This window comes from Sander lucioperca, chromosome 1 (genome assembly GCF_008315115.2).
Source record: "Sander lucioperca isolate FBNREF2018 chromosome 1, SLUC_FBN_1.2, whole genome shotgun sequence".
Lineage (NCBI taxonomy): Eukaryota > Metazoa > Chordata > Actinopteri > Perciformes > Percidae > Sander > Sander lucioperca.
This window is the reverse complement of record NC_050173.1, coordinates 12,693,289-12,837,467: the sequence shown is the minus strand read 5'-3', so window position 1 is coordinate 12,837,467 and position 144,179 is coordinate 12,693,289. Positions and strand designations below refer to the sequence as shown.

Below are 144,179 nucleotides of genomic sequence, written 5' to 3'. Positions count from 1 at the left end.
CATCATATTAACATTTTTTAGGACCTATTGGGTTATACTTAGGTGATACTATATACTTAGGTGTTATTTGTACCTGGTTTGAAAAGTGCTGAACAAACCGTCACAGAACATGCCCATCTGACATGCCCTTGAAAAGTTTTCCATTCCCATCTTGAGGTCAGCTGACTTTCTTTTATTAGCACTTCATTAAAATTCATTAATTGCTTCCTTTCTCCTGGCGCAGCCAGAATCAAAACTGGGACTGTCAAAAATTAGAGCAAGAGCAACTGTCCTGTGCTCTAGATACACAACCTGTGACGCCAGGCTGCTGCAAACATCTACACACCCACCCATCTGTTAAAAAAGACAACATGCACAGAGGACAGAGACACCAGACAGAGCGAGTTAAAGAAGTAGACGTAAATTTTATTTACTCGTTCTGTACATAAGGGGTCAATACCAGCACAGGTGTTAACCATGGGAAATATTAACACATGTAAATGGTATAAGAAAATAAAAGGCACAATTTTCAATTCTTAAGTAAAAGACAGGTTTTCCTAGAATATGAGAAGAGAACACAGTAATACTGTTAATGCCAATACAAAACAACTCAGAAGCATGAGAAAAGCAAGTTCACTTCAAGAAAGGAAATAATCAGGGTGTATTGCTTAATTAGTAATTTCATCAAGTTTGATGAGGAAAACCCACACTGGTTTGTTTGCACAGACGAGTAGGGATTAAAATAAGAGAAACCTTTATTTAATAAGGAAATAAATGACATTAAGCAGCATTTGGCCAGGGAAAACAATCTCCCTGGCCAAGAGGTCATGCACAGAGGCAACCAGCAGGCATTTTCCCTTTTGTAAATGTCACCGTAGGTACTTTTTTTTTTTAATAACATTATTCATTTTAACAGAAATGCTTGATTTACTAGCAGACTATAAATGGACAAAATAAAAATAAAAAAAATAGGTATACAACTAAAACTGCACAATATTACTCCGAGTAAACGGCTGGGACACGGGGTGAAATGTTATTACACCTCCAACTTTTTTTTACAGCAGAAATCTAGGCATCAGCACTGTTTGCACAACTGTTTAATCCTTGACTTCTACTGGTCAAATTGGTTGCAGCACATTAGGAACAAAGACGCTTTCCACTACTCTGATAGAGCCGGTTTGCATAAAGAGAGACAACAATTGTGCAGAGACCAAATATTAGGTGAGAGAGGGGATTGCATGCGCTAAAATATGCATTTAGCTTACTCTCTGAAAAAGGCATTGATGGGATTCTCATGGACTTGCTGAAACACTTCCTCCTTCCCTGACCTGAAATTGGGGTTTCTCACCTTAGTGGAAAGCCTTCAGTTCTCATGCCCACACTGTGACAATGCATTTTTAGCTAGCCTTGTAGTCAAATGCTTGTGGGAAGTGAGGGCCAGGGCTACGGCCATTGCTATTTGACTTTTGAAAACCTGTTCAAAGCTTGGCACTCCTATGCAGAACGTTGAAATATATCTTCTAGTGCTTGATGCTGTTGGCATTAAAAACCTGCTAATCTCTAAGCAATGTCCTTTTCGTTCAAAATAATGTGAAGGACAGTAAAGAGAGGTACCAAGTGGACATGCAAAGTTATCCCTCTACCATACATCTTCTCCAAGCCACAAATAAAAAACAACAAAAAAAAAAACACTACTGTTGATCATGTGGCACAAATAAGAAAAAGATGAAATCACATATGGCCGTGTCATGTCTTATTAACAGATAAATAATTTTGAAGAGTGGATGGGATCATGGGATCTATAATGTCACAGTACAACCTAGATCCTCCACAAACCCATGTCTCCTGCTTTCTCCTGACTCCAGTCACACATCACATAAAAAACCTGTCAACCTGAATAACTCATGACCAGTACGTGTGTGTGTGTGTGTGTGTGTGTGTGTGTGTGTGTGTGTGTGTGTGTGTGTGTGTGTGTGTGTGTGTGTGTGTGAGATGGTTTAGGTACAACAGTGACTTGATTGTTTGGAGAATAACATTGGACTGGCTGGTTATAATGCGTTCCATTTGTACTCGGAAGTCGGATTTTCCGAGGTCAAAGTCTTTATGCTGTTTGAATGCAAAAACAGCGTAATGCGCCGCTATCAACTGGTATTGCTAACAATGGCTAACCTGGCTAGAGCTAACCCCACAATGAAAAATCCAACTTGTAAATGATAAATGAAAAACGCATTCAACTCGGGTGTGACGTCATTCCCAGCTCCGGCTTCCGAGTTCGAGTAAATGGAACGCACTATAAGCTCCTCAGTGCCTCAGTGCTCTCCCAACTCCATAGGGAAATTACTGATCCCTACTTCGTACAAATGTAGTCACATCAACAAAACAAACACCAACACTTTCTTAAGTCCCCAAGACTTCAAATGTAACAAATATTGAGAAAAAAAAAAAAAAGAACAGACGTGTGTGTTTTGTGGTAAATATCTATTGTGAACACACACACACGCACTTATACATACGCGCACATATACATACGCACACACATACACACTCACACTGATGCCCAGTGATCTGGAAATGAAAAGGACACAAATGCAAAAAAAAAAAAACACTGCCCAGTCTGGAACCAAGTCATAGGAAAGGGAACTGGGAGAAGTGGGGTCAGGTTTTTAGTTTGGATCCAATGTCCAAAGCTGTAAACAGTCAGAAAGCCTTGCAACGGTTGGCAACAACAGAGGGGTCGCTATCATGGTACAGCCCCAAGCAGGCAAGCACGTAACCGTGGTGACACTGGCAGGAAAGGTGGAGACGGCCAGCAGATTCAGGTACAGGTCGATTCTGGCGAGAAGGTTCAGTCGAACTCTTGGGTCAGTCACTCTCATCTGGATTCTGGGGGTCTATGATTTTGACATGGGTGAATGGGAAGAGACCCCTCCGTCCATTCACCTCGCCCTCCCACTGACCGCTGATGTTCATCCGTAGAACCTTGACGATGTCACCAACCTGAGGGCAGAAGGACAGGAGGCTGAGTTACAGGAGGAGGGGGGCTTGTTTGCAGTAAAAATTACATAAATTAAACACAAAACAGAAAATTTTAAAAATGCACTGTAGTCAAACTTAAAATACATCAGATTCATTACTTTCTAAAAGAAATGTAGTTTTAGAGTGGATTTTTTCATACCACAATGGCTTTACAACCAAGGGCCACATTTAAGGCCTTACAGTGCAATGAGTGCATACACTTTTTGTTTAGGGGACCATGATGTGTATGTAATTTAACCAGCCAAGGTTATCGCTGTGTAATTTCTGTAACGACAACTTACTAAAACATCTTGAAAACCCAGGACACTTGAATATTTTGGTGTAAATTAGAACACAATGACCAAAAAAAAAAAATCAATTCCACATAGCAACCTGTCAAATATCACAATTTCTACTTTATGAACACGCAACTCCTAAACATGCTGCACTACTGCATTTGCTATGGCGTAACCAATGAAGTTAGATTGTGTCTTATTTGATAAGTGTAATTTTTTTTCACTGCTATCTGCAGACAAAATGTCAAGTCAAAGGGTTAATTTAAACTTTGAGCTGGTGATTAACTGCTGCACCAGTCTATTGTAAAGATGCAAAGGAAAAAAAAAAAATATAGCAATAGCCAAATAAAAAACTAAATGCGTTCAACACATGGTCAATGCTTAGTTTTAAAAGCTGCTCCAACTACACTGTATATGTGTATGAACTTCAACAACATCCAGCACAACTGATAAACAAAAAAAATAAAAAAAAATAAATATTTATGAGATCTTCACACCCACAGAACACTGTGGTTTAAAACAGAATACAGAAGCACAGAGCTGTCACTGGGTTTATGACACTGAATATGACCCCAATCTGTTCAAAGCCATATGTTCTTTATCTGGATTAGAAGGGAAAAGTCTCCATCGTCAAAACCATGATTAAAACATGATTATTTTCAGGGCATTTGTAGCTTTAACTTGAGAATGAGGCTTCAAGGACATCTAGTCCGAGGCATCATCTGTAACAAGAATCCTTTACGCAATCCGGGAATGACAAGAATGCTACTTAGTCATAAAAAGCTTCCGTGGAATCTGTCATTATAAAAATCTTCAATCTGCCTCTTTGAATGAATCAGGATGTAGCAAAACTAGATTGCTATCACTTAGGTTCAAGAAGACTTCAAAAAAGGGTTGAAAAACAGCTGCCCCTGAATGCAGACTTAATTCTTAAGTATGATGAATAAGATCTTGTTAACCTAGTACTTAGAATTTGTTTTTGTAACTAGAATTACAACAAATCCTACATTATCAAAATGACAACGCAAAAGCTTGCGGTATAAAATTAGGTACAGCATAATCAAAAAAAAAAGAATTGTATCTAACTATTAAGAATGCAGTAATGAAAAAGCAGACGGGTACTATGCAATAAAACAGTCCTAATATCAAACCCTTAAACAAGGACACAAACTGAACCCTTCTTGAACTACAGGGGCTCCAAAAATAGTCATAGTACAAAACCAAAAGGTTTTTGCTCTAAGCCATGACCTATTCTGATCCAGAGACAGATAGAAGAGACATGATGAGACGTCTTCAGTGCAAAGACGGGTAAATAAAAAAAAAAAATACCAAAGGAAATTACAGGGTTTCTGCTAGTTTCTTTCTAGAGACTGGTTTCTAGGGTTTCTGGTGGCTTCCTTAGAACTGTAAATTCTTGTAATTACGACACTCAATATTGCTTAAGTACAGTAACAAAAAATTAGAGAGAATAGAGAATATTTCTGGAAAGCTGAGTTTTGAAAATACACAATATTAAAATGGGCAAGTGCCAAGATACTGTAACATTTGTAATATCTTGTGAAGAAATTAGTGCATTTAAATGTAGAATTGTTGTGGAGAGACAATGGATTTAGGTTAATACAGAGTAAGTGCTCCCATTTTAAGCTAGGCTTGCTGTGAAGGGAAGTGAGGAATATAGGCATCCCAGAAGAGCAGCAATAGTATCTGGTAGGGCTGGGACGGTTACCGCGGTCACGTGACGCCTACCGCGGGTCTGAGCTCATCACCGTCATCACCGCAACAAAAAAAACATTGGCCTGCACGTTGTGTGTAATGACATGGATTCATTGTGTCTAATGACATTGTGTCTTACATGGATACAAGGTTTTCTAAACAAAACTTAGCATCAAAAGATGGAGCAAATCTGACCTTTCGCGAGTTGGGAAGCGCAATGTTCCATACCGTGTATTACGGTAGGAAAGGTAAAGACATTTCTCCGTTCTCAGCTGAGGTAGACACATTAACGTTACAGCTGCAGTGTTTACCACTGCACATTAGCCTAGCAGCTAGCAGAGCTTCCTTCTGTTTATAGCTTTATCCCGATAAAACGGCACGTTGAATTTCAGCCTGCATGCACGTTTCATAGCCTAAAACAGAGCTGCTTATATATTGGTAGAGAGAGCAACAACTTAGCGAACTGCCGAGTCACCGAGTCGCCCTCTCTGTTCTCTGTCTGCTCAGCTGCTAGACATGCTGCACTTGGGCTGCAACATGTTGTAAGGTTTAAGCCGATGTTTTTCGGGGGTAACTCCATTCACTTTACCGGCAGTATTGACAATAGATAAAGCCACTGTGTCCTGAGAAGCTCTAACTTGTTGTTTTCTTGTTCACTTTTAACTCACTTTACATCATCTTTGCTATCTCTTTTTCCTCCCTTTTCCTCACAGTGGCACTCTACTCTCCGTTATCGCTCGCTCTCCTTGCGCCCACACGGGCACTGCTGTCACTCACTTAAGGCACCCTTCCATCCTCGCTCTAACTTACGCTACTCTTGTAAGGGGGTTGCGGTATACCGCGGGAATTTCTTGCTTTTCAACCGCGGTAGAAAAAAAAATACATACCGCCCCAGCCCTAGTACCTGCACTGAAATTCAGTACTTTAGCATTTAGCATTTAGAAAACCCCTACAAGTGCAGTATACACTCACCTAAAGGATTATTAGGAACACCATACTACCGTACATGGTGGTCATAAAGGGATGGATATGGTCAGAAACAATGCTCCCCCACACCATTACACCACCACCAGCCTGCACAGTGGTTACAAGGAATAACGGATCCATGTTCTCATTCTGTTTATGCCAAATTCTGACTCTACCATCTGAATGTACTGGATGTTTTTCCTTTTTCAGACCATTCTTTGTAAACCCTAGAAATGGTTGTGCGTGAAAATCCCAGTAACTGAGCAGATTGTGAAATACTCAAACCAGCCTGTCTGGCACCAACAACCATGCCATGCTCAAAGTTGCTTAGATCACCTTTCTTTCCCATTCTGACATTAAGTTTGGAGTTCAGGAGATTGTCTTGACCAGGACCACACCCCTAAAGACATTAAAGCAACTGCCATGTGATTGGTTGATTAGATAATTGCATTAACGAGAAATTATCCTTTAGGTGAGTGTATAGTTCCTATTCTTTAGGGACCTTTAGCATTCATTTATCTCAACCAATTGTTGTGGGAAGGTCTGGCCATCTTTGAGCTGCAAAGGTAGTATTAGAACTAAGATTGCTCCTGCTGGACAGAAAGACCTGCAGCCTGACAGTTGGTGGGTTGATTATGAGGAGTGAAGAACACTGACAAAGAGAGAGACACATCTAGAGGACCCTAGCAGCCCCTCTACATTCCCTGGACTAGCAGATTATGGAAGTTCAGATACAGTTTCCACAACAGCAGCACAAGTGGTGGTGCAGAGGTGTGGTAATGCAGGTCTGAAAAAATGATAAAGAGACAATGTGAATACTCTCACAGCAACTCTGATCACAGATGCACACTGACGGGCCGGAATTTTTTGCTCTTAACGCTTAACATGTTAAGAACAGGTTCTAGTGATGGAAAGGAAAAAAGTGGGTCTTTTTTGGCAGTTAGCTTAGCCAGGGTGTAATGACTAACAAAGAAATATTTTAAATTAACTGGGCTTACTTACTCACTCACTATGATTAATAGTGATTACTTAAAAAAATAACTGGAGCAGCCATCAGAGTTGATCAAAATAGGGCTTCAACGTGTTCCTGCTTTGGCAATTATAAATGTTAAAGGAGAATTCCAGTCAATTTCAACACGTCACTTTGTTGTTTGTAAATTTGGAGTGCTGTCAGTAGCTAGAAAAACAAAAACAATCGGTGTTGCCTACACCGTGTTATCCTCCTGCTAGCGTTAGCACCCAACAGGCTTAAACAGGGCAAGTTTTAAACTTGTTTTTAGCCTCTTAACATGTTCAAAACGTCATTAAAAGTGCCTACCCATGTGAAGTGATTCCTTCCGAGTGAACACAGTGAATCTGACTGCAGTAGATGTGAAAGAAATGCATGAAAGTTCTGCTAATTCAGCTCTGTTTAGTTCCAGTGTTGAGATGGCAGTTAAGAGTGCTTAGGGACCGTCTACAAACTACAACACAGAAAAGAGATACAACAAAAATATGTAGGCTATTAATTTAATGATTAAATAAGGTAGTGTCTTCAAACTTACCTCAATTATAACTTGTCTCCTGGTAGTTGTAATACAGCACTTATTTAAAAAATAAGCATATGCCTATTTTTGAAAATATTTTTGCATCTCTTTTCAGTGGTGTAGTTTGTAGACGGTCCTGAAGCACTCCTTGCAGTATCAACACCGGAACTAAACAGAGCTGAATTAGCAGAACTAAATTACTAAAAAGCAAAATTTCTTTCACATTTACTGCAGTCAGATTCACTGTGTTCACTCGGAAGGAATCAGTTCACATGGATAGGCACTTTTAATGACATTCTGAACACGTTAAGAGGCTAAAAACAAGTTTAAAAACTTGCCCTGATTAAGTCTGTTGGCTGCTAATGCAAGCAGGAGGATAACACGGTGTAGACAGCACCGATTGGTTTCATTTTTCTCACTACTGACAGCACTCCAAATTTAAAAACAGAGCTACGTGTTGGAATCGACCGGAATTCTCCTTTAACGTGAAACAGTATTCAGAATATTCTTTATGAATTAAGTGTGCTTTGGAGTAAAACGAGGTTCGAGAGGACTTCCTTTTTTTTTTTTTTTTTTTTTTTTACACGGTGACACTACACGAGTCTACTGAAGCTACAATGATGAACAGTGCTGTATGTAATGTATTTTGTTTTTGGACTTCATTTGCAAATGAATGAATAAAACGTCAACCAAATAAAAAGACACATTCAACTTGCGTATAACCCATTCATACAGTAAGAAACTGCAGTCATGGGTTAATCTTTAGTTGCCCGTAAACAGAATCCAATCTGCAACTGTAGCTGCTCTATACACTTCACTGCTACACGATACGATTACACAGAATTGCATTAGTGCCAAATCAGTCACGTGTTAGTTTCAGTTCTCAAATGCTTGCCATTTGTGAGCACTCTCTCCGTCTCTTCGTGGAGTTGGTTAAAGTAACTTTCAGTTTATTAGAAGTTTCCATCTCTACTGGGTGCAGCTGTTGACTAGGCCAGCTGACATGTCTTGTTGAGCCATTCAACTCATGTCACAGTGTCAGTCTGAATGATGTATTAGGCATTTCCTGAGGTGATTGTTGATATCAATTGTCAAGTGTAAAAAAAGAACAGAAAGAAAGAAAAAGAACACAGGGAAGAGAGTAGAGAAGTCAAGACTAATGTTAGAGGGAGCTGTCTAACCTTCAGCATGAATACCATTCACCAGGTTTACTCATGTTCCAAATTTACACCTCATTTCAGTCATAGGGACGACGTGTATCCTTGTACCCAGCTGTAGCGGCCTAGTTTACTTCCTACATTCACTGACACACTGATGCCAGTGAATGGCAGCAGAGATAGGCATCTCTTTTTCATCTCTCCCCTGGGGGCATCACTACAGCTCAGTCTCCTATCAGAGTGGAGCATTTTGGAGCCCCGTATATATTCCTGAAGTGCACATTATACATTACATGCTCCAACATGTAACATGTAAGTGTAACCACAGTCAATGCCGATTTGTATTAGTCAGAGTGCACTGCTGAGAAATGCAATCGAACAGTGATGCTGGTAGAGCTGCTGTCCATTTAGCAGCTAGCTGGCTAGCGAAGATTGAGTCTGAGCCCGAGTTCAGGCTATCAACAACTATCATCCCACCACCACTGAATCAGCATGCAGCATGATGCCAGGGCCCAGAGCAATAAGTGTAAATTGACCAGAGATTAACTTAATGCACATAAACAAACACCAGCAGGTTGGGTCTAGAGCGGCTGCTGTTGGGTTACGAACCTTTTGGTGTGACCATGAAGCAAGAGCATAGCCTTAAATGTAAGGAGGATTGCAGAAGAGCCGCAAGCTATCTTATGGCACTTTCACACATAACCAACAAGATTGCTGTGGTAACTCTGTAGGCAGCACTGGTGTTTTCCCCTCTTCTCATTACTAGCTACAGACTCCTACAATTACAATGCAGAATGTAGTTAGACCTTACAAGAAATGGTGCAGTGGTATAAATATTCTGCTTTAGGTGTAAAAAATCAAAAATGTATATTTTTTTCTCTATGTTATAATGCATTTTTGACGTGTTCTTTGAGGACTGTCCAAATTTGAGACATTTTCAGATAATAAAAAATTATAGAGCAAAAATAAATGATGTTGCCCCATTATCTCTTGTGATGGGTTAACTTTGTCCAAGCCAAAGCATACTGCTTAGTACTGTCAACAATGCCTACGTGTTTGACCTGGGAATTTAACAGCTTCTCCTACTAGAGATCCTAGTCAGGATGTGGTGATTTGAGGAACAAAAAATACTTTCAAACTTTCGTCTGTCAAACAGAACTATTGTCAACTTAACACCCCCTGAAAAGCTTTGTTTTTTCCTGGCCTCCAGTAGTTTGAATTCTCACCTTGCTACAGTGATGTACAGGTGGATTCTAAGACCCTGTAACATCACTGTTGGTTCAACACAGCATACTTCTGACCACATCCAATGACAGAGGTCAGAGGCAAAAACCGGCTTGAATCTTTTAACCAGAGAGGGCAGCAAAACACTGCTTTTCAGCCTGGTGTTAAAAGATGCTGAGTAGCCTACTGCAACTTGGCACAGAGATTTACTGCACAATGTTGCATTTCAATTAAGAAAAGGTACTGGTGAAAGAAAAATCTGATATACTGGTTATGTGACAAACAAACTGGATTTCTCACGTCTTGTATTCTAACTACTTGTAAATTGTCCCCAGAATTTACAACTATTTGACCTACTTCATAAAGACTATTAGGGATAACAAGTGTTGTTAATACTTAATCTCTAACAAAATCGGAAATCCATTAAAGCATACTTATAAAACAGCTGATGAAGTCAATGGTATCTCCTAGAAAGGCAGGGGGGAAGAGAGGGGAGGGAAAGAAAAAAAGCACAAAAGACAAAACATTTTTAGATGAGTGAAATGTTTTACAATACCTCTAAAGCAAGAGCTGTTTTGTCGTAGGCGCATGGCACTCGTTTCTGGATGGCCTTTGCCATGGCGGGGCCGTTTTGCAGGGACGGTAGAGGGGCGATAACTGCTCCAGGTGTGCCAGGGGGCAATGGCGATGGTGTCTGGGGCTGGGCATAGGCATGGACAAGGGCGTGGGAGGGCTCAGGGATCCCATAGCTGTTGGAGTTGCGAGATCCATAGGAAGGCTGGCCAGGATGAGGTGAGGGTCGTACCAATTTTTCCACATAGGGCACAGGGATCATCCCGACACGTCCCTCTTTACTCTTGGCGCTCCACCACTGCTCCTCTGGCTTCTCCAGGATAATAAGGATCTCCCCCTTCTTGAAGGGAAGGTCCTCTGCATCGCTGCCAGTGAAGTCATATAGAGTCCGCACATACTCCAGGTTCTCCTCTGTGCCACCCATGGGCTGGATGGGTCCGCTCACTGTGCTTGGGTACCTTGAGAGATTATAATAATGAGGCAAAGGAAGGAGATATATTGTGGTTACCATTAAAGGAAGCCCACTCTCAAATGGATATTATGAAAATTCAGAAATGGTTGGACGCGTGAAATCAGGAAGAGGTTTCCCTCTAACATCACATATTTTCGTTCAATGATGTTCGATAAAAGCCGATTTTAGGTGAATGTGCACATTTTACAATCCTGAAAAAAGTGATTAACATGGGCCTTTCCAAGAAACATTTGCATATGAAAGTTTACTCATGTGAAGTATATAAGTAGTTGGCAAAAATGTTTAAATAGAATATCCAAGGTATTAATATCCAATGACAAAAATGCCACATAATGAATGATATAAAAACACTCAACTTTACGGAAGCAGCAAAATGACTCGGTGTAAGCAAACATTGCTAATTAAGTACATAAATGTGCAAACCACAAACTTTACCAGCATCTTGGCTTACTAAAAACAGTAAACTGGATGTGTGGTGATAGTGCAAGTGTTCCCACCAGTTTCAAATTTGACAAACAGAATGCCTCATGACATATCAGCAGGGCACTGAAGTCTGACTGAAAGTGGGTTAGTTCTGATAAAAATAGACAACCTACTTAACCTAGATCAGCCAGTCTTTCGTGGTAATACATATCCATAAGGCCCAAATGGTATTGCATTTTATCATGGTGTATACTTCTTACAAGCATGGTAGTTAGTGAAGGGTATTGGGCGACATTCCTACCTGGGGGCTGGCTCTATCAGCGTGGTCGTATCCAGGTAGTGGATTTTGTAGAACTCCAGGAGAGCAGGGAGGTGCTCAAACTCTTGGTCACCTATCTTAAACCTCTTGCTGGGCAAAGAGTTGATGATATAGTGAGATACTTTGGAGTTTTCAGATACTGACAGCACGTAGTCGCCAGGGCAGGTCGAAGAGTCTCGAACAAGAAACATGCCATGTCTCTGTCCTTGTAACCTATTCTGTGCCTCTTGTCGTGACACGGGTCCAAAATACCAGGCGGACCGATCAGCTGAATCAAACCGAGCAGTTGACATTTCTGTTCAAAATAAGTTAATATTAGTCTAACGTTACAAATAAGAAAAAAAGATTACAAAACTGTCTAGACAATAAGTTAAAACGTGTATGCTGGTTGGAATTGGCCAATCACAGCAAATATGAGGATTTGGAAGATGCAGGGCAGGGAATTCGTCGTCCTGTGAGGTTTTCGAGTGATTTCTGCACAAACGCTGCAGGGTCCGGAGACCTCTGATAATAATAATAATAATAATAAAAAAAAAAAGGAGAAAACAAAAACAACCTGACGTTTTCAGAGACAAGCTGCGACAGGCTTGATCCAACTTTGGAACATAATGTGGTTCCTGTGTTCAGTCAATGGTTGAGTGATTGTTAGAGCGGCCAAAATAGAACAACTAAAAACTTACGACAGACAAACATCGACGGAGAGCGAAGCAACAAATGATCAATGAAGCTTCCCTTTTTCGTTCCGCTTTTCGAGAAAAACACCGGGCTACTGTTCTAATAATGTATCTCCTCCAGTCAGTGCCAGTAATGAGAACGGAAAAGGTGGCCTCAGTTTTTCATCTGATAAATCCTCATGTCGGCAAAAAATGTCGCCAGTAGCCGCGGGTCGGAAACGAAATGATAGTTTGTATCTTCTTGGTCTTACGGTGAGGCACACGTCATGGAAATGCGTTTTTGAATCCCCTTTCTCGAGTCGGAGCAGACTTTTGAGGCAGCACAGCAAAAAAATGGCGGCCCGCAACACGTCTTCACACCAACAATTATTTTACTACAGCGACCTGCGCGTGCATCTTCTCAGGTGCCAGTACGTTATGCTGTAGCTCTCGCGTGCATTCCTGGCTTCTTAAGAGGGATCCCGGTTTACCGATTCTAAATGTTATACTTTCCCTTATTTCTGCTCTTCCCCCCCCTCACCCGAGCCACTAGAAGTGCGAGTACGAGACCGAAAAATGGCGACGGGAGGGCAGGTCCCGCTTTCTATCTGCACGTCACGCCTGGAGGGGGAGGTGGGAGGAAGAAAGGGGGTGGTTGGGTGACGAGTCCACCCTCTCCCCCCACCGCAAAGTGTCAATCATCTTTCCATGACACAGCTACAGAACATTTTGTGTGACAAACGATAAAGCAGCGATGTCATCATCACAGGGCAAACAACCAGCAATAGAAGAAAATACATTGCAGGCCTATTTGTAACAGTAGCACCACCCTATATTGTTGCTGTTGTTTTTTTGCTGCTTTTATTGTTTTAGTCTCTTTTTTAACAATGTGCAAACACGTTAACTTGTCGTATTTACTTATTGTATAACGAACATTATCATGAACATACGAATGGGTAAATCTCTAATTATCTTGTACATGATCCATATCCTGTACATCCCAGTCAGAATAAGTGATGGTTGAAGAAATAAAAGTAGCAATACCACAATGTAAAAATACAAAAGTCCTGCATTTAAAATAGTTCTGAAGTAAAAGCAGACGAGTATTATCAGCACAATAAATAATAAACAAGTAAAAGCAAAATGTAAAAGTATTCAGTATGCAGACAAAAGGCTCCTGTGAGTGTCCCTTATTAAATATGTTATATTATTAGATTGTTAATACTAAGGCATCATGTGCAAGTAGACCTAGCATTTGGCTGTTGTAGTTGATTTGGGTGTAGTTCATTTTAACTTTATGCTTGTCTTATATTATTTCTCTGTACAATGCAAAGTAAGTAGGCCTAGTAACTATAACTGTCCACTAAACGTGTACAAAGTACAATATTTGCATTTTCAATACAGTAGGTGTATAAAGTATAGAAAATGAAAATAAGTAGCCTATGCCAAAACTGTACTGTACATATCTGTCCTAAAGGGTGTTGCCTGGGCTTAATAAACAGTTTAATTTCACTATTATTACTGTATAATGATGAATGAGTGACTGCAGACATAATGCTTATAACCGATGAGAGTTTTACACCCAATCATATCTCACAACTCAATCATCTCAGATTGGTTCCCTGAGGACACAGGCTGTCCTGTAAACAAGTTACATGTTCTAATGTGGATATATCATTTATGATGTATTTCTTTGTAGCCTATTATATTGTATATCTGTAGCTCACTGTGGTTTCATTAGTAGCTCATACTGTATGTTGGAGGTACAGTATATTTGCTCAGTCAACACTTATTTAATGCTAGTTAATGCCATAAGTTTTACATATTTCGCTATTCTAATTTCCTGTTGTTCTTTAACTTCCCCTCCATTCAATCTCATAATAAGTATTATCTGGCACAGAACTGTGACACATTGATTTGGAGCTTCCCAACCTACCCAACCCACAACACAATATGTTGAAAGAGAAAGAAATAATTTAAATGGAGGGTGTGGAGGTTGTGCCTAAAAAGAAGCCTTAAAAATGATACAACCCAAAGAATGGGACAGAAAACACTGGTTGAGCATGACAAGCTGTCCAATATGGCGGGCCAACTACTGCTCATTGATGAAAGTAAAACAGTATGAAGATGTAGTTCTGTTCCTTTGGTTATTGAGGTTTTAGTGACCATGCCATAGAGGCTGCAGATGGCACAGACCAGCCCTCATCACGCAGCACTGTCTGAATGTTAATAGATTCACACCCACTGGGTCTTAATAGCTAATGCCTGCCAATTCCCACATTTCCACAAAGACGCAGTGATGCAACAAATTGGAAAGACCAAAACAAACAGAGCTTCTTCCTCCTCAGAAGTATACGAAAAAAAATGTGGATATTTAGAACAACACATGCTGCTTAACTTCAACTGCTGTTGTGTATTTTCACAAAGTACTTTAAACCTTAGCCTTACATTCTGATTTTGTTACCTCAAGGTAATACCAGCCATTCATTAAGATAGATTTTTTGGGAGGTCATAACTTGGACATATACATAATGGCATTTTTGGAAAAGAGGCTAAGTAAGTTATGACATACCTGCATGTAAGCTGCTGTCAAACATTAGTAGGCTTTGACTGAATGGACGCTCACTGAGTTTTCCAGAAACACCACCATCTAGTGGGTGCATGCAAGAGTCTTTTATTTAAACATAAACATACAGTATTATGCTTTTTTTTCCATTTCTGACTGTTGCAAGGAGATGAAAATGTGATACAAATTGACAGACACAGAGCTGTCGAGCACAACTGTAGCCTCGAGCACAAATGCATACAAAGGTACATATGCAATTCCTGCCAAGAGACATAAGGATATCTTGCTCACTTCTCTGATTTAACAAACGTCTAGGAGCAAAATCAGTGCCCCTCAGGCACAGGATTGCTTTTCTAACCCCCTGGCTGTCAATGCTGTATTAAGAATGTGCCTTATGGTATGTATCTATACACCAATAGAAAGCACATGCCCGCAATTGCAATGATGAATTTTTCTGCATGTAAAACCATTTTCTTGATTGCAACATTATTCATCAGTGTTAAATATGTGTTGGCCATTATAGACCATTATACTATACTTTCTTTAGAAGTTATTCTTTCTTTCTTATTTCAGAGGAAAAATGAATAATGGCAAATGTAGCTTTTTATCATTTTGTTTCCCACTTAATGAAACACATGTTGTTAAACGTTCCTAAATTGTGCAAGGCACATGAGAGTTGAAGAACGTCATTAGAAAGGTGTAGGCAAAACTACACAGTAAAGCTAGGGGTGCACCTTGTGGATGCTTCATTAAGTGGATTTGTAGAATGTGTGGAAGTTGAGCTTTGAACTGAGTTCCTGAGTGTTTTTTAATTTTAAACCTGCTGGGTCAGCCATCCCTTAATCTATTGTTGTTGAGATTAATGGTAAAGTCAGAGTTACTGCACGAGATGTTGCTGACAAAGTGTAGATGAACATAGGAGGCATTGTGAGATGCAGTTTGAGATATGATTTACTGTGGAGCCTTGTCAAGAACTGAATTCAGTAACTTCCATCTTATTCATTCTATTTGCCTCTGGTAAATGGAAATGCGTATTAAGTTGTGTGCCAAGATGAATGCACCAGATTGCAGTAAAATCATTTGATTATGGATTTCCTCTGAAAGGTTTTAGAGGAGGAGTATGCTACTTGAGGTTAATTCCGGGAATTGTCTGCCCCGCCTGGCTGCGTGCAGTTCTTAACCTGCCCTACATTGTTGCACAACTACAAGCTAAGTTTTGATTCATGTAATGAAAATAAACCTGGTGCATTTACATTGATAAATGTTTTCAAGATTGCCAAAGCTGAAGTTATTTATAAAAAAAAACAAAAATAAAAAAAACAGTAAAAGGCACCAGTCTAGGAGGAAAGAAAACAGGACAGAGCTATTTGTGTCAAGACAATTTTAATAGAGTTTTGTATTGTTGCACTTAGTTTTACTGTAGGTTCACTGGCCAGTTAACATGACTGCTCCATACAATGTAAATACAAACCAATACAAAAAAGTGCCTGAGAAATAAGCCAGGTAGTTTCTTCTGTCTCATTAATTGCATGTGCTTTTAAAAAGGGCTTACCTTTGGTTGTTTGCACTGATAAAAGTGTTGAATACTTAGCTGTTTTAAAAGTAACAGGTGACTAGTTCTTTACAGTTATATGAAATACAACAATTCCACCATCATTTTGGCAGAATTACAACACATGTGCAGTGAAAACTAAACTAAAACTCACTCAAATCTGACTCAGTTTGGTGGAAATAAGCAGCCAGTGTTAAGTTAAGTTAGAGATGTAGAACTTGAAATGTCCTAAAATGCATTGTTTGGTAAAAAATAAATAAATACATTTACCATTCCCAGTATGATGCTAGATTTGAGACATGTGCACAATTAAAAGCTTTTAAGTTTATAGATCTTTTTTTTTTTTCATAAAAAAAGAAGCTCAAAAATCTAATCATAGGACATTAATATTTTATATGGCTATCCATACCTGTACACCCAGTTTTGGTGACTAAGGTTTTTCAGAACAATTGTGAAAAGCCGTGTGGTAGTTTTGATTCTGTCAATGCACCGTCCTTTTGAAACGGTCTCTCTGCACAGCACGGGTCCTCCTCTGTCTCTCTGCAATGGTGGAGCTGAGGCTCTGTTTGAGGGCTGGGAGGACCACCCCAGACTGAGAGGGTCCAGACCTGGGAAATGATATGTGTGTAGATTTAACTGAGAGGACCAAGAAAGCTACAGTATTTCGACATGAATAGCATCCTGAAAAGCCTCTGCATTGGTTACAAGAGACAGTAAAGGCAATATTATTGAGGTTTCAGCAATCTTTTACGTAGAGGCACGGGGAGAGACAGATTTACATACATTCTTTCTGGAAACGTTTGAAGACCAAGTTTTGGAAATTTCTTTTCTTCTGAAGATTTGCTGAGGAGTACAAAAAAGAGAAACCCTAATCACAACAGTACTAGTTTTTTCAAGAAATACTCTATATTGGTGACAATTAAAATGATAAAAAATTGTATCACTTTACCGGGTGCCATCAACAAGGTAGGCCTTGGTCAGAATGTAGTTTTCTGGGGTGATTTTCTTGCTCAAAACAATATCTCTCAGCAATGCCTTAACACGTATAATCTAAATGACATAGAGTTAGGGTTAGGGTACAGAGTCATAAAGTTATGAAATATTTCCACAGAAATTATAATAATACAGTATATCCTGTATTTCCAAATTCCATAACTTTGTAAAGCAAATGTATTTAGAGTAATATTGTCTAATGGCTGGCACTTACTTCTTGAGACTGTAAACTGTTAGCATTGTAGAGCTGCCGGATGATGACCTCACACTCCTGTAGTGTGGGGGCACGCGGTGGATGGGAGGGATTGCTGTGAATTCGTAGAGGCTGTAATGACGTGATGAGGCCCCCCTTCCCCTCTGGGCCATGGTCCTGTCTGGCAGATCCCAGAATGTCACTGTCCTCTTCAATGCTTTTCCCCAGCAGTCAGTGAGTAACATACAAACTGTTAACTTTGGTTGTAAATGCCTAGTTGCTACACCTACAGGTACGTATAGAAACTGAATACTCAATATGTCTTTTCCTGCTCGGGCTCCACGGAGCTTTGGGAAGTTTAAGAACTTACAATGTAAACCTGATCAAACAACGACAAAAATTTCACTAAGGCAACATTTGTCGATTGTGTGACTTAAACAGCAGTACAAGAAATTAGGTATATTTTGCACCGAAACAAAAATAAAAAAAAGATTGTGACATTTCTTCAAGCCACATGAGGAAATGTTGCTGGAAAATTGTCCAACATTATAATGGTAACAAATTGAATGTAGTTATACCGGCATATCTTTGCATGATTGTTTTACAAGACTAACTACACTACAGTAAAACCAGTTGGGTCTTTGCGTAAGCACACACTAAAGACCCAAGGTAAACATTTTTTACAACAAATAGAACTCTTTGAGCTAGGAACACCCGATTAAGTATTTAAATAATTATGTAGTATCTTTTTTATGAAATTATACATGGTATGAGCCCTTCCATATGCCCCTTTTGTTAAAGTAAGAAGACAAGGCACCCATTACTATGTAATCAGAGGTGCAACAAGGTTAGGACTGACAACGAATTAAACACATACTGGCCATCTTTACATTGGAAATGTAAAACAGTCAATTCTATCAACATGAAAACTATATGCTTCACACTTTGTGAACGTGTCTTTTGCTTCTTTGCACGCTGTAGCTGCATGTAGTTATTACTGATTGTTTGTTTCACATCTTCTTAGTGTGATTAATGTCGTTGTTAATATCATTTTACATGAACATCTCACTTGCTTTTATGTGCTACAGTATATTATTCAGTACTGCACAGTATGTTTCACCTAAAATGTGCTTTATGTTGCCGAATTTGTCCCATCTCACATATCTTAACCAACATATCATTTCCTATCAGTGTTTTGCTATAATTTCATCCACAGCTGAACAGTAATATCGTGAGATCAGATATTGTCTGAATTATTTGTAAGATTATCATACAACTCGCGTTAGTGTTTTCTTAAGTCTGAATTGCAGTTGAGTGACACAAATGTCTGAGCTTATCTGACTGACCTAGTTGTGTGAAATTAATAATGAATGATGCTACCTGTTTTGTCATCATATCCATGTTACTAAATATTTTGTCTTTCAATTATTTTTGTGTGTTAATATCTTCTAAAAAAAAACATTCCTAAAATCTAATCACACTATGTCAGTATTGAGGTAGTAAGGCAGGTGAAGGCTGCACGGAAATCCACCTTATTGCTTGGTCCTGTGCGGGCCGCATGTCCTGTAGCGGCTCCTCCAGGTAGAGTCCTGTACGGGCTTCACTTCCCTGAGTGGGTGGTCTGATGCCTCGTCGACTGTGTGTCATTCCTAGAAGAAAGAGGACCCGAGACTAAGATAGATGCCTTTGAACTAGGGTTGGGCAATATGATGATATACATTGTGAGATTTGTCACCTTTCAGAGAGTTTGCCACACTGTCTATACCAAGGTAGCATCGCTTTAATGACTGGTTGTTTTATCTCAGTATCAATATCATAAAATAAAATTACATATACTGTGATAGAAGATTGTGTTAATATTGTCCACTACTAAATTATCCCAATCCTAAAAGAACATCGGCCGTGCATAGCAGGACGAAAAAAACAACAACAATAAATCAGGATTACAGCTTACCTTTTCTACTTGACTTGGGAGGCTCCATTATCAGCTTATACTGCAACTCTGCAACATCCATATTAAGAGAATTTTAGTGTGCGACATACTGTAAGGAGGCACAGAAGAGGTACATTCTTGTAACACAGTCCCGACAAACAGCCCATGTTTCCATTGGGGCCTGACTGCTGTGACGGCGCGAAGACAGATGACTGGGGAGTCTCTTGGTGGGTGGTGAGATGCATTTATATGAAACAGCATGTGACCTGTTCAGTAAAGTGACACTGGATCTCTGTCCACCTCCCACTGAGAGACCATCAAAACCCTGTAGTTGCTATGCGACCACGGTAGATTGAATGTCTCTCTTTTCAGCACCAGTCATGGACAGTCAGGTCTTTGTCATTTATTACGTAAAGGGTGTGGACGAAACAGGTTACGGAGTTCACCCCTTATGGATTCCATAAAGTAGCCAATTAATTGATGAACACCATAACGCTGCAATTTTCTCTTGGGAACAATAAGGTACTATTTCTATCCATCGATGAAACAGAATATTGACCATTTAGCATTCTTTGCTGTTTTACTCCTCAATTAAAAAAAACCCTCCTGCAAAGAGAGAGGCCAAATCACATTTTTAAAAGTGTTTTAAACCTTTATACAGTGTGTTGTTTTTATGAATTCTCTCTTTTATTTGTTTTTCTTTTCTCCCCTTCTGTAACAGACTTTGTAACTACAGTTTTGAACTTAATTCTTAAGGCCTACTTTATACGCTTCTGATATGAGCATGATATAGCATCATTTTGTGGCTAACCCAGCAAAGCAACATAAACTATTTTAAGGGTCTCTAATTTAATTGTCAACAAATGTGAATCATTTATTAATCCAAATTATTACATATTCAGGTGACCTCATTTAAAGTATTATTTATTAAGTTGGGTAACGTTAGAAACGACGTTCATTCTCTAACAATAATGGCATTTTTTTTAGCTATCATACTGGTTCCTTCACCTTTATTATCCCGCCTGAGATACTCTATCTCTGCATGGAGCTTCTCAAGAGTTTCCTTGTGTTGTTGCTGAAGGAACTGGATATTCCTCTGCAGTGAAGCGACGCGGGGGTCCATGTCGCTGTGAAAGGACACCTCTGCTGCTCTCCACACTCCTGTGTCCGCTGGCGGGGCGACAGGCAGCGGCTGCAGATGGTTCGACGGTAAACGCCGAGGGGAGCAGGGCTTCCCGAGGCGCCCAACCCGAGTCCATTGTGGCAAATGCCGCACCGGTGGAAGGTTATGACTTGACATTGCTTTGGTTCATTCAGCTAACGAACCATTCTAGCTTCATCTGCTAGCAAGCAGGCGACGAATTGTTTCCGCACAAACTCACTGTTAACTAGCTAACAAACTAGCACTATTAGCTAACTGTTTTTTTTCTCTTACCGTTGTATTCCAGTGAAGACAGGTCAACCTAACGTTACATTGTTATCCTACATAAGCCGACTGACTAGTTTGCTAAAGTCTGGAGCTTGTAAACAGCTCAAGTACATAGACTGTATATAAGAAGCTCAAGTACCGTGAATTACCTTAGCACTCATTTGACATGCGCTCCACTCACATACAACGTTGCCGTGACAACCAACATTTAACGATGCTATTTTTCGCCCCGAGTTGATGAAGCTTAAGCTCAGTGAACTGCCGTAAAGTCCCGCCTCCTTGGTTAGGATTGGCTGCGGCATGGGCGAAGCATTTAAACATAGCCGTTTGATTGGTGGAGCTTGTTAGGTCAAGGATTTCAGTGGTTTCACAACTAAAAGAGAAAGTGAAAAAAAAATGCAATCCAGTTGCAAAAAGGGGAACGGTCCCACTACTAGGCATTCTCAGATATTCCCCAATAGCCACACGTGTTGGAGGCCACAAAACTATCCACTTTCATTATTTTATAACATACAATGTGTTATATGAAATTAATGGAAACCACTCACTTGTTGTAATGTGATAAACAAAACACAGTTTGTTTTAGGAAATGACCAGCTGTAATGGTAAGTACATGTGACTTTTAATGAATTGTCTAAACTATGCCAAAACACTGGCCTGCTCCTTTAGACTCCCTTAGACTTAACGTTAAATCCCCAAGTTTAATTGGTTAATTGGCGAGTTTACTAGGTCAGCAGCAGGACAGTAGCTGTACCTGCCTTAATGCCAGCCTACATTATTCCATAGCTATGGGGACTAATGAGAAATATGGTTGTAAAATTGTAACCTGGATTCTTCAAAAACCAAACTGAGTATGGTTAGGTTTATGATGAGTAAGTTCAGGCTCAGGCATATGGGATAATAACATGTGTACCTCCATAACTGAGGTGTCAGGACAGCAGAGAAAACTAATGTCATCTAAAGACAAACTGCCTTTCCTTTCACTTTATTCATGTTGCAACTCAAACAGTAAAGGTTACATCACACACAGGGACACTGAGATAGTGTATCTGTCATAGACAACATTAAAATGCTTTTGCAACAGTGAGAGACAAAATGGAAGATCAGCAATAGAGACCTATTCTTTGGAAATGTATAGATGGTATGGTACTGTTTTCTCCATGCCTGCAGCGTAATATATACAATAACAACAATAACTTAATTTACAATATTTACAGGTAATACAGAATTTGTCAAAAGTCAAAACACAGAATGAAAACATTCGGGTATGTTCTTAGCAAACAAAAAAGAAGAATCCAAATCAATGACAGATCTATTATGGGAGTGCACACACACTTAATTTGATCTTTATGTGATCAGAACAGTTGCACTAAAGCTGTGCTCAAGGACACTTCAGCAGAGTGGATACCAGCTTGTCAAAGGGCACCGTCTCCGCACTTCCTACACCAACCTGCTGTACTCTTTAATTATTTCAACTGCTGCACACATTTTATGACTCCTACCCCAGATACTCATTGTTAGGATGGCCAATAGCAATGATTGTAGGGAACAATAGAAAGTGACACATGCATCAGTTTTATAAAAGTAAGATGTCATCGCTTTCAGCTATCTGTATCTCCTTTGAGACTACATACTGACGGAACAGAACAGCATGTGTAAAGACAGAGAGGCTGCGGATGAGTTGATATAAGGAATGTACAGACAAACAAACATCACATTACACATGCAGAATGCTCTAGGTAGAGCAATACCTACGGAAATGTTTGAAAAAGTTATCTGACAAAAGACAGAAGGCCACAAAGCAAATACACATTATGTATATTTAGAGAAATTTTCACTTAGACAAAACCATTCCTCCATTCTGTTCTGCTGACAGTGCTACTATATAAATCTCAGTGTAAACTATCTTCAGCACTGACCATACATCAACACCCTATTCTAAACCATCTTTATTAACTTAAAAAGGCAGAGGAAAATACACCTCAGGAAAAAAGAAAGTTGTACTGGGTCCTGGCAGTGGGTTACACCAAAGGAACCCTTGATTTTCAGTGGATGTTGTTGAACTACATCCACAACTAGAGTGAAAATCAAATCATTCATATCTTGTTACAAATCAATGTCATTAGTTCTGTACCAAACAAATCCCACAAAACATCAAACACCATCACTTCACACATGCATGTACACAAACTTCTCTTTGACAGCAACCAGAGTAGAAGTTGACCCTTCCCATTGACCCATAATTTAGGAGAGTAAAGGTATCCTGTTGGGACATATGGCTAAGATCAATATCGACAATACACAAACATTTCAGGTAAAATACACATTTTCAACTAGCACTCCAAATCAACAGGTCACTTTTCAAAATCAAACACAATTGCCACCCACTGACTACTCTGAAACAGAACACGACACAACCAATGCAAATTATTTTTCAGTGTAAAGCGAATTTTTCTTTCTAAGGTTTCATAGCTTATACCATCTCTTTGTCAGCATTCTCACATCTAACACACATCTTTTGACAGCAACTGTAATACAACTAAAACTGCAATAAAAGCATGGAATAGAAATCTCTAAATAAGCTCATCTTTCTAGGTATCTACAAAAACTGGACATTTTCAGCATGTTCCACCCAAGATCGTTCTATACAGTACTTCAACAGTGCAAAAACATTCAGACGTTAAACCCTGGGATGACCCTAAATTTGCGTAACATTTGGCTAATATGAGCACTGTTTCTCTCCTGTCAGCCCTCAAATTTGATTATACTTGCTAAACTCCGACATGATTGACTGACGACATATAATCAAACATAATATGGAATTGGTGAAGAAATCACCAGCAACATCAGTACATAAGCTTCTGTGTACCTTAAGAATACATCCCAGGTTATTGCAGCATCTTTAACGTGATTGTGATCAAGGATGTTAACACACCAGTTTCAGTCCCTCTTGAATTAAAAGCTATATTTGGGATGTAGATGTGGGGTAATGAGTGTTTCCTGGACCCATTTTCTGCCTGTTGGTAGCCTGGGAAAACCCTGACGAACTTCCGGCAAATTTGAGATTTGCTCTGCAAGTCCATGTCCAAGTCCTGGCCAAGAGCCCGTTCAAGCCCATTTCCAAATTTTCCAAATCAAGGCACCAATCACAACCGTTGAGGCGGGCTTTACACGATGACAATAGCGCAGCGACGGCAAGCAGCTTTTTGTTTACATTCAACATGACAGCCACCGAAGCGCAGCAACCCGTTGATGCCGCTGTCCCTGCTACGTCACCCGGATCGTTGGTCTGATTGGTTGAAGGACTATCCAATTGCACCCAGAGGCATTTGAGCGGCATCCGTTGGTGACGCCCCTTTGGAAATGGGCTGTGAATGAAGCTTTCCCAGACCCACTCTCAGTTACAACTGAGAAGGGTCTGGTGTCAACCAGGTTAGCCTGTTGGTGCTGCCATTAAAAAAAAAAAATCCCTATTACATTATTGTTTCAATGATTAAACAGAGTTTTTTTTTTTACCTGCAGTGAGTCTAAAATAAAACGTAACACAAGTCATTTGGGCAACAGTTTTGTAATAGTGCTTGTATGTGCTTCTAGCCACCCACTGTAGCATTGCTATTTAAATTTTCCTTCAGCAGAGCAAGTAACAATTAGATAAATACCATAAAAATAAACCCAGGAAAGCAAATAAGGGGTATAAGACAAACACACGTTTGATGAGAATGATACTTGGCCGTTCCCTATCTTCATCAGAACACGTCCTTACTGTATATGTAGGTGTACAGCAGATACTGTGCTTTCCATCCAGCTACTGATCTTGGTAAAAGATAACATTTTGTCTATAAAGCCTATTGCAAATTCGTAGCACGAATATTTGTCCATCATAAAACGCTATCTGTTTATGTTTAGATAAGTAATGTATGTGGGTATGTGACTACTTAGGAATAATTGCTCCTGCAGGTGTTACGCCTAGTGAAGGGGGTTCTACCATTTCAGTGCCAGAAGCTAAGTCCTCTCACATAGTTTAGAGCGCAGACATTCTTGCACAGCACAAGTGCTTCATGTCCAACACTGGTACAAGTTTAGTGGCAGGGAAGTCACTACCACTGTCCCAAACTTGAGATGAATGGCCATTTAAAAAGCACAAACCCTTAAGGTTCAGTGAAAACTAAAGCCTTGTGGTTTTCTTGTGAAAACTAAAGCATTCCTAAGTGAAGACCATGAGGTTTGGTTCATTGGTGATGTGCAGGGTGCAAATGACATCATATGCACAGTCCAAGAAGCAGTGGAGGGCTCTCAAACACAGAGTCCTGACTGCAAAGCTGTGAGGCGCCGTTCAATGCACTCCTTACCTGCAGACACAGAGAAAAAATAAAAGACAGGGTTAGTTTTTTTTAGTTTATAGATGAAACATTCTATGATGATCTAAATAGAAAATTGTTTTAAAAATATAATCATAAAAGATGTTTAGTTGCAGGGACACCACACAACAAACTAGGGTGCTGATGCTGAGTGGAGACAGCCCTTCTCTTTGTGAGAGGAGCTGACAAGACATTCTTACATTTGCTAACACTGAGGATGTCGTCCTGTTCAGTGAGCAGCAGAGACAGGCCCTCCATCAGCAGGAGAGCTTTATGGTAGCGCAAGACTGATGCTTCCCCCTGGTGGAACATCTCGTCCAGCGCAGCAGTCTGAACCTGATACAGAAACAAGGATGCTTAAGTTAATATACTTTAGATTTTAGTCTTGATTAAAATATCAATATGGGACATGCAATGCTAGCCTCGTGAGACCGTCCTGATCTCGCGAGCTCCAGTTTTCCACTCGCAGATCAGTCTGGCATCTTGAGACAGAGAAAATTTGGAGCCGTTCACCAAACGACCGACCAATCAGCGTTGGTTTTGAGGGGGGTTTAGGTGTGACGCAATGAGAAGCGACTGGCGGCTTCCACGGATGAGATGAGCGTAGCTATCGCGCAAGTTTTATCCGAATTAGAAAGTATTCCTTCATTGAAAGAAGAGCAAAAAACGGCACTGGAGGCTTTTCTCGGAGGAAAAGATAGTTTTGCATTTCTCCCGTTTCGGCAAGAGTTTCATATATCGTTGATCTGATTGGTTGATTTGGCCCGTCTATCACCAACATAGGTGGTGATAGACAGATGGTTTATCCAATCAGCTAACCAGTATTTTTGCCCCTTCCCAAAAGTTCTCCAACGGAAAGTTCCCAGATGGATATGCCGAGCAAATGCGAAGCAATCCATCTGGCGTAGTCAGGTTAATGCAATGCACCTCAGTTAAAAAACAGTAATGCTGTCATTTACCAACATTTATTTTGTTATTCTTTCCTGAGCAAATATACAAACATATACATATGGCATTGCCTTTTAGCCATTTATGTAACACTCTAATGAGCATCCAGTTACTGAAGTGGCTTTAAAATATTCATGTGACCATAAAGCAATCATTTTAGAGTACATTCCTGGAGCCTGTGTGTGTCTTTTGGCCATACATGCACTTAAGTTTGTAACATATGCTAGGGCTAATTATTTCTTGGATGCCCACACATACAGTATCTGAATGATTATGCTGTGGCCGGCTGGGTCAATAACCCCCATCTCCTTCTCTGCTTACCAACTGTCTAATTCCCCCCCCTGGCTTACCATCTGCACAGTGTGGCTGAAAAGCAGCCGCTCAGCTGTGATGGAGGTGATTTGGTCCATTAGACGATGCTTCCTGGAAAAGAAGCGCTCCAGGCGGGTGCTGAGTGAGCGACAGGACGCCACACTGGACTTGTACAGCTCATTCAGCCTCCTCACTACTGTATATGGACAGAAATGATTTTAATATGCTGGTAAGACGCTCATTGTACATTCTGTTTAATATACATACAGTATTAGACGTCTTAACAAGACCCTCCCCCTTACAAAATAAAAATATCAGCTCATACTTTGTTTGACTGTAGACGATGGGTAGAGTTTGCCCTGTTTAACTCGCTCCATGGCTGTGTGTAAGGCAGTGGACAAGAGTTCTGCAGTCTTCAGGAAGAGAACCAGCTGTTCTGCATGACTGCACACACACACAGACACACACAGACACACACAGACACACACAGACACACACACACACACACACACACACACACACACAGACAGACACACACACACACACATACACAAAGCAGCATACGTTTTGACATTTCAGTCAATACTCCTGAGTAGGCCCTACAAATCCACAAACTGCGACATTGAAGTCTGACTTGACAAATCTTTTTGCCAATTAAAAAAAATCTGTTTATCCCCATGGTTATTTTTCACCAAACATGGTGCAGAGGCAGGATATCCATGTTGAAATTACTTTCTATTTTCTATCCAAACTGGATAAACAGTATCACCGCAATCAACAAAACTTGCAGCCGTAGTTGATACGGCCTTACCTCCACTCTCGGCTCAGTGAGCTTATCTGATCTGCTACCAGGCTCTGCTGCTGAAGGAGGGAGGGATGAGAAATGTCCCCCTGCTCCCCGCACACCGCGACCCCACGGGCTCCAGCCACCTCCATCAGACAGCGGGCGAAATCCAACGTGAAACGCAGGCTTTGCACAGTGTCTGTATGCTCCTGCTGCACTCCGACAGAGACATGAGAAAAGAGAGACAGAGAAAGAGGAAAACAAATGATCGTGTGATAGAATTTTAAACAGAGGCAACTTTCAAATTCAGTCTGCATTGGATGAAATGAACCCAAGCATTAACAGGAGACAGGTCATTCAATGCATTTGATTATTCCATTTCCAGACTCCACCTTAGGCTATTTTGCCATGATGACTTGAGCTAAAGACATTTCAATTACACTATGCTCACTATTTTTCTTACTGACCACACTTTCTAGAGGGATTATTCATTCCTAAGGTTTGTGAGAATGAACCCCTGATTGATGTACAAAACATAAGAAGTCATCGCTGCATAAATACACAGAATACACAGGATCTAAGGGATGACTCCTTTTTCCCTACTTTCCAGAGATGTGTATAAAACCCGCTTCTCACCTCCATCAGCGTCTCCTCGGGCAGCTCAGGAGCCTCGAAGGTTACATGACCACCCATGTTGGCTGTGATAGGATCTGTGAAACTGTAGCGAGGACTGGAAGGAGCCTCAAAGCCATCCAGATAGGTTCCTGTCTGGGGGTAGCGGCTTGTGAAGGAGCCTGCGGGGCTGACGGAAGTGAAGGAGCCTGCATGAGTCAGAAAAAGAGTGGGAAAAAAAAAAATGTATCTCATTTTTTATATATACACATACATATTTTTTCATCAAATCCCATTTGCATTCCAAATGCATTTTTAATTGCTGTACAATAAACAGCTAAATCTACCAAGACAACAATTTATAAACACATTGTAATGACAGTGTGTGGATTACATTTCTACCAACTAGACTTGTTGTTTTTGGCATTCACACTTGTTGCTGACCACTGTATTGAGTGGAGATGCATTCCAGTTAACAACTACTGTACATGATTTTTTTTCTTCCTAAATACTCTAATTGCCAATTACCAATTACACAAAATTGTGTGTTCGTCATTTGGGTTATCACTCCCTAAATGTGTCTACATCTCTCCACAGTTGGGCTTAATGAAAAATAAAATAAAATCAACCTTTAATGCTTACCTTCATGACATTTAATTAAGTTTCCACATCATGGAAAATGAAAGTAATAGCTTGCCAGTGCTCTATGTTGTATGATGTGCAGAGCATAATACTAATGCGCAAATGGAATTTTAATTCCCGCTAGCTGCAGACAGGATGTGGAGGAAAAGTACTTTAGCTGTGTTAGGAGGTGCATGTGCTACCTGAGTATTTCCTCTGTCTGGCTGCATGAGGTGGGGTGCTGCCACTGGGAGGAGAGCCCACAGTGAAAACCACCTGTGCTGGGCTGATGGAGCCGGGTGCAAGGACTCCCCCACCACCGGGGGGCACTAGATGGCAGAACAAAGCAATGATTGAAGGTAGGGCTGGGTATAGCATTGACCATTTTCATTTTCCAATAAAAACTAAAAACGTATTTTAACGAATGTATTTCAAAGAAGCTCACCCTGTAAATTACCAAGTTAAAAGATTGAATTGGAATAGCATTGTATCACATTCTATTGTTTTGCAATATATTATAGACACACGTTGGAATGAGCCACGTAAATAAAACCGAAATGTTACATTACATACATATGTTTGTAAATGTGAATGGACAAGAGTTCCTACCTGTTATGTCTATGGCTTTTTCAGAGGTCAGGTTCTCTGTGCTGCCTCGGTCACCCACAGGTCCACCTGGTCCAAATGCAGCCATCAGCAGCATGTCAGACAGACGACCTGCACTCTGAGACCTGCACCAAACAGACAGGAGACAGGGACACAGAGAGGAGACCATGGAAGGAAAGGAAGTGATCTGAATTATACACGTTTTTAATAGCCGCCTATTTCACTGCAGAAGCACTGCTGTCTATCCTGTATCTGTAGATAAGCACTTCCTCCTGGATACAGATCACCAGCGTGGGAATCTAACAGCAAAAAAACAAACAAAAAACTAACCTTCCAAAGCCCTTGGTATCATCATTCAGTCTGTGGATGCAGTGGGCAGGCTGGGTGACCTGTGCAAGCGCTTGTTGTCCTGCGTCTCTGGGCTCTGCTGGGACAGTCCTGCTGCACGGGGAGCCGATGATCAAACCCTGTTGTGTCAGGAAGGTCACGAGGTTCGTAGAGCTTGGAGGCTTGGGGAATTCAAAAGGAGGGATGGCCTGAGGAGAGAGACAAGAGGGAGAAGGTAGAGATACCACAGGTTTGTTTGGTAGTCTTTTCTTGATCTGTGTACCTCCAGAGAATTAAACACACACATTAGTTTCTCTCTCTCTCTCTCTCTCTCTCTCTCTCTCTCTCTCTAACACACACACAGATCTGACTCACCCTGGAAGGGGAGCCCAGGATGGTGGGGAGGGGGCTACGCTGCATCAGCTCACTGAGTCTGGGGGACGAGTGTAGAGGGCGGACAGTCATCAGGCCTGTTGAGGGTGCCACCACCGGGTCTGAGTGCTGCTTCCTGATCTTTTGCTGGACACCACCACTGGCACACTCCAACAAACAGGGGGCACTGTGGAGCCGTGTGCCCAGTCCTGTCCGTGTGCCCAGTCCTGTCGTCTGTGGGTGTTGCTGAGAAGTCGGCCGAGGTTCAATATGCTGAGGAGCTGTGGGACAGAAGAAGGAGGTCAGAATGTTTCTGCTTTTAAACGGCAGGTGGCATCGCAAAATTAAATGTCAGACAGGACAGCAAAACAAGAAATCCACCAAGAGACAGCAGAGATGGACAAAGCTTGCCTAACTCCCCTGCTACCAAGCTGGATGTCCAGACAGATAAGGGACTGTGCCAGCATGAGGCACAGACGAGTAGAGAGCAACTGGTGGTGAGAAGGAGAGTGTTTGTGTACGTAGGAGATTTGTTCATTTTCTCAACCAACAACTTTCAAAACTGACCAGGTTGACTCGGAGAAACATTGGCAAATGCTAACCACAACTGTATTTCCCTCTTTAGCTGCAGCTAATTATTTGGGCAACAACCACCTGCAACAAGCCAATCGCCTTTATAGGGCTGCACCTATTAATAACTTTATAATGAACTGCTCTGTTTGATTATTTTTTTGATAAATCAATTTAGCATTTCATCTATATAAAATAAAAATTATATATATATATATATATATATATATATATATGAGATAGAAAAGATCCTCTTTGGTTGAATTATATAGAAAGTAGATTAGAGAATGCTGGAAAAGTGGTACACAAAACAAAGCAAAGCCTCTGAGCTACCTTGAGGGGAGAGCTGAAAAGGTCTGGCACCTCCCAGAGAAAGCCTGCGATTGGTGGTGACTGTTCCTTGCCCGTATGGGGGTGAAGGCCCGGTCCGAGCAAAGCCCAGCAAGCTTCCACTGCTGCAACGACGCACTGGTGTCGATATCCTAATAATACAAAGTTCATGAGTCTCTCCAGTCAGTTTAAGATATGTAAATACAAATTGACATCAGAAGCATACACATGTCCCACACATGTGTATGTGTGTTTGTCTTTGTGGATACAGACCGTGGTGAGCAATCCTGTTTGGTAGAATGGAGGTTCTGCTCCATGCGCTGGTAGTTCTGGACCTGGGTGGGGACTGGGATAGGCAATGACTGACCATGGTTTCCATCACTACCAATATAGTTACTTCCCAAGAACTCACTGGGTCTGCCAACAACAGTGAGAAGAACAGAGAGTGCAGAGGGAAACAGTTAGACAAGAAATGAGAGGGTTAGTGTTGGCAATTGCTCCTGCTGCTGCTTCTTCTTCTTCTACCACTAACCATTTCCATATCTTACCACCACACCCAAACATCTAGCTCTGTGCTGTTACCTGAGAGGACTTGGAGACCCACTGCAGGAAGGTGAGTGTGGAGGACTTTTGACTTGGCTACACAGACCAGCAGAAGCCAGAAGAGAGCTGAAATAAAGGGGACACAGGAGACACGTCATCAGGACTTTATCAAGTTGCCATTTTGAATAAAGAATACAACATATGCTCTCACTTTGATTTAAATTTCAGTATGGATAGTCAATGATGCTGCTATATTCTGCAACACTGTCCAGAACTACATTAAAGCAGTGTAATACAGGTGATCTATGAAGAACCAATCCTTGCATCTTACCCGCTGTTCATCAGGCTGTCCTGCAGCACTTTACCCTCACATGTCAGCTCACCTGCTGGGAAACCAGCAAAAACGTTAAGAACAGAGATTAAAGAATTGATACCTAGATAGAGTAGGGCTCCAGTCTATGAAGAATAAATAAAAGATTACTTCAAATACTTCAGCAGTAATCCTATAGAGCTGGAGCCAAGGCTAGGATGATGCACAGCTGCATTTGACATTTAGGTAGGGATTTAGAAGAAAATAAAAAAAGTCTTACTGGTGAATTGAGCAGGCACCATGACAAAGTCATCTGTGTCACAGGAGGAGGAGTTCTTGCTGCTGCCGCCCCCTCCAGACGAGTCCTTGAGGAGAAAACCAGTGGCCTCCTGGGTAGGGGAGGCCAGAGCTTTGGCACGCAAATGCTGAACCTCAGCAAGAGACTGCTGCAGAGACAGGGAGACAGAAACTAGTACATAAACTAAGAAAGAAAGCCCAAAAGAAAAAATGAAAGAGCAAACTGTGTAAGAAGGCCAAATAGGTGTTGACTTGGTTGGTTTCTATGACTGCACATAAAAACACAGCCTCTATACTTAGGTACAGACAGAGAAACAAAGGAAATAATACAGGAATAATAAACGCGAACCGGTGGTGAGGCGAGGTGAGAGGTGGAAGAGCTGCTACAAGAGCTGGCTGATGCAGAGCTTGGGAAGCAGGTCATGGACACAGTAGGCGTTGCTGTAACAAAATGCAACACAATTCTTAGACAAACTAAAGGATATGCACAAGGCAGTTTGGTGAGAAACAGAATCTTTGACGGTTTACAAGAAAATCCCACAGGGCACATATTATGGCATAACTTTATGGTTTTTTGCTGACAAATAATTGCTTTTTTCTCTCATGTTCGCATCACTATGTGGCTGGCTCTACTACTACGTCTAGTCCTCGAATGAAATAAAAGTATAATTTGGATGAAAAGTTCAGTCTTGACATCATTTCAACCTTGCGTTATTTTAAAAAAAGGGATGTGAAGTTTTACACTTAATGCTTTAAGAAAATGTGGTATGGTTTCAGAAAATGTGTAATGTTTATTACAGTCAAGGTGCGAGACGTTATAGGTGCAAGGCATTTCGATGTATATATACATTGTACAATACAGATGTAGTCCTGCACTTGTGTGTTACTGACGGTTATCCAACCAAGCTCTATTAAGAAGTGCATTGTTTATTCTTACTTACTCTTTTTCATGGATGAGCTAGCCTCCAGGAAAGGATGACAAAAAAACTCATCTACCAACAACACAAAAAGAATTAGAATTAGCAGGAGGTAGTGAAGCGTGGAAACATTTCAGCAACATACAGTACATAGATACAAACATACACGGGGATATTTGTACATCTGTTGTCCGGGTAACGTGACTACAGTAGTTACGTCAGGGCTGTAGTCAAGTCCACTTTTGTCGAGTCCAAGACAAGTTTTTAAGAAGGAAGTTACTTTAAAAAAAAAAGCATATAGTGCTGGACTCGGTCGAGACCAAGTGGAATATTTGGCGAGTCCAATGGCCAAGTCTGAGACAACAGAAAAGCGTCTCGAGTCCGGACTCAAGTACTACAGCCCTGAGTTAAGTATTTATGAAATGCTATATTAGTAGGTTACTAGTGTAGGTCTGTACCCACACCATATAGTCAACTATTTCAGTCATTCTACTGGACTCAATGTTCACTAACCAAAGTCCATGCGGTCCTTGTGGTTGCGCTGCAGCAGACCCAGCAGCAGGTGCCTCAGATGGCTTGACGTCTCTCTGGGGATGCTGCAAATAAATAATACCACCATCAGTGTGTGCTGCTGTGCAGGAAAAAAAACTTAATTAAAAGGTTCAATAACACAAAAGAAAACTTAAATACAGAAAAACTGTTAGTGATACTTGGTTTACTGCCAAAAACTTATCTGTATTCTCTAAAGAAAATGTAATTAACATCTTTTCAGAATACATGGTATCTTTCATAGTCAGTGTGGTTTCATTCGGCAGCTGTGATAAACTGAAATGTAAAACCTTTACATACATTGTGCTGTAAAAGACTGGGTTGTTGGGGATTTGCTAGGGGCTTGTCATTTCTAATAATTTTGTAAATCAAATGCTGTTCAACTGTGAAAAAATGACCCCGCTGGCATTGCCGTAACTAGCAGAATCTCTGTAGATGACTTGTTTTTTTGAATAGCACTGTAGCAACACAGACACATTTCAAAGACAATGGGGCCTTTCTAAAAAAGTTTAGGTCAGAGCTTCACTTTTAATTGGTTATTCTATCCTAAAGATGTATGACAGCAAAGTTTCTCATTTCTTATAAGCAAAATTTATAAAACAAATGCATGTTGTCTTTTGCCATAACATCGTTTTTTTTACACATAAAAAATCAACATGCTGTCATCTCACTGTAACTCCTTACTTTGGGCTGAGGGTCTTGTGTTTTTCATAGAACAGCCGGAGTTCCTGGGGACTGCTAGCCTAGGGATGACAGGGTCAGAGAAATAGTTCAAAACGTGTAAATGTCTGCAGATTTACACATAGTCATACACAATTATGGCACAGTATGCTGGACATTGCACAGATTAAACCATAAGCCAGCTGCTTTAATCACTTGTGTAACGACACAATACCACGTTTTAACAAGCTTGTTAATGAAGCAAAGAGTGAAACTACTCGGATAGTGTCAGAAATGCTGTTGGACCAGTTTAGATAAGGTACTTTGTAAGATGTTAATGTGGTTCATCTTTCATAGCATCATTTAAGTTAGCCATGGCTAATTGCTGGGTTTATGTGAGCCTGCTCATTTTTCACATGATCCGGAGAGAGGAGACAGTCTGTTTAAAAACTTTCAACAGACAATAGACTGAAGTGCATTTTCTGGATAAAAAAATATTTTAAAGGATCATTCAACATAGTTTTGTGTTAATGCACTTCATTGTGTTACTATTAAAATTACTGCATGTGTTTTCCATCACTTTAATCACATTAAAATATTTGCTTTAAGTTCATTCTCTTGTGCAAAATGACACGCAAACTTCTGTGCATACTGTTCACATACTCTTATTTCGGTCAAATAGATATGTAAAGAATACAGATAAGCAGCAGGTCTCCAAAAATGAGGTAGATACAACATATACAACCATTACAAAACTGTGAATATTTAAAAAGTTGTTTTTCACAGAGATGAAGGCTAAAAGTCAAGAGAGAGATGAGGAACCTAGTGGAAAGGAAGTACTGCAGTACTAAAGCTGGCAGGGAGAATGTGGCTGTTGATGAATACATATACATACTTCACTTTTCTGTAGACACACTTATGACTCATCTAAAAGCCAGTGATGACAGTGAATCTTATATGACATAATGATTGTTGTTAATTTGGTCTTATAAAAACGGTGGAGTTTTAATATGGCTCATCCCTAAATGGCAGTGTAGGTAACGATGTGTGAAGCAGGTCATATTGCAAAAGAACATGAATTGTAAAAGTGTGTTTACCTGAAAAGGAGCCTTCCCAGTCAGGCACTGAAACACTATGGTTCCTATACTCCACAAGTCAGCCTTGGCATCATAGTTTTGGGACATAATGACCTCAGGAGCCTGGTGAGGAAAACATGATTGACATTACTTTGGTGAAACTCTTTGATGAACAGTTAATGAGATGATTAAGTTACCCATGATGTGTTATGTTTTTGAGACAGTGTTCAGCTAACACTGTAAAATTAAAAGAACTAGCTCCGACCTCTGCTTTTTCCACATGAACAATGATCACAGAAGCAATCGAGCCATCATCCAAGTTCAACCAATGATGATCAAAACATGGTGTTTTTTGAAATGACACCTTCTCAGGCACCATCAAAGCATCCTTATTTATTTACTTTCTCTTTCTTACAACCTTTGGTCTGAGTTTAAAAAACAGTAGTCATCAAATCTGATTTGTGCTGGCAAAACATTTGAGTATGCTGGCTATTATTTTCCATCATATCTATGAAAAAGAGTGCTTACCATGTACATAGGGGACCCACAGAGTGTTGCTGCCATCATGTTGTTCTGAAGGTACCTGGCAAAGCCAAAGTCCGCTGTGGAGAGAAAATGTGCAGATGCTGAGACTCACAAACTGATCAAATAAGGGGGGTAAATAGTAAAGAACTTCCCAAAGGAAAAACTGCAGATGGTCGCAAAACAAATCTATAGTGCTCTCAAAAATATTTTTTTGTCTGCTACATGTTCCCAACTGAACGCTCAACCTATTTTTAAAACCAATAAAACTATACATTATAATACCAATAATGGCTGAGAGCGAGATCATCACTATCTTCACTGTGAGTACAAGTATGAGGACAATGCAGCATTATAACACTGGAGTTAAAAGTACTGTTGAGTTTTCTCTAAAGTAGAGCATATAGATAAAAATAGTCTAAACAATGTCTGTGCAGCTCATTATATTACTCATGTTATTACATTTTAAAACATCAACTCCACAAATGATACCTGATATCCTTGAGCACACAGCCGAATTAACAAGTCAACAAAATATATTTCAGTAATCCCTTTGTCACCCTGCATGTGCTTGTGTGTCAGTTACTCCATCTATGTAGGCACGATGAGTGTATGTGTGTGTGAACAGTGTGTCTGTTAGTGTGACTGTGCGAGTTTTCCCAGAATAGTGAGGATAATAACATTCTGCAGTGACTGGGAGCCTCAAGGCAATCAATTCTCTCCAGAGGAACAAGAATTAATAGGCTTAAGGATTAGCAGAGTTTCCAAACAGCTAAACAACACACACTCGCTGTCTGTACTTGGTCATGACACTTTCCATTACGGCGAATACTTGTTGTTTAACAAATGTCATCGTTTATGGTCACATCAGTCAAACTCAAAACGGATGAGACACACGCACATCATTGTATCTTTGAATATAGGTTTTTTTCTTTCTTGGTATTTTATGTTCAGTGTTTAATTTAGAGGAAGACTACCAGCATTGCTGAGGGGAAAAATGTGAAATTCTATATATAATCTAATCAATTTCCTGTAAGCAGTTTAGACTTATTATCTTGGTGGAATCAATTACCTTTGGGAAATCATTATTAGGGCCTGTTGCAATAAAACTGTCTGTAAAGAGCTTGATTACAGCGTAGGGGTTTCCATGTGCTGCTTCATGAGATTCAATTAGTTTCTTGCTCCTGTAGAGGGTTCTAGTGCTTTCCTATTAGGTCCTAATGTGATCAAGCTGTAGTCTCATGTCTGAAATGGTCAAATGTTTTTTGCTCTTTTTATTTCTGACTATCTTTAAACACTTGTTTCATATTAACCAATAGATACTACTGGGTTAGACCAAGCACGGCTATATTTACAAACAATCTCAAATAGTTAACTAATCTAGCAACATGCCTGCAGACTCTCACACCATCAAACCTACCAATCTTGATGCAGGTGTTGTTAGAGTGTGACTTGCGTCCTGGTGGGTAGGAGAGCAGAATGTTCTGGGGCTTGAGGTCCCTGTGGATTATGCCTTTGCCCTGTAGGACCCTCATGGCCCCTGCAATCTGCTGCAGAAAAACCCGAATAGTGTCCTCACTCAGGGTGCCTTTGGCTGCAGAGAAACAAGGTTATGACTACAAGTTAACTTTGGCATGCTGGGTGCACAATATGATTACTGACTGAGGTGGGGGTATAGTAGACAGATAGGGACTGAATGACCCTCCCTATGTAGATTGACTGATCTATGCAAATCATACTAGTTCTCCTAACAAATCTGGAGTCAGATCATATTACACAACATGATCTCATTTCACCTTTAAAAATATCTGCAATATGTATTTTTCCTCTCTGTTCTCTCACATCACCCCACTGCCACCTCCTGCTCCCCGTCTCTTCCTTCCCTCCAATCATCTCCCTCATCTCACGGTGGTACAGCATGGTTCTATGTGAGAGTCCCTCCCTTGTCTTGAATTTCTCTCTGGCTCCACCTACCTTTCCAACAGATTTTTAAAAGCCAGACTCAGGCTAGGCTTGGGCCAGGAAAAAAACGTTTTGTACATTGACCACAGTGGGTAGTGATCCAAAAACACTTTTTTTAACCAGGCAGGCAAAGACTATATTACTGGAATATGTCCTCTATTTAGACTATGGCTACCTGGCAGACAAAGTTAGCAGCTAGAACTATACTGCAAACATCTAGAGGCTGATGTCTTATTTCCCACCCTGCCCAGGCTGACAGACAAAGGCCTACCTCAGACGACTTAAGTGCACTGGCAATTAAGAGCCCTGCAATTTTGAGATGTGGCAAACCTGGACAGAATTGTAGACTTTATTTTAATGACATGATGCTCCCAGTTTGTTAGCATAGTGTTGACTCAAAAGCATATTTGCAGAAGGTGGTGTACTGTCTGTGTAGGATGTGATGTATGTCCCACATACTGTTTGTGTGAAGACAGCAGGGACTTTTCAATGTGGTTTGATAACATTGCATGTCAAAGTCTATTTTAAGCCTTAGGTCCTCCAAAGTTCCTGAAGCTGTTTCAGAAGCCCCAAATCTGTCTCTCCGTCTTCAGGGTTTCAGATAAAAAAGGCAGGTTCCTGCGGTCATAAAGGAAGCCGGGAAACAAAACTGAGTTGTGACCTGAATGGCACTCTTGGGGCATATAATTGACTGTAAAGTTGTTCCCTTTTATTTGCATTCTTTCAGTCTTCTTGGCATGTCTAACACAGCTGAAAAGTAATTCTTCCAATTCTTCTACTTGATGTCTTAACTGGCTATCCAAAGGTCATTATTTTAGGACTCCCAAGAAGTTGATTTGGGGATTTAGATGCTTTTATTGGTTGATTGTAGCAATGATTCTACTGTTGGACATTGTACTTGTTATGATTTATGATCTTGGCTTTTAGATAATAGAGAGAGGCATTGACAGACAGTTTTTCATAGAGCAAGAACTCTCACTTTCTTGTCATCAACCAACAAAGATGACATTTCACCATCAACTCAATTGATTTTTCTACTGAGAAGCACCTGTGAGCTTTCAGTAAATGAATTGTTGCACTTACAGTGTAAGTAGTCCGCAAGGTCGCCCCCATTGCAGTACTGTGATTAGAAAGAGAGACAGGAAAGGAGAGAGAGAGAGAGAGAGGAAATTAAAGAGAGGGAGATGAAAAGGAATAATATTAGGAAACACAGGTTACATGAAGGGCTGATCTGTAACTATAGTGCATTGAGTGTCTGACATCACCCGACCTCTGAAGAGACTAGAAAGCAAAAGAGATCAGAGCAGTGATTTGCTGAAGAGTGACGTGTTTACAGATTTATCCCCTTGCTCTCATTCCTAGCATCAATTATGAATGAACCTGGGGAAACGCGAGGTGTGCTCTGAAAGGCTGCCTCACAAGTCATTTCCTTTTCTAACACACAGATAAGAGATACGCAGGAAACAATGAAGATAATAATGAATCGAACAAGTTCGAGAAATGTACTGGCTGTCCCCTTTCAAGCTACGTCACATCTGCGTTCTGCTTCTGTAACACTGTTTTTAACCAAAAACTATCATATTTGTTTTTTATTGAATTGGAATATTACAGTACCTTTAGGACATTTTAAAACTCTCTTCTGAAAAACATTAATCAACTTGAGAATGATGTCATCATTATCGTGGAGATTAGGTGGACCCCAGGAAGACTTTAAAATACTGAAATGGAACTTAGGTTCATTTTTGCCATGCCTTGAAATTATCAATATGTTCGAAGCCATAAACTGGTCAGAGAAAAGAACTAAACCATTACAAAACACTAACTAACACTGTTAAACATGCCTGGAACAATCTGAGTTCTGTGATGTTTCCTGCTACCTAGATGAACACCCAAAAAAAGGGCCAAAGTATTCGTAAAGTAGTAGTTACAAGATTCACAAACATTATTCTACCTGTGGCTCCTCATCAGGGGAATAGTATCAAGCCACGACAATAAACTAGCAACATTTGGATGTTGACTGGCAGCAATTAAGCCCCCCCCTATGCCGAGGACACGGCTAATTATAGCCCAGGCTCAGTCAGAGCTGCCTGCAAAGGCTCAGACAATACAGCGCTGAGCAAACAAAGCCAAACATCACAGCGAGCTTACCTCCATTACCAGGTACACTGAGCTGGCAGTTTCCTAAAGAGAGAAGAGATAAGAGTTGTGGTAAACAAACACATGTCAGTGACAGACAAAGGAAAGAACAAGGTGGTTCTTGTGCTCACCCATAATGTTCGAGCAAGCTAAGCTGGTAATTTGGGTTGGAGAAATATATAAAGAGTTGCTCAAAAATTGAGGACTAACTGCTAAGACAAAAAACAGTTTGAGTCTTGAGAAAGAAAGACATGGGACAAAAAAAAGAGAAAAAGAACAAATCAAAGCAGTTAGTAGTAGTCTACATGAACATATTCTTTTAGTAAAACTGGATCTATCCATTACATTACATATCATTTAGCTGACGCTTTTATCCAAAGCGACTTACAATTGCTATATATGTCAGAGGTTGCACTCTCTGGAGCAACTAGGGGTTAAGTGTCTTGCTCAGGGACACATTGGTTGATGTATCGCAGTGGGAATCGAACCCAGATCTCCCACACCAAATGCATGTGTCATATCCACTGCGACATCACCACCCCTGGACCCCAGACTCCACTGGACTATGTGGCCTGCTCTTTCATACGTTTGAATAACAGCTAATCAAAAGTAAAAGCGTGCCTGGCATCAGTGAGAAATTATGAAAACAATTTACTCTGCAACATTAAAGGTGCTCTAAGCGATGCCACGCGTTTTTTAGGCTACAACTTTTTTTGTCACATACAGCAAACATCTCCTCACTATCCGCTAGCTGCCTGTCCCCTGAACACACTGTAAAAAACTTGGTCTCTGTAGGCAGCCCAGGCTCCACAAACGGCAACAAAAACAAACTGTGCCAACCTGCACCACGAAACATAACAAACAGTGTTCCAGCCAATAACTGACAAGAAGAATTTGGGGGTGGGGGTTGGGGGATTAGTGCGTGGAAGGGAGGGGACGGGATGAGGAGGAGGGAGGGGCGAGCTAGCCTCCGTTTTGTTTGACAATACTTTGAACGTCAACAAGAAGTGACATCACCCAACATCGCTTAGAGCACCTTTAATAATGAGCCAAAAACAATTAGTGAATGAGATGGGTGGCTCTGCTGCCAAAAGCATTATAAAACAATGGGTAAATCATGTCCAAACTGTCTAAAACTTTTAACTCATAAGCTCATACAACAACATCACCAATCAACAATACAGTATATAGCTATTCATTTACCAACCACTTGGATAATTTTTTATATTGCACATTTGTGAGATTTAGAGTTCCAGAAACACTTCTAACATCTGTTATCTACTTTCCCTCGACTATCCTCTCTCTCAGACAACCTGTCTGAGGCACCAGTTGTAAAAAAAGAAAACATAGTGCTGCCTGCTTGAAAAAGCCCTCTTATCACACGGCAACAGATGACAGCAGTCTTTCGCTCTGACCTCATCTCAGTATCTTGTTGAATTCACCAGTCAAAGGCCAGACTGTTTTCTATAGTTCAGCTGAGTCAGGCCTTTTGAAATTGGTTGTCTTTGGCTTTATCGAAGCTGGATGGCAACTAACCAGCCAACCAGCCGGTTTCATTTGGAGAGACAACCATTATTGGTTTCTACCGGCTGTCTCTCAGACAGAAGTGTGGTACTGCAGCACCAAACTTCTGTTGGATAAAAAGTTCAGCTCATGCTATGACTTGCTATAACATACAGAGTCACTTCTGTCATGGCAACTAGTTCCCATTCCCAAGGTGGATTTTCCTGAAGACAGCACAGGCGTCCTCCGTTTCTCTCGGCAACAGATTCTCACTCCCATCTCGTAAAATAAGTCGCTCTTAAGGCCCGAACACAGAGCCGATAATCGGCCGTTGGACAGTCTGGCGAGGTCAGTGACTCGAGTCTGTCCCGTCCGAGGGGCCGTCGGCCTTCATTTTGGCCGATTTGACATGTATAATCGGCGGGGCGGGCACTGCCGGCAGTCGGACTCAAATGACCCATCTGATTGGTGGCGTGATAACCCGGAAACGGGGAGCGGAATGACTAGAGTCTCTCAAAATCTGACAAAAATCTTTTAAACTGACCTTTGTCGATCTGAAATGAAGACAGATTCAGCAACTGCATGGCATATTTCTCGCTTACAATGTTTTCAGAAACACGTTTCGGTGAACTATTTTAGTAAAATATGAGATCGTATTCTGACCTAGCCGCCATGACAGTCTGTCTTTGAATTTCTGGAGAAACAAGACCCACGTGACGAGTTCGTCCAATCAGCTGCCGGTTTTCATTTTTGGGCGACAATACAGATTAGCGCCGCCGGCTGTTATGGAGACGTATTACGTCTCGTCTCTTCGGTGTGTTCCGAGGCACTTTTTTGACCAACTCGGGGAGACTGATCAGTCCAACTGCCTTTTCTGCCGACGGTTGGCCCTCTGGTCGCTGTGTATGCAGCTTTAGTGTTACGTCATCTTCAAACCCAGTGTAGCTGCTGCTCTCCCTGGTATGTTATACAAACACGCTGAATGGCGCATTTTTTGTCGCTTCAGACACTGACAGCCACAGTGCAAACGTCCGTATTTTACGAGTTCGGAGTAAGAACAGGTTGCTCTCGGAGTAAAAATGTATAAATAAAACATTAGGACTGCAACTAACAATTACTTGCATTATATTTGCATTTAATCTGCCAATTACTTTCTCGATTAAATGTACTTTACAATTTACAGTGATATAAGAGAAAAGCAGTAAATCCTTACATTTGCGAAGCTGAAACAAGAGAATATTTGGTGTTTTTTTTCTTGGAAAATGACTTCAATCATTAATCAATTACCATCTCTGGTCAATCTATCTATCTGCTATTTGCTCTTGCTCAAAACCTGTTAAGAAATAGAAACTAAAACATGTTGGTGCTGTGACCATACCACCAGTGTTTACCTGTAACTCTAGGACAATCTAGAACCTAGAATGATCATTCGACTCTCAAACTAATTTTTAAGTCACTTAGGATAAGACAATCAGATAAAATGTGAAAAGCAAAGTAAATGCATTTCTCTGGTGTCCAGTGTTTGGTTTGGTTTCAGTTTCCTCCTGACCTAATTAGATAGCTGCATGGTAGGATCCCCTGCTCAGAACATCTACACTGTCTGCTGTGCAACAACAAACCAGTAATCTTAGAGCCCAGCTTGGACTTTTCTCAATGCACAGAAGGAGGTGCCACTGTGAGTCAGTCTAAAGATAAGAGAGGGAATATTGTCGAATTCTACCTGGGCTGAGGCATTATAACCAGTCGCAAATACATTCCTTAAAGCTACTGATGAAGAGCTCTTGGGCAAAGCAGTTAAATCCCTATTTGCCATCAATACAACAAAGTGACTGTGCTGGGGTGTTTGAGCAGCAACAGTGCCCAACATATGACAGCGTGCATCATTGGCCTCAACTTTTTTGTAACTTGATTTGCATAATGACTAGATCCCTGATATTAAAAAAGAGAATGAAATATCACCTTAAATAAAAGAAACAAATCAGGCTCAGGTAAGAAAGCCTACAGTATATGCTCTCATCAGACTTAATATGCAGTTAATATCCAGATTTCATATGGGATAAAAAAAAAAAAAAAAAAAAAGCTAACTTGCTAAGCAATGCATCAAAACTAAAGAGCACAATGAGACCAGAAACATGTCTGTGGATTTATGACAAGAGACAGTAATGCAACAGGATGTGTGTCAACATTCCTGCAAACACGCTCTGCAACACACGTCATTGTGCAATATAGTAGTCTTGTCAGATGTTACAATAAGAATAATGTGCACATGAAATCTTTGAACCAGAAAGACAAAAGAAAGTTAGGATATTTTTGTGTCAGAGAAGGCAGTTGTTGTCACAGTGAGCTTGAGACTGGTTACTATGCTACAGGCAAGACCCTCGCTGTGACTGTGGATTCTTATTCATCACCTTACAATTCAACATCTGTCCGGTGTGGCACTGAGCTAAGTGCTGGTATTTCTCTCTGCACATGAGGTTCACATGCACATGTTGTATGGGAGCATGACACCTAGTCTACACCCTAGGCATCAGGCTTGTGTCTTGAAAAGGTGGCAACACATCTCTTGTAATAAGCAGAGACACTTGAGGCAAGCAAAAAGTTAAGTAGTAGGTAAATATTTAAGTAAAATTTAGTTATAGAGCGCTTTTCACAAATAAAATCACAAAGTGCTTTGTATAAAAAACATACAAGAGGACATAATACATATTAAGACACCATACACAATTAAAATGACATAAAAATACATAAAGCGCAGACAGCTCAACCAAACGCCTAACTAACAAGGTAGGTTTTTATCTTTTTTTTTTTTTTTAACAATCCACAGAAACAGCCAACCTTAAAGGTGGAGGCAGAGCATTCCAAAGTTTATGTGCTACGGACTCAAAAGGACACTAAACTTCCCAGGAAGCCTTAATCAAGGAGACCAGCAGGAACAGCCCATTTGACTGTAAACAGAATGTAAACACGAGAGATGACTGAGCTCAACAGAACACAAAGGCAGAAGTATTTACTGAAAATATACAAGGATTTGCTGTACATGGAAGAGCAGAGAAAAACATGCCTGAACCAGATGAAACAAAAACTTTTTTTTGAACAAACAAATGTAGCAAAGCCTCATTTAACAAGTAGGGAAAACAAAACCGTTCAAGCTGCATGAAACAGAAGTGGGTCATGTAGAACAGACACATCCAACAACCCATCTGCTCTATTTTGCAAGCACAGACTGATGGGGGGAACTGGGACAATGATAGGTGTGATGAGTATGTATGTAAACGGGGCCCTGACATTGCACAGACTGATGGGGGAAACTGGGACAATGAGAGGTGTGATACATATGTATGTATGTAAACGGGGCCCTGACATGATGTGCAATCAGCCTGTTCCTACCATGATTTACATACCATTTGTGGGTGTAGTATTACATACCTGAAAGTCCAGTAATGCAACGATGTTCTCATGTTTCAGTTCCTGCAGAAATGACAGAGATAATCACTATTTGGATGGTATATGCTTGATATATTTTTACATTTTTGAACTTTAAACAGATATCCAACTAAGGCCCCCTGTCGTCTGCAGGAAACGTAACCTTTACTTTCACTATGACATCTCCATGTTCCACGAGATGATCATGTTGAGATAATCCATGCTCATATTTCACTCTAACATATGGCACCTTTCCAGCTCTAGATACTGAAATGTTCACTACAGCAAACATGTTTTATTAAAACACCACTAGCTAGATGATCTAAACACTTTATAAGACTTTAAAATGTCAAGGTGACACATTTTAATAGAGAAACCAGCTGAGTAATTCTGAGATTTACCACTGCCGGTTTGTTAATGCACAAATGTAAGATATACATTAAGCAAAAAAGAAATGTGTTCCTTATAATAATGTTTTAAGTACACAAAGTAATCTGATTACCATTGAACTCATGGAAAATAGTACTTTCCTGAGAGCTTCGGATTTACCTTTAATATTTTGATCTCTTTCCCCAACAGTGTCTGGGATTTGGCCAAGTTCTTCTTGTTGATGCACTTCACTGCCACCTCCCAGTCATGTTTCTAGAAGGAAACATTGGAAATCATTTTTGGGCAGACAAAACAAATGCAATGCAACATGTGTAGTATGTGTAACACTATATGTTATATGAAGATGTACAATCTTTGCACTACAGCACAAGTGTCGGTATAAGCAAATGAGTTGGTTAGACAGGTTTCCTAATGCAATTTGGTACAGATTACCGGTCACCTGCTGAGACTGTAATCAGCCAGGACTGGTTACTGAGGTAGATTTGAAGAGCAGCATTTCCTTTTCAGTGAATTTTTCTGAATTTACTGCATATTTGAATGTATTGGAGGCCATAATCCTCTATTATAGATGAAATTGATCTATGTGCCAATTTACAAATTAAGCAACAAAGATGCTAAGGGCCCACATTACCTTACCCCTAGGATATTATTTGTATCAACAGATGTGTTACATTATATCACCGAAGTGTAATCAAATTACTGCAAAGCCATTTATAATTCATACTCTTTCATTGCAGGTGTAGGACATGTTTCAACATGTTCATTAATGGTCTCAGTATGGAGCCTCTAATTCACCAGGATTATGGATGTGCATCAACTGCCGAACCAGCCGACAAATAAAGACCCTCACAAAGTTACTTTATATGCATTAAGAAAAGGTGTCACATATACTTACTACTACTAAAAATACTTGAGTATTTAATCCATTAACTGGCTGTTATTTTAAGGAACTCCTGTTTGTGCTCCGGCCGGGCCTCTTAAGGCCGTACAATGAAAACAGATGGGCAATAAAATGCGATTCGTTCCTAACAATACAACTAAACCATTTATGCGACCTTTAATTTCGTCTATTTTTGCAAAAGTATATATTTTTAAAAGTAATACAAATAGTAGACGAGGAAAATACTCACCTCTCGGTGTCTGCCTTTGAAGACGACAGCAAATGCGCCATGTCCTATCAGGTCCTTCCTACTGAACTCAAATTTCCCCACCGTCTCCATATCGTGCCAAAGTCAGATTTTCTAGGCGGACAAATGACCAGGAGGCCTCAGGTCACTCTTCTGGACAGCAAGTGCTCCTTTCTCCTCTGTCAAGTAGGGGCAGCAGCAGGGACGTTCACCCCCTCTTTCACTTGCCATGGGCTGCCTTCCTGACAACAAACTGTCCTCTTCTCTCATGTTCGCACGCACACGTTTTGGAGTTTAACTCCTAACAAAGCTGTATGGTGATGTCCATCGCTAACAACGCCGCCAACACGAAGTTAGCTAACTTAACAAACGAGGATCGGATGAGTATTGTTGTTACAGCTGTCTCTGACGTGCCACCTTAAAAAAAAAGCAGCTCGCTGCGTTTTGTTTATATACAGGGGCTCCTCACTTCTGTTGTCTGAAGCGTACACAAGGCGACAAAAGCGCTGACTGTGAATTTAAAACAAGCTAAAAATGGCTAATAACCGGAAAATGCTGTAAATATCCCCCTGAATCTCTTGCAATTCGGAGCTGACTCTCCGAAAGTCGTAGCATTGATGGTCCCAACAAAGCAGACTGGCGTCTAGCCTCTGCAACAAAGCGCATGCGCAGAGCAACTACAGCTGTAAATGACGTCAGAGGACCAGGGTCCTTGGTCATAAAATGAAAGTGTTTAGACATCTGTTTTGGCTTGGTTAAAAAAGTTTAGTTTAGACCTGGAAATGAGAAACTGTCTCTAAATATGAAATGTGTGGAACACAATACACCATGAGGCAGTATATGTGCATGTGTGCTTGTAGGCTATGTGTATTTGAGTGCAGGCGAACGTGGGAAAACATTAAAAAGAACAGTAAATGCAGGGCAGTGATCGAGAATATTTAATAGAAACAACATGGTTTTTATAACAACAATTTTATAATTTTGTGAAAACATGACAAAAATACAATGTGTGTATAAAATAATACAGAGACATTTGACAGTATACAATGTCTGTGTGTTTCAGACAGCCTTGACATTTTCACAACTGCTTTCTATAAATAATATATGAAAGATAGTAGCTGTTAAAATGGTTTCACTTTTTAATAATCCCTACATTTTTGGTGACATCACAGTTGTTTTTAAAATTAAACTCCCAACTAGGTGACTAGGACTATAATCATCATCATAATCATCATCATCATTTTCGTCAGCCTGTTGAGGGGAAGTTTCCAACACCAGGTCAAAAATCGGCCTTATTTGTTATGAGGCTATGAAGGCGATAGGAGTGTCAACTTTGCACAACTATTGTGCAGTTTGTCTCGCTGTGAAACAAAAGCAGTAAAATACAGAAGAGTAGAGGGGAAAGGGATGGAAGAGCATAAACAACTGACCAAAAGGTGTAGTCAGTGTCCAGCATTATGTAATGTAATGACCTTTTAATCAACTTTTTTCCAACTTTTCAAGGGCTATTTTAAGGCTGGAGAACATCTGGGTGAACAGTAAATGTTGAGAGAACAATAGAGGTCCTTTACAGCAAGGCAGGAAAGAAGAAAAGAAAGAAGGCTGATGTGGGAGAGACCTCTGACATGTGTAAAAATTGCCAAAATAATGGGATCACTATAGTCTGTAAAGAAAATGCAACCAATGAAAAAAACTCACAAAAGACAGAGTGTAACTGCTTCCCTTAGGGTGAAATATGAAGATGTCTGCCTTTACCTTATTACAATATTTTACATTTTTCATAGACATATTGACCTTTCACTTTTCCCATTTAGCCCAGTGCATTAACCTTTCCTCATTTAAGATGGCAGCCAATATGTAAGTTGGTTTTGAACAGACATAGCAGTAGTGATTGAAGAGACTGGTACGTAACTAAATTATTACTAGTGTCATGCCTGCCACATCACTGTATGTTGCAGTAAAATAACAACTCAGATCACAAGCCTGCTATAAACACAGAACACTTCATCAATTGTATGGGTCTCTAAGAAAGACTAAATCTAATGTTAGGTAGGGATGTCCAGATCCGATCACGTGATCGGAAATTGGGCCCGATCACGTGGTTTCAGATTCGATCGGAATTGGACGTTACCTCCCGATCAGGACTCGGATATATGTATATATATTCTCATTATTTTTTAACACATCTATAGTTATGCGGTGGCACAGAGTTAGACCCTTTTGACTCCACACAGAAACAGCAACGCGTGCGGCATGACATCACTTTGTTGCAGAGACGCTATTGGTTAAATGCCGGCAAAGTAGAACACAGAAGCAGCTTGAAGCGGAAAGCGCGAGTATGTCTGCGGTCTTTAGGTATTATAAAGTTGATGACAACAACATTGCCATAGCAAACTGTGAGATATGTAACAGAAGTGCTCTGTTTGTTAACAGAGTTGTTGAATGTTAAAATAAGGTGAATTAAATAAAAAATAAGGAACATCCTGGATCTGTTTTTTCGCTCTTCTTTATTCTTTTTTTATATATTATAGAAGTATCGGATCGGAATTCGGTATCGGTAGATACTCAAAATCAAATGACTCGGACTCGAGGGCAAAAAAACCTGATCGGGACATCCCTAATGTTAGGTATTTCTGTTTCTATTTGAATAGGTTGATGCATTTCTGACAAATACAGCTGACTTAATTATCATATTTTGTCCTTGAGAGAAACGTCTTAGCACAGTCAGGTGCAGATGATAAATGTGCTCATAACTTAACATTACAACAATAGCCACAAGGTGTTCAACTGAGGGGTGTGTTGTTCAGTGTATGCATTGCAGATGCCATGAAGCTTTTGCTGTAACACATCCTTGAATAGAAATTGTGTAAATTTAGATCCTGATGGCCAGATTCCATTAACACACGTTAACACAACAAGGCAGTTCATCTGTTTACACTTCATAACACTTTCTGTACCTGAGGAGGGCAGTAGAGGACTGCAAAAGAGTGGTAGTCTGATCACGTCCTTCACCGTTTTTTAGCACTGGTTTGAAAATGTCTTCGCTTAGGTCATTATGCCATTTATTTGATCTCAGTCTTTGGATATTCTTTCTCCTTAAATATGGAATAATTCACAACAATATTCACTCAGGAAATGTCATGTAATCAGTGACAGTATCATGAAAAGTTTACCTGGAAACATTGTCTGAAGTTATTTAAAAAAAAAAACAAACATCTTCACTACTTGAGGCAAGTTATGACAGTAAACTGTTAAAATTCACATGTGAGGGGGTTCAGAAAAGCTGAGTTGTAGTGGAAGCATTGTCTTATATCAGTTCTTTAAGGAAGATAACCTTTTAAGAATGATATTTTCAGATGTTTTGACACATAGTGGAAGGACCAGTAAAATCACCTTAAAACATTCCACTCCCAGCCCACCCTCACCGACAATCTGATATCAAATGGCTATTGTATCTTAGCTGATAACCAGTGAGATGGCAGCCAGTTGTTGTATAAAACGGGTGTAGTATTGTCCAACAATCCTGGTGCTTGCTATTATGAATTAGTCATAGTAGTTTTCCTGAGCAAAAAATCTGACTAGATTCACTGTGCTGTGCAGGGCTGCATGATGATGCACTGCCGACCAAAGACAGCTCAGTTGACGCTGTGATGTGTTCATGTATGTTAAAAAAAATTGAGCTTTTACTTTACTACTCTTCGGTGTGTTTCACTGTGTCAGAAAGTTTGGCTAAAAAGAGCAGTTGGTGTGATCCAAGCTGTAAGCCCACCAGCCACCATCACAGGTGTCCACTCTGCATGGGGTTTGCTCTGCTTTTTAATATTTCAGCTCTGTTCTGTTCTGTGGTTCTCTCAAAATGATTGATTGGTTCTTGCTGGCCCACATTAGGTGTCTGCTGGTGACAGTTGGTGCAAAAGGCCTTCAGGTATTCACTCTAGTTCCAGGATAAGACTCCATAGCCAGCAGTGTCCCAAGATATCCTTAGAGCAGCCAAGAAAAAGTTCTTCAGTGAAAAGTTAACACAATCTGAAAGTGATATTAAGTGGAAATTATTAATCAGTTACTTCAAAGAAAAAAGGCCTCCTCACAACTTCCTTCAACCTTTACAGATGGAAAGTCTTCTTTCGCTGATCTCTTTGATATAGCTTGAATGTTTAATAATTTATTTTCAAGTGTTGGTGCATCTCTTGCCAAAAAGAAAGTTGATACAAAAGTGAATCCATTAGATTAGATTATAGACCTTTACAATGGAATTCCATTGCTAGGCAACAGCCTGGCCCATTGTTAACTTCCGTCAGTTGATGCCATTCACATACACTGCAACAGGAAATCAACTTGGGTCCATTTAGAATGTTTATGTTTACATCTGTGAAAAGGTCTAATGGGTTCTTTTCCATCTTTTGGTATTTTTGATCGGCCTGGCATTAAGGAGGTGAATGATATTGTATTTGAATAAAAAAAGAATCTGCTCCGGTCAGGATGGAATTGGCACCTCCCTCACCAAAGAGATCATAAGTCCTATTATTGAGCCTTTAACATTCATTTTTGCAATATCCATGGAAACTGGTAGCCTAGAAATCTAGACGCACCCTAGCGGCAGCAAATGTAATTTGCAGCCAGGGGGTCTAGCAACTCTCTGTTGGCTTGTGAGCTGGAAAAACCAAACCAAAGAATTTCTAATAAGGGAAGAAGTTCCACTCTCTCGTTACTTCCGGCTTCTGAACTGGTTGCAGTTCCACCAGAGTTCCATATAGGGGGCGTTCACAGGCCAGTGCAGAATGAATGGGACTCTATGGAGCTATACTCCTCAAAATCCACTTTTCTCAGGATATAATTTTTTGTCTAGTAATTTGAATGTTGCATTCGAAAGGGGAGGCAAAGAAAATACACACTGCTGGGTGTTCGATTTTTTTTAAAGTGGCTTTTTTGTTCTAAAAAGCCTTTTAAAATGTCAATGACGTAATACACATATACGGCCAGAGATACTGCTTTATGGCAAGCTCTGAGTCACTTCCTTTTTTCTCTCGAGGCATCGACAACACAGCTGTCAGGTGAGGCTGTCCCTGTCAATACACGTGCTAGAAAGAGGTTTGCTAATGTTTTAAAGACCACGCCGAAATATTCACTCTGACATTCTGGTTCTGCTTCAGATGCTGTCAAGCGGGATCTCCGATCGTAATCAGTCCTTCACTGACCAATTAGCATTCATTAGCAGAATGCTAGCGTGTTATGGGCAACAACGACTCAACCTGTAACAAATCGAAAGGACGTAAGTACTCGTTCATTCAACTTTCGACCTATAATCCATGTTGAACTTGCAAAAACTACAATCAAATCTGAGATTTCTCAACGACAATCAGGCGAAAGAGACAAATTACACTCCATAGAGTCCCATTCATTTTGCACTGGACCGCGATCATCCCCAGTGGAACTCTGGTGGAACTGCTACCAAATTCAGTACAATGGGGCTGAATAGGGAGTGGAAAGGCTTTCCGTAGACCGGCTTTGACCAAACTCTGGCCGGGCCAATCACATTGCGTATAGAGTCGGTGGGCGGGCTTATGACTGCTGCTGCAGCGGTATTTCGAATCGGCTTTGGCCACGACTCTGGAAGACTTGGAGTTAAGCTTTTCTTTGAGAAAAGAACAAAGAACGGCAGTGAAGTCATTCTTAAAAAAGGAAGATGTGTTCAGAGTTTTGCAGACTAGATATGGCAAAAGTTTAATCTATCAACTAGCGTTGCTCTGGTTGGTTGTAGCGCTATCCTATTGCGTGCAGAGAGAATTTGAAAGACAACCGTTTATCCCGCCCCTCGGATTGAGCCCTGCCAATGGTGAGTTCCCAGACCCAACATCTTGATGTGGGTCTGGCTTGTCAGGCTATTATTCCACTATTTAAAAGAGGTGATCCAGGATCCTTTACAAACTATCATCCAATTTCAATACTGCCATGTTTGTACTTTTACACTTACTTTATGTGCAATGTTTTAACACTAATTAGTACAATGCTATGTAATGTATTTGTATGTGTACATTTCACCTTTTGTATGTCCTTAAGTGTTTTTTTTTAATATATTTTTTTTTTATATAAGGCATTAGTTTTCTACCAGACCCTGACATGCACTTTATAATTATGTCATGTGATTTGTATTTATGTGTATGAAACAAATACATAAACAATACACAAATATTCTTATGACTGCATACCAACTTAATGTAAGTTGTCTGTTGAATTACAGTTTAAATGGCATATCATAACACACAATATATAAATATTACCTATATTTATATTAACTTCTATATCCGTAATTAGACATCCATGCACACTACTGTAACACATGTATCCACACTTACTGTACTACTCACACGCACATACACAGAAGTATCACAACTTATCATGTCCATGCAAGGGCATAATGCCCGTTTTTTTCAGGCCCCACTGTGTGATGCATTTTAGCAATGTTTAACCATACTAATGATCACTTAAGGACAACCATGGAAAGCACATAAGCTTACTTAGGCATACAAAGTAATTTTATAATGTTTGCTTTATTAGACATTTTAATTATATTTTCCCTTACAAAAGCCCAACCAACATTCTTTGACTCTTTATTTTACTCTACGGGGACTTATCTCAAAACACGGTCCCCACAAGGTGAGGTCAACCATTACGAGTTAAGATTTGTTTTTAAGTTTAGAATAGGATATGATTACATGTTTCAGTGAGACAAGGTTACGGTAGAGTAAGGATAAGCCTGTCAACACAATTCCTCACAATTGTGAGAAACAATGAATGAATGTGATTGTGTTTGTGTGTGTTTGCATTTTTGTAAAGACTATCTTGTCTTTTCATGTGGCTTTAATTTTAAGCCATCTGATCAAATTATGTCTGTTTACATACCTTGCATACTTTAACATTAATACGAAGAACTTTATCTCCTTGACCAAAGACTCGAGGGCAGTTGTCTCCTCCAACGTCACTACTTTCCACTTAGCTAATATCAAGTGTCGTGGCATTGTGCCCTGCTCATCTGTTCGGCCTACATAAGTCTTTCACTACCCACTTGGTGAAAAAGTTGCACAGCTGAATGGTGGCCAACTTTTTCATGTAGATGGATAGCTACAAATCTTGTGATGAAGGTCACTGCTTTTCCAAACCCATCTCCACACTGAATTGAACTTTTAAGACTTTATCAGCATAATAGTTTTGTCTGCATACTGCATTGCAATGCTCAAGCGTGTGATCCCCGCCAATAGGTCATGCCAGATAATTAAACTGCTAAGCTGAGGGAAATTCAATAGGCCTACGCTCTATTACAATTGAGGGAGCCTTGGACTCAGGGGAGACTTTGGCATTCAGAGACTGGATATAAAGCTTTTCTAAAGCATCAAGTATCTCTAACTCCCGCTGGAAACACAAGTTGTGATGTTACATTACAGACCAGTACATACACCGTATATTACAGCATATTATCGTAGCTGAATGAAGAGGAACATTCTTAAAAATCTAAAACTTTTGATCATTCTCGTCAACCCTTAACCTACTGTATTTTCAATGACTATAAAGATGGCTTAATTTCTAACCAGTATTCTGCTACTGGAGGATAAAAGCAGCTACCGCTTTTCTTATGCGGTCATGTTCAACAGTATTAAGGACCTGTATTAAATATTCTCAATAACACCAACATTAATTCAGTTTGAATGCTCATTCTAAGGGCCCTACAAAGAAAGTAAAAGAGTACTCCAAAGATTTCGCATTGCATTCCTGTAACATTGACAGACTCAAGATGGACAGTTTAAAAAGAAAAAGATCAAAATCATTGAAGCTGAATCAAAAATATCTTTTTTCTTTTCCACACATTTTCTTCCTTTTCAAAACCTGGCACCTACATACATTACCCATAATGCAGCTCAACCGCCGACTGTTTGGTTGGAGATTCGGGTGTGTTATTCTAGTAGCCTAACGGCTAATGTAGCCTAAATCCGCTAGCATCAAGTAGTAAACTCTAGTATGATCTCTTCTATCAAACCCCCAGATTGTTTTCATTTTCAAACCTGTAGTCTTCAGCCCCAACCGATGCTGACTCAAGTGACATCACTTAAGGCAATTTATCAGATTTTGAGCAGCTCCCTCTGGAGCCTTACTAGGTTGCATACAACTTTTGGTTTTACACATGCAGTAGTACGCTCCTTAAGAGCTGCAAATTATTATAATCTCGAACTGAAGCAACACGTATCTACATGCTTGCATATCTAGAAATTGTTTACATGCAAAGCAGCACCCCTTGTTTGATTTGAATGCATTAAAGAGTTGCGTTCGACTTGCTACCTTGTGTATATTAAATGAGAACAGAAGGCTTTAGAGAGTCACTTGTTGCCGTTTTATCTCAACCGGATTAGGAGCCTCGGGGGCATTTCAGTTATCACCTGATAAAATGTGTCAGTTTATTCACCAGATAAGGCCAGACTGACAGTCCAGCAGGATCAGAAGAGCCTCTGCTCTCATCAACTGTGCTGTGTGTTGCTTTTTTTTTGAAATTCTGTTGCTCACTCTGCCTGTGTGTCATAATAACATCAACCACTCTACTCTTCAGCGTGGCTGTAGCAGAATAACAATGAACTTAGATGTAAGCTATATACTGTATATTTTGGCAGTCTAGCTGATACACATACTTACATGTTGTATTTGTGCTTTGACTACCCACATTACATGGTAGCTGTACCCTGTGTCTATTTTTTTTTGTTGCAACATTAGTGCATACATCTACCATCAAGGTGAGCCTTCCTGTGTCCAACACTGTCAATTTGTCACACCAGACGTCAAGAGTGGAGGCGATGCTTCTGCTTAAACTTTGGACTGAGTAGAAACGATAGGGTGCACCCTTCGTCTCTGTGGGCAAGAGTTGAATTCAACATCACCTTGTGAGGACTGTGACGGCAGAGGGCTGCCAGAGTCCAGTCTGACAAGTCTGCCAAATGATTCTCTCGCCATGCAAGCTAAAACCGGCTCCTTCTGTGGACCCTCCTCTCAACCTCACTGCCATGCATCAATTTGGGAGCGGGCTCTTGACAGCATCATTTCTCCACAGTGCAGTAACTGTGGGAACAGTTGTAGCCCACTTTGGTGCATGGACACACACTTTTACATATAAACACTGTCTAACAGGGGCTCCACGGGTTAGTTCTTCTGCACAGGCTATTAGTATTGCATTTCACCTTGTTCACTGTGGCACTGGTAAGTTTGTGAATTTGACATCTTTCTGCCAAGGGACCATAGACATCAGATGGAAATTGATGTTGTTGTAGAAACTTTTCCTCTGTTTGCGGTCTTCAATTCTTTTGTAATTACATTACAAAAAAATAATAATTCACCGCATAGCATTTGCCATAGCAGTCCAAATGTTTTAACACGTTTGTCTTTATTTTTCTGTATTTTAAGCTAAAACACAAACCTCATCATCAGAGCTGTATCAGTGGTTTGAATGAGGGTTCCACCCATGTGTTCATTGCATAACATGATGATTACGGTTCATTTTTGAAATCAATTTACTTATGAAATGAAATGTACCAGGATACAAGTAAAATGACTAATATCTTATTTGTATATTCTGTGTGTGTATTTGTAATATTTGGAATCAGTTTGGATTATGCTGTAGGTCCTAAAACACAAAACAATCACAGTTCACGGCCTCAGGAGACAGATTAGTCTTAATTTTAATGATGCAAACCTGCCTGGCTGGACATATTTAACACAGTTGTTAGACTGCAGTGCCAATCAAGACCAAGTCAGGTTCTGATGTATTAATTAAATTCAGTAAATGTGGAACTGCTGATTAAATTAAAAAGGCTTTCTGAAAAAGCAATAACTTTAAATTGAACAGTTCCATTTAAAAAAAAAAAGAAAGTTGATATAATGCTCAGTACTCTTCCCTGATCAAATACCTGTTAACAGATATTTCCATTTTTAGCAATTAAGTTCTGTTAAAGTAGCAGCTCCAAAAGGATCAGTTGGACAAACTGCTGAAAAGTGACCCCCCGTGCTGCATTCGCCCCCAGGGAGTAGGGGCTGTCCTGGTGGTCGCCGAGCCACACCAGTTAATTAACACCACTCGAGTGTGTCAAGAGGAGGGAAGAAAAATTGCTGCTCTTGGTGGGGTCACACCCCGGCCTGCAAGGCGTAACAAAAGGGAGATGCAGGGGGAATAACAATGAATTAATTTTAAACTAACATGATAATAAATTACACAAATTTGAAAAAAGGATATTGAAAAGCACAACAGGAGTACAACCTATTACAATGAAACACAATTGTGTGTGTGCATTTAACCTCGGGATGCAGAATAGAAAACGCAATTATAAACAGATTAATAATAATACAATCAAGCGGGAGGGTTATTACAGCAGCAATTATGGTGCAGTTTGGTGGAGGTTATCTCTATAGCCTCTTGGTTAATTTAGTTGCTTTTATTTTAAAAGTCTGTGACTGACATGGGGTTCTTGTGGTACGCAATGCAACTAAGCTTAGTTGTTGTTTACCCCCAATTCAGCTCACTTTGATCTCCAACTAAGCAGTGTCTGAGCTGCTGAATATCTTTTGGATCAGGTGGCATTACTCCTCTGATGTACTTCCCTGAAATAAGTGCCAATATATAATCCCCTGCCAGCAAATCTGTGCATGAAGCCACTCAGAGTCAGTGTGTGGTGTGATTGACATGATGTGGTTTGCATTCCTGATGAACAGCATTGACCATTACACGAGGAGAACAGCTCCCAGCTGGTGTCTGCAAGCTGTCATGTTACCAACATCTGTCTTCAAGGCCGGGCTCCTTTTTAATGACACTAAACAATTACCCACTCACAGCCGCAACGCTGACTACTAAAATATTCTGTCTCCAAACAAATGCATGTCAGTTAGCCAATAAAGACATTCATTTTCTTTTATTTTTCTACAAAAATATTTTACATTAGAAAACACACCTTGAAATATACACAGTCCACTTGGTTTAGAAGTAACTATGGAACATCTCAACTCAAATATATCTGTGTCTATATTTAAACTGTAGGTAAATATATCGGCAAGAATAAATCCGGTTGCTATCTTGTGAGGTCTGCTAACGGCGTCACCAGAAGGAGCTTGGATTGACGGAGGAAATCGTCCAGTTGTGAGGAAAAAAAAGGCTCTGTAAACTATAATCTGATCAAAGCAATATGGAATCACAATCTATCCATATTTATTACCAAAACAATACAACAAAACCAATATACCTCTTATAAAGGCAGGGAATGCTTCTGTACCGGAGTTGAAAATGAGTTTCATGGAGATCCATGAGCAGCAGTTCCTCAAAGAGCGAAGGAGTACAGGTAAGTGAGTTAAGCTAGGATAATGGCGTTAAGCGACACTGAGAAACTCTTAAGATTTTAACTTTCTGTTTTAAAGGAAGTTTTCTTTTGTCCTACTTCCCACAGCACAGGTTGCCCTTTTCTTCGTGTAGCTGTACTGGATGGTATTCACCTGTCTATCTGCTTACAGCCCTGGATGCCATCCATCTACCTGTCGACATCCCAGCATGCCATTCATTTGGATTCCTGTCAACATCACATGGGGCCATTCATCTGTAAACCTAACTATCTATCGGCACTACATTTCAGGGTACTTTTCACCTGTCTGCCTAGATACATGCCGGTCAGTCACCTGTCTAACTACAGCATCTATGTATATCCCAGATGTCTTTTTTTTTTTTTTTTTTTTAACACCTTTGTTCAATTCTAGCAGGCAGCTTTTCCCGTTGAGTTAAAATACTGTCTCTTTCTCTAGGGATTGGTGGACTCAAACCCCAGCCATGGTCACAGCCGTAACCTTAACTGTGACCAACCTAAACTTAAACATAACCATTTGATTGATGGAGAGTGCTCCGAGGCAGTAATCAGCCTGGCAGGAAGTTCTACTTGCCAGCCACTATTTAAAGCAATAGTTCAGACATTTTGGGAAATACGTTGTTGTTTTTTTTGCCGAGAGTTAGATGAGAAGATTGATGCCATTGATATATCTGTATGAAAAAAAATGAGGCTACAGCTAGGGCTTGGTTAGCTTAGCTTAGCACAAACACTGAAAACAGGGGGAAACTGACATGCCTACATCCCAGGATGCCATTCATTATCGCTGTAAACTTGTTTTACATTTAAAAAAAAAAAAATGTTTTATGGGTGCTGTTGGAATACTGTTGTATTTCATGTGAAGATATTTCTGAACAGTCCCACTCAATTCCTTGCAAAGATGAGATAGTTTAGCCATTTAAGAGGAAACTAAGAGATAGAACTTAGGGTTCTGTGTTGCACGGTACGAGCATTATCAATGTCAGTGAATTGATGGCCACTAGATATACCCTAGTATGATCAATGATAACTGTATGTACTACTCATACTGCAAGGCGCTTCAGATGACCCCATCCAATGGCACGTGAAATAAATAACAGCAAAAAAATAGCAAAAACATACCAATTGATATTTATATGAACCAAATGTTCCAGTTTGTATTTAGACTGAGTGTCGACTGGCCCTCCACCAAAGAGTTTCTTTCTTGCACCTAGCTGGAGATCTTTGTCCCATGCTTTGACATCATAGCAGTTCAGAGCGGAGGGCCAGCGAGAGCGTCCAGAGAGGTGGCAGCAGCCACAGGGGAGACGGGGAGGGGCGGGCGCCCAAAGGCGAGGCGGTGTCAGAGGTGCAGGAGCACACCTCGTATCCATTCTCTGCGTGGTCTGGGTGATGGTGCACGTTGACTCTAGTCTCCGTGCTTTTGGGCTCTGTGTCTGGAGAGTCCGACTGCATCTCGGTGCACAGCAGCCAGTCTTTAGCGATGAGGCGGGGGTAACCTGCCTCCACCTCCATGTCGCTGCTCGGCACTCGCCAGTACTCCGTCCCCTTGAAGAAATAGGACGAGCCTTTGGACAGAAGGAGCAAAGGGTTGGTATTAGTGTAAGTCTTAAAATACAGTGAAATACTAGAACAGAACAACACAGAACAGAATAAATTACTAACTTTACATTGTCTTTGCCCTTAAGGCAGATTAAAGTGCAAGGATGCAAATTAAGTATTAAAATACAGAAAACAAATATATTAGCAGGATTATTGAGACAGACAAATGTAAAACTAACAATATGGATGTTCTTTTGCTGCTTCCTATAACTTATTTTTGCTCACCCTCCAGCATTGTTCTCATCATAACATTCCTCTCCTCCCTCCTGCATATTTCTTATCCATCTTTTAAAGGGATAGTCCACATATTTTGAATTGGGGTTGTATCAGGTACTTATCCATAGTCAGTGTATACCTACAGTACATAGCGGTTGGTGCCCCCATTTTGGAGAATCAGGCAGAAGTGCCGACATGGAAGCTAAGCAATGTACTGCTGTTGACGGGGGCAGCACCAAAATGTATAATAGCCACCTAAAAAAGGCCCACCTAAAAAAAAAATCTATATCGGTTTAGGTGTACGCTATATTGATCAGTTAGTTTGTTTGTTTAATTGTGACTGGGTGTTTTACAGGGTTAGTTCAGATTCACCAAAGTCACAAAATAACACTAACTAACTAACTGATCGAAGCAGCGCTAGACCAGCACACACACAAACCTGCACACACGCACACACATCGAAGATCTTACGAGCAGACCTCTGAAGTTGGCAAAAGCTCAGACACAACAAAAAAACCTGACACGAAAAAGAGCTTTCACACATTCAGCTGGGAGTTGCTGTAGGAGAAAGAGGTGATGTTGCTTGCTCCCTTTGAGAGTAGCCTGAAATAAGGACTGAGTGCCTGCTGCTAATTAGTTGTTTTTGTGCCAGTTTTGAACATCTACAAGTGCTTTATCAAAGTCTAATCTGTACAGTCAATTGGTGGAGGTATTGCTTAAATAGGATTTGCTTGGTAAAAGCTTCCAAAAACAGTGCAAGTTAAAGTAAACATTATTAATCCTCATGGGCAGGCAATATGTCCTCAGCATCTGACCTATTGTAATTGCGAGGAACAGCAGGAAACCTTTCTCCAGCATCAGGGGACCGACTCCAGATCTAAGGCCCTTGTCTAGTCAAAGGAAATGCCAGGACCAAGCCACTATCATCATTTTAAAGGGTGATTTTCTTAGCCAGAATTATCAAAATATATGAGATTATCTCTGACATTGTTTAGTCATAACATTGAAATAATATAGAGGTGCAACGATGAATCGATTAGTTGTCAACTATCAAATTAAACGCCAACTATTTTGCTAATCGATTAATCGTTTGAGTCATTTTTTTATTAAAAAAAAATAAGATTTCTCTGATTCCAGCTTGATCCACATTTTTCACCATGTTTTGACATTTTTATAGATCAAACAACTAATCGATTAATCGAGAAAATAATCAACAGATTAATCGACTATGAAAATAATCGTTAGTTGCAGCCTTACCATAACCAGTCTAATAACTTGGTAAATTCCTCTCCCCTTATTAGGGAAAATGGGAAACAACCAAATGGGCAGATGTTACTTGGATTGCCATGACGACATGCGGATACAACTAAGCATGTGATAGGCTCATTTAACTCTTAAGGACCAGAGCTATAATATGTTGATTGACAGAAAGATCAACACCAATACCAATTGGTTCATGTGCAACAGTGCACCTAACACTGGCATACTGGGACTGACAGGCTAAACTGGTTTTATACAGAACATATGTAATGTATCTCCGTATGATAAAGCTGAATGGATTTATTTAAAAAAATAAAAAAATCTCAAAGCAATGAAAAAAATATCTTTTGGTGTGAAAACGGCAGTAGTGTGCATTAGTGTTAATATACTTCTTTAATAAAGACTTTCATTGACAGTACTGCCATATTGATTAACTTATGCTATTATCCTCCACTATGCTGCACAGTGATTAAAGAAACAGGCTCTACGTTTCTACATATTTAGCCAGGGAGTTTGATAAATCAATGTTTTAGGTTCTAACTGTGAGAGAAACGTTAAAATAAAATTCTGGATGCAGACAGAAATTGTGCATGTTATATACACTATTGTAATTATTATTATTTTTTTTAAAGATTATTTTTTGGGGCTTTATCCACCTTTAATTGATAGGACAGCTAGGTGTTAAAGGGGAGAGACATGCAGGAAATCGTCTCAGGTCGGACTCGAACCCTGGACCTCTGCATCGAGGCATAAGCCTCTCAGTATATGTGTGCCTGCTCTACCCACTGAGGCAACCCGGCCACCTGAGTGGTACATTTTGAAGATTATTTTTCTTTTAGATAGATCATTCATTGTCCTCTCTTTTTTATTATTGCAGTTTTGATTCAGCATTCACTTGTAATCCATCCACATAATGGGTAATGTCATGCTAATGCCACACATTATTACACAGCGCTAGCTGTGACCTCACACACACACACACACACACACACACACACACACACACACACACACACACACACACACACACACACACACACACACAGATTTACACTCTCTCACGTATATGCTCGGGTTTTATAGAAGGCACTATGGACATTTTATAGAAGGTGAAAGACCAGAATGTTTTACAGGCCCAGATGCACCCAGTCTGCCAAGATTACTGACATGGCAGATTCAGGTGTGACATGCTCCAATCATGATCACATTACCCCACCTCCTCCTACATGTATAAAGCTATAGCCAGAGAACGAAGAGGAGTAAAAGGGGAGGGAGGGGAGGTTAGGAGAAGGTATAAAAGGGAGTAATTACAGTAATTGAATAATATAAATGAAATATGCATTTAAGCTAACGCATTTAATTGGTGTATCAGCTGTTAACTTAAATTGCTGCGTGTGAGTATCACCTTGGGCTTTCTTTAATGATCCAATCTGTTTTGACGAGTTGGACATTATTTGTACATGGAGGACATTAAAAAAAGACATATCTTAAATGTAAGGTAACCATTTTTTTTATGAGCTACTTTGTCTATTATCATTATATTGACATGCAGGAATATTCTAAGCATGTCTCTTGTCCTAGATTAAACTACTTCCTTCCAGCCACCGCAGCTTGTTAATTAGAAACATTCAACAAAGGCAGGTAAAACATGTGTCATACGTACGTGCCATAGCTCTGAGACCTAATATTAATATCCTGCTGATGTACTCTGTGTGTGACACGGATTAGACATCCATCTAAATCAGTAACATGACTGCAAATGTATTGCTTCCAGTATGTTACATATAGTGTCTCACAAAACCCAAAAACTATTTTCAATCCTTTTGTTTGTTACTGTATAGAGTGTTTGTGCCAACTCTGCATATGTGTTTTGGAACAATTTTGACTTGTAGTGAACACTGAGGCTACACTGATTGATCAAAGATCCTAATTGGTTGATTTTTGTTTGAAAGGTTATCAGTGTGGACTTTTTCAAGGTATAGTTCCTTGCCAGGTCAGTGGTTGGCCATATGTCATAAAAGCCATGAGCCAATTTAAGACTTTGAAGAAGAAGTTAGCAGAGAATAATACTTGTGTCGTTCATCTGCCACTGCCACTTCCTCCCTGATGTATTTCAGAAATGTCTTGACCATATTCTGGAACCAGTTTAATTACGAACAGAAGGCATGACCATGCTGCAACATTGAAACATTTCTCATGTGCGATCACTCAGCAACAACAGATGAGTAGGACACTCTCAGAAAGAATATAGTCTTGGCTGTGGTCCCTGAGAGCCACAATCAGCTCAAATACTGCAGTATGTGTGAGGATGATACTCACACATTCAACTTTAAAAGTTCTGCCTGAAAGTGGAGATAAGCAGAGACAAGTTGGGAGCCTGATAAAATACCTGTGTTTCCCAGCGTAGCTACAAAGGAGTGTATGCCAAAGCGGGGGCAGCATGGAGAGGAGAAAAGTGTTCAACTAAACTACTAAAACAGTTATTTGAACTTCTGTCATAATGCTTAGAACATATAAATATTGCATACTTTTTATTAACCATTTTTGTGTTCCACTTAAAACAATAGATCACATGATTTTATCTGGGCCTGTGAATGCATCTTTCTAGTATTGTCTGCACCTATTTTTGATTATGAGTCAACGGTTTTTAAAATGACCATATTGGCTTCTTCTTTTGTGCATTTCAGTCACAGTCAACGGCAATACGCCAGAGAAATAATGTGGTTCAACCAAACACAGAGACAGACACTAACACACAAACACACAAAGACGCAAACGCACACTACTGTACCAAGCTGAAATTATTTGTTTCTAAAGTCATTTATTGACTGTGTTTTCAATATTTATCAATTTTAACATTGACATTTCTACACGTGGAGGTTCAAAGCCAAACTGGAAGCATGACTTCCCTGATATATAATAAATGAACAAAGTCACATGCAGCACTCTGTCGTACAGAAGTGAACATGGAGGCCACTAAAGTCACGTTTACAGTTTCATTTATAAGTTGTTGTGTAGTGGAAGCCAGCGAATTTGTGAACAAATGATACCAAGGACGAGGATGATGAGATAGACAGCCACCTTTTTAATTATGGCTTTTTGTTGAGCAATGGCTGCTACTTCTGTACTGAGGTGTCTGTGTGGATGCGGAGTTGAAACCAGGAGTGGTGGAATCAAGACCTCAGAGACTCCCGCCAGTGCAGAATTCTGACGAATGTCGATCTAGTGTAACGTAAAAGTCTCATGAATTCTGATATGACAGTTCAGACTGAGGTCGCATTGCAAAAAAATCAGACCGGTATTGGATTTAGGGTAAAAGTGACCCAAATCAGAAATGAAACAATCTGATTCAATATGATTTGTGCTGTTCACACTGTTATGAAAAAAACCCACATAATCTCATAAAAAATCTGATTTGGGTCAGTTTTGCCTGCAGTGTGAGCGTAGCCATAGTGTTTTTCAAAAGCGTGCTCCCCATGAATCTGACTGACTCCACTGAGCTCACAGTGGCAGCATGGTTTAATAAGGGGAGACTGGCTTGTGGATTCACAACATAACACAACACCCAACACAGCTCTCCACTGTGTTTGCAGGTCAGGGCTGTGTTAGTTTTACAACCTCTTTCTGGTAGACTGACTGTGTCTGTAATCTAAAAAGTTTGTTGTCTGAAAACTTGGACCCTAAAGGCAAACGTACAGCTCTACATTCTCCCTAACCACAGCTCACTTTTTATGGGTCACCGGATATTTGTTATTGTGTATTGTGTACACATCATATAAACAAGAGCCTAAAGTATATATCTATATGAGTTTTTGTGTGGACGTACGTGTATGTTTGTGTGAGTGTGCAGTTTGTGTATAGTGTTTACTTGCATGATAAAATACTTCACAGATGCAGGTATTTGTTAAGACTGCTAAAAATGATCATTTGCTTCCAACCAATACCTTGCTACAGCTATGATATAAATATCTATGCTCAGATAAGCTAAGCTAATTGCTTGTAGCCTTTAGAAGTGGTGGTGCCAGCTACTGCTGCAGGCCTAAATACTGTAACGTCTGCCAAATTTCACACCAACAGTTTTATTAAACGTATTTTTTCATATAAAATGTGTTGTTTCCAAGTCCAAGTCAAGATTACCTGAGTGACAACATTTTTCCCTAAATGTTTACAGTTCCCTTTGGAGCCACATAAGACTTTATAAACCTGTGTTCCCATTTTGAGTGATTTTCCACTGACAGGCAAGTTCATGTTTGTGGTTGTGTTTAAATGTTGGTTAATTTTAAAACTAACGTAACTATTTAGATAGCGAACATAAAGATAAAAAGGTTTTTCAAAACTCTCTGTGGCATTCAGTTACTGAATCTTCTTATGCAATTAAACCCAGAAGATAACCAACTAAGTAATTTAACTGAAGTAAAATAATAAGTCAAAAAAACAAAGTGTTGATTTTTATGGCTACTCACCATCAGACCACCTCATGGCGTCGTCCAGTAGTGGCGGCAGCCCCTTCCAGAACGAGCTGTCTTTGGGGTAGCCCAGGTCCATACGTCTCAGGTGGTCATCGTAGCGCCAGTAGTGGTTGTCCTTGAAGAAGTAGGTTTTGTCGTTGTGTAGCCAAACAAAGGCTGCATCCACTCCTTCCAAGGGTAGGCCGAAGTCACTGATTGGTCGAGGGTAGCCCTCCTCCACGTTATTGTCTTTAAATACCCAGTACTTCAGATCTGAAGAGGATGGACACAGAGATCATAATAAAAGGGAGAAATAACTAAGGATCGACCAATACCAATTATATTAATTATAGCTAGAGCTATGTTACTGATTACTGGTTGCACGGCGTTCGTGGTTTGACTGGTCGTGACTGTTTTCCCAAGATGGCGCTTGCCTGTATTACCGAAGGTAATGTCTTTATAAACTATCTTTTTAATAAACTGTCTGTACACTTACAAAGTTCTCAATGCTTCGGTTTACATGTAGGGACACTCATTATGCTACCGTGGAAGTGTGGTGCTATTTTGAGCCTTGTTAGTGGTATAAAATGTGTGGCAAATTATTTTTACTCTACCAGTGCCCCGAAAGCCTAGCGTTACACTAATCAGCAGTTCACGCTAGCTTGTTTCAAGCTAGAGACACATTTGATTACCATCAAAAAATGTCCCAGAGAACGGTTGACTCTGTACACGTGTTATTAACCCCTAGGTTCATTTTGCGCCAGAATTGTCCTTTAAGTCAAAATTAAGATTTCGGAACGTTACAAAATCCAACACAAAACTTTGTTTAAATGCTTTAAGCAATTATTTAATAAATTAGAAACTTTCAACATAATACACAGTAAAAGATAGTCAGATAGTGTTGTGGGCGGGACATTACGTCAGACTCAGTGGTGAGTGAAACTGAAGCAGAGGGACAGACACAGAGCTGTAGCGGAGCCAAAGTAGCGCACTTCTTAATTAATGAACTTTATCGGTCATCAGGCAAATAAAACGCTGATACAGATAATCTGCAAACTGCCAAAAAAACGATGTATCCCTAGAAATAACACATTCATTCATTGGAATGTATGCATTAAAACATTCATCAATATCATTTGTGCCTGATATGGAGTAGCAAAAAGCCAATGATATGTCTAGTCAGTCAACTGAAACCACACAGACAGATACAAGAGAAAGTTGAAATCCGATAGAGATATCTACCTTTGAAAAAGACTATTTTGTGGTCCCCGGGCCTCTCATACACAGCATCCACACTGTCCAGATTGGGTGGGAGGCCCCTCCAGAAGCGATGGATCTGAGCGGGACGCAGAGACACCAGGTGCTTCTCTCTAGTTAGTCGCCAAAAGTACTTCCCTATGACAGAGAGGAACAGGTTAGAGCTTGGAATGTCTTTAGAATATCCTATAGGAGTCTATGACAAGTAAAGCTGTGTTTAGTCTGACACAGTGCGCTGTATATTGCAGGTCACATCCACATGGCTAATGGTCGAACTAAAGCTCCAACAATTACCATTAAAGTGAATTTAAATGTCTATTTAAACTCCTTAAATTATAATTGTGTTACCTTTGTTTGGATACCTTTATCTACCTGTGAAAAACACTGTTGGAAAATTAGACAGTTGGGCTTGTGCTTAGGAGGAGGGGTGTAACTAATTAGCAGGAGGGGAGAAACAATAGCCAATACACATCATGTACTATGTTTTAAGAAATCTTTTTTCAATATGACTATATTTAACATGTTTTGGCTAACAAAAGCTCTCCTACCACGCTGGCCAATAAGCCAAAAAAGCTTTCAAGCTGAGCAGATAACAAGTATACAGCAACAGTCTGGGCCCTAAAGGACCATTTTGTTTAGACAGCAGAATATGTGACGGTGTATGAGCCTGTGATATGAGCCCTGGGAGCCACACATGACTTGGCTTTCTATTGATCGCTGGAGCCACCACTATGCTCAGCCCGTCTCTTACTCTTTCACTTTATCTCCTCTCCATTCACCCCCTTTTTCTCTCTCTTCTCTCTCACTGCCACTCTCTACTTATCTGCCTGTCCGTCAGTCTCTCTTGTTCACTTTCTCCATTTAGGCCTGAATACCTTTGAAAAAGAAGGCCTCCCCTCGTATTTGGGCCACGGCGTCAAAGTGACTGGTGCATCTGTCTGGGGCATCTTGTGCCAGCCTGAGAGAGGAAAGTTGGAGGAAAGAAAAGTTTTGTTTGTTCGGAAAGAAAAGGAAGAAATTACATTCAAATTTATATTCTGAACATGGAGTGCTTGCGGCTAAATGCATACCTACATAATCTTCACATAAAACAACCTCACTTATTGTAAGGTATGCAGTTCAATAAAAAAACACCCAAACCAATTAAACCATTTGCATAAAAAACAACTGTGGGATAATTGCACCCACCTACTGAGAAAGTCTGACTGTGTGCATGAATGTGCATGCGTTTCCTTCAATTAAATAGGCTAAACATTAGGTGAAATGCTATCACGCTGACACGATGAGGTCCCCCAGTTCATTTATCCTCTGGGCTAATAAGTGATTTAAAGCACTGACATGGCCAGCCTGCCAAAGATGAAGCCATTAGCATCACAGGGCTGCCACTGTGAGTGGGAGGATGCCAGCCCTCGCATTATCAACAAAGATCTCCATTCAGAGGTCTATTAACAAGAAATCGCTGCCTAGTGGTCAGCGTTTGTGACCCTTGTCGAGCATAATCCAGCTTTTCCACGTATTACGACCAGATGGAGGTGCTGCAAAATGAGTAATGAGGGCAGTGGAAGGCCGGAACCATTGAGAGAAAGAGGGCTTTATACTGTATGCCTGTTTAGTTTAGAACTTCTGCATAGTCTTTGTATGTGTATGCATGGATGTCGGCAAGCATTGGGTGTAGTTGTCAGTGTAGTTTGAAACACAGTTTGATCACTCCCGAAAAGAGCTGCCCTCTCTTGATCCTATTAATTCAAGAGACCAGTTAACTCACTTACGAAGCAACCAGCCTCCGTTTATGCCTGATAATAACTAACAGCATGTGCTACATGTGCTGTGCAGTCTCACTGACAGGCTGCACTGCTGGGCATTTACGGTGGGTCTGTTGGTCTGTCAAAGTGAGATTTCTTTAAAACTACTGAACAGATTGCAGTTGATGTTAATGGTCCTTAGCTGATTCCTGATTCCTAATGATTTTGATGTCCCCATCACCTTTTCTATAGTGCCACCTTCACGTCAAGTTGTCAACTGGACCATGTTTTACACTTTCCAATGACCCCTGTGATGATTTGATAAGACACCACTCTTCAGCCAAGATAGCACCTGTCCATTACACTAATCATATATATCCTCCACTCCAACTATTTCTGACAGTTTTGACTATTACATTATGTCTCTCATTAATGGATGGATAAATGGATGTATTGATGGATGTTTGACAACCAGAATAGTTGAATTCATTGTGTTGCATTAAATGGACAACAGATCTTCTACTTACAGGAGAGTGGATCTGTTTTCAGGAAGGTCCAGCAGGACAGGAGGTTCAGCCGTCTGGGAGGGGTTGCCTGGTCGGATTGTGTGGGACACTGAGTCTCTAACACCTATGGAGGATATGTGATTAAAGATGAAATGAACCCTCAAAAGACAAGGCATTAATTGATAGGTCTGCGAACAATTCATCTATTAATAAAAAAAACTAACCAATAGACATTCTGCTGATTTTGATTTGTTGGCTCAGTTCCTCCTCTTTTTTATTATGCATTTATTTCATTCAGTATTTCAGTATTCTTTCCTGCATGTCATTCTAGTCTTCATGATCATTAGTCTCTTCGCCCGCACACTGCTACTCTCTATTTCAGTCAGTGGTGTGATAAGGTCATGTAGAGCTGCTGTACCGTAGAGCTGCCAGACGCGGACCTTGTCTTCATAAGGTAGGTCGTATTTCAGAGGGTCTCCTACAGGTCCCTGGTAGTACGGTCTCATGATGGACTCTATGGCTGAAGTGTGGACCAGGCCGATGGCGTGACCAAACTCATGGACTGCAACTGCAAACAGATCCATCCCATGAGAGTCTGAAGGAGACACAGCAAGAGAGAGAGATCCACTGAAATCATCACCATTACAATTTGTTTTTAAACATCTAATACTGAAATATTGACCTCCTTACCCGCTAAAAATGGAGCATGAATAGAACAATTTTAAACCCAAGTTCAAACTGTCAAAAAGGTGATATGGTAATTTTATTTAATATTGTTTGTGTTGTTTTAGTTGTGTTTTCCTGTTCAGTTATACTAGTGCAGTGCCTTTTTTCCGACTTCACACTCAACACTAGCCTAGAAATCTAGACGCACCCTAGCGGCAGCAAATGTAATTTGCAGCCAGGGTCAGTCTAGCAACTCTCCGTTGGCTTGCGAGCTGGAAAAACCAAATTCTAGTCAGGCCAATCACGTTGTGTATAGAGTCGGTGGGCGGGCTTAACATAAGGACGGCAGAGTTGCAACGGTTCCGCGTGAATTCCCTGCTACTTGAAAACAAAGAAGATGGCTGCTGCTGCTGGCGAACAGAGGTCTTTCGAATCGGCTTTGGCCGCGACTCTGGAAGACTTGGAGTTAAGCACTGAAGTCATTCTTAAAAAAGGAAGATGTGTTTGGAGTTTTGCCGAAGGTATATGGCAAAAGTTTAATCTATCAACTAGCGTTGCTCTAGTTGGCTATGAGTGCAGAGGGAATTTGAAAGACAACTGTTTATCCCGCCCCTCGGATTGAGCCCTGCTAATGGTGAGTTCCCAGACCCAACATCTTGATGTGGGTCTGGCTTGTCAGGCTAACTCAACACTGCCCTGCAGCAAAACTGTATGGAATAGCAAAAAATCTGAAAAATAAACTTGTAGTTTTAGTTAGAGATGTTCTGTACCAAATGAAATTTGTAGGAGTAACAAAAAAAATGAAAGCGAAAAGATTTGGACACATTTCAAAATAGTGCAAATGGCCGTGGCTTCTATGGATAGATTCTTCTGGAGCCACAGAATCCAGGAAAAAAAAAAAAAAGGTTTCTGAGACTTACGATTCAAAAGAAACAGGCCAACACGTAAAGTCTAAAGTCTAAAGTTTGCACCACATTCGACACTGCATGTCTTTGGGTCCCCAGCAATACACCCGCCAAGCAATACACCTGTGTGCAGTAGATCTGATCAACAGTTCTCAAATTATGCGAATGACAGACAGAGATTCCTTGCTTTATTGTTAGAATAACAAATTAGAATTACAATGTAAATGCTATGATATGCAGCATTAGTCAATTTGTTCCAAAAATAAACATTATGTTTGTGTCATGAACTTGCATTTTGTAACAATGCATATTTGAACTTGGACCAGAAATAAAAGAGATATCCACACACCCTCCAATTTTGAATTCCCCCCGCCTCATCTTTTAAACTGGAGTTATTTAGGTGAGCAGTCAATTCAATCAAAGAAGCAGCTACAGATTGCTGCACACAGCTTATTTTTCTTCCCTACAATCGTTGTTGTCCAGCGTAGTAGTAAATGACTTAACAAGAAAATTGCACACAAACTTTTTTAGACACAGCTTCTCTTTCCTCGCTCTCAAGATTTCAAAATGAATCAGCAGCCTTGTCAGGCAGTGAGAGGAAACAACAGACAGAGAAGCAAGAGATGCAAATATTTTTATAGGACATAATGAGAAATTCATAATTAAAGTTTCACTAAACAGACATTATTAGTACCTATGACTATGATTATAAATCATCAATTATTTTATTTTAACTGCTATAATCGCAGCTTCAGCTTTTACAGAGATCACCTTCCGGCTTAGAGTTTGTGACTTTTGTTGAATCAATACAACCCCTGTTTGCATGTTTATCCCTTTTTATGAGTGAACTCCATAGGTTGCAAGTTAAAAGGCATGACAGACAGCTCTGGTGGCTGTGAGTGCTGTTAGGCATGTGGTGTAGTGAGATAACTATGGTAATACTTCCTGAGCCCCTGGGCTGCCAATCAAAACCTGAGTGCGGAAAGACACCTAAAGACGCTGCAGGCTATTAAAGCACATTTCCCTCGATGTTCAACTAAAAAAGAAAAGGCAAAGCCTCCAAAAACTCCTTGTCTGGCTCTGCTAAGCAAGACAAAACCTGGGGTTTAGAGATTTAGATTTGCAAAAATGTGAGTGCTAGCGTGTCGAGCCAAGCTAGCTTAGAATTCCTTGGTGTCTAGGCTGAAGTCTGCATTCTGTTAACCTTATGTTGGCCTTGACTTGGAAACATCTCAGTGCTGTGCTCTGTCAAAAGACAAAGGACAATTGGAGACATGCACTTGTGTTTACAAAACCTGGGGTATTCTGAAGCCAAATGCCACCTCTAATCTACAGGAGCACATGGCGCAGAGAGGAAAGGTGGATAAAAGGATGGATCGAGGGGGAGAGAACAGGGATTCAGAACAAAGTAGGTACCATGTCATCGTATTTACAGTCCATCTGAGGTTGACAGAAAGAAATCCTAATGCCTGTGGACAAAGTCAGAGCGGAGAGATTTGGGTGGATGACAGGACTCATTGACTTAGTTAGACATCCGTGGTAGAAAGACAGAGAGCAGGAAAGAGAGAGCGGTTCCGAGTAAACACACAGAAGCAAAATTACATTACTGCATAATCAGTAACATATATCCAACTAACAGAACTGTTGCACAATATTGTATTAAACATGGTAATACTTTGACGCACAGTAAAGACAATGGAGTACCTCTACCTTGGACACAGCATAATATATCCAGAATGCTACACACAGCCTGCAGCATATAACTTAAAGTTTAATAAGGACAGTATACCATATGGTAGATGGAAAGAAGCAAGAGCACAACTAGCCAAGGGCTATTCATTTCATTTGATGTGAATCCTTGTGCCTTGCATTACCTTGTGCCACTCGAGAGTCAATATCTTTATCAGGACATTTGAGGTATATAATAGCTTTTTAGATGGTCAAAGCAGGAAAAAGAACACGCTAAAGGCGAAGGGAGAATTTAGTGTTCATGTAATTTGTTCATGTCGGTGAAATTAACAGAGGATGATGATACAGCAATTCCAGCAGCCCCCCCACCCGTGCAGTTTAAATCACAGGTCTGAAAATAAGTTGGCTTTCATTTTTTAAAAGATTAAACAAAGCTTAATATGAGTAAAGTTGCATGCAAACACAGTCATGGAAAAGTCAACTTTCGTGCACTCCCCATTTTGCAGTGACACAAGATGAGAGATGGCAGCTTCAACTGACGGTCATTGATAGACAACGTCGGTTCTATGAGTCTAACATAGTGCAAATGGCCGAGGATAAACATTAAGCGGTATCAATTCTAATGGAAGAGTTGCTCAAGCAGAAGAACTGCTGTAGCGGTTGATCTTTTTTTATGAGACTGGAATTATTTCACGAGCTCCCTAAAAATCAATTCTAGTAATATCTGCAGCCCCAGTTGACCCACATATTTCCTTCCTACTTTTTTCACCCTGAAAGTGAGGATGCCATTACCCATACTATATTCTAGATTATTGGAAAGTACAGTTTAGGCTTATTTGTATTCCATGCTCGAGTACAGCTTTAAGCATTCCTTCCTCTAACCCTTAAGTCGCTAAAACTCATATGGGAGGCTGATCATGATATTAATAATTCTGGGGAGGAACGGACTTCAATCCTGGAAATATATGAAAAAGGTGTCCAGACAAAATGAAAATTACACTTCTGCAATTTGAAATATTAATCATAGTTTTAGCAAAGTTTATTGAACTCAATCTAGGCCCTAAGAAGTGAAACTAAAATTAAAGGGAGATTCTTGAACTCTTATTTATGTTAGGAGTTATAGTAACTTAAATTTGGAAATCAGAGAATGTTGCCCACAACATGTACTAAGTGACATTTTATAGTTGAAAAATGTACTTCTCAGTGCTCTCTGGTGGACAAACTGTGTAATGGCAGCCCTGTTTCCAAATTATCTCAATCATATATTTGGCATCCCTATACTGCAATAAGTTGTTACTTATCCGCAGGGAAATAGGCAGATAATTGGCTGATAATATCCCACATGCCAATGTTTTGGTGAGACTCTGTTATTGACTTTTTGTATGGAGACACTTCCCCTCTCTGTGTTTTTGGCCTTCCCAGGCAAAGTGGATACAAAGAGCTATTATGTCATGTCAAAAATTAATTGAGAGGAATGTAAGTCTTCATCGACTTCTTTTGTGAATACTTACTGTGTTAAATTAGGCAAGTTGGCAGCTCTAGAGTAACGATCCTTTAAGCTACTGAACTGAATGGATGGCAGCTATACAAAATAGGAGATGTGGGACTGTCACATCAAGGATCCAAATTGAATTAATACATTTTCAGTTTGCAACAATGAGCAACAATCAACATGCAGGCGCATCTGGCTCAAAACCATCAATGGGTAAACACGGAGGAAGAAGAGAGGATGCAACGTGCTGCTTTTCCTGACCCACAGACTCTTTTTTTAGGATTTAGTATCAATCAACTGTTTTTCATGGTCTAGTATTATAAAAAAAAACATAATTCACCAAAACTGTCTCAGTATGAAATAACAATTGTAACATGTTAAAAACCATCTCTTTAAAACGGCTATAATCAATATTTTAATATTTAAGGCACCCTGTGGTTATAAACCAACAAAAGTTATGTTTACATTGAGTGATTCTCAATAAAACCACATTGAGTGGATCCTCAAGGTCTAACACAAGTGCTGAATGCATTTCCTTCCTTCCTGTATTGTTAACATCCCTGTTTACTAGCTAGCAGTCTTCTTCTTCTCTGCATTTGTTGGGGTATTTCTACATACCATGGCGCATTACCACCACATGTAAATCAGTGAAATGGTATGACTCCATTAGTAGGAATGTGTATTGCACCACCCATGTGCATTGTTTCGGTTTTGCGGGCCACAACTTTACAGTTTTGTAACACTTCCGACGCTCTCTTCAGTATCGTTTTCAGCTGGAGCGGGCAACTGTTTTCAGCGAAAAAGCTCTAAAAATCCACTGTGCACTACCTGCCCAGCACACTGACAAAGTTAGCGACTATCATAGTGGAGAATTTATCTAAAAGGAGAGTGAATTTTGGATTTGCATTCGTGAAAACAACATTACTTTGAAGGAATGCTAATGCTGCTCTGTGTTTGCAGGATGTGTAAATACGCAACTGTTTCCTAACATGTTTGCCATATCAACTTTCCTAACATCATGATATGTCAATCTTGTGTTTACAGCTTAGTTCTGCACTGCCCCCAAGTGTACAACATTTTATAAATGCACGTTTAAGAAACAGAAAAAGGCTAAATAGAAGTATACAATGAAAGAATCATAAGCTACCCTAAAGTCAGAATCGTAGGTACTGCAAGCTGTAGGTCACTTATTACTAAAAGTGCATTCTTAGCACTGTGAAATGACCTAAATGTCATGCTGAAACATTTGATTACCACATTGCTTTAGAGTTGACTGGGTAGCTATTATCCTTTCTAGTTCATTAGAAAGAAAGAGAAGATTTTAAATTGTGTAATTAGCAAATATCTTGGCCTTGAGGTACAGTTGTGTTCAGAATAATAGCAGTGTGTTTAAAAAAAGTGAATAATGCTCAAAATCCTTAGAATAGGTTTTAATTCAATAATATCAATGCATTGGGAACACTGCATATTCAATTCCAAATCAAAACATGACCAAAATTGATCAAATTTGTGTTATACCTTTACAGAAAGTGAAGAAAAATGAATATTAGGCTGTTGCTATGGAATTGAGGTCTGGGGATTGGGCTGGCCACTCCATAACATCAATCTTGTTCATCTGGAACCAAGACTTTGCTCACTTACTGGTGTGTTTTGGGTCATTGTCTTGTTGAAAGACCCATTTCAAAGGCATTTCCTTTTCAGCATAAGGCAACATGACCTCTTCAAGTATTTTGATGTATTGAAACTGATCCATGATCTCTGGTATGCGATAAATAGGCCCAACACCACAGTATGAGAAATATCCCCATAACATGATTTTTGCACCACCATGCTTTACTGTCTTCACAGTGTACTGTGGCTTGAATTCAGTGCATGGGGGTCGTCGGACAAACAGTGTGCGGCCCCTAGACCCAAAAAGAACAATTTTGCTCTCATCAGTCCACAGAATGTTGCGCCATTTCTCCTTTGGCCAGTCAATGTGTCCTTTGGCAAATTTCAACCTATTCAATACATGTCTTTTTTTCAGCAATGGGACTTTTCGGGGGCTTCTAGCTGATAGCTTTGCTTCACATAGCCTTCTTCTGATCGTAACAGTACTCACAGGTAACTTTAAGTCTTCTTTGATTTTCCTGGAGCTGGTCATTGGTTGAGCCTTTGCCATTTTGGCTATTCTTCGATCCATTCGAATGGTAGTTTCAACGTTTTAATCAAAGTCCACTGTTGCTCAGAGCAATGTCTGGAACGACCCATTTTGCTGTATTTCAGTGTGAAATGTACTATAACCAGCATGCACAACATTTGCTTCCTTCCTTCCTTAAATATGGGCCATAATTGAAACCCGTTTCTTCACAGAATCAATCACCTCACTAATTGAACACAACACTATTATTTTGAACAGGCCTCTTTCAATTACAGATTCAATTACACAGAATGAGCAGCATGCATGTCATGACTGTTGGGTCTGTTGGTTTTCTATGACTCTACAACACTTACTAGTAAGTTATTTGCCATGTAGAAATATCACTTCTACCAAAAAAATTGATTGATGAGGTTAGTGATGTTGGACTGCTATTATTTTGAACACAACTGTAAGTCTTAAATGGCTAAAGGCGTTTAGTAGACAGTCTTAAAGGAAAGACTATAACAAAGATCGCAAGGGCAAAAGGAAAGGAGGGGATCAATATCTTGTTTTTATAGCGTAAAAATAATGTTGTCCCTGGTATGGTATCTTTATCTAAAATCACATAAACCATAATTATGTTCTAAAATAATGTTACAAAATCAAAGGCAGCAGTATACAGTGGCAGGGTTGTTTTTTATTAGCATGGATTGGCCATAAGAAACAAAGGGCTTAAGTGCTATAACAGACTGCAGCCAAATGTGAAGAGGCAGATGCACGATTTACAAATGAAAAAGTCTGATGTGTTTTATTTGATGCACACTTTACCCTTCATCGCGCTGAGTGAATGAAGGGACCTTGAAAGCAGGAACATCTAACAAGGTAACATGATTCACAGCCAGCACCTGGTCACTCTCGCCCCCAATGAAGGCTGTGTTACGCCGTTTTCAACACCATGGCTGTCTTCCATCTGACAATTCCATTTATGACTTGAAACATAATTCTTTTAATTTTCTTTGTTTAATCTCTCAGTTTAAATCATTGTTGGTCATTATGTTGAACATTTTGAATAGAGAAATAGATTGGGGTCAGGACAAGAACCCACCTCTGACCCATCCCTCCTTCGGCGCCCTGCTCCCATTAACCCCCTATGTGTGCAGATGATTCTGTGAACTACTACAGCATCATGCCATCATGTCCTGCCCCTGCTGCGGCCTGCACTGAGGTCTAATTGGAGCAGATAGAGCTGCTGTAACATATGGTTCCCAGCTTTACGAGGGCAAAAGCAAAAGAATGGAAATAAACAGAGGTCTTGGCTGCATCATAGACTCAGCAGCTGGTGCAGCCAGTGTCATCTACACCCCCGCTACGAGCTTTAAGCTCCATCTCAGGGGAGTAGGAGAGGATAGTGAGCCTGTAACACCCGAGGAGCTTATTCTTTTTCAGCCTGAGGTTTTATACACAGTCATGAGAGGAGCATGTGTCATGAAGAATTGTGTGTTATCTGTCTAAAGACAAGTGATCATCATGGTATTGCACACATAAGCATAATTTTTCTTGGAAACTGAAGAAATAAGTGCGTGATCTGCGTGGGCTATAGAAGTGATAACTTCACCAACTGTGGAAGAAGTAAACGGATCCTGATAGTGGTGTGACACTAACTATCCCATTCTAAATGTCACATAGAATACACACATTGATAACCTGTGCAATAGACTGCAGCAGAGACTTTACTTTCGAAGGCGATTGATTGAGGCTGTATGGAGCGAGCAGCCAAATCATGCTGATGTTCTACCAGGCAATCCTATTCAGCATCATTAGATGCAGAGTTACAGCCTGGTTTGGCAACCTAACAAAAATCTGACTTGCCAGCATGCACAAAACAGCCATAAAGGTACTAGGGAAGAAGGAATATGAGCCCATACAGAGCCTGTATGGGCAGGCGGTCATGAAACAAGCAACAAAAATCATTACAGAGTCTCAACATCCCCTCATCTGTGAATATGAACCTCTGCCATCCGGAAGAAGAATCTGTGTGCCAACGTGCAAATCAAACCGCTTGAAGCTATCGTTTGTTCCAGCCTCCATTGAGCTGCTGAACTCTAATGCTAAATCTTAGTGCAATAGAGAAATGTGCAATAAATAAACACATGCACTTTAATTCTTACAGAACAGAAGAGTGTGTCCACAGCCCTGGAAATCTCATCACTGTGTCATTGTGTCCAAATCACTCTTTTATCGATTGTCATTGGAGCAGCCGTTAATTGACATCACAAATAATAGTGCTACTTCGAGGTCTAGTAGAGACATGTGCCTTTTAGCTTTTTATTGCCATAAATCAAAGGAAATATTTTATGATCACTCAAAACATGCTGCTTTTGTCCCTTTTCTTTCTCCCCAAACTTCTGTTAAGAAATGCGAAGTACTCAATTCTTGTGAAAACCCCATGGCTTACTTGAACAATCAAGTGGGATCCATATAAGTAAGTATTGCTAAAAAAAGAGTTCATGGCTATTAGAGGCGTATTAGAGTAGATTGTTTGTTTATGACAGTTGAAGGAAATTAAAGGACACCTTCTATGCCTCCTAATAAGCTTGTGATAACAACCACTGCTTTAATTACTACTCTGAGTCCTGTGTCTGAAGCCATTCTATGTTATATTCATACCAGAGATGTTCACAAGTCATTTTTTGGAAGTCCAAGTCAAGTCTCAAGTCTTTGAGCTTGAGTCCAAGTCAACTCTCAAGTCTTTGAGGGGCAAGTTCAAGTCAAGTCTCAAGTCTTTTGCCACGAGTCCAAGTCAAGTCTCAAGTCTCTGTCCATCTGATCTGTCCCTAACACTGTATTGTTAAATCTTATGAATTCAAAGCATGTCCTGTAGCTACCATCCATACAGTATAGTATCAAAATCAGTTGTAGGATAACTTTATGGGGTCTACTTAACACATCCCTCTAGCCCTCTGACCTGGTGAAATATTAACCTAAGTCTGTCACATCATATGGATACAACTATAAAGATACAATTTGCCTGGTCCCAGCATTAGTACAACACTTTGCGATGGCTAGCTTGTTACCTGTGATGATATATGCTAAATGTAACATCTCTTTTACTCAAAAAAACATGTCAAAGTGGAAATCTAGAGAATAGTGGCAGCGCCACACCAGTTACAGAACAACATGTAGCTCAGTGTCAGTCCAAATTCTGCACAATAAGCAGTTTGAACTCACTGATGTAATGCCATTTATTTAAGTAAAATGTTTTTATTTATTTTAACATAAGTGTTAGCACGCTCAGTGAAACTGAGTCCAGTGTGAGGGAGATCCGACTCAGAGGAGGAGAGGTTAGGCCAGCGTCTCCACGGCAGGATCCGCTGCGCCACGCATGGATGAAATAATGAAATAGTAAATAGGACTACAGTAACAGAAATATGTGCAGAATTAAGACCGCCCAGTGTTTGGTGGACCGGGTAGACCTTGTTTACTTAATAGCCTATAAATCATCCACGGGATCAATTACGCATCACATGAGTTTGCCCACCCGACATAGCATTTTTTCCTGGGGAGATGGATCCGTGCATCCCGGTCTCAGACTCGAGTCCCCATCTCTGATTCATACTAACAAACCAAATATTAATTATAGAATCTGGAGCCTGAACAAAGAGTTGAAGCACAGCTTGGCTCCAAAATGCATTCAGTGTTCTAGTTTTGTATATAGAAGTTTTAGTGAGCATGAAAGTTCAAAACGGTTTCCAGGCTCTTTTTCCTTTTCTTTAAGTTTCCTCGACACTGACTGTTTCAATCTCAACAATTTTATAGTACTCTGGGAGTCTCTAAGAAATGCTTTGGTGAGATGTTTCCCAGAATATCAGTCCATATTCATTCTCCCCCCATCATACTTCCATCTTCTACCCTTCTTTTGATTCAAACACACACCGACTTTCCCTAATTAATATGCATATTTACATGCATGCATACACACTTAACAACAGTTCCTCACCTGGAGATCTGAAGGTCCAGGCCTCATCATCATCAAAGTGTGTATCCCCAGCTGTGAACCTCTCTCCGGGGAAAAATGCGTGCGCCACGGTGCCCCCTGGCCCATCAAAGGGATATCCATCATTGTGGTCGGCCTTAATGAAGTCGATTTGAATGTCTGCATCACTGCCGGCCACCTCGTGGAAGTTTAGTGGTGCGATGTCACTCCAGACCTTAAGGGCGTAGTACATCAGGGCTCGAACAGTGTCCCTGCCCAGTAAGGCCGAGTCCTTAGGGAAGGTCCTCACTCTGAGAAGAAAGGAAGGAGGCAGATATGTTACATGAGAGAGGAAAGAAAGGCAAGATGCGGGGATTATTAGGAGCCATATTTCTCTCTCAGGCCTGTTTTAATGATAATAATAATAATAATAATAATAATAATTGTTTTAGCAGTTTTCAGCAAAGTCATCTTTCTAAATAGACACTATCTTTACACTGGAGCAAAACTTACAGAAAATGCTCTCTGTACATACCAAATATTTAAAGTAATATACCTATCTTGAACCCCTGTTAGTTACATTGTCCAAGCGTTACTGGAATTTATGGAATTTTTTTTGTTTTTTAAATAAATGACGAAAAACATCCTCAAACTCAATCTTTAAGCTGCCATTTTCAGCCAAACTACCAAAAAAACGTGTCTCCTTTCAGATATTCTTAATAGTTTATAGCAGGGGTCTTCAACGTTTTCAGCCAAGAACCCCTTATCTGAAAGAGAGACAGAACAGGACCCCCTTTTACATATTGTATAAAGTGAAGTTGCATATTAAACTGAGCCTACAATAATGCGTAGGGTGGCCTAGAGCCTTTATACATTCCTTATTTGCATAATCCTAAGCCATTAAAAAATGCCTAATCATTGTTTGTATGATTTTATAAATTATGTTTTAATGTTAAATTAATGTTGACTCAGAGGACCCCCTAGGGGTCCCGGACCCCCTGTTGAAGAACCCTGGTTTATAGCAGAATTTTTGGGTTATTTTGTTAAGACTTTGGTGCCCTTTGTAGAAATGTATTCACAAGGGATAGATTTAAATAAAGGTGACTCTTTCCATTGATGACAACAATTTGCCTCGAACACCGTATTAGGCTCACCGACTCAGGTTTTGAGTGGAATAAATTGTTCCTGTAAGTATATTTTACTGATAACTTCTGAGTCGAAACAACTTTGGCCACCAGCTACATTTCAGACCTTTCATCCACACATGAGCCAGAGCAGCAGCTGTTTCAACGACTCAGCTTATAGCTGAGGGTGACCAGACCTTTACTGTCAAAGTCAAACTTCTGAACACCTGCCAGAGGAGCTCACACCAGCGAGGTCTCTTTAATGTCTCAAATCACTTCTCAAGGCACACTCATAAAAGTCAACTTGTTCTGTTTTATCTTTCTTATTGACTCTTCAATGTTCAGTGATTCATCTTGGTACACATATACACACTATTACAGTATATATTGTACATACTATATACAGCCAGTCAAACAGACAGTTATTCTCTCCATCACCCATTCTCCTTTTTGGAATGAGGTCAATCCCTATTTCACCTTGTGAGGCCATATGATGTGTGTGTACACAGCATATTGTTGATTTTCTTTTAGAGCTCCAAGCCCTATAAGTGTTTGAACACATTTTGCTTTTTTAAAGCTTCCCTGTTCTCTTCCTTTTTCTGTGTTAGCGGCTATAATCAAAGGATATTGGACTTAGATTCTCCAGGTGGACAGAAACATAACTCCAAATGAATGCTAATTGTACTGTGTGTCTGCTGGATGTGTAAATAGGTGATAATATGTCAGTGTTGTGTATATAGTTATTGCAAGTTTAGGTTTATCAGACTATACTTAGTCACACCCATGACTACGTCTCTATACATAAGAAAGCATTAAAGAGGAGTTTTATGAACACTCTTTTATGATTCAGTATATGCATGTAAAAAAACAGTAAAGGATAGGGTTTGGGCACAATCAACCTTTTATTATAAAAACAGAAACTGTCACCTCTCTCCATAGTTTCTGCCTACATAAGCTGATATTTTCTCCTGCTTCCCACTGCAGTCAACACTTGAGCTGCCCGTTCTGCCGTTACCGGGGTGTCTTTAACACACCCAGTGATGCGAATGAGTTTCATTAATGCGGCTAATTAATGTATTAATTAGCAAATATGTCTATGTCAACATGATGTCACAAAACACATGGGTGGCATTAGCAACTTCAGCTTGAAGCAATAAGGTGGTAGTAGTTTGAAGAGGAGTTTCTACCTCATTAAGATGAATATGTATGCAGCTAGTCACTTCAAAATCTAATTAGATTGCCTATTCTGTGGGGAAAACTGTGGTGTGCAGTGAGTATGATTTTGTTCTTGGGGTTGATTTGTTCACACATGTGCTACACAGTCCACTTATTCATACTGCCTGAGTGTCTGACCCTCACTGCAAACCACAGCTAGCCAAGGTCAGTGCAAATGGCTCAACCTCCACGGACAACTCAGCTGCTTATTAGTCCTAATTCAGACGGACGAGGGTGGGAGATTGTGTACGTCTGTGTGTTTGTGTGTGTTCGGGAGACTGTTGATGAGAGAGAAAGATGGAGAGGCAGAGTGCATGGGTTTGTCACTGTGCGAGTATGTATGTGCATCCATTATGTGCGTCAGATTGTGAGTGTGTGTGTGTGTGTGTGTAATTGACGGTAGGTCAGCCAAGGTGAGAACATTCCTGCCCTGCATCTCAGATGAAGTGAGGAGCCCCGGGAACTGCTTGTGTCTATAGGTGCATAGTAAATAAACTAGGTGTCATATCCCTGTGGTGCCTCCTTTACATTTGGTTAACCTCACGGAGCATGGCTAGGATCTTGTCAGTTTGTCAATAATACACCTTGATTTTAACAACCTTATTGATTATGTTTTAATTAAGCGACCAACCTGTAAATAAACAGTTTGCCCAGTATTTAGTTTTTTGTTTATGTGTTCCTCCTAATAACAATAACTACAATTGAACTACAGGTGAACTGAGCAGATATATTTACCTTATATCAACCTTAATTATATAGTCTTATTTTACTTGACACGATGAGCAATGAGCAAAAAGCAAAAAGTGAGTAACTGAATATGTTGAATTAATATGTCATGACCAAAATATGACAACATTGTTCCTCAAGGATATATTTGACGACAAGTCAAGACTGAGATTATGATGACATAAAAATGCTCTAACAAATAAACAAGATGAAATGATCCTTGCAGTAATGACATATCTTTTACTGTCATTTTCTGTGTGACCCAAGTCAAAACTTTTAAACCTTTAAAAATCTCACTGCAACATCTATCCAATGCACCCGTTTGATCATGGCAGTGTACTTAAAGGAATTGACATGTGAGAAAATACACCTATTTGCTTTCTGACTTCTTGGAGTCTCCTCTAGTTGCCTGGCAACCTTACTGTGATGACAACACTCCAGGAGGTCACTGCATCTGGCCAAGATGTACTTTTAGCACGTAACTCTTCATAAAACCACAGCTTTGTGCTCCTTTCGACGCAAAGGAGCAGCGGCTCTACTCCGAGTTCCTCACGGATGACTGAGCTTCTCACCCTATCTCTAATGGCTCTTACACACCAAACCGACGGCAGACTGCTAGCAGAAAAGGAAGTCAGACTGATCAGTCTCCCCGAGTTGGTCAAAAAAGTGCCTCGGAACACACCAAAGTGACGCCGACTTGAGCGTACGTTCTGCGCGTGCGCGAGACGTAATACGTCTCTATAACAGCAGGCGGCGCTAAAATGAAGACCGGAAATGACGAACGCATCACGTGGGTCTGGCTTCTCCAGCCGGCCATAATGGCGGCTCGTTCGGAAATACGATCTCGTATTTTACGAAAATAGTTCACTGAAACGTGTTTCTGAAAACATTTTAAGCGAGAAATAGGCCATACAGTTGCTGAATCTGTCTTTATTTCAGATCGACAAAGGTCAGTTTAAAAGATTTTCGTCAGATTTTGAGAGGCGTCCATCCCGCTCATCATTTCCGGGTTAGCACTCCACCAATCAGATTGGTCATTGAGTCCGACTGCCCGCCCTCCGATTCAACATGTCAAATCGTCCAAAATGAAGGCAGATGGCCCCTCCGACGGACGACGGCACGGAACACACCGAACAGACTCGAGTCACTGACCTCGCCAGACTGTCCGACAGCCGATTATCGCGTTGGTGTGTCAGGGCCTTAAGGGAGACGCCAACCATCCTCCTGAGGAAACCCATTTCGGCCGCTTATACCATGGATCTCGTTTTTTCAGGCCTTGACTGGAATGGTTTTATTTACGGAACTGTTGGAATCTTTTAGTTTTGTTTGTGAGGAGAGGCAGAGGAGAAAGGTTGGAGCCGGGCAGCCTCCCGCTATAAAACAAACACATTTAGCTCCCTTTTCTGGTGGTGCCTTGTGCAACTAAAGACTACAGGGAAACAAGTGTGTACTGAGGACCCTAAAGACTGAGCAGCGAATCAAGCCAAGGCTGGCGAGTTTGATTACTTTTGGAGTTTTGTTTTGGGAGGGGAGGACATTCTTTTTGTTGGATTAAGTGTTCTCAATAAGGAAGATAATTTGAAGCTGTTGGTCAAATCTTGTGGACAGTCAAGTGGACATTTCAGTTGTTTTATTCTGCTATTATAAGGGGGGGGGCATTCCTTTGATGTGGTCACAAGGGTTTTAAAGGCAACACTACGCAACCGGTAGTTAATGTGTCGACTGAAATATTTTCCCTCTGTCGCTCTGAAACGGACGTAAAAAAAAAATCACACTTTCTCTGTAGTCTACCGTTAGCTAGCTACCGTAAATGTAGGCTACTTTTAAAATGCCATATTTTCCCTCTGGGCTCACCAAAACGGACGTAAAAGAATTTCTTTGATGTCATTTTTCAGTTTTTTCAAGAATCGTTTTAGGAATCGGAATCATTTTGAAAGTACTGGTTCGGCATCGGAATCATAAAAATCCAAATGATACCCTAGGCAATACACAATGGTTGAATTTGCTCTCGTAACCAGGTTATCACAGTAGCTCTCAAATTGTAATTATCGCCAGGTTAAAACAAGTCAGACCAAAAATGTTTTGATAATAGACAAAAGTTGTGGTCAAGTCATTGCATGGATTTCTCAGCTCAGCCCTAAAAGAATAAACTTGTGGCTGGTCAAAGCTGATGGCTGTGTGATCACAGGGTGAATGTTTATTTTCTTCAGATTTCATGGCCGTGACTGATGAGCAGTTAGGAAGTGATAAGCACATGAGCCAGCAAAGTTTAAACGAAAAAGAAAGTGCAGATGTCAGAGTTTTTAGCTGCAGCATAGAGCAGGAGTCATCATTGGCTCAGTGGCTGAGGGCTGTTTAGAGCTTCTGAGTGTGCATCATTGACTCACAAATAAATATCTGAGAACAGAGTGTACCGTCCGACGTTTCCACATCAATCAAATATAATACCTCCATAAAGAACTGCTTACATCAAAGCACACCCTGACACTACCGAGCAGGCAGTCCTGGACTGTGAATCTTTCGCTATGGTGCTTAGCTGACAAACAGAGGATGGAAGAGGAGGAAATAGCACGAGGAAGGAGAAGAGAAAGGGGCATTGGCACAGGTGGATGGGAATGAAGGAGGGATGAGAGTAAGCAAGCTAAAAGATGCAATATGCAGTGTTCATGATGATTCACCACTTATTCATGCTTTTAATAATAATATCTATCTAAACCTGACTATTAACTACATCCTTGATTGACAAAAGAAACGGAAATTAATATTTGTAATCTCGCTGACTGGTTTATTTTTTGTCGTTTGTTTTAAACAAAGAAATACTTGTTAGTTATTGTATTTGAGTTGGATGCTTTTTAAGTGAAACTAGCGTGCTTTTACACCCTTTACTGGGAAATCAAAGAAATGTATAAAAAAAGGTAGAAGTATAATGAGGTCTGTAATAGGGCTGTACAATATGAGGAAAATATGCGATCCGCGATAACGTTGTTGAATATCGCGATAACAATATTACTTGCGATAAATTAACAGATATTAAAATCTACTCAGTTCTGCCTTTCTGTTGCTTTCAGTATTCTTCTAAAATGCAAAAACATTGCTTGTTGAATTTAAAACAAATAAAAGGAAATAATTTCTAACATTCTTTTATTGAACAAATTGAACATTGAATTGACAATAACAGGCACCACTAAAAAAGTGACTGTTACACTTTAAAAGTGCCTAACTTTAAAAGTCAACTAACATAAAAAATCTCATAGTGTCTATTGCGATATGTCGCAACTTTTCGCGATGTGTATATTGCGCCAGTTGATATCGCGATGATGATAAAAAAACGATATATTGTGCAGCCCTAGTCTGTAATTTTAAAAAACAGCACAGTAGTAACATTTATCTGAGACTTGATACACATAAATAATACATTTTTTTGACTGATACTGAAATCAGTGTTTTTGCAAATACCGTGCCAAAAAAGGTAATCAGAATGTGGATAAAAACATGCTTTTAATTTGAAAGTAATAAACTACTTGACTTATTTTGAAGCAGGGTATGCTTGTTTCTGAGAAATTGAATTTGTGAACGTGTTAGTCTCACTTAATTTCCCTTGTCTGAAAAGGAAATCTCCCATTTATCGAGTTGTAAGAAAAGGAAAGCCATTACATAGATCTAAACAGGTTTTGGAGACAAATCCTTTTACCTTTAAATCAATAAGAAGAGGGCAATGTTTTGCAATGTAATTTACGTGTAAATAATGCATTACACAGCAAATGAATGTCTGTCCACCAAAACACAGCTTACTCCTATCCCCCTTACAAAAGTAATGATGCTATAGAAACCATGGCGGGGCAGGAATAAATAAATAAATAAATAATACATATAAAATAAATATGTAAATATATAATAATCCACAATACAATATATCCTTTTAATAGGCTGGATTTCTGTTGCACTCAAACAGAGAGATTAATTTGTAATGACATGAATATGAGCAAATATAACTAAGTTATTGCAAGTAAACCTAATAAACCTTCTAGATAGCAGGTAAATAAAATGGCTGTGGGAAGTTCTTTTTCACAGTTGTAAAGTGACTACAGTATGTGCTTATAGAGGTTTTACATCTTATCTGACAGATGAATGTCTATGAAACCATCCTTGTGAGGTCTTTAGCCAAACTATGTTATAATTAATAGTTATAATTAGTTTTGCCATTACAGACTCTATTACGAAATATTATCTCAGGAGTCCATTTACAATATGTTGCTTTTTATATTGAGATACTGCTTTAACACACCTGTAGAATATATACAAAAGGCTGTTGAATGTTGACCAAGTGCCCTCTTGTGGCAAACTGCACATTGTGCTATTGAGCACATGGAGCTGTGCAGTCAGTAATACAGTAAAACGACATAGTAAGAGGCACGTCGGCAGAACAGAGCTCAAAGTGCACTTTACTGCATCCAAGTGGTGTGAGTGTGTGTCTCTGACTAACCGCGAGTAAAACCAGTTTCTTTTACTGAACGCGAATTTATTGAGTCTTTCTCCGCACATTGATCGATTTTTATGAAGGCTGTTTTACAGAAGCCGAGCTAATCTACTTATCGTGCGGCTTGCTTATGCCAGTGCTAGTTAAGCTGATTTGGACAATGTTGGCATTCTGGTATGTAAATGGAATGGAAGTCTTTTTGCATTGCAACTTAATGGAGCAGTAAGTATAATGTATTTCTTGTGTGTATTTGAAACTGGATAAATATAACTTCACTGTTTATTTGTTGATTAAGCTTATGAAGCATATGCACACTGGTAGCTTGATTGCACAAAATCATTAGTACTTCTAGTAATAACCCATTTCATCATGTCATCTGCTTATGTGAATTCTCATTATATTTGGCATTTTTATTTGTTCATATTTCTTCAACTCAACACCTACAAGCATCATTGCTTGCAAATAATGTGCTGTTGTGTTAAGATAAAGTCAGTAAAAAGAGTTCTGTGTGTTCTGACTGCCACTCTAAAGTTAACATCACTACTATTCAAGCCACACATACAGTCCTAAGTGAATACCTATTCAATAGTCTAGGTAGGTGTTTTTCCAAACTGATGAAGTATTTCAGCACAATTCATTACCTCAGTACTTCATCTATTGCACATAAATGTTCTCTGCGTGGAATCAACAATACACGGACCTTGGAGCTGAATAAAGGCACAGGATACAATAGAAGGCAAAAGGTGTAACTCTGTCTGAGTGTACAGTGGATGCTTTTGAGTGTTTGAATGTGTAACTGATGATTTTGCAACTCAGAAATTAGTTCAGCACCAGAACATTACAGTAAATATTTATCTAATAAAGAAGAATGCAAGGAACGATACATCTTCCACAATAAACAAAATACCTGGATAAAAAGAAATGCTTTCATTAAATTACACCCAAACACACCTTAGGGGACTGTGATTCTGTATAGAATATCTATGCTTTCCTATGTTGCTCTGTTGATAAACCACACCATATGGCGACCTCTCAAAATGTGACTAAATCTGAAACCAACAACTAATCCACAAGTGTTTATAATAAAAGCACTATAAATGTACCATCTGTTTCTTGGCAGGAGCTCCAGGCTGAAAAGAAATCTACAAAAGACACAAGCTCCGTACTATATGTCTCAATTTCCAGTAAAACTTGGCTTCTTTGCAGGCAAATATAAGAGCTGTGAGTCGAAAGGTGGCTTCGTGCTGCCTTATTTCACAAAGATGTGTGGGGCCAGAAGAGCATCGCGAGGCGTGTGATGGGCAGCAGTAGGACGGAGAGAAGCAGAGAGTAAAGAGAGAGCCAGTGATGAGAAAAAGCAAAATGTTCCAGTCATAAAACAGCAGGTCTTCACAGCAGTGCGCATGCTGGTTCCCCCCCGAAGCAGACTCTGTGCAACAGCTTCGCTGCAATGAGATGCTGGACTGCTGCCACTCGGTTTTCCAGGTCAGCTGAAACCTCACGAGAGCCCCCATGCAATCATATCTAGACCCCAAAGAAATGTCTGTATCTCTGACAGAAATCCTCCCCTAGGTGGATGTGGGGGATTATTTCAACAAGGCAATGCCACAGGGACAAAGTCACCAGGTAATTTGGTATTATCAATAAGCCGTAGCCATCCTGCCCAAGGAGACAAGTGATTCATCCCTCTGAACTCATCCCTCTCGCAATCTGATCTGTTGCTCCTGCCGCTGCAAAACAGTGTTTGGCAGGGAACTCAGTAAATAAGCAGACCGATATTTTTTTAGGTCTTTGTGTCTTTGAAATGAGCTCAACACAATATTATGCAACTCATCCTCATCCTGCTGCCTCATCATCTTCACCATCTTCTCTCAGCCGAGCTCTACTTTATGTTCTGTCCTGCTTTTGCAGTAACTACAGCAGCCCCCTCACTCCCTCATGCTCCCACAGCCTTCCCATCGTTCTTGCTTATCGACCTGTTTCTTCAATCCTCCAGTGCCCTGATGTCCTGCTTTCCCTCCGCATCTCGCTTCATTTTGCTGTTCTTGTTTCCTACCGTAGATCTATTAGCCTCCTCAGGTCATTGTTCCTCTGCAAGTTGCCTTGGCCCATATGGCCCGTGTACTTACTCTCCTTAACTTGGGCTGCAATTGTGTAAGAATTTCTCCCATCTAGCGATGAAATTGTATATGACAATCAACTGAATATTACTTTCTAGCCCCTCCCATTCCGAGCGCGTTTTAACTCCTACGGTGGCCGTATGCCAAGATTAACATGGCTTCCAGTACGAGTATCAGTGCTGTCGTTATTCTGTATATTTTACGAGATGAATAGTGTAAGGCAATGTTTACAGCGTAGGCTACATCATTTTCTCCATAAGCAGAGTCAGAGATGAGTTGATGCAACGGTTAGCGAGAGAAAGCTAAAGGAAGAGGGAAAGGTAAAGAAAAACCAAAAGACAGAGCCGGTGGCAGTGGATCGGTGAGACCTCCTATGAGGAGGTCATCTTAGGTGTGATCCTCTATCTTCAACAGGCTTTCAAATCTGCCGGCAGTCGCGAGTAGTCTCCCGTCTGGTGCCACTGAGTGTAAAAGCGTGAAAGGCGGAGGTATGTCCCTCTTTGGCTAATGTATTTTAAAGATGGAGGTGCAACATGGCTGCCATCATTCGAGCGACTCACTCGTATGTATTCTGAACGATTCTAAATGGCAGATTCTACGCTTACGAGAATACTTTGATTAGTTGGTGGAAGTAATTACACATGAATGAGCACATATTTGTGAAAGAACAAAGGTTTTTTTTGCTAAGAATCAACTCAAAACATTACACAATGGAGCTTTAAGCCATATTACAATATCCAAAATCTAAGACGATATCTAGTCTCATGATATCAATATAATATCGATATATTGCCCAGCCAAATTGTCCACCAAACAGATCACTGCTACCTTTTTTGCACACGTGCATTCTCAGTGCTGTGTATACACTTGCAAAAACAAATTTACTTTCTTGATAAACAATATCTCAGCATCACATATTCTGAAAGCATAGCCAGGTCTTTCACAGCCTGCCTGTCTTTTCAGTGTGTTCCTGCTGTCAAGTACACACTGCAGCTCCTGGCAAAGCAACACGCCACTGAGCAGAGATGCCGTACTGACCTGTCAGCAGTAAACAACCTGCTCCTCATCTAAACTTAAGCAATTTAACCACTTACACTCGTGAAAAATGGCTCAACACTAGCAATTAATGAGAGGAGAAGAATAAAATGGAAAAAAGAAGAGCAGCATTGAATGTATCTATGATTACTACTTGCCAGGTTATTTTTAATATGTTTGCCAAAATGTCTCATTAGCATGACTAAATGTAATGATAATAATAAGAAGTCTTTTATTTGCCAAGTACATTTACATATACTGTACGAGGAATGTATCCTCTGCATTTAACCCAACCTAACTAATTAGGAGCAGTGGGCAGTGAAAACGCTATACTGTTGTGTATCAGATTCACATATGCAGTAAGCCACATAATAGCAGTGGCTGTACAATGCATGGTTTCAATTGGTAATCAGCTGATAATTGGTCTGTCACAAACAAGTTGGTTCAAGACTAGTCTATATCCTTGACGTTCCACTTCTGGGACTGCTCCGTTGGCAACGGAAAATCCGCCAGATTTCACTCAGTTAGGCCGGATATCTGTTGCCTCGGGCTTCCTTTGTGTTGGCATTTCAAACTCTGGTTGATTTATGTAGGACTATGGTTAACCTTTTCTCAGATCTCTGCAGGGTATATCCAGACAGCTAGCTAGACTATCTATCCAATATGAGTTTTCTGTTGCACGACTAAAACAACTTTTAAACATACACATGTTCCACCAAAACAAGTTCCTTCCGAGTAGGCCTGTCACAATAACAAATTTTGCTGGACGATAAATTGTCCCAGAAATGACTGTGATAAACGATAATATTGTCGTTCTGAGACCATTTTCATCTAATATAATGATAATGGCATAATAATGCAGGTACACCTTTTCAAAGATCAATAAACTTTTATTTCTAAAGAATATTTAACACTGGAACTGGAAGACATTTTAAATATCCACAATATGTCTTTGATCTCCTTTAGTATGTCGTCTTTCACGCTGTTGTACAGTTGTGGAATTGCCGTTTGTGACATGTATGTTCTCCCAGGCAATTTGTACTGGATGTCAAATGTTTGCAGCATTCCTCGAGTGTTTGCGCGATAGACTACAGACTGTACTACATTTAACAATTATTTATTAAACACTAAATATTAAATTTAAATAATATATAATTAATAAATTATATCTATCTCTATCTATGTGGCTATCTGCCACATGGCGAGTAACACTGGTGCACACACCAGACGCCAGCCACCACATCACTTCTGTTTACTGATAGCTATTGTTTACCTCAGGCTAATTAATTAGCTAGAAAAGTGGCGATTTTTGGCAGCCGCCTTCCAAAAGACAGCACAATGAAATTAAATAACCGATCATTAACCATTGACCGACAAGCAGGTAACGGAGTCTCAGTGCACATAGTCATATACTTTTATTCATTTATTTATTTTTTGACGGCGCCTCAACTGCAAAGTGCTGCGGGAAACCCTGCTCCAACAAGTAGCGTTTTCTCTGTCTCTCTCTCTCTCTCTCCGCCAGGAGTCCTGCCTCCCCACACAAAGACCATGCGACTGACAAGAGGGTTCACTCCTCGTTACGCTAAGGAACCAAGAGTGGTCATCCAGTCTCTGGCAGAGAGAGAGAGAGACAAGGAAACCAAACAAGCATGCAAATGGAAATTATCGCGGCCGGAAAAATTATCAAGCTCATTTTTTTTTATCGTGCGATTAATTGATTTATTGACTATCGCGACAGGCCTACTTCTGAGCCTATTTTGCAGCGGCACCGTGGCTTTCCCCGGTGCTTAGCACCGCTCAAGATGATTGTGAATGGTTTAACAAAATGCCAATAAACCAGAGCACGCTTTCCTCCCATCCCTGAATGCTATGTGGAGTAGCCAGACCCTCCTCCAGCACGCTTTAGAGGAGGGTCTGGCAAAGCAAGACTAGTTCAAGACTGATGCTGCATTCATGTGCTCCTCAGACGGTCTATTTTCCCATTTTGGAAGTCGTTTTTCCGACTTCGGTGTGTTCATGAGCTTTAAGTCGTAATGTGGGAAAACACATGGATGCTACAAAGAAGATGTGCTGTATTTTATTGTTCAGCTGTTTCCAGTATTTATATCCAGTTTAAAGTCTTACATTAGTGATTTTGTCTAAGACTGGTTGCTGCACCAGTACATTCCCTAAAACCACTAAAATATTGCTTTACCTGGCTTGTTATCAGATGTAATGCTCATAAAAACCGCTCCTTACTAATCTAGGTCACGGTCTAACCTAATACCATATTACAAATGCAAAAAATGTATATGCAATACGTCACTGGATAGCATGTTTCATACTATTAACCTAATATTTACTTTTGTCCGCCATGTTACTGCGTAATATGTTGCGTAGGCAAAAACTTTGCAGACTTTCCAAGTTGTTGTTCCCACAACAACAGTGTTGGCTGAAATCTGGGAGAGGTCACTGCCCACGAATGGCCAAAGAGAGCAGTGGGGAGATTTTATCAGAAGTTGTGGTGAGACTATCGTGACTTGTGACTGACGGCTGACAGGGAGAGAGAATGGGAAATCCAACATCACATGGAAGTGGACAGTGTGGGTGTATTTGTATTGCATTTTCTGCATGTGCTTGTGTGTGCGTGTTTGTTTGTATCTACTGCGATAATGTGTAGATTACACATTACACAAACCAGCGACACATCCGATTAGATCATCTCATTGTTGAATCACTCCTGATAGTGTGTGTAAATCAGCTCAGGCCAACCATGTTTCACTGCCTCTTCCTCTGCTGTCTAACACTAAGCTGTATCCCTGACAGATGGTCCAGCTGCACTTAAGGCATCTTATTTTATCATGTACAGTATAAACTGCAGAATGACTCTGTGACGCAGCCTTTTATCTTTAGGAGTCATACAAATGAGTTTGGAGTAGAACTGCATAGACGTGAAGATGCAATTATTGTCTGTGTGCAAAAACCATTCCATGCATTTCATGCTCTGCCTCTGAGCCAAAATTGATCCAGAAACCAAAAGATTTCTTGAGGAAGAGTCACCTAATCATAGTGTGCATTTCATGTATCCCTACCTCCAGGATAGATGCCTCTTACTCCATTTGTTCTGAGGGTTCAAGCCTCGTTTCCTGCGGCCCGTTGTCACCTCCGCCTCAGAAACATCTGGCAGAGAACATCTGGGTGTTTTCATTAGACCCAGTGTGGCGTGGTCTAAAGGGGAGAGGAGATGTAATTGTGATACAGACTAATGAAGGGACATTAAATAAACCTAATATTATTATAACATAGTTTTATGACAGCTGGAAAACGTAAGCTACTTAACACATATTATGTTTAACATAAACACAGTGGAAGACATCCACCACTACGGTTCAACATATGTTTGCAAATGACTGTTTAAGTAACTGTAACTCATACTATACTGTATGTGCTCATATGCATTTATATGTGAATGTACAGGAGGTTATGAGTGGCCGCTTTGACCATAAATCATACTTGCTCTGTACTATACACTATCAAATGCACAGTCACACACTCTCTCACACACTATTGTCCATAAATTAGACTTGTTCACACAAACACACACCACTGTCATAGAACCATTTAACAGTATTATGCTTTATACCGTCTACAGTTGTGTATGTGAGGTGGACTAGTGGCGTGTATGATAAAGAATGATGTTGTTTGTAGACTAGAATTTGAGTGAGGCTGACAGTATGTTCTGTATGTGCGAAAAATGATTTGTACAAGACAGTAGCAGAAGGTATACTAATCAATATACTGTTATTCTGTTTTACACATACCACTATTATCAATCACATAGTATGCAGTATTGTCATTCTACTGCGGTTGTGTGTGACAGAGAAGGATGATTTATGTTTACAAGGTGTCTCAAGGCGTGTAAGCAGTCTAATGAAATCCAATACACATGAGCTGAAATACATTTTACCTTTCTAATGTCCAGTGGTTGTTTTGTCACAACGATTGACTCAACCCAGTAGCAGTTTCTAAAGTCAAATTTTGTGTGTGTTGCTTGGATTGTATTCAATATTATAGGGTAAAATTGTAGGTTGTATTTTCTTCCCCAGGTACACTTTAGTCCCTCTCTCACTCACACATACTGTAATCAGGACGTAAACGCACACATAGTGCCTTCATCCATCCAAAGTGCCAATATAATCCTCTCCTTTCAACGCAATCATCCACAGCCACATACCTAAGACTCCAGTCTCCTTCAGCCCTCCATACTTCTGCATGGCTTTGATGGCCTTGGTCAGGGCCTCCTTGGTCTGAAGCTGACCAGTAACTGGGTCAGGGGGCGGGAGGTAGCCAAACTTACTCAACCAGTCCTGGAAGGGAAACCACAGACACAGAGTTCAAGAGTCATCCCAGGCATTTCAAGGACTCCAAGTATCCCAAAGCTGCTGAAAAGGTCTGACACCTGTTCATGTTTACTGTCTGTGGATACTGTGTGTCTATGTGCATATGAATGCAATGTTTGTACATATTTCCTAATCTGACACTGTGAGCACTATCTAAAACCCCATCACTCTTAACACAAAATGAACCATTAAAAAAGATCTTTTTCACAGCAGATATTTCAACATGTCATAGAAAGAAAAGGCAAAGCACAGGTGCAACTGAATAATGATGATTGATAATGGCTGCATTTCATTTAGGTGTTCTACATCCAGGACCTTGGTATTGTTCATGTTGGCTCACTGCTCATGTCTTACTGGGCCATTTAAATAGAACGCAGCCATTAATAACATTAGCAGTAACACGTGCTCTGTTCCTGTTATGACAAGGTAAGTCTATAATGCTATTCAATATTGTATATAAATGACACACTATGCTTTCCAGTGACTCACATATATAGATTAGATTGCTAAATTAATAAAGTGTGAAGGATTAAAAAAAAATGGATCCAATGTCCAATTTCACAAACTGATTTTCTGCAATTGGTGTGAATTGAATTTTTTTTTTTTTTTTACAGTTTAACAGATATAAAAGTTGCAGGAAAATGGAAGAAGATCTGGGTCTGTCGTTGATCTCAGTAGGTCTTTTTCACAGCAGACATTTTGTTTAGTCATAGTAATTACAGAACAGGTGTTACTAATAACATTAATGAATGCTCTGTTGTATTCAAGTGTCCCCGTAAGATCATTAATTTCATTATTTGCACATGTGCTTTCTGTAAAGAAAGGCCCTATTATTCAGTTGCCTCCCCATATTCTGATTACTGTTGGATGGCTTTTGCTTGGTTTTGTAACTTGCAAACTTTGCCCAGGAATGTTCCATGTATATGACACATATTACGTTTTGGTCAAAAGTGTTTTGTAATTGAAGAGTCTCTCCTTAAGTTGCCAAAACCATTTGGAATATTTAAAAGTAAGTAATGATTGTGAAAACTATTACTTTCCTGAAAGATTAATTTTTTTAAACACAGTCTCTCTTGCTGTCTCTTGTTCTCTCTGTCCTCCATCTATCTGAGATCTACCCCTCCATGATCTGATAGCCCGTCTGACACATCAGCTTTCTAATTGGATTTTGATCAGCACTCATCAAAGATGAGTGACACAGATCGATAACAAGGCAACTGCTATCGATTGACAACACTGGGAAAATTCCATTAACTTAATAATTAACTTGAGCGGCCTGTTGACAGTTGATATTTACCTCCTCATCAAAGGCTTTGCTTAACAGAAAGAGGGACGTTTATAGAATACAGATGATCCGAAGGATTATGAGAAAGAAAAACAATTATATAGCAAGCAGAGGGCAAAGAACGTGTACCTGAATAATGTAACAACTTAGAGAATAAACTTTCTGTTACCTGAGTTAACTTCTTGTTTACTGTAAGCACAATGTATGAGCACTAAATTATATTATCTATCTGATGTCTACAAAATAACTAGTCCTTGTGTTTATACACACCATCTTTTATTGTAATGTCTTGATAAATGTCAGCAAGACAAGCCTCTTTTCATTTACTAATAAAACTGAAGTAACTGTCTATGTCATGATGTGCTTTTAGCATCTGCGCTCACGCCAGGTGGTTGAAACCTGGCTTAGATATAAAAGGCGGATGAGGGCAGATTTATGATTGAGACATACTGTGAGTATATTATCACATATCCAGCCATTAAAAGGTTAGAAAGATGAGAAAAAATAATGATGGAACAAAATGTGGTAGTTGTAGGAAAACTGGAAAAGATAAAATAAAAAGAAACAGCTGATTCTGAAGTCTGAACTGCATCAAAGGCTCAGCCTGATACTGTGGAAAGGTTGTGTGTATGTGGTCTGGGTCAAAGGCATTGGGATTCTGGGGCAGGTTATGCTGAGCTGAAGGTTCAAGCTAAGCAATTTAAGGTTCAAAAGCCACCCAACCCACTTTTCAGTAACTGAATGGTATGTCAGCATACTGAACATATTGGCAGAATGTTGAGAAAAATATAATGATATCAGGCAATATTGATCCCGTCCACAGGGCAGTCGCAGCAGGGTCAGCTACAGAATAAAAGCCCTACGGCTGCTATAAATTCAGCTTGCTAATACTTGAACCCAGCCCCTTTAGTAGAAGGATGATTTTAGTTCACCAACCTGCTACTGATGAATAAAAAGTATATATTTTGTACCGCATGTGGTACAGAAAAGAACATCGATGTGACATCAGTGTATCCATAAATCTGACTCTTTACTTCACCCAAACGCAAAATGCAAAATAATATATATAAAACTACATAAGGCATGCCTTTTAGTGGACCTTTGGACAACAACTGAGTAATTTCTGCACACACGGTGTTGAAACAACTAAGAGAGCCTCTATCATAAATACTGTCTTAAAGCAGAGATTTAAAGCAGCCTAGCAGTATGTGTTGTACCTTTCAAACCCAGAGGCAATTCATGGGACTTTACATGAGGCATGAAAATGCAATAGAATATTTATAGACATACCGAATGGAAAATAATCAGTTCAAGTAAGAATTAAAATGCAAAACGGAAAAAATGATGGGCAAAGAATACAGTGTAAGTGCAGTACCTGCATTTAAACTAAAGATAATCACTACTTTCTAAAAGAAAACATCTCGCTCTCATGCGAAGCAGAAAAGGCCCTATATGATGAAAAAGCTAAAGCTGCCCCCTGTAAGTTTATTCTCTCTAAATCTGTGATTAACTTCAGCACGAGGGGGCTGACGCAGATGGCTGAGACTCCAGTCTTCTTTAATCATGCATTATTAAGACAAGCAGACATAGGAAGCGATGGCACAGAATAACGTCTAACCCTCCAGTATTCCCCATTCTTGTATCTCTAATGAGAAGCGTGTACTCAGAAAACATGCTCTGCCAAGCCTGCTGCCTCTTTAGTGAGCTCCTTTTGTGAACAATCAAATCTCTTCTTTGTACAGTTGTAAGCTGTCGTGTTTCAGTTGCTCTGCTGAGGTCGGCATAAAAGTTTCTTTCAATGTCTTTCAAGTTTTAAACAAGTAAACAACTGGCTCGGGAACTTGTCTAGTGTCACACTTATTCCGATGGCTATGTGAGAGAAATGTAGAGTTAAACAAGAGATTAATTGTCCTTGACACATTATCACTTGGTACAAGCACTGTATGAACACTGCCCATTCTTATACGTCTAACCACTTCTTGTTTTTATTTATTTGCTGCTAAAATAAGCAGAAAAAAGCTAAGTTAGGGAAAACACATTTTACTATGTTTATGTTAACCTGTCTCTGTGTATATAGAATATGTGCCTCTTTGTGGGTCCTAAGTTGTAATCAGTAAATGTACTTTGGTCCCAATGCCCTGCTGCCCTTTTCCAGACAGTAAAGGGTAGGGTTGGGCCAATGGGCGATGGCATCGTCAGTCATTGACCACTGAGCCCAACATCGTGGTTTAAAACAATTGATAAGATGACATGACAGACATCCTTTCATTCTTAATGATGGCGATATGATTTCAGTTTCACTTAGGATGACTCATGCAGCTGCAGTCCGAGTGCGCCGCACTCAGTAGGTGTGATGTTTTACTGTGGTTGTCATATGCCAATTCGGTAGACATTGTCCAACCCTAGCTTTTGAACACAAAGTACAGTTGAGACAGATGGAAATTGGTGAAAAAGTTGTATAGGTATTTGGTCATAAACATAAGAAACAAGCAAAGTGAAAATCTAACCTGCTAATGGCACTAGATGAAAAGTCAGGGGAGCACCAAAGTTATTACAATTCATCCTGAGGGGGACAGGAATGTGCGTACCCAATTGTTGAGACAGTTCACTAAAAAACAGAAATGTTATGAGCTTAAATGTGCTAGATGGAAGCTCAGGAGTTCACCTAAAACAATAAACAATTCATCACCTCTGGTCACAGCAGGAATGTCTCAGCAGTCTAGTAACCCTAGAAACGATCTTTATATTTAACATTTCTGCAGTGCATCTTTCACTACCAATGGCAACCTTTGATGCAGGAACCAGTTTGACCTTTATTGAACAAAGCGCAAATTAAGAGTGTGAAGGTCCAAACAGATAAGGCTGGCAACTGAATGTTAAAAACTTTGTCATTGAACATAATCTGGAGTTTTTGAGAGCTGTCCAACATCAACTTTCCGTCTGGAGATAGGGTTGTTTATCAGAAAGTAGTATGCCATTGTGGTGTGGGTTTGTGGAACACAGCAAGGTTGTTGTTCTATGCTCTGTCAAGAATCCCAAACTCTGTCATCTATCTCACTGTCAGGGCTGCCTGCTGCTCAGAAAGGTGACTGTACAGTGAGCGTGAGTGTCAGCATGCATGTGTGTGTGAGAGTGTGTGAAAGCAAAATCAAGTCAGAACTTAACCCCACAAAACACCTCACTCAGAGGAGACACACCAGAGAAAAAAGGTGAGAGAAGACGTGGGGGGGGGAGAAAAAAAAGATGGAAAAGATGGTGAAAGACACTGAAGGAGATGGAAGGAGACCTCTGATGAGAAGGGCTTCTTGTGTCTTAAGATCTGCTCATCCTCAAGGGAGCCTTCTGTTGTACAGCCTTGTAAACATCAAACAAAACCACTGACTATGATTTCACACACCACAAGAGAGAGAGAGAGAGAGGGAGTGTGTAAATGTTATTCATGCATGAGCTGCATGAATAACATCGACCAAAAAGGAAGAAGAGGAAAAAGCACACAGATGCGCATACACACACATCAAGGCATCCTTTGATTCCTACCGGCCTTATTCCATCTGACCTTCCTAAAAATGGATGTATAGTCTTTTAGAACGAGGTAGGACAGCGGGTCAGTGTGTGACAGGTAGCTGCATCTCCTCGTGTGTTTTAATAACAACTTTTACGGAGACTTGAATCGATAAAAGGGGAGTGTTGCGGGGTAGAGTCAGACTTGTTATATAAGTTCCAGCGAGCACTTTGCTACTTTTTTCCAGCGTAAAACATGTTTCCTAATTCAAGCTGAGCGCAGCTACTGTTTTATATGAAGGACAAAAAAATAACTTTTTAACAGCCACTTTTAAAGCCAACAAAGGGAGAGTATTGGTACTGAAAAGACGACTAAAATAGATTCACCATATCTTAAATATAAATAGTAATGTAGTATTCATTAAGGAGGGATAATTAAAAACTGAGAAAGAGTTTAAATTTATGAGAAGGTGATTTTATAGTTCACTCAGGGTCATTTGGGTCTATTCTTTAGAGAGTTTATTAATGAAAGTCCTGGCAGAATAATGGGTATTGATAATAACGTTAAAGCTTTATAATTTATTGTGCACACACCAATGTGGACTGGCTTCTTTACAAGGAATGAAACGAGTCTTGGGTAGCATGGAGGGACCAATCATCCTAACAGGATATTTTAATCAAGTGATGGATGGATTCCTTGACAGAAGCATATAGAAGGGGTAATCAAAGAGAAAATGGTAGATTTTGCAGTAACCGCATTTCTTGACATATTTTGCACAAACCAATACTTGTGGACCAGTAACCACACAGAAAAGGCTGTGCACAGAAAAGTAGATTTTACAGAGAACAAAATCAGCAGTGTTCTTTGGTGTTAGACATAACTGAAGCATGTTCAATGTAATTTCATTATCTATTTAATTTATCACTGGTGTGATCTCCTGCACACATTGACTGGGTCATTTTTCTACATCAAAATTATGTCTTTCTGCTGGCCGTATCACTCAAATATGATAAAATGTTGAATTACAAAGACAAAGATGATTCATCTTTCTATTTCACCCTCAGCTCCTTATCTCCCTGCCTCATAACTGACTCAGTGATGATCCTGCACATCTCAACATGAGGTTAGTCAGTGAACATGATTTGACTCTTTGGCTCCTTTAAAACAGAGGCATGGGGGAAAGAGAAAAATAACAGAGTGGGAAAAGACGTTGATTGAAGAGAGTCGGTTTGAGAGACGTAACATGAAGCAGATCTTTTCATCTGGTCCTCCTTATCGCTCGCAGGTCAAGGAGTCAGATGGACAAAGGAGACTTAGACAAGTACAAAGAAAGATCGAGAGCGAGTGTCAGACAGAGACAGATGAAGTATAGATGGATGTGGCATGTATACCTGCACAGTGAGAGATATGTGGAAATGGGTTGAATTGAGATCACAATTAGGTGTGTTAACAGTAGTAGGCCTGTATTGAAAAAAATAACCAGAATGATGCTAGGTCATTATGCTATGCTTTTTTGCAGGATAAAGTATTATTAGGGTGGCAGTAGCTCAGTCAGTAGGGAGTTAGGTTTTCTTTTCATGGGCAGCTCCCTCACTCTGACATCTCTCCATTAGTGCATAGTGTATAGGTACTGAGCATGTGTGTGTAATTCAGGCCTGTGTGTAATGTGTGTAATAACAACAGAGTGAAAACACTGTAATTTCCCCTTGCGGGATTAATAAAGTATAAATTATAAATTATCATTATAAATGATTATATGGTTATAGAATTTGGTTGAAACTCACTCTGCATTCACTGTGCAAGATCTGACATCTTGCTGCTTATTGTGGGATTTGTATCGGCCTCATAATGAGACACTTTGATCTCCCCCAGTTGTTTAAATTTAGGAATTAAGCAGTACGGCGGAACTTCTGCAACAGCAGGGGGGGGGGGGGAATACATAAATACATAATACAGAATACAGAAAGATATTGCAAGATTAGTTTTTAATGTAGAAACAGTAAACAAAACATAGTTTCTTTTTCCTGGTGTAACCTTTATGTCTCTTTATACAATTATTATCCCTAAGGGACCGTTCGGTATTTATGGAATGGACCACCGGAGGAAAATAGGGGAGGGTCATGTTTTTTTATTCTTTGTTGAGGGGAGGGTCACCCAACATTTGTATTCATGAAAACAGCAACATTTCAAAGTGGCTTGTTTGGTGCATATTTTTTCATGTAGCTCTTAGTCTCGGCCCTCCTTCGCTAACAGATGGGTCTGACCCATGAGTTTGCTGGGGGGGCAAGGGGAGCACTGCCCCCCTGGTGGCTGAAACATGTAATTGCATTGTTTAAAAAATGAGTGGAATAATTACATCTGGCATGACCAGATATTTTATAAATATCTTAAATAACACAAACAACTAAATTGTGATAGGTAATACATCAGATTTCATATACTGCTTCAGTAAAAAAAAAAATATTACCTGGCTGACGATGGGAGCAGCAGGACGCAAAAAAACAAAAATTACTGCTCCACTAGTCTGGACATCTTGCCGTGCCAACCTTGCAATAAAGGTTTCCTAAATGCCATGTATATAAATGTGATGTCAGCTTACTAATTGATTGCAGGTTTTGTGTAGATTTGGACTTTTATACGTTTATTCCACTTTGTTTACACGGCGAAGTGGAGAGGCCTCGTTCACCTGTTCGGAGCTGGCTGGTGTATGTGACGCTCGTATAGACCTTGCTGGATACACCGTGACCGTTTTTGTGGATCTACTGATCGCTGTGGATTACTTTTTTTCCGTGTCATTGGATTACGGCAAAATGCGGATCTTTTTTTCTCAAAGTGTCTTAACGTTTTATGGTGTGACTGTGCTTCGTTTCTGCGTTTGGAGAGGCATCTCAACAGACTGTAGGTCCAACACTGATTGTTCACTGTTACATTTTAGTTGAATTTAAGTGTCGGGGCATTCCGCCACCATCTGTCTATTGCAGGGGTGGCGAACCTGTGGCTCTTGAGCCGTATGCGGCTCTTTGCCTGCTCCTTTGAGGCTCTTACTGTGTGGCTGGGGGCTGTGTCATTGGTTGATTGTTGTTTTTAACTTTTCTGAAACATACAGTATTTCAGATAAGTAAAAAAAAAAAAAAAAAAAAAAAACACATTTGAATGCATCTGCCAATACTGCCAATACATTTGCCAGTTATTTAAAAATGGAAAATAATGCAGCAGAGTTGAGGACAGATTCTGCAACCTGAGGAAAAACAGCAGCCACAGATCACCTTCCTCGTTAACCCTTTCACTGCTGAATCCGATTGTTTGAAAGCCCCTTTAGTGACAAATGAGTGAGAGAGTTCTTCGAGTGGCCACAATCGAGTTCTAGCAAGACCTGAAAAGGATTGTGGATAACAAAGACTGTCAGGTTTCCCACTGAGTCAATCTAAGTAAGAAAAAAAAACTATGAAAACTGCTATGTATTATGACTGTCATTAGATCTGGAAGACACTGTTGCTGTTGTAGTGTGGACGTGCATGTGTTGTGTGGCTTTTTGCTATGGTGCGTTTTTTTTTGTGGCTCTTTATACCTAACTGGTTGGCCACCCCTGGTCTATTGCGTTCCAAGACAGCCGTGCCGCGATTGGATTTCATAAGGGCGAATTATTAAATTGTTACAATGTAATTTAAAATCTGCTTTAAAAATAAACATATATGTTTTGGAATATAATGTTCAGCTTTGGCAGCTTTACCTATGTGCTAAAATATACAATGACTGAGGAAGCCTAGTGACGAGTCCATAGCAACCAGTCTTGAATTTGTTATTTCCCAGCGTCCTTTGCTGAATGGTCTCAATGTTTTATTGTTTTATTTCATATGAATACTAGTTTACTAGAGGAGTAACTTAGTATTTGCAGGAATGCAGGAAGTGTGCATTTAGTTTCCATGCTTATTGTGTTTCCACAACAATGTTAGTGAGTAAATCTACTGAAATGGCCTCCACACCATAACAGAGGAGTGGGATGTGTAAGATGAGAATGCAGAGGGTAACTCGTGTATGTCATGGCTGTAAAAAATCAAATGGCATTTGTACATTATTGCTAAGCGCAAACTAGTATATAAGGGGAGGGTCATGCCTCTTTTTCAAATCATTTTGGAGGGTCATAGAAAAATGATTACTAGCGAGGGGAGGGTCAAGTCTTTTTAGCCTAAAGGTCCCAAAACTCCTCTGGTGGCCCCTTAAATAAATAACGAACAGTCCCTAATTTATCATCCTTTATGTGCCAACATGTGCAACACATTAAACCACTTAGTTCTCACATTAGTAATACAGTTATGCAATGATCCATATATTTCAAAAGGATTTGTAAAAAGTGATTCTAAACAGGTAGAGTGAAAAAATACAGCTAAGTGTTCACTGATAATGATAGTGATTATATAACATCATTATATTTCCCATCAGGATGTGTACTGTTTACTAAGATGGCAAACGTTTAATTATACACTGCTTTTCACAAGCCTTGATTCATCATGCCTTAGGCACACAGCATACACTAACAACATAACATAAGTAGTACTCCCGGGAGAAGAACGTCCATTTCCACCCCTTAAAGGTGTTGTAGGTAGGATTGTGAAGATTTTGGGAAGATCCAGGACTTAGCCAAAGAATTTGAACATCGACAACTTCTCAGTCCCTCTCCCCTTTCTGCTAAAGCCCAAAACGGTCTCCTAAGCCCCTCCCCCCACAAGGGAGAATGAATGCGGTTGCATGAGCAGTGATTGACACACAGTTAGACCCCCCCCCCGGCCATGATTGGTGAATCTGAACATGGAGCTGTGGATTTTTGCAAATCGCACTACAGGCTGTAGGTGGTGCCAGAGGAGCTGGATTTTTTTTAAATTACCTGCGTTATGTAGTTCTACTGGAACATAGGGTCAGTTTCAGCAAATATGACAGAAAGTTAGTTTTATAAGTTTTGCCTACTGCATCTTTAACTTCTTCCAGGACACAAAACTCCACTCCCCCGCTTGAAAGCCCTGTGTTTCAGGACCCACCTACCCACCCCGACCTCCTCCCTATGCGAAACTTCGCGGTCTTATACAGCAGCAGTCAATGAAGGGCATACAGTAATAAATACGTGGAATACATACGACTTACAGTGCATTACTTTTAGTAACTACTACGTACAAATGGTTCATGAGAACAGCCTGGAGCCAGCCATGCACTTTTAAAGGCTTTTTTTTTATTATCATACTCAGGACTCAGAGTACCTTGAAATTGTCTTTTTAGGTTGCAAGACTAAAATTAATGGGTCCCAAGAAAATGATCAAGATGCAGATGGAAATAGTAAAAAAAAAAAATTCTCGCTTTTATTCTAAAAAACTGAACAGTTTTACCTCTTCGAGCCTCAAAACCTGAGTACAATTTGAGTCTGGAACATCACTAGACATTATGCAGCCTGTGACAGGGGGCTGTGAGTAGACATTGTTTTGCTTAAAAGTGGAAAGCCAAAAAGGTTAGGAACCACTGCATAAGAGGATACTGCCACTTAAGTCATCTACCAAGGAACATTACTGGAATAAATGCAGTGTCTGTCCAGGTCCCACCGGTTTAAGCATCCCATAAAAAAGCGTAGCAACAAGTGGGTCACCAGAGTGTATAACACAATTCTGAAGTCTTTGCTAAAGCTCCAAAAGCACTCCGCTCCAGTAAACAATGAATCCAGTTTGTATTTCATCCACACTTCTTTATAATAGGAGTTGAAAATCAATCCGTACAATATTGTCAGTTTAGTCCTGCTATAATTTAATAGTCCTCACATGATGAGCATGCACACATTCTCACCCTCTCAAACAAATTGTCAACGGGTATTCAAGTGGGTATTAAATCCGAGGTTTTGTTTGTTCTATTTTGTGCTACAATATCTGTGAAATAAAATGTGTTTGCTCTGAAATGTGTGAGCTCTGGTCACTGTAATGCTGTTATAGAGTGAGGACTAAAGCAGGTAAATAGCTACATATTTCTCATTTTGTTTGTGTCTTCCTGAACTCCCTTTATTATTTTTATACCAGTTTTCTTGTTTTATGTTTTTGCCTTTTGCTCCATGAACTCACAGCCTTTCTCCCTGCCTGTTTGAACAACGCTTCAAATATTCTGGCCTCTTTTGCTGACAAATCATAAAGATGAGAGAATAGAAAACGAGTGTGGACACAGACAGAGCGACACAGAAGCCAGAGAAGTAGACAACAACAGCCTACAAACAGCCCTTGAACAGAGCATTCTGTATTTAACTCAACTACATTCCCTCATCCTCCTGTTACTGATTAAAGTTATTCCAACATCATGCGACACATCCTGTCAGATGAGACAAACTCTCTTCCCCAAAAGGTCAAAGTTCACTCTGCCATTCCTTCAGTCTCTATATAAAGCTCAAATTGCTTCATCCTCCCTGCTTGTCTGACAAAACCTTCCTCTGTTTTTCTCCGATGACCAGCTGCTGAGTCCCATCAACCTCGGCCTTATTGACAAGAAATGAGTCACAGAGAGTCATTTAACCCTACGACCTCCCTGTCTCTCTAAGTCTCATAAAGTAGCAGTGGCCGCTTCGTGTTTACGTTGTTCTTTAATGCCTCAGAAACAAAGGCAGACCTTTACTTTCCTGTCTGTTGAAAGGTTATCAAGCAGTAAAGTGCTACAAAGCAGACAGACTAGGGTTCGTATGGAGTCACGCTTTACAGTAAAGACTTGAAGTTGTGCTGGACTAATGCAGTCCTCATCCAGCATTTGTTTTCACAACATCATTTAGGAAACTCTACAGATCCAACTACGGTTTAAGCTGAGTAAAACATGTTTTCGGAAAAGTATCAAAGGACTTATTCCTTACAGCACAGTAAAGGGCTAACCTTTAAAAGCAGCTCTCAAGTGATCAAATGATGAATCACATATATGGTTCTTTTTTTAAATACTTCTTTTTTTAGTCATTATTCTTTATATTACACCAATTTATGTAATTAGTGTGAGATTTCTAACTATCTTTGTGAGCAATTAAAGGTGCCCTGTGATGTTTTCTTGTGAACTAAATGTGTGTTTCCATCCCTGACATCGCTCTTACAAACATGTCTCCTTCCTCATTAAAACATTTAGAAAGCCAATTGGTAGGCATGAAGAGTATTTCTTAAGAAAAATAAATGTTAACTACCTTTTATTCTTATGATTTCTAAGTTTATCTTTTATTTGAGTTAAAAAAGTAAATGTTTAATAAATACATACAGGCCCAAAATTAAATACTGTATGTGATATGGTCTTATTCAAAAATGCCACACATAAGATATGTGTATATCCAAACAAATACCCACAGTGTGACACAAAAGATAGACTGTTGTGTTTAAAAAACATCTCCGAGTGCACCAAAAAGTCTATAAAGAACCCTTCCCCTTCTGTGGCACATCAATCAACACACAATCTCTGCTATCAGCCGAGGAGTTTTCTCCAAAACGTTTCCCTCCATAACACCCAGGGAGCGTATGCAATAGCTGCAGCGATGCTATCGTTTTCAAAAGCAGCTGAAGCAGCTTTCCATTTTATATCACCGGCTTATTCTGAGAAATCGTTTACTTAAAGCATTACACTGGGTTGATAGAACAGGCTGGCAATGACAGCTCGTGTGTTTTGACTGAGGAGCTCATATTAACTGAAACCAACAGAAGACTTTTAAAGCAAACACCATTTCCTGAAGCAATGAAGGATTTTCTCTCACCTGTGCAAAAAGAGAAGGTGAAAGAAACAGGATATAAGAAGTAGCGGGAGAGAGAAATTGCAGGTGATATACAGGGACAGTTGCACAAAAGAAATTGCTGCCACATTACCAGGCAGTAAAATGTGAGAATTAAACTGAGCCTAGCTATCAACTGTTCTGTTTCTTCGATGCATTTCCACCTGCTGTCTCACTTCTCACAAACAAACCGTCTTTTTGAGCCACGCTCTCCAGTCAAAGAAAGACGAACTAGACTTTCCGCCAACTAGACCACATCCACATGTGTAAATGTAACACCCTGCACATGACTGGTCTGATCTACAACATGGATGCTTAAAGGCTGAAGTGAAGGACTAATAGTGTCTCAGTGGTGTATCGATAATCTCTTTCTCAGTGCCGACAAAACGATAAACAAGATCATCATTGACTGAAAGTCACCCATGATCCAGTAAATCAATGTGCGGTGGAAATTACCACTCTACCTACTTAGTCTGCATTCAAGAAAAGGCTGAATAAATAACTGTCATCAGAAATGCAACTCTAAATGCATAATTAAAAGCAAATTGAGTTTCTGACTTTTTGCCTCAATCCACACCTGTTTGATCAGGAGACAAGGGAGGACAAGGACGAGGGGAGAAATGAATACACTACACCACCAATTAGGAGAAGTAGAACGGAGACGAAAGACACCCATCAAAACACAGACCCACAAAATGTGAAAATAAATATAAAAATCTTAGTTCACTCCTTGTTGCGAGTGATTATCAGCCTACTTTTCCAAATTCTATTTGTGCTTAGTGAAATGTCTTAACTTAACAACTGTTGGATAGATTACCATGCATTTGCTACACAGAGTCACTCACTCAGGAACACAGGACAATGGCAAATGTATTTCTTTTTAATCTGTGCGTAGTTTTTGTACAAAACACCTTCTTGAATCACATGAATGTTGTCCTTGAGAGAAGTCAAGGCACGTGCTTTTCACTGGGTTGAAATGCACTGCAATAATTGTAATGCAGATGATAATAAATGGCCTTAACCTGAATTTAAACTCCCTCTTCTCCTTTTTTCTCTCACTCCCATTTGTCTGCTCAGCATGGAGGTTGTTGTTCTTTGTTGCCTGGAAAAGCAAAGGTCAACAACTCACTAAGGCCCTAATGTCTAGTCTAAGTGTGCAGCAGTTCCATAAACTGCTTTTTCATTTATATACTTACATTCTTGCTTTTCCTGTTATGATCATCTTAAGGTACATTTTCACAAAAGAATGTCTTTAATCTTTAGAAAACAAATACATGGCTAAACTCTAAATGGATGTATTAGAGCCAGAAGGTTGAGTGAGAAACTCAAACAGTGGTGACTAACAGCATATGTTGACCCCCTGGTCACGCTTAATCCGAGACGTTCCTACAGTATGCACCTCTGTGTGTGTGTGTGTGTGTGTGTGTGTGTGTGTGTGTGTGGTATTCACACTTTCAAACATGATGTCAAAGAGAGTAAGGACAAGTTGAATGGAAACTTGGAGAGAGAAACTTTTCTCTCTTCATCTAATGTGTGCTTTAGAGGACAGAGACGCTGCACAAAGAGAATCACTGAGGATGGTTGGAGGGACTGTACTGTACAGACAGTTCACATCTTTGAACACTGGACTAGCAGCGGCTGTAGACCCTTAGTTGCTTCAGGTTACATATACACAACTGCCCTTACAGTAATCTCAAGTCAGTCAACAATCAAATTAAACTTTATTATCTCACCAATGGAAATTTGGTGCTAACTCTATGCTAATGCTTCTTCACTCTCTCACAGCTTCTCTGTTTGTGGGAACAGTGCTTAAACTGTTTGAACAATACAATGACTAGAACTTGCTATTCCAATCCAAAGAATTTTAAGTGGGAAAAAAAATCAATACTGTTACAGATACAATGCCGGCTGTTGTCAGGTATTAAAGGAGCAGAGGGTGCCAATGGCTGTTTGCAATGAAAAACTACTCATGCACACAAGACACAAATAGGCATAATTCAATGTTTAAAAATGGGTATGAAATATTTATCTGTGTGAATCTATTAAATCAAATATGAGCTGAAAAGTTGATGAGTTGGTATCAAGCCTACTACTCTGAAGACAACAGAATACCCCGATCAGCTTGGTACACATACAGTACAGTGTACTTTACAGTGGAGTGCCATTACTGTACATAAAGTGCATTTGTTGAATAACTTTAGGTGGTGTTCATGTTGAACATTTTTAGATCGTTTGTGGGCAAAACTTAAAACCATCCGTCTTTAAAGACGTCCGTACAAATGTAATTGACACGTGAATTCTTTAAAGAAGAAATTCTGCTTGAATTCTATGAAAAGGTTTATGAATTTTAAACATTTAAACAAGAGTGCACTGCACTCTGTCAATCAATGTCACCCATCAACATATAAATTTTACTGAGATACATGGAAAAGTGTCAGTTTCCGACGTCTGAAAAGGTGCCTTGGAGACACATTACACTCACAAATAAAATTGAAGCAGGCAACACAAAGTGTTAATATGTGTCTAGACGTTATCTGTCTTTTTGCACCTTTCCATCATTTCTTTCTGATCTCTCTTGATGTCTTGCCGGCCCATTTTAGGAAGATGATTTAGACTGATGTTAGATTAAAATAGATACACTTTTAAAAGCACACTTTGGAGGCTGATGACAATGAAGTGGTCCTACAATTTCTTTGAAGACTGAATAGCTTTCAAAAACTTTTCAAACGGTTTTAAAAAGTATGTTTTAAGATGCTTAGAAAGCTGCACTAGAAAGCTGTATTTTTCCATTTTGAACTAAAGTATTTCACTCCTCCATCTTTGTCAGTAAGAACAGCCAGCTGTGCAAAAGCCCTTTAGTTTAAAGCCATAAACACCCGACACATTTGCATGACATGAGCACACTGATTCTGATTCACCAATCTTTTTCTTCGTACTATTGTTTTTGAGGAAAGTTTCACCATAAAACCTGCGTAGGATTCAAGACGTTTATGTGGACCTTCAATTTTGTGCATAGACCCGGTGTAGAACATAATGGAGGAATTATGAGTAATGGACTGCAATGTCAGGCAGCCATTACAGAGCGGATTGGAAATCACATAAATATTATATCCATTCATAATGTGCATGATAATAATCACACTTATCAAAGCACTTGCAAGTTTTGATACAGACTGAACTTCATACATTTTGAGTTTTTATTTTAACATAAATTTCAGCTGAGGTCCAAGATTCATGCTACAGTAAGTGTTCAAGCTAGGGATGTCCCGATCAGGTTTTTTTGCCCTCGAGTCCGAGTCCGAGTCATTTGATTTTGAGTATCTACCGATACCGAATCCCGATCCGATACTTCTATAATATATAAAAAAAGAATAAAGAAGAGCGAAAAAACAGATCCAGGATGTTCCTTATTTTTTATTTAATTCACCTTATTTTAACATTCAACAACTCTGTTAACAAACAGAGCACTTCTGTTACATATCTCACAGTTTGCTATGGCAATGTTGTTGTCATCAACTTTTAATACCTCCAGATCGCAGACATACTCGCGCTTTCCGCTTCAAGCTGCTTCCGTGTTCTACTTTCCCGGCATTTAACCAATAGCGTCTCTGCAACAAAGTGATGCCATGCCGCACGCGTTGCTGTTTCTGTGTGGAGTCAAAAGGGTCTAACTCTGTGCCACCGCATAACTATAGATGTGTTAAAAAATAATGACAATATATATACATATATATCCGAGTCCTGATCGGGAGGTAACGTCCGATTCCGATCGAGTCTGAAACCACGTGATTGGGCCCGATTTCCGATCACGTGATCGGATCTGGACATCCCTAGTTCAAGCAACATTCTACAACATTATCTTTCCATTTGTTCATAGGTAAGAACGACATTTTTAAATCCTCAAAACTTCCGAAAGTACAAATCATGTTACAATGTTTTAAAGACATTTTTTTTTTGGTTTCTTTCAACCATTATATCATCAACAACACATCTCCTTTAAGAATGAAAAAAGTTTCTTCATAGTTTGGATTGCATCTTGCAATCATTTTAAGTTCCTCATAACCTTTTCAGCATTTTGTAGTTGTAGTGTAAACGATACGTTCAATCCAGGGGGTAACTGGAGTTCACACCCATCAATGCAACCACTTCAAATGTGCACTATCTCTCATCCATTTCTACTGTGTGTTGATGTTCTCTTTTCCTCCCTTAGCTGCGAGACTTATAAAGTTTTAAATCATACTATTTCTTTATACATTAGTTCATGTCTGTGTAGTTTCCAGCTGATGCAGTATTAACAGCGGGGTCTAGTTGTTGAGGCTTGCTACCAAATTCAGTGGCCAGGTTTGTTGATGTCTACATGCAAATGACTTGTGCTGCAATTATTCGGGCTTACCAGTGTGTGCGTACTGAAGGCTTGATGGTGTTTTAAACCCCACCGCCGACTTCAAGGCAGCGCTGCGACCGACCCTAACCTAACCCTAGTGCCTTCCATGCAGAGCTGCCTGGAAGACGATGTTGGGGGCTTAAAACACCAAACACCATACTAAAGCTAAATGCAAATTGTTCTTTTTTTGGTCATAAGTGGGAGTCTACACGTATCAAGGTTTTATCAACTTTCTGTGTTATGTAAATGCGGACACCACTGTTCTGCCTGCTATTGCACTGCTGTCCTAGCCTGGTTGACACCAGACCCTTCTCAGTTATAACTGAGAGTGGGTCTGGGAAAGGTTCATTGACAGTTCATTTCCAATCAGACCAACGATGCTGCGCTTCGATAGCCGTCATATTGAATGTAAACAAAAAGCTGCTCGCCGTCGCTGCGCTATCGTCGTTGCGTAAAGCAAAACGGTTGTGATTGGTGTAAAGCCCGCCTCAGCGGTTGTGATTGGTGCCTCGATTTTGGGGACATTGGAAATCGCCAGACTGACTTGCAGAGCAAATCTCAAATTTGCCGGAAGTTCGTCAGGGTTTACCCAGGTTACTGCTGTCCTTGTCAGTAAAATTGTGTTTAAACACCAAACTTCATAAAAAAATGAAGGTAATATAAATAAATAAAACTACACCTCCCATGTAGGCGGACTGCAACACTATGAACCTATTACTTTCTGAATTAACATAAAGAAACCCTGATAATGTGCTTGCTGGAACACAAAAACATAAGAGTAGGTTGGGAGTGTGTTTAGCCACAGAGAAAGCTGATTGTAAGCAGAACACATACAAACACACACTTCCAGTAGCCATAGTGCTCTCACACTGAATCTGATATATTGCAATCATTATCTAATAATAAAATGTGGGCATCAGAGATGATACATATAGGCTCCTATGTCGCATTACAAGTGGACACCAGAGAGCAAATAATCACTAACACTGCAGCGGGATGCTGCACTGTCTGTGTCTTCCAATAAGTAAAATGGAAAATGGGGGGGCTGGCTACATTATGACCAGACCACCTACTACCTCACTGAAAAAACAACTTACCATACTGCATATTAATTATTAATACAGTGATATGAGACTAGATATAATTTACAATGTGTTTAAAACAATAGTTTTTTGTGCTCTTTTCTACTGTTCGGGTTGTAATTAATATAATCTAATCTTAACATTAGACAACAGTATTTCAGTCGATATGACTTAATTTAATCTTACTTGGCCTGCTAAGCTAAGAGACCACATTGGATGAGGAGCTGTTGATGTGGTAGATATTGCTGGCTGAGATAGAACAGTATCATTTTCCTGAGGGGTGGGTGGGGGGGGGGCTTCAGAAACAGATGGTTTCCTCGGTGGAAAGGGTCAGCCGAGCACTTATTTCTTGGCTTTGACTCTCATGCAGATTCTCAGTTGAGAGCAGTTGGTGACCACCACTTAGCCTTGTGTACAACAGTACACGCTGTAGTTTGTCCTTGGTGCAAGTGCAGGTTATGACACACACACACACACTTGTGGTGCACACAAGGACTTTCACAGAGGTGGAGAAGCCACAGACTGATGATAGTGGCTTTGTTTCCTCCCATGACAGAGAGCTGGAAATGAGTCCACCGCATTCACAGCTGTGCTGTTGCTTTAAAGGGAAAGATGACAGAACGCAACCCTCAGCTTGAGTGTCTAAGCTTTCAGAGGCACCACAAAACTTGCCAAGTGGGTCACCTAACATCTGTAACGCCGGTAGGGTTGTGTCATCAGCAAACTTTACCAGACTTGCCATACAGTACAATAAGTAGTTTACGGGAAGAATCAAGAGTAGTCCTGTGGTGCAGCGGAGCTGGCTGCTGCTTTATGTGGCATCTGAAAAAGACGCAAACAAAGACCACAAGGAATCTATATTTCCATTTCCTCCAGCGAAGAGGACCGTCATTCTTCCTTCTCCTTTTCTCTTTTATATTCTTCCTTCACCAAACGCTGTGTTTAGTTATACATTATCCTTGCGTCAGCACAGCAAATCAAAAGCAAGTTGGCACATTCACAGGCTCATATTGAATGAGTTAAAGCACATGGCACAGAGTTAAAAACAAAAATACGCAGAGAGAAACGTTAAATAAGCAGAAGCCCCAAAACACAGGGAGCCAAGGTTGGCACCAAAACCACTGTGAGTCAGTGTTTGAATGTGTATCTTCCTCTTCACCAAGAAAATATTCTGTCAGAGGACCATGATAAAGATGTTGTGTCCAAATGATTTTACCATTATCTTCACACTGTACCGGAGTTGCAACGACAACTAATTTTAATTATTAATCTGTCAATTTTTACTCTGTAAACTATTACACTTTCCCAGACCAATGGTCAAAAACCAACAGATATAAAACGTACAATGATGTATAGAAGATGAAAGTATTAAATTAGCGAATGTTTGGTATTTTTCCTCGATAAATGGCCTTGTTACGTACCCAGACTGGACCTACAAAGATGAGTGGACAGTGAAAAGCAGTGTGTGGGTATTTTGGCTGGACCAGGTAGAGGAGCGGGTCTGTTGGGCTAACCGGGCTGTCCCGCAGAATGCCTGGGCCAAGAATTGCTACCGCTGTGTCCACGGGCAGCCCAAGCATGGACACTGTTTAAATAAAAACCTTTCTCCAACGTAGGTAAAAAAAACAATACCAAAATGAGCAGAGAACAAATAAACGCCGTCCTGCTCCATCTAACGACATTCTCTCTTCTTCCCTCAGATATACAGGCGTTTTCAGTTCTAACACTCTTGGCCACCAACACAAACCCTACACCCCTAATCCAGTCCAGTTATTGAATGGAAAACCTTGCCATGCAGTGGACTGAAGCGTTAAAGACAGCTAGGGAGTGACATACAATAATATTCATCTGTTGGATTCAAACCCACTATTCTGCAAGCAGATGGCACGCACCCCAGTCTGCTAAAGCACTCAATCACCTCATTAGACAAGTACTTCCATCTAATGTGCTTATAATGGTACACATGGCTGACTTGTTGTAAGGATACGTTCTGCTGGATGTGCATGTTTTAACACCCAGCTTCCATTCACAGCCGAATGTCAATGTTTAATTACACATATCTAACTCTCCGATATAATTCAAATATAATTTAATTTAGTGGACTCACGTGAAGCAACAAAGTGTGTGTGTATGTGCGTCTGAGAGCAAGAGTGTGACGGCGAGGATTAAAAATATGGCTGGTAAGTGAATCATTTAATCCCTGGCTTAGAGACAGCTGGTTCTACGGAGAGTTGAGACACAAGCCGCCGTCTGCTGACTGAGAGAGAGAAAAAGAGAGAAAGAGAAGCAAGGGGAGATTTAAAATTGGTACCTCTCTTTCTTAGATCTTAGACACTAAGTGACCTAGACATGCCTGGTTAATGGGAGCTGCCATTTGTTCAATCCTGTTAAACATGGAGCAATGAAAGAAGTACGGATGGAGGCATTGATGGAGAGTTGGCAATAGAGGGAAAGACAGCAGTGTTGGAGGTAACTGACAGAGACACCGATGTAATGTTACGCATGTAAAGACTCTCAAGCTGTGCACATAGGGCAGGGTGACCTACTGTTGTGGTTACTGGGGTTTAAAGAGACATACAGCATTACATTTGTCTGTGGATATTAGGGGTGTGAATCTTCACTGGTCTCATGATTCGATTACGATTATCCTGTCAACGATTCAAATCGACTCGATATCACGATGCTTCACCTCAATATTAATATTACTACGCATGGTTTTCATCAACAAATTCATGCAGTCATACATACATATATATATATATATATATATGAATATAGCAGAGTCTGAACACAGCAGACAAAAAGCAGCGACTGGAAAATCAACAAGTAATATCCATAGGCAATAATCGATTATGGTCTGTCACTGCATTGATGCAGAATCGTCTGGGTCCGCATCGCAATGCAGTGATTTATTTCAACACCCCTAATGGACATTGACAGCTATTAGTCCCGTTCATCATTTTACCACTTTTAAACCAGTAATCATTGGGGTGGCATGTCACTATTCTAGCTGTACCACTGTACTGACAGACTGCACTTACACAGCATTTCACAATGCCTTTCATTTACCCGTGCACACAGGTAGTCACACATCGATGGTGGCGGATGGAAGGTGCTAGCCTTGCTAAGGAGCAATTTGGTGCTCAGCATCTTGCTTAAGGGACACTTCGACCTACCACCTGTACCACAACAGCCCCTGTAACCAGCTGTAGGAGTTTATAACCACCTTCCATTGACGTTTGTGATGTCAAAGCATGAGCCATTCCATGTTGCGACAAAATTTAGAAAAGATTAAGAAGAAAAAAAAAAAACATGAGCCAGACTCCCCTGAAGCAACAAAGTGAAATAAAAGCTCGGCCAGGCTGCACATTTTCGCAGTACTATAAACATTACCAATCCAGCTCATGGAGCACCGTGAATGGTGCAAATGCCTAACAAATGTGTACTGGAAACAATCCTTTTATAAACTGTGATAAAGTCCTTCCCACTGAGAGTCATAACATGTTTCCATGAGGCAGTGGTTTAAATGTAGTTTGGTTTTATCGGAAAACCTTTTTTTTTTTTTTAAACTCTTTTACAATAAACATTTAATTACACAATGCTATTCTATTTCTAAAACAACATTTTTCATGAATCCTGCTGCTTCCAAAGAGGATGTTGCTGCATGTCCCTCTTTGCCCTCTTTAACATCATTACATCTGTGTTTGTTTTGAAGACCAAGGAGGAAACAGCCCTGCAGTGGCTATACATTCCCGTGAAGCTATTTAAAAGTAAAGTGTAGTTAACATTGTGAAAAGAATACATTTTTATATTACTTACAAAATGAAACACTCCGTGCACTGTAATGCAACATTAGGTAGAAATAAGAATAGAAGTACCAAAGTAGAACCCATTGGGTTATATGTCTGAGGTCCTATCAAAGTGGAGAGCAAAGCAACAATACTACTAAGATGTCAGTCTTTTCACAACTGTCAAGAGTGTTGTGGACTTCTGAACAACATTGGACAAAATTATCCACCAAATGGCATATTTTAGGTTTGGCTCCTGAGGGGATTCAAACAGAGTGCGCGCAGTAAAAATAAATCAGCCTAGGTTTAAAGATAAACAAACTGATGGCTTTTGGAGCCAATTAGGACGTGCCCCTTTAACTGGAGTTTATTTTAACAGGCAGAAGATTCAGTGGCTCCACTCAGGGAAAAAGCCCCCAAACCTTCTTTGAAGTTCCTCACTCCGTGGGCGGTAATGTGGCATGGCACCCAGCCAAAGCCCACTAACACATGGATTGAATAACGCCTGTCCAGTATCCCCGCTGTGGCATTTATCCCATATGCCACAATAAAGAAGAAAGATGCAGAGTCAAACACATACAGATATACAGTCAAACACAAGAAGACACGTGCGCTTGATGCATGACTGATCTGCTCAACTGTCACAAACGCAATACTCTGCCAAGAATAATCTTAACTTTTAAGTGTTTGTCTGAGAGGGTGAATTTGTAAGTGAATTTCAGTATGTGCAAAGTTGTATGTACAACAGTCAAAATAAATCCAGTGAATGAAGACAGTGTGTTTCTGTTCTGTATACTTTTATTTATAGGATTATTGGCTCGTATTGCATTTGTGTGAAGTTATGAGACATGGTATCACTGTCGGCTCCCAAGTTCAAACAAGCTGCAGGAATATATACGAGTGTATTTATGGATCTTGTATGTACTTTATAGGCCGGTGGGTTTAGCTATGGGGCCAGAACATGACAATACACACTGAGAACTGGTGGCAACTGGTCTTAAAAACAAAGACACACACACTATCCACACCTCTTCCCATGCTGGAATGTCCTTCCCCTTAAAGCCATAAACAATTCATACAAACTAAAAATGTCTGTGTTGGCGTGGACATTTTGCTCTGGGTACCATTAAGAAGTTAAAATACCAACCAGGAAGTCCAGTTTTGAATTTTATCAGCTGCCAATACATGAAACACTAGTTTATGCTGGTTCCACATCAAATGTGCAAGATAAAGTTTGTGCAAGGTAGAGTGTGTAGTGATTAGAATTAACTTAAGCATTACCGTTCTGCAAAACAACTAGGATGCTACGGACTGCGTCAGAATGCAAACAGCTGCAGTATTAATTTTCTAATCTGGTGTTTCCATCCTCTTTCTGAAGTCCCAGTGGCAACGAGTTACATAACGCCAGGAATTCACAGGTGCACAAAACCTCTCAATTTTTCTCTGCACTGAAATTGATGCCATCACTTCTTGACATCATTACATCTACCTGCCGTCAATGCCAGAATGCCATGTCATGGAGGTCATAATACTTGGAATCCAAATTTAAATTAGTACTTCTTCGGTCCCATCAAACTGAACTGTAGTTCAATTAACTTTAGCCACAAAGGGATACAGAAAGTCAGGGCAGATAACTGCACTGCTCAGGAGAGCATAGCCTCAATCTCCATTAAAATAATTGACCTTGCTCTGCGTAATGTCGGGCTTGGGCCTTTGGTGTGCAAACGGGGTTCTCGAGGCAATACAATTCCAATTCTAGGTTGTTAAACAATGGCAGCAACAATTTGCTGATCCTTTTCAAAGCTTGCCTGGTAAACAGTAAAACTAGCTACACTGTATTTTGGCCCAAAGTAATCCACCTGGAATTTGCACTTGCAATATATATTATATTTATTTTTATTAAAACTATAAGCCTAACATTTTATATGCGTGTATGCTGTCTCCCTATGTGATACCTCATGCATGCCAGTGTGTCTGACAACAAAACAAAAACAGCTCCTTACCTGTCAAACAAACTTCTCATCCCTACAAGGTTTCAAACCTTAATTGGTTCTTTTTCACACACAAGCTGTTTCACCCTCCAGCATGCAAAAACTTCATCACCTGCTATCGTGCAGCTTCCTCCACCCTACCCCCCTCCTAAAAAGGTCATCAAGCAAATGACAACAAGGAAGTCAGCATTTTACTTAAATGAGCCCACAACTCACACACAACTCAAATTGGTGATGGGCAGTTATTGTGACTGCACACTGAAGCATTATCTGAGAAAAGAGGAGTACCAGAGGAAAAGAAGAGGTAGCATGTGTGTGTGTGTGTGTGTGTGTGTGTGTGTGTGTGTGTGTGTGTGTGTGTGTGCGTTGCAGGTGCAGCAAGACATGAGCTGTCTGGATATGTGCTGTTTTATTAGGAAGTGAAGCTGAGAGGAGCTATATTGGACCTACTGCATACTGATAACACCGCTGCAAAAGAAACGACAGCCACGCTGTAGATTCCTCCGCAGCCAGACACTGAAACCTCCAGTAGTGAGTTCAGAACGCAACAAAGTCAAACTTCAAGGCTGAAGAATGGAAAGTTTAATTGGACAAAATGAGGTGCAGAGGGAGTTTGCTTGCTTTGCTATCCGACACGGCTGTAGACTAAAAATGAGGTCAAAGTTCAAACTCCAGCAATACCTCTGGCCTGGGAATGAAATGTGGTGCATAACCAACCACACCTCCAGACTGACACAGACAGCTTCTCAATGCGTTCATGCACAGGCGTGTGTACAGTATGAACCAATTTATGTCATGGCCTATCAGTTACTCTTCTATGTGTTCCTTCCTGATGCATCTTTTTCTCCATGCTGGATGTCGGGGGGGGGGGGGGGGGCAGCACTGAAAATGCACAGCTGAAATAACACATTTAAACATGTATGTACACCAACAGAGACTGAACTTTATGCAGCACCTGTCCAGGTTAAATCAAATCAAAAAAATATTTTCACTCTACTTTTCTATTTCTTAAAATGTAATTATAGATTGAAAATCACTGACAGTAACTCAACCATTCTGCAATTCCAATAGCAAAACACATCACCAGAAATCAGACAAAAGAATCCTGCAATGTGATGAAACTATATTACTTACAAAAATCACAACACATATCATATTGGTACTTTAATGATCAATTATCTTGTAGGAACGTCCCTGCTGATTGTTGAATCAAAAAAAACACCTGTAAAAGACAAACTATAACAATCAAATAATACTACATGAACCGAGGCAAAAAAGGCCACAAAAACAGCCCAAACTAAACCAACGAAACAACCAACCCGCCAATCAACAACCACAATACATGCATAAGCAAGTACATACACATATACTGTACAAAAAGAAACTAACAGAACAGTGTCCTATCACAACCATAGGCACAAATTCCTTATCAAATCTGCTTGACAATTGCACAGGGGATGAAAAAAGAAGTAATGATTTAGACTGAGCCTGTGTTCATGGAACAAAGATGGGGAAAGCCAGATAAAGAAGAGGGAAAGCCCTACAGTCCTGGGATATAATGAACATATTTTTATCCTGCTGACAAAATCTGGTAAGACCACTAGATAGGAGCAGGGAGAAACATATAAGTCTAAGAAGCATAGCGGAGGTCGTGGAGCTACAGACTTTTAGTTTACATTACATCAGCACTACTTCAAAACAATAGAGCAGCTTTAAGCAAGAACAGTCATAAAGATTATCTGGTAGGTTCTGCAGTTCTGCAGCTTCATTCTAACATTAATAAAAAAATCCATTAAGGGTTGCAATGCACTCCAACAACCCCACTTCGATATAGACAACAGTTTCCAGCATACACAGGAATCCAAGGCAAGTTGTCTTTGAAATGATTGGTCGATTGAGCAGTTAGTTGGCTGAGGGAAAATAAATCAACTTTTTATTTTACTTATTTTTAGTAGTTTATCATTAAAAATGCCCAACATCTATATGCTCCAGCCTCTCCGATGCACAGCCTCTCTTTATCTTAGATCATTAAAAACTGAATCCCTCCGTTCAGACAAAATAAGTAAAACAACACCTTAGGTTCCTGGAGTTGCAATGACCATAAGTCCTGTTGTTTTTTGGACACATTACAGCCAGTCTAATTGGATGAAAAAAATCTATTTTGAGTATTACATAATCATTAGAATGCAGCACTAGTTAGTCTCAAAATTTTTGATCAGTGAGTTTAATCAAATAACCGCTGTATCCTGTAGCTCCCTGGGCCTGCATTCACAGAGCCGGCTAAAAAAGGCAAACCATACAAATCCTAAAAAAAACTCTCTGGATACAATGCTCCTACATATTCTACCATATGCTTACATTTGTTGGTCTTGTCACTTCTACTGCCCCGCTGCAGACTCTCTGCTCTGAACAAAGCGCTGCACAGGCCACTGTGTAATATTTACTCACTGAGTGTAGCTCCAATTCTGCGCCCATGATAATGAATGTGAGTGTCAAAGCAACAATGGATTACAGACAGGCTGTCAGATCCAAGGGTTTGTTTTGCATCTACAAGTTTTAATAAATGTCAGCATCAAAAATAAAATCAATGTGCAGCCACAGCCTGTGTTAAATGCTCAGATTTATTGTGAAAAGACATCGTACCACAACATTTGATTTCAATTCAAGGTGATGTGATTAAAAAACACAGCAAAAGCCAACTTCGTGGTGCATGCGTGGGGAAGTCCGTATATTCTCCAACAGTGTGAATTCTCAAATAGACAAAATAAATGTGTGCTGCTTTGACACTTGCTCCAGGGTTCTCTGCTTGGCATCAACAACGCATCCAGCTCCAGCTGGAAATGTGTAATGTGAATGTTAGTTGTGTTGCTAAAATATTTTATCTTTCCATGACCCAGTTTGCATACCATATGGCTCTTATCCAGCTCCCTTTTCCCCCTATCAGTGTGTAAAATCCAAAATGTGTCCAATTGGATTGCTGTAAACTCTTTCCTGTAGCCTTAAATTTGAATTCAGTCCAAAAAAAACTGAGTTTGAGAAACAGGAGCAGTATGAGTCTCTGAATAGGTTTAGTCCAACTAGGCCTAAATACAATGACATCAAAATAAATAACAATGAAGTGTTCATTTATCTTGAAAAGTTTTTTTATATAATATAAGCTGAATTAAAACCATATCCATAATGCCTATGCACAGAGTGATGTTTTTGTCAGTGAGGATAATAATAATAAAAAAAAAAAAAGTCTTCAGAAGAGCCATAAAACACTTATCAGGAACAGTTAATTAAACAAGATCAATGGATGTCCTTAATTAATATTACATTCATTACATCATATCAGTTAAACATGACTACATCATGGTGTATTAAAATAAACAGACAGACTGAGGAGAGCGGTCGGCTGTTTACCCGGACAGCCGAGGCTTTGGCAGCCCTTTGAGCTCAGATTGAGCAGTTTTCTGCACCGATGCACCAATCAATCAAAATAGAATCACAACATGGAATCTATTATTGTTTCCCACTCTTAGAAATATGCAACTGAGAGATGTGTTACGCAAATCCGAGACCAGTTCGAGAACTCGAGGACGGTTCCAAATTATAGGGGAAACTAAAGCACAGCTCAGCCAACTCCATTCAAATTTTGCGAGCACTCGGAGATCACTTCCAGTGTTGCTATTTCATTCTAGTGTAATAATCAATTTATTGATAATTGATCAAGGTCAAACAGGAATCTATGTTGCTTATGCAATGTGTTTATGCGGGTGACCTGCTCCAAGCTAATTTCTGTTCTTAAGCCATGATCCATGAACTTTGATGTCATTTCTTCTACTTTGCTCGTAGAGTTTACAGTACTTGGAAAAACAGTCTGATCACTAAATAACTTGTTCTTTTGTGGAGGGTATGTAATTAGTTTAATTGTCACTTAGGGAGAGGCATACTGAGAAACAACTCTTTTTGTTTGTCTCCCATGGGCTGGAGAGAGAAAAAGCACTGCAAATACCTAATTAGGCAATGAATAGTTGCTGAGTTAATAGCCACCTCAAGATACAATCTTGAATGTAACAGTCACTCTCCAAATTAATGGGGCTGCGTATTGTGCGTTGGGACAAAGTGATTTTGAGCTTGGTAGCAAAGACAGATTTTTATGCCTTAATGCTTATTGCATCCAAGCTTTTATCATAATTCTAATAAACACATTACTTACAGACATTGGCCAAACAACCAACGCCTCACAATGTTGCAATCTGCCTGTCTTTCTAACTCTGTCTTCATTTCATTTAGATATACAGACAAATGTGCCTTCATCTTGAGATCATAATGTGCTGAAATTGAATTCTGAAGGACCCATCAAGCGCTTTGTTATGAAATGTTTTCCCCCCTTGTTTTGCACACAGCTGTCCTTTACTTTGATATGAAATAAACTAAAAGCCAGCAATGCCCATCACTCCTGTGCCAATGTCGGCGGAAATCAGTATGCATCTTGCACGCATTCGTATACAAACACCCATACATACATACTGTATTTATTACAGTTCTTAATTACAAACTTCAAAAGGAGCTCTGTTGTTGCTTTGAGGTTTCCTCCAGTTCAGTTGGCGGGCCCTTTGAATTATTTTAACTTAAACAGGCAAGCAGCACAACTCCAGAAACCACCATAATTACAAGATCTGGTCAGTCCTTTGAATAGCTTTGACCAAAACCTTGATCGGGTATATGCCTAGAAGGGGCTGGGATGCTACAGTTAAAATAGGACTGCCACATGGAGTTGATTTGGGGTTTTCTACATGGGGAGCCTGAGAGAGAGCCAGCTTGCTTCTAACCCACAGTTACAGTAAGTCATGAAACCAGGAAGAGCCAACGGGAGAGAGAATCATATGCGGCTGTGGAAAACAGTAATTCCTGCTCAACTGCTTACACAGTTCGGTCCATTACTTCCGTACACTCCCTTACTCTAACATTTGCTTTCTGCTCTGTGTAGACAGGATTAACACATTATTGTTGTCAAAAGTATAAAGCCATGCATGTGCATGGTTGTTTTAATAAATCTTAATCATTGGGAAAAGGGGCGTATGTGCACACAGGCTGTTTGCACATAAAATGCCTCTACGAGCTCCTCCAGTCTCTCAATGAAACACAATTTCACAGAACTGCACTGGCTAACTCAACCACCAGTATGGCTGTAGTTGTAACACCCATAGGGCCCGATTATCATGGCGGCCCTTGTCCTGACCTTAAAATTGGCTTTTCCCAGAAAAGACAATTTTAAGGTCAATTCCTCCCACCTGTGCGCATGGTGCACAGGTGGGAGGAGAGGCGCAAACAGGTGGGTGATTCATTCAAATGAGGCAGCTCAAAGAGTCATTTCAGTAGAAATTGGGTGCGTCACCCCTCCTTTAGTTAAGTCTATCGTTTTATTATATGCTGCGAGTTACTACACGTTAGGGAAGCGGCGCTACTTCTACCCGTTGCCACCAAAATCATCGGAGAAACTTTAAAGGAACTTTATACATGGGAGAGAGCCTTTTATTTGTTTGCATTTTGCCTTTTGTGGTTTGCTTTGTTTGTAGTGGATTTCATTTAAAGATTTTGTTTGGCTCATCCCTATGTTGTAGTATAGATTTATGATTCCACCTTACCTCCAAAAACTCCTGATGAAGTTTAGGATTGAAGTAGCCAGATAAGACTGCTGAGTTGCTACAAAAGTTTGTTTTAAAAAGCAAATCTCTCTCTGCATATTGTTTGGATCGGCAAAACTCCCCAGTAGAGAAACATATTGAACTCTTGTTAAAAGTCACACACCACGGGGCGGCCTCTCACCCAGTAAGAGCGTTCGCCCCATGTTGGCTGAGTCCTGCAGCAGCACGGGCATGTCACCCCCCCCCCATCTCTCTCTCCCCCTTTCATATCTATCCACTGTCGCTATAATAAAGGGAAAAGCCCCCAAAAATACTCTTAACCAAAAAAAAAAAATCACACACCGCCCCTGTGACATGTTGCAGTGAGATGACACTTCTCAGAACCCTGTCAGTTTCTGACGCTTATAAGTCAATCTGGTCACCAAAAGGTGACTTTGTAAACAAGAGCAAACTACATACTTGCAGCTAATCCCACGTTTAGCCATGGGTGTGCCTGTTCCATCTAAATATTATGGTTACACACTCATAAAAAAGATGTTTGAGTTAGCTGCAAATGAAAAGAAAGTCTTAATATTTTTTCACACACTACTGAAATTAATTGGAAAAATAGGCTCTAATGGACAGAGACACTTCCCATGCCTTCCATCCCACCCACGGATGTATAATAAGACCCATCTATGCCATGTTGTACCCTCTGAGCCAGCGTTGGGGGCAGGCCAGACCAGCCAGTTGTGTCCGCTCATTTAAACTCTTTGCCAAGTTGCCCCGCGCTGAGTCGCTGACTCACTAATCGAGGTTCTCAACTCCTGTCCAAAAGACATTTTTCCAAATACGAACAGTTTACTTCGGGCACCCATTAGTTTTCTGATAACAAGCTGCACAGTTGAGTTCTTGTTTTCAACTGTTAACCGGATCAAAACAAGCAACGAATATGCTCACAGGCCGACTGAACAGTTTATCTACTCTTTCATTTGAAAAGGAGCTGCCAGACATTTTGGATTATGATTAAATCATTTCATTGTTCAAAACCAAGCCCTGCAGTGTTGCACTGTGTTGCTGTTGTATGTAGCTTCCATTGCTCCTATAGTTTGCTGACACATGTAAGTCATACTAATGTGCTTTTTGTATAAATTGTGATTTTTGATGATAGCAGTCTTTTTTTGGTTTCTTTTTTATTATGGCACCTGCTGGTGTAGCTTAGGGTTTTTGAGGTTTTGAACGTAAGGATAGTTTATAAATGAAACTCCACTTAGTTGATCGTGCACGCTGTCAGCTTGTTTTTACCATGTAGTTGCATCGTACAAATAGCTTATAGGCTTAGCCTAAAAATGTATGGTTGTGTGGTTACCCTTGCTACTGGAGAATCTGAGGTGATGTAGTTGCATGTAATGTTGCAGATGTTCAGTGAGTAGACCATTGCACTCGCCACAACTCCAGGTTTGACATTGCTTTCATGCAACAGTTGTGCTATAATGTTATTGGGGAAATCATTGCAGCATTAAATAAATAAAAATAATAATGTTGCAGCTTGCCTCTGCCACCTTATTTCTTGAAACTAACTGCTAAGCAACAGTAAAAACAAACCAGTAGCCTGCGATCGATACAATGTATGGAATGTATGGTAGGCACAAAATCTATATAATGTTTTAATGAGATCTTAAAATAAGAGATAAAAAAGCGTGATGGTTGATGTACAGGTCACTTTTGTTCTTGCACACATTACATCCACATGCCTACCTAAATTAATATTTCTGGCTACGCCACTGCAGCAAATGCGCAGAAATAACCAAAATAATATTTTAAATGTAATTAAGCTACTTTAATTAAACAATCTTCAACAACTAGATGCATTTAAATAAAAATAGAATGTGGTTAAAGCAACAATGTTGGTAAATCAGTATGCATTCATTTATAAGTTAATATAGGTGGTTCGTGCAGTATCTATTATTTACAGCAGCTTTACACCGTGCTCGACAACCTTGTTGTTCAGTTCATTAAATCCCTGCAGTGATCTGAAGTCAGCAGGACAGTTACATGTGATAAATCTGCAGCCTCCGATTGTGTAGCAGTGCCATTGTGCACAATCCTTTACTTTGATCAAAACACATGCATACAACACCCGGCTGCTACTAAATAACCACACGTCTCTTACAACTCTGCGTTCTGCCTGTTTATGCAGAAGACACTAGATCAATTCTGTGCATCACTTCCCCCCCAAAAAGGTGAGTTTTAATCTTAATTTTTTAAATCAATTGTGGCGCAAACACTGCTGTATCATAGGGGTGCACGATTCAGAAAATGTCACGATTCGATATTGATTTTTAGGCTCACGATTCAATTTTCTTTTAATAATAATTAATAAATTAATAAAAAAATATTATCATCATTTACCTTTTTGCACTTTGTGTTGCTGCGTTTTGAGATGCCCACACAGTCCCATGTGCCCAAGACCCCCCACTATTGTGCTGGTTGTTGTGCTTGCGTGACTAAAAAAGAGCCCATAGTGTCATTCCCGCATTCACCCATCACACATGCACCTGCAAACTATCACTGGATCATACTGTATGTCAGTCGACGTCATCACATGTCAGAAAGGTAATGATCTTGTTTCTAGCAGACTCAGCAATAGAGGTAGCCTAGAAATCTAGACGCACCCTAGCGGCAGCAAATGTAATTTGCAGCCAGGGTCGTCTAGCAACTCTCTGTTGCCTTGCAAGCTGGAAAAACCAAACTCTAGTCAGGCCAATCACATCGTGTATAGAGTCGGTGGGTGGGCTTAACATAATGACGGCAGAGTTGCGACGGTTCGCTGCTACTTGAAATCAAAGAAGATGGCTGCTGCTGCTGGCGAACAGCGGCCTTTTCGAAACGGCTTTGGCCGCGACTCTGGAAGACTTGGAGTTAAGCTTTTCTTTGAGAAAAGAACAAAGAACGGCACTGAAGTCATTCTTAAAAAAGGAAGATGTGTTCAGAGTTTTGCCGACCGGATACGGCAAAAGTTTAATCTATCAACTAACGTTGCTCTCGTTGGTTGTAGCGCTATCCTATTGCGTGCAGAGGGAATTTGAAAGGCAACCGTTTATCCCGCCCCTCGGATTGAGCCCTGCCAATGGTGAGTTCCCAGACCCAACATCTTGATGTGGGTCTGGCTTGTCACGCTATAATAGAGTCCAATGCTTTACAAAAAAGAAAAAAAATTAAGAAGCACATGCACACAGAGAACTGATGAAACAAGGGGAAACTGCAATTTTTGAAATACCAGTTAAGGTGTGGACATACTGTAGTGTATGCGTGGTTTTTATGTATACGTGTCCTTTATACATCTGGCTTCTGTTGACCTGCTGATGGTTCTTCAGGCCTCAAACTGCTTTTCTTCAATTTGAAGTTGAAAGTATGTGGCCAAAAGTCTTATTTTGCAATCCTATTTTGATCTACTCCAAAGTCAACTTGAGGACTGCCTACGGTAAATTTCTGAATTCATGCTGTCAAACTTGATCTGGAAATCGATGTGTTGTCATTGTCTGAAAACGTCCCACAGACGTCTTGCAGCTGCCTCGCATCAGTCCCAAACCGCCATGCTACAGTGGCGGCCAACGAGGTGTCAGGGCTCTGGAGACCCATGTTGAATTGGTTTCTGAGGAAATCAAAAACTCAGTACAATAATGCTGACATTCTCCTCAGAAACTTGCATGTCTCTGGAGAACTTTTACGCCTAACAAGGCTGAGGTGACAGATTGGATAGGAGCAGGTTCTCTGCCTGAGAAGTTGCCTGAGAATGCATTATATATTACATGCTGCTGAACATTCGCTCTCTGTCAATCTTTATGGTGAGATATACTCTCTACAACATGCAAGTCATCTCCCACATGCGATTGTTCCTGAAATAATCTCCTCGCCCTGAATTTGAGTCCCAAGGTGCATTTCTACAGACAGAAGGTCACACAGCTTGATGGAAGTGGGACAGCGGTGCTAAAAGTGTCCTTATGATCCAGGCTGAGAGTGTAATAACAGATTTACATGGACACCTGCATCCAGAGTGTGTTTGGATGTGTTTCTGGTGTGGTTTAACATCCCTGCATACCTAATCAATCAATCACTATAATATCCAAAAATCTAAGACAAAACATTTCATATTTTGGCTGACACATCTTCTTCCTCTTCATTAAGCACATGAATTTGCTTATTTGTCACTTTGTTATTTCAGCGCAGAAATCCCTCCATCATCTTTCCCTTGACTGCATCCTGTTTTCTTTTGGAGTCTCCTCTATCCCTGGGTCCCTGGGTGTTATCAGAATAACCATGATGTGCTGGTAGAAAGAAAGCCTCCTCTGTAAAGTGCAGGAGTAAAATGGAAGAGTAAAGGGACTGGATACAATGCTGGAGAAATGTACACACATTGCAGGCGAACACGGTACTAATGAGGGTGGTGGTACTGTTGTAATGGGGCTTGCAAATGAAATGATTTCCCTATTACACCCTTCAGAACAAAAACTGAATGATTAAAATGAACATTTTGTCAGGTGGAGGATTAATGGTACTTGAAGTGTCGTGAGAGAGAGGATAGTCTTCCATGAGCATGTTTAAAGCTAGGGCTTTATTGCTGAATGCTCTTTGAGTAATTGTTATGGCTGTCTTAAGACACCAATGACCTAATTACTAAACATACTATGGGTATTAGTGAGCCCTATCTTCATTGTTTTTTCAGCAACCTTGCAATTTGGAACCATGCAAAATAACCCAAAAGGATTGTAAATTGCATCAGAATTATATCAGAAAAGCCAGTACAAATTGAGGAATATTGGGTTGAAATTATCACAAAATGTTTTTAAACCTTATCCTCCCACCACATATTCCTGAAAACAATGTTTGTTTTACATTGATTTTCTTAAAGAACTCATCATTTTGATATCTAGCAGGGAAGGAGAGTGAGTGGCAGAGATAGGGGACCAGAATGAGCGAGCCTACCGCTCCAGAGGAATTCGCCAGAATGCCAGATGGTGTTCTCAATGAAGAAATTAATCGACAAAACGAGAGTGAGAAATAGACTGGCGAGGTGTGGTTGCACTTCCGTGCGCACACACCCTTGCACAGTCTTGAAATTTGTGAATGACTAGTGGCCTTTAATGTCTAAAATTCCACAGGTGGCTGGATATACAAGTAATATAGGCAATTTATCAGCTGCTAATCTGTTCAGATCACTCTCGCTTATCAGAAGGGAAGCCCTGAATGTTCAGGTGAATAGTTCCTTTGGGAAGCTGGGCGGTTCCATCTCAGTGAAGAAAATATGACTCACAAGAAAATAATACAATGAGCAGAAAACTGAGTGTATTACGTTTTAGCTATGACTCAGTTCCCTCAGGTGCCGAAATTGAAAATCGGTGTTATAAAGTGATATATCAACCTGGATAGCAGCAATGCTATCAAAATGAATACCTCTGATCTCTGAGCGTGTGGTTCACTTACTTTAGAACTCAGTGCGTGGTTGTGATGAAGAGACACACACCGAGATTCACAATCTCAACTAAATGCCAAATGACGGAGCATGACTGAAATGAAGTGAAAATGGGACTGCCTGGATCAAAGATAGAGATCAGAGGGTTGTTTTGTAGTTAGATGGTTGTTTTAGGTGTTTTAAATCCTGAGTGAATAGCAGTTATGATGAATACAATCATCTGATCATATCTGTACTTTCCAGCCCTTCCAGTGGCGCAGAATGATGCTCTCTTTGTGTCCCGTGGCTCCCTGTTGCACCCCAGTGACAAGAAATCAGTCATTGGCCAAGTAATCATCATCGGAGCTGTCTACACTGATACTTTCTCTCTGTCTTTCATGATGAACTAGGAGCTGCAGTTAGATTATATTGTGTAGATAAAGTGTCTTTGCTATTGGTGATCAAACATGAGAATTTCTGTTTTTACAATGAATAAAGCAGGAAAACTCCTTTATCTCACACGTAATTGAGAACAGTGTATATCTAAATGATATTATCCCACCTTTATCCAGTTTATCCTCTTCCACAACTTCACACATGCTTTCCCCTCTAACGGGGCTTTTCAGCGTATGGTAGGATCACTTATTTTAGTGCAATAACTTTACGACTATGACCTTTTGCTCTCTACTGCCCCTGAAACAGCAGGCAGTTAGATAGGCAGCAGATATCTGGTTGCTGTGCCTTCTCTTGAGGACAGAAGAAAGAGTCTGTATTCCAGCTTTCTTAGGCACCCCTATAACAAAAAAGGAAATATGAAGATCTTTCACCTGCTTACTCCTAAGAAGTGGTCAAGCTGGGTTCAAAACGATAAACTTGAAAGGCACTTCCATGTCTTTGTGGTTTCTAGGCACAGGAAGTCCCTACATTTTGCTTTTTAGGGTGGACCTTAAGAGTACAGCACTGATGCTCCTATTTTTCAAAGTGTGTGGACACTGATAAATATGCTGTAGTGCTGGAGAATGTCTTCTTCTACGTAGACAAATGATCATCCGGTCACTAAAGCTGCTCTTCTTCTACATAAAAAGAAACTACAAACATAGTAGGGATGTAACGATTACCGGTGTAACGGTAAACTAGGGCTGAACGATTAATTGCATTTTCGATAATATCGCGATATGTTAAAACGCGATTTCCTAATCGCAAAGGCTGCGATTTGGTCACATGACTCACGAGAGCAAATCAGTCTGCACTCCGTAGAGAAAGCATCAACTAGCATGCTAACGCTACACTGTACCTTGAGCTGATTTCTGTCATTCAAACAACTCTGAGTTGTAGTTTAAAACTTTTACAGCCATTTTAATAAAATGAAGGGTTTTATTCGGGCTTGAGTCTATACATGCAGTTAATGGATACAGGCACACAGAACTCAAGGCTCGGTTGGCAACGATTAGCTCTGATTAGCGGTTAGCTCCGGTTAGCTCCGTTATAAAGATATGAGTGGAGGAGCTGCCACTGAGAGGGGTAACAATCAGACTCTGATAAATGACGTTCGGGGAGCTTTCACAGCAGCGTGGCCGCGGTGTTTCAACGGTTTTATTAGTACAGTTAATCCCACGGCAAGAACACCAGCAACTAGCTAACGTAACGATAGCCTCTCTGAGCAAGTGCACACGGCAGCACGTAACTTCACGAGGGGGAGGGGCTGGAGGCAGATCCTCTCTGTGCACTGTAAAAAATTGTGTGTGTGTGTGTGTGTGTGTGTGTGTGTGTGTGTGTGTGTGTCTATATATACTATATTTTTACTTATTTAACTGTCTAGTGTGTAATTGTGTGTTCATACTATACATTATTATATTATTCTTTGTTGAATAATACAGAAGACAAAGAGCTTAAAAAAATAATTGAATCGAAATCGCAATATTTGGGGAAAAAATCGCAATTAGATTATTTTCAAAAATCGTTCAGCCCTACGGTAAACCACGGTAAAAATGTTGATGATAACAATTACCATTTTCATTTAAAATGTCATTATTATCATGGTGGATTACCACGGTGTAGAAACCGCATGTTCCCAGCTTCATCCGCGTAGCCTACAGTGCATTTCTTGAAGTTGGAATCACGGGGGAAGGAGGAGATGACAGCGCTCAGGACATTTATCAGCCTTGTAAAAAAAGGCCATAGTAACACTTGCTCTCTCTCCTGAGATGATTGACCAATCACTGACGAGTAGTGGTGCACGATACATCGGCCGCCGATATAATATTGGCCGATATGGTCATTTTTTTTACACATCAGTATCGTTCCGATGTCAAAGTAGGGCCGATGTGAATCATTCCTGTGTATTTGATGTGTGTGTTGGCTTAGATGTGAGTGTGTGTGAGAATTTTGATCTAAATCTGACCTCATGGGGGGACATTCCCAGTGGTGAAACGCAAACGGGGGCTGTTTTTACAACTGTGTTTATAATCGGCTACATTTAGCACACACACATAAAGTTCAGCTAACGCATACTAGCATTAGCGCTTGGTGGACTGTAAACACCTGTTTCGCCTCACTGTCTGTCTGTAAACAGTAGGTGCTGCTTGGGAGTGGAGTCTAAGCAGCGAAGCAAGTGCATTCTGGAATTTGGGGTCTTTCATCCATATGAGCCAAAAACACATTTTCTGGCTTATCTCGGCCTAGAAGGCACCAATTTCTATAATTTCAAGGGTTAGGCCTAACCCTAAAGTACTTGGCAGTTACTGTACTTACAGTTCAGAAGACTGCAAAAGCCAGTGTGTGTTCAGTCCAGTTTGTTCTGGCTCCATTTTCACATTTTACCTTTTTCAATACTTTTGGCTTTGGCCATTTAAGGCCTACTACTGTACTTTAAAGTTTTGAACTGTTGTACAATGTTCACAGAATACAGTGACTTGGTGTCAAGTGAGTTAGATGTTTATTGAGAATACTCAGGGTTGGCTTATTCATAGTGTGAATTCAGGACACACTTGTATCCTTTATAAAAATGTATTTTTATATAAATATTTATTTTTTCTTCTGAAAATCTGATGACAGTCATATTTTGCACACAGGTAAAGGTGCCCAATATCAGTTATTTCTGAAAATAAATCACAAAAGTAAAAAAGAAAATGCGTTTTGGAAAATAGTTCTTTATTTGATTATCATAAAAATGTGTTTTCTATACAGAGATATCGACATCGGTAAATATCGGTTATCGGTATCGGTCACAATTTTCACATCGGTGCATCACTACTGACGGGAGTCATCGCTTTGATCTCCTGCCAATCACTTGCGCTCAGACAGAAGAAGGGGACAGAACAGCAGCTGTAAACAGACTGTTTTCTTTATCATTCCTTTCCCATTTTCGGACTTGTTGAAGTGATGTGTGTAGCCCAGAACGTAAGTTAAAACTATTCTGTAGCTTGTTAAACTGTCATGGGTTTTACTGCCTCGTTATCTGTGTAAACATTAAAGCTACGATTATTCATATTTCAATAAGTGTTCCGCTACGATGTGAATAAGTTTAGCCCGTGTTACGACGTGACATTTATTTGGAGTGAGAGAGATATATTATCGTCTTGATAATATTGCTGTTGCTGTGTTTCTTATTGCATAGCTGATAGATGTGCAGATTGTTTTATATTATATTGTGCAGCCACGTGTTGATATTCAGGTTGTGTTAGGGCAATTTGCTAGCAATGTGCAATCGCCAGCAAACAGACTAGCGCTGTGGAGCCATGTGCTTAGCTATTAAAGGTGTATTACACAGTTTGCTCTGTTATGGATATGTGTGCTGTAATAGATGTGGCTTATTCTCAGTTTGTGTTACTGAGCAATACTATGTTACATTTATGTTAATTGTTACAGAGAAATGAATGTAATTCTTAGTATTGTTTCTTGTTATATGCTGGTGGCTATAACATTTAGTTTTGGTAAAAATAATGTTCATAGTAAGTCAGATGCTTGTTAATGTGCATTATTATTTGCTTATATTTCAGAACCACATCCAACTTCACATGTAACGTCAAATACAACTTCATAGTTAACTTCATGTTGGAGTTGGAGTTCATAAATCTTCCTGGATCTCAAAGTCAGACATCTTCAGTCAGACATTTTCAATAGTTTTTACAAGCCTATTGCCTATATTTTTGTAATATAATAAACACTGTTACACTTTTTGAAACTTGTTCAGCTTGTGTAGGCCTATCAGTGCTTTCTGAACATATTGAACACACTTAATTAAAAATACCGTGATAATACCAAAAACCATGATCATTTTCATCACTATAACCGTGAGGTTAAATTTCCATACCGTTACATGCCTAAAACATAGCCACCATGCAAGCCTATAGGGTGTGAATGCTTGAAACAAAAATAGAGATTTTGGTTTGAGTATCACTTTAAGTCTTCAAAGTGGAAATCTTTTAAAATATAGATGTACTAAAAATTCAAAAAGAATTCTACGCATTGGCACAAAGATTCTCCACTCCTACAAATAGTGGCTTTTAGCAGATCATATCGATATTTTTGTGTTAAAAAGTCAAAGTAATGTTCAGACTTTAGAAGACAGAAGACATGCCTTTATCCAATTTTACCTGCTAAAGTTACAGCCAAAGTGAGAATTTATCGTTTGAAAGGGTTTCTTCAGCAGAATTAAGCTGGGGAAACATCAACATCAAGGAAAATTGGTTTTATTGCATGAACTAACTGTGTGACCTCCAACAAGAGACATATTTAGTGCCTCTAAGTCCATAGAACAAACGTGGACATTATCAGGTCTGTATCCGACACTAGACTGGCAGTACTGCTTTGCGTTTACTGGCACATGAAGTGGGACAGGGCATCAAAGACATCAAAACAAGTGTAATGGGCCTAAGAGTGCCGGCAGCACGGAGACGGCAGCGCCACTTTGGACTGAGCTTGTCATACAGCTCTATCTAGAAATGTAGGGAAGCTTCCACCTTGGGTATTATTTTCTCTGCCATGGCAAACAGAGGAAAATCGCAGCTTTTAACACAGCCTTTCATCTGCTGATACCGCTGGGTTTGTAGTGTTATAGTCTGCCCAATTTTCCAGAAAAGAAAAGAAAAAAGGGTTTGTGCAAGAATTACTGTACAACAGTAAAACCTGTTATCTTTAGTAAAATCTACAAATAAAGAAGAAAGATATTAGCGGCCAATATTTATTATTGGCTGATCAGGAGGACATTGGCATTGATTAACCGAACCGACAACTTACATATTAATCCTCAACTTATCCCTCTGCTTTGCTACTGTACTAATTATCTCAGAGTGAAAGAGATGCAAAGTTATGCGTGTGCTTAAGAGAAAAAAAAGAAAATAGAAGTTACCTAGTCTTTATCTACGACGGTTCATTTACGGGATTGTTCCGGTTCCGCTGGATAACCCTTATTTTCGGCCGGATGTCCCTCAGCTTTCGCTTTATTTCTGTTGGCCTTCTAAACTCCGGTCGATTCGACATACATCCTTCAAGCTAGAACCGACAATCAAATTATGTTTATCTTTTTTTTTTTTTGTGTGAGTAAAATTCACACACTCAACAGCCATTGAAATTCCAGAGCTCGCCTCCCTACGCACACATGTTCCACCAAAACAAGTTCCTTCCTGAGGCTATTTTCCAGAGGCAATGTTGCTCCGTCCAGTGCTTAGCGCTGCCAAAGATGATTGTGATTGGTTAAAAGAAATGCCAGTAAACCAGAGCATGTTTTTCTCTTATCCCAGAATGTTGTGTGGACTAACCAGACCTTCCTCCACAGCGCTGTGGAGGAAGGTCTGGCAATGCACACTAAAAGTAACCTAACAGAAAACAAGCCTTTTTTTATTAATAGAAAATGATAAATTGATTCCAGCAACATTCAATCCCCAAATGGTCAAATTAAGCTGGAAAACATGGCTAGTGCTCACAGTGAAGAGCAGAATTATGTTGCAACTGGAAAACAAAACGAGACAAGAAGTCTGAGGTTAGGAGGGCTATTCTGTTTAGTAATAGCCTGTTTCAAGGCTATGGTTGTTTGTGGCCAAAGCTACCCAGTAAGGAAGAAGTGTGAACAGGTTGTGATGAAAGTCCTGCCATGTGTGGCCAAACTGACCTTTTGGAAAACCAGAAATTGATTCAGAGCGAAAGGTGCAACACATCATGTCCTAATGTCAGGGTTGTTGGCATCCGCCTCAGCAATGAGGCCCACTGATAGAAAACATGGTTAATGTAAGCTTACTGGGCGTATTGTGTGTGCTCTTTTCTTATACAAACTTTTTTTTTTTTTAGATAATGTAACTTGTGTACAAACTTCATCTAAGTTGACATTCTCTCTGTCTCGCCCACACACACACACACACACAGTCTAAATAAAAAATGATGGCCAATGCAATCTCACAACTAAAGCTTCTGTTGTGTTAGGTGTGGGTGTAAAAGTAGAGAGTCAAAAAACATAAGGTACACAGCCTGAAGGTGGGTGAAAAAACCCCTCAAAAAATAAGTACATAAATAGAATGAATGGATGATAGAATGGTCTATTTTAGTGCTCATGTTTTAGTCTTTGTTAAGAAAAACGTAATCCCCAAGCGTGGGTTTTCAGAAAGAGGAGTTTGAGTGCTGACAGAAAACTGATGTTGCCCTGAGGAGTGAAACATGTAGGGAAATGCAACTTCAATGAAGATGAAATTATGAAGATGATAATCATCTTCATAAGCCAAGAACTACATCTTTTAACAACAGCTATTTACATAGAGCATAGTGTATCTAGATAAAGGGCATGAATAAACACACACACATACAGTATACACTTACACACAGCAGTCCATATGCAGGTGCATTGCTCCCTTATCCTCAGTCTTGACTGTATGCCACTTGATGTGGGACTGTGGTGATGATGATGTATAGCCACTGGCACTGACTACTATTTTGGGGTGATCTGTTACAAGCGAATAGCTTCTTTATCAGCGGTGCTGCCTGTTTCAGTGGCTTCGTTTAGTGCTCCACCAGACTACAGTATGAGATCCTCTATTTTAAACACAGCAATTGCCTGAACTTGGCTTCAGGTCTCTAATAGGCATAACCGAGAAATTCCCTGATAAAATAACCTATAACGCCTCATAGGTCTAGTCTGTCCTAGTGAGCTCCAGTTATCTTATTAGCACACTATGTCAGAATAATAAGAGGTCGATATAACGCCAAGGCTATTCCCGTCATATCCTACATTTATTTATTACAGGCAATTTGGCTAACACATTGATTATTTAATGTTTTCTTAATATATGTTTGGAATGCGGTGATTTCTGATCAGGTAAATAAAGTTCCGATAAATATGTTTCATCATGCAGTGTGTACCGCCACTCTGCCTCGTGCATTAGACTGCAGAGCGGTGTTAAAATTCAGAGCAAGTATTTCGGAGAATACAGCACTTGCTCTTTCCTTGACGTTCAAGAGTAGCCCAAGTAGGAAAGGAGAGAAAAACCTGCCACTTCACGGCCCCACACTCATGTATGATAGAAAAAACACACCCCACATTCACTGGTGCTATAAAACTTTCGACCCCCGTTTTCCAGTGTTCTCCAAAAGTAGGTAGAAAAGATAGAACACTTACCACCCCAGAGTCCAGCTGCTCGGTAGTCTGAGACGGAGCCGCTCCGGTCAGAGGTAAAAGCCACAATATCGGCACCAACAGCAGCATCTCCGGTGAAGTATTCCTCATCCACTTGTGAGGAACCAGAGAAACTATGATGCCCTATGACAGGCTGATCCTGAAGGGCTCAGACACCGACCCCGACAGCAGCATCCACGGGATAAATCACACGCCGAGACTCTTGTAAAGTGTCCCCGAATAAGTCTACCTCACTGTTGAGCGCAAACACATGAAGCACATTAAAACGGGTTCTGTTAAAAACATTAGAGCAGTTTATGTCCAGCAAAACTACACTCGTAACTAACACCTAAGTGGTCATAAACAGAGATAAACTCCGTATTATTGTCTTATCTCAAGTCCATCAGAGGTAATATCCCCGGAGCAAGAAGCGCGAGCTGCTCTCTCTGTCGTAGCGTCTTGAGCGCTGGGAAATGAAAGCAGCTGCGCGCGGTTGTGTCGCGAACAGCAGAGATCAACCTCAAGCCAGCCACAATAATCTGTTACACTTCCGGAGAAAATTCCCAAAATAAAATCCTAATTGCTGGACTTGAGCAAATAAGGCTATATATATAATAGCCTACATGACACGAGCGTAATTTCACTAAACCTTTTAGGGCTTTGGGTCCCTAAATCTAAAATAGATCTCTGATAAAGCTTCCAGCATAAGTAATGATTTGGGTTCCCAAATAGCCTAACACAAGTTTTGACCAACATTTTTAAAGTTTATGCTGAAATAATTTATAGATATTGCAGTTTTCAGAGCTGTTGAATTTGTGTGAACTGGATTTATACCAAACGTGTTGACTGCAGTAGCAAGACTACGAGTATTTACTGCTTTTCACAGTTTCATATCACTGTAAATTAAAAACCTAGGCTACATTAGGGTTGTTGGTTCTCAATATAAACAATTTGATAACATAACCCCGGGGTTGTAATAACTTGTGATAGGCCCTATACTCTTTATAAACTCAATTATTAAGTCAATTAAATTGTCTAATTCAGTTAGTAGAGTTTTATTTGTTACTTTCAGTTTGTGTTGATTCTAGCGGCCGCTTTGGACAAAATTGGTAGTGTTTTTACCACACCTGCTGTTGTAAGGTATTTTTTTTACGGTGCTGTATTACTCACTGTATTACAGAGTTATCGTTACCGGGAGGTCATGTCATGTTTTGCTTGGACAGAAAATCATTCATTTACAATAAGAGAATACTTTACAGATGCATCGTTGCATTTTAAGTGTTGCATACGGTAACTTAGCCTAATTTGGATGTATCGTGATTCATGAGCTAAACCGGGTAACGTTATCACCATCACGAGCCAAAGCATTAAGAGATTGTTGTAGCAACCAACATAATAATAACTTAGATTAATAGTGCATTGCATGAAACCCACGGACGCTTTACACAGGTACAGGGGGACAAAGGTAAAGAAAATAGTAGGCAAACACAAACATGGACTGAAACAAAAATACCTGGGCGCCGCTAAATGGAAGCAGGACGTAATTTAATATAGGCTACTGACGTAGGCCTACAACCACATTGCACATTGTAAAGTTATTTTATGAATGAAATAGACATATACCTGAGGGCCAAATCGGTGTCGGTTTTGAATCATTTACAATCCCGTAATTGTCTCCATCTGTTGAAAGCCCGACTGAGATTGACTCGGGTTTTTGCCCGTCATCTGTCACTCTCACTTTTAGCTTTTAGTTGTTCTTCGTTTAATTTCCGTTTTTATGTGATGGCCCTGCCCCAGTATCAACCATAACTACAGCAGATAACTTCTAAAATAAAATTAAAATACAATTAGGCCTATATAAAGAAAACTCCTGCTACCTTTTAGCTGGCTGCATATGCTTTTCTGGTGTTACAAAGAAATCTGTGCCCCGCCAGAATGTGTTACTGTAGAGCTGGTCTACCTGCCGTAAATCAGTTTGTGACTTCGCTGGAAAAATCGGATCCGGGCAAAAAGCATTAATAAAAACTACATAAAAATAGCATTCTTTTCACTGTTCGTTTTGTTTGCTGTTACAGGTCATTTATGACCATTAGATGAAAAATTACAGTTTCAGGAACATTAAAAAGTTACATATAGTAACTTTAAATAATATATTAAATTCAACAAAAGATAGATTAATTAGGTAATAAAAACATCATTTAGCCTATTGAATTTAGAAATTCCTTTCACTCAGTTTTAGGTAGCCTGCTGTTTTAGATATGACCAACACATAAATATATGCAGACTACATTTTCTTGATCATGCCCACAACCATACAGTAATAATGTAAAAAAAAGACCACCCTGTACTGTATAATAACCACATTTCCATGTGCAAGCGATATAGGCCTATACCAATTGGCCCCCTCCATTTAGATCCACCTGCACATGTTTTCTTATGCTTTTATTTTGAAGTTCGATTCTCAAACTTCCAGTAGGCTACTTTTGAGGTTTTTGTCTGACTTTATTCAAACAGCTGTGAGAGAATTTGAATTCGGCTTTGGGTGCCTTTTATTTAATCCCCTTGTCCTTTAATCATGATTCATCAAAAAGATAAAACAGTCAATGGTGCTGGAGAATAGATACATTAAAATGCATCAACGATTAATAACTGCTGCTATTGCTGTTACTGCTGTTACTATTTTTATTCAGTCCAAAGACAACCCGTTTTGCTCAGTGGTGGAATTTTGTTCCCTGGATATGATTCACCTACACGGATGGTTGCCATGCCCAAGGTTAAATAAACACCATCAAATCCTCATTTAAAATAATTGAAGTCAAAGGAGGCCTGCTTTCAATTAAAAATCTAAAGTTGGGAGTCCTTGAACAACTAGCAATTACGTTTTATTTTCTCAGTTTTTAGAACATCATAGCCTAACGACAAGCCAGATCCTTCAACTGGGGGAACCAAGTTCAAGCCCCCAATATGCCAATTATCCACCCTCACCAAATGTCCTCAAACCAGAGTCTAAAATCCTTATTAGTTCTAGCAGTGCTGACCTGTAGACTACCGTGCACCACCTCACCCAGACCTTTCTGTGGAGGGTGCACGTAAAAAGAACATTTTCCAGTAGGAATTTTAAACAGTAAAACATTATTGTTAGCACTGTCCAGAATCACTCTTAACTGCCTCCACAACACCAAGGTGAATTATCCATTTAACTCTTGAATCATAATGCAGATGCACACACACGCCTCGGTGCCCACTCACATGCAGGCACCCATGTGTGAGCATCTTAACTATCCTGTGTCTGCTTTGACTGACAGTCTCCTTAACCTCAGTGCACTGTCACAACTGATTCACAGCTCTCCTTTATTGTACCACAGCCTCATGACTCGACTGCAAAGAAATAATGAATGCATGGGCACGAGCACCCACATACACAAATTAAGCTTATCCAGTTGATCTACTGCTGGAACTATCGCATTTCTATTTCAAATATACTATGTAATATTTAATGGTTATTCTTTTTTTCCCAGTGCTATGTTTAGACAACTGGTGCTGCATGATGTGGATGTGTTGTGCTATTAAAGTCCAGGAGCCTATCAGATATGTGTTGGGAAACACTGAGGGATGAATAACACCCAATTAAATCCATCTATCAGCAGAGGCTCTCTTCTTGAAGTGAAGAAAGTGCATATGTCTCTGAAATGCAAAGATTTTGTAACCCTCAGTACACTTAATATACACTACTGTACATTCACCACATCTTAGAAAACATTACAGAAAAGCATGCAATTTGATGAACTGCAGAAATAAGCTGCAGGAAAACATTACAATGAGGAAAACACTGGCAGTTAATGCTAATACAACTCTGTCGGCTCACTCTTTGTCTCCTCTGAGTAGAGATTTATTTATTTATTTATATAGGCTGTATATTTTTTAAGTTAATAATTATCAATATTCACTGGCTAATTTGAGAATATTTGAGGATCCATCCGTCAGTCAATCCACAAAAGGCCATACATACTTTCTTTGCTGGTTTCATTTTGTATTCGGATCCATTACAATAGTCGTTCATCACTGGTTTCAGAAGAAAAAAAAAGACATGGAAAATATGTTTTCTTCTCAGCAGCATTAAGTCTTGCTGTCTTAGTGGTGAAGTCTTAAAGCAACACCAAAGCACTTTTCCTCTTCGGTTCCCCTACACTTTGGAAGCGGAATTGTCCATTACCGCTGCCGTATGTCTTATTCGAACTACAGATCCGCTACCCGATCTGGCAAACTTGCATAGTGCGATATAGCCGGTAGAGAGCCGCAAAGCGAATGCAGAAGTGCCGTTCACCCTGTTACGAGTTGATGAACCACTGAAACAATTTTGGAAACATTATTTTAAGGTACAAAATAACTTCTCAACTTTACGGCCTCCAGTCCCAGTGAGACTTGTCCTATAGCAACTACATTACGATAATTGTAGCATCTAAATATTGTGTCTTCTGGCAAAAAGAAGCTTCAGTCATTCAGTTTTAACAAAAAGTCACAACATCCATTTACCCGTCTTCTGTGCACATTTTACCTGATAGTATTTTCCAGAGAAATGTAGCTTATTTTCTTTGGTCAGTATAATTATAGGAAAACCCATTGCCCAGTGTGGACATGGACTGAATTGAGATTGTTGGCTGCCATTGTAACACATGCATTTTAATATTTATTGTAGTAGGCCTATTTGTTGCCAAGTTGGCCTCAGACCTCTTGTGCTGCTGAGGTTAAAATCCTGAGGATAAATTAATATTGTCAAATATCTTTCTATACTATCGAATTATGTCATGTAGTATCATCGTTTTTGTGTGGCTGATGATGTTTGAGACAGTGTTTGCAATTGTTAATAACACAATTCATACTTCATGTATTTTGTATTCACACTGTCAGCTCTACTTAATGGGCTTTGCCATTAGTCAAGTTAACATTGTGGTGTTAAAACATGACATTAATTAATCTCTTTGTCTTATCTACTTTGTGTGTGTGTGTGTGTGTGTGTGTGTGTGTGTGTGTGTGTGTGTGTGTGTGTGTGTGTGTGTGTGTGTGTGTGTTCCACTTTTAGTTGTGATGTAGCTTGAATTTATTTATTTTCTATTATACATGCTGCACAATTTTTGAAAGTTGAAATCCATATGTTTGTACTATTAAAATATGCTGTGTTTCATTAACTTTCTCCGGAAAACTGTGTTTCTGTATATAATTATCATTATCATCAAAGGAGCATCAAAGACCCCTAAATCAAGACCAATTCATTACTAAGACCAGAGTGCATCAAGACCGAGACAAGACTAAGACGTTTAATTAACCCAAACTACTGTAAATCCCTGAAACATACAGTATGGAGAGATTTCTGAAGAGTTCTGGTACAGAGGCAAATTGATAACGTTAGCTAGCTAGCTTTGCTGACCTTTCTCTATGCTTTCTTTCTAAGTGGCTATAAAAATTTGAGGTGGTCCCAGCTGTCTCAGTCAACGTTATATTTTTAGATGTTTTACAAATTGCAAATAAACTCCCTATGGTTTAGGTAGCCAAAGTGTATTATCAATGATTTGGCTGACATCTCCCAGACAGCCAGCGCTTCTCCTCCTGTCTCCCTTTTCATTCACTTTCTTGGGAGTGCATGTCAAGGCGCTGACACACCAAGCCGATAATCAGCCGTTGGACAGTCTGGCGAGGTCAGTAACTCGAGTCTGTTCGGTGTGTTCCGTGCCGTCGTCCGTCTGAGGGGCTGTCAGCCTTCATTTTGGCCAATTTGACATGTGTAATCGGCGGGGCGGGCACTGCCGGCAGTCGGACTCAAATGACCCATCTGATTGGTAGAGTGCTAACCCAGAAATGGGGAGCGGAATGAGCGTGACTAGTCTCTCAAAATCTGACGAAAATCTTTTAAACTGACCTTTGTCGATCTGAAATGAAGACAGATTCAGCAACTGCATGGCCTATTTCTCGCTTAAAATGTTTTCAGAAACACGTTTCGGTGAACTATTTTAGTAAAATATGAGATCGTATTCTGAACAAGCCGCCATGACAGTCTGGCTTTGAATTTCCGGAGAAACCAGACCCACGTGACGCGTTTGTCCAATCAGCTGCTGGTTTTCATTTTTGGGCCACAATACAGATTAGCGCCGTCTGCTGTTATGGAGACGTATTACGTCTCGTCGCTTTGGTGTGTTCCGAGGCACTTTTTTGACCAACTCGGGGAGATTGATCAGTCCAACTGCCTCTTCTGCTGAAGGTCGGCCGTCTGGTCAGTGTGTTTGCAGCTCTAAGGGGGCAGGGAGAGGGGGTTAAGAGTAACACATTTCAAATTAGAAATGAGCCACGTTATTGGTTGCATTTTAAGCAGGAAGTTTTACATCCAATCACAGTAATGATGTTTACACATAAACCACACAATGCAAAGCCAATTAAGGCCGGCTACACACTGGCTGCGTGGCGTTTCTGTTGCGTGGTGGCTGCGTGGTGTTTTCTATGTCTTTGCACACCAGAAACGTGTCTGACGCGCCGCTGCTGCTAGCCTTGTCCGTACACATGAATGTTTCCCATTGATAAAATGAACTCAAGCAGTAGTATACTTCATGTTAAACATAAATATATACTGATTTGATTACAGCAAAGACAACGTCGGCAGTATTGACGGCAAAATAGGCTACAGGATATTTCGTTCTGTATTGACAAGTGCAATATTTGAAAATCGATAATTATTTATTATTATTTTTTTTAAATTACATTTATATCTGCATTTATGTCAAAACCTAGAGACTTTCAAACATCAAAATGTCATTTATTAAATTTATTTGTGTCAAAATGACATATAAACATCTTTTGTATTCTATTTTGCCTGGAAACGCTCCAACACGTTTGCGTGTCGCGTGAAAAATAGGCGTCGGTCCTATTTCTAGCATGCACACGCGCCTGAGAAGTGCTTGTCATGCAGGCAGTGTGCAAGCTCTAACCTGTTAAAACAGGAGACAAAATAAAAATGGACACGCCACGCAGCTGACACGCTCACACAACGCAGCCAGTGTGTAGCCGGCCTAAGTGATATCCCTGCAACCAAAACCTTCAAAAGGGGGTCTCGAGACCAAGACCGATCTCCAGTATACTACAACACTGCAAAAGGGCATCAAAAACAGATTCAGCAATAAACAGTAC

The 144,179-nt window shown here is 40.1% G+C and overlaps 4 protein-coding genes across 8 annotated transcripts; all 4 read right to left on the bottom strand.

Annotated features, from left to right (window-relative positions):
* Window positions 1–384: 384 nt before the first annotated feature.
* On the bottom strand, window positions 385–12,918 carry crkl (v-crk avian sarcoma virus CT10 oncogene homolog-like). 2 transcript variants are annotated; one of them, XM_031298226.2, is made up of 4 exons: window positions 12,344–12,918; window positions 11,646–11,958; window positions 10,433–10,907; window positions 385–2,976 (listed from the first exon to the last, which is right to left on the bottom strand). In XM_031298226.2, the coding sequence occupies exons 1-4, from the start codon at window positions 12,354–12,356 to the stop codon at window positions 2,842–2,844; spliced, it is 936 nt and encodes a 311-aa protein (XP_031154086.1). In that variant the 5' UTR covers window positions 12,357–12,918; the 3' UTR covers window positions 385–2,841. The 2 variants fall into 2 exon arrangements, with proteins under 2 accessions (XP_031154086.1, XP_031154087.1); XM_031298227.2 differs by having other exon boundaries at window positions 11,646–12,167; window positions 12,344–12,917.
* A 3,330-nt stretch (window positions 12,919–16,248) lies between these two features.
* si:ch211-222n4.2 (uncharacterized protein LOC101885505 homolog) lies at window positions 16,249–21,240 on the bottom strand. Of its 2 annotated transcripts, none has more exons than XM_031298225.2 (7): window positions 20,562–21,240; window positions 19,575–19,622; window positions 19,152–19,269; window positions 17,642–17,834; window positions 17,384–17,484; window positions 17,218–17,277; window positions 16,249–17,042 (listed from the first exon to the last, which is right to left on the bottom strand). In XM_031298225.2, exons 1-7 carry the CDS (start codon window positions 20,851–20,853, stop codon window positions 16,916–16,918), a joined length of 939 nt encoding a protein of 312 aa, XP_031154085.1. In that variant the 5' UTR covers window positions 20,854–21,240; the 3' UTR covers window positions 16,249–16,915. The 2 variants fall into 2 exon arrangements, with proteins under 2 accessions (XP_031154085.1, XP_031154084.1); XM_031298224.2 differs by having other exon boundaries at window positions 17,642–17,837; window positions 20,562–21,238.
* Window positions 21,241–24,421: 3,181 nt separating this feature from the next.
* On the bottom strand, window positions 24,422–46,905 carry ulk1b (unc-51 like autophagy activating kinase 1). 3 transcript variants are annotated; one of them, XR_004896708.1, is made up of 28 exons: window positions 46,241–46,905; window positions 45,270–45,362; window positions 44,724–44,765; window positions 39,807–39,839; window positions 38,742–38,778; window positions 37,117–37,290; window positions 35,703–35,776; window positions 35,196–35,297; window positions 34,123–34,181; window positions 33,403–33,485; window positions 32,914–32,964; window positions 32,322–32,413; window positions 31,956–32,121; window positions 31,697–31,751; window positions 31,405–31,491; window positions 31,096–31,239; window positions 30,826–30,974; window positions 29,926–30,203; window positions 29,554–29,759; window positions 29,227–29,348; window positions 28,821–28,946; window positions 28,021–28,205; window positions 27,412–27,596; window positions 26,926–27,044; window positions 26,639–26,796; window positions 25,541–25,676; window positions 25,090–25,331; window positions 24,422–25,021 (listed from the first exon to the last, which is right to left on the bottom strand). XR_004896708.1 is itself a non-coding variant. In XM_031298221.2 (27 exons), exons 1-27 carry the CDS (start codon window positions 46,328–46,330, stop codon window positions 25,276–25,278), a joined length of 3,102 nt encoding a protein of 1,033 aa, XP_031154081.2. In that variant the 5' UTR covers window positions 46,331–46,905; the 3' UTR covers window positions 24,422–25,275. The 3 variants fall into 3 exon arrangements, 2 of the variants coding, with proteins under 2 accessions (XP_031154081.2, XP_031154083.2); XM_031298221.2 differs by having other exon boundaries at window positions 24,422–25,331; XM_031298223.2 differs by having other exon boundaries at window positions 24,422–25,331; window positions 31,697–31,748.
* A 10,254-nt stretch (window positions 46,906–57,159) lies between these two features.
* LOC116048915 (matrix metalloproteinase-17-like) lies at window positions 57,160–137,519 on the bottom strand. Its single transcript, XM_031298229.2, has 10 exons — window positions 137,010–137,519; window positions 94,395–94,527; window positions 93,253–93,388; window positions 79,509–79,795; window positions 69,059–69,235; window positions 68,662–68,764; window positions 67,268–67,350; window positions 66,378–66,530; window positions 65,151–65,408; window positions 57,160–59,177 (listed from the first exon to the last, which is right to left on the bottom strand). Exons 1-10 carry the CDS (start codon window positions 137,115–137,117, stop codon window positions 58,852–58,854), a joined length of 1,764 nt encoding a protein of 587 aa, XP_031154089.1. The 5' UTR covers window positions 137,118–137,519; the 3' UTR covers window positions 57,160–58,851.
* Between the last annotated feature and the right edge of the window lie 6,660 nt (window positions 137,520–144,179).

Bases quoted from the DNA above. Each gene is read 5' to 3' on its own strand.
- LOC116048915 (XM_031298229.2), bottom strand. From the start codon at position 137,117: ATGAGGAATACTTCACCGGAGATGCTGCTGTTGGTGCCGATATTGTGG. The intron at 94,528-137,009 runs GTAAGTGTTCTA...TTTCCCTTCCAG, and splicing joins AGCAGCTGGACTCTGGGGTG to GACTGGTTGAGTAAGTTTGG. The intron at 69,236-79,508 runs GTGAGGAACTGT...TGTCTCCTTCAG, and splicing joins CTGGACCTTCAGATCTCCAG to ACTCTCATGGGATGGATCTG.
- ulk1b (XM_031298221.2), bottom strand. From the start codon at position 46,330: ATGGAGACGGTGGGGAAATTTGAGTTCAGTAGGAAGGACCTGATAGGA. The intron at 35,777-37,116 runs GTAGGTTTGATG...TTCTCTCCACAG, and splicing joins CAACACCTGCATCAAGATTG to CGGACTTTGGCTTTGCCAGG. The intron at 27,045-27,411 runs GTAAGGCCGTAT...GTGTGTGTGCAG, and splicing joins TCACTGAGCCGAGAGTGGAG to TCATGCAGAACAGCTGGTTC.
- si:ch211-222n4.2 (XM_031298224.2), bottom strand. From the start codon at position 20,853: ATGTCAAGTCATAACCTTCCACCGGTGCGGCATTTGCCACAATGGACT. The intron at 19,623-20,561 runs GTGAAGGAACCA...TGGATGTTGCAG, and splicing joins TCTCAGGCGGGATAATAAAG to AGTTGCAGTATAAGCTGATA. The intron at 19,270-19,574 runs GTAAGCTGTAAT...TCTTTCTTCTAG, and splicing joins TCCCAAGTCAAGTAGAAAAG to GAATGACACACAGTCGACGA.
- crkl (XM_031298226.2), bottom strand. The intron at 10,908-11,645 runs GTAGGAATGTCG...TAATCTCTCAAG, and splicing joins CTGATAGAGCCAGCCCCCAG to GTACCCAAGCACAGTGAGCG. The intron at 2,977-10,432 runs GTATTGTAAAAC...TTCTGCCCTCAG, and splicing joins AAACAGCTCTTGCTTTAGAG to GTTGGTGACATCGTCAAGGT.